Below are 143,048 nucleotides of genomic sequence, written 5' to 3'. Positions count from 1 at the left end.
ATACTCAGGCCTGGGCCTTTACCCACCCCTCCCCCTCATCCCCTCTCTCTCCTCCCCCACTCAAGCAAGGGTCACCTTATTTCTGAATCCCTCACGCTCCCTCATCCCAAGGCACCTTAATGATAGCCGGGCTCACAGAACAGCTCCCGTCCTCACCTCGCCACCATGGGAAAATGACCACTACGATAAACTCTCCTTTGACTCATGTCATAACAGTCTGAAGGTGTTGCCTGTTGAGACCCCAGAGAGAGAGTCCGAGAGAGAGACACACAGAGGGACAGTGTGGGTGTAATTCCCAGGCCTGGGGTGCATCACCGTTGCCTTGACAACGATAATTCGACCCGTTCCAACTCACACAGTGCCCCTCCTCCCTCCATGTCCCTCTCCATGTCGACTCCCACTATGCTAAATTGCCCTGCCCTGACTTCCACCTGTCACCTCTCCTTCCTCCCCTCTCCCTCTATTGAGTTACCCCTCCCCCTCTCCCTATTGTATAAACCCACAGACTGACTGACTGACAGACAGACAGACAGACAGACAGACAGACAGACAGACAGACAGAACCACACCCACCCACCATCTCACATACGGTCCAGTGTTTTGTTATGTCACTGTGCATGAGTCAGTCAGTGTTTGCTTGTCTGTGATTGGCTGTCAGCTCGCCTGGAGATGTTTGCATGGCTGTGTGATGCTTGACTCCAAAGCCAGTGGTTACAGAACTCCCCTGTCAATCACCACTACCCACTCTTTATTTAAGTATATAAAGAAAGGTTAGTGGCACGTCCCTTAAATGCCATGGCACTTCTAGTATCACACAGCTCCGCCCTCATAGCTGAGCCCACACTACAAATCCCATAATCCTAGAGGTGACGCACTAGAGACCAGACAATAGTGTGTGACAGGATGAAGCTCCAGACAGAGAATTAATGAGCCATTTGGTCCAGTATTAAATAGGGAGGGAGAAATTAGGGCTTAGTTTTGGTGCTCTATAGTCACTGATGTTTCTAATGAACCAACTGTTGGCAAGCAGTGCACAGTGTCAATTAGGAGAGAAAATTGTCTCTCTTCAAGCAAGGCGCACAAACACACACACACACACAGGGCGATGTGTTCAAAGGGGCAGTGTTGTGTAGAGACACGAAGACATGTGAACGGAGTAAGATAGAGTTGAATGCCACCCAGTTCCTTGATATCAGACCCTAATCCTCCCTGACATTCCACTCCTTTCACAGTGACCGCTTGCCTGTCGTTCACCCTGATCTGAAACAGGGGAGTTTAGAAGGGTAAAAAAAACTCCTGCTGCTGTGCATTCTCACCCGTCCCTCCCCCTTCTCTTTTCTCTACATCCCTCTCTCTCTCTCTCTCTCTCTCTCTCTCTCTGTGGTCGGCATAGCAACAGGCACCAGGCTCGTCAGAGATGGCGCTCTGGTCTATTTCTCGGTCTATCGAGAGTGAGTGTGTGAGTGAGCAGTAAATTGTCTAATGAAACCTCAGGCTTTAGTACCGAAGCTGTAGTACAGAGCAGTAAAATCAGGCTAACATCCAGGTTTCTATACTCTGGAAATATTTCTATTTGTATCGGTATATTATGAGGACATTCAAATCCCATATAGTCTGTGTGCTGGTGGCACACCTAGGGCCACAATCAGTAGTTGGCCTCTCCCATATGAATGCACTGCTGCCCCTTGTGGACATAATTTAGAACAGCAAGACTGGTTTTCAGAAGTTGATTATAGGCGACTCCTTTGTATCAATAAAGCGGGGTTTTGTTTACGTCCTCCTCTAAATTATATTGAATTAATCTGATATTCATTCTTACGTCAGAGATTAATTGTCTATAATAAACCATGGGCGGAAGCTAAACCCGGTATGTGCAGGAGTCCTGCAGTACGGGCTTCAAAAACACCCCACTACTATTCCATTTGGAAATATGTGAGAATCCATGCTCTTTACACACTTGTCTGTCTGCCTGCCTGTCTGTGAAGAGTCTCAGATGGTGACTAGTGACTTTGTAAAGAAGTTGTTGTGTTAGCATGAGTGACCTCCCTCATGTTGTGTGTCAGTCATTGTTGTGTGAAGATGTCTGTGTCCTCAGGTCGTTTGTCAGGTTAAGAAAAGACTCCCACCTCCTCAACCCCATTACAACCTCCCCTTCCTTGCACTCTTTATCTGCTTCACAGCTGTCTAGCTCTAATCCTTTGTTTCTCTCTCTTTCTCTCTCTCCTCCCCTTCTCTGACGAGGCCAATGTTAAGAGGACAGTTGGTATAGGTATTTTGCACTCTGCTCGCTGATCTTAATGCACTTCCAGGCATGGCAGTCCCACTCCAGTCCCACTGTCTCTGAATCCACTCCGCTCTTTCCCCACTCAAAGAGACCATACTGTATCTGCTGAAACTCACTGGAAGTACAGTGGAAGTGACATTTTTGCATGCACTCAAAACACAAACACTCATCTCCTCCTCTAACTTCTGCCAGCTTCTCCTGGGTGGCAGCTCAAATGAAACCATTCATTCATCCAGGGCTGTGAAAGTGACGACCCGGTGTAGCGGGGACAGCAGTGGGCCTGGGACGGAGTGTGAGTGCCATGCCGGTGTGGGGAGTGACTGTGTTCTGTCAGGCTCTGGTTAGTGTTATTTTCTGATCTGCTGGGCTCCTTCTGTGAACCCGTGGACCGGTGCTTTTGTTTTCTGAATGCCATGTGAGAAGCTAATGCTTCAGTAAAAGGATGTTTTACTTAATAGGTATCTTTTTTTTGTTGTTGTTTGACTTAATGTTTTTTTGTTTTGTTTTCCAAGGGGTTTAAAGTTCAAAGTTCATACTCTTTACGCAGGGACCTGCCTAACTACATTCCTTTTCAATGTGATTGAGCCTTTCTGTTGGGCCTGACCATTTGTGCCAAACTGTATGTACTCCTCTGTCAATGCCTTGACTACAACGGTGCATTCAATGAAAAGGAGAAGAAGAAAAAATGTTTCTGGGTACTTTTCCTATGACCTTGTAGAAAAACAAAAACAATCTGTGTATGATTTCTGTCCCAAATGCTTATGGGTGCTGATAGAGTTTTGCTACAGTTTACAAAAGGTTCTAGTTGTTTCTGATTGGTTGGGGTCTTGCTCTCATGCCTCAATCCTAACACACACACACACAGAATCTCGTTGAGAGGCACTTCCCTCCATATCCAAATTCCTCATTGTGCTAGTCTCAGATCAGCGAAATGTGTTAAGTGTATTATCAGGCCTCAGACATCTACTACAACAACCTGATCCCACATCAGTCGACAGGCCTATGCGTTTACATTCATACCATATAATCTCCATAACAGTGAATGGACAAGGTGCATGGACGATTAGGCTGCACAGCAAAGCAAACAAACTCAAATCTTCTTAGAATTGCAACCCCAAAAAATAAAAATATATTTTTTAAACTGATTCTTTCAAAAATATACATGACCAGGCGAATCATTGAATCATGGAGCATTTCTTTCATCCACTTCTCTCTAGTTTAGCTTTGTGAACACCACCATACTCCGGTTTCCTGTTTCTCTTAGCCTGATTCCAAATGGTTTGTATGGGATGAGAGAGAGTGAGTTAGCAGATGTGTAGGGGATGTCATAGCGAGGCCATATGGCACAGCTGCACAGATAGAAACCCAGCTCTAGGTCTGTCCCAGATGCAACATATCTGCCCTAAAGCCGATCCCAGTTCACATACAGCCTGTTGGTCTCAGACATTCCATTATCCTCTATTGCACCTCGAGAGCTCTTTGGTTCTAGTCAATTATCAGTTAGCCAAAGCGCCGCCCTCTCTTCCTCTCCATGCACACACTCATCATACCATACACACACATCACATTAACATCTGGAATTCAATTGCATGCATCCAATGGCATGTGGTGCAGAGATTATATGTCATTTGATTCAATGTTTTTCTTCCTGTTTGATAGAACCAAAAGGTCTCTTAGAACTCAGCTGCAGCACACGGGTGGGTGGGTGTAGTGAGTGGCTAGGGCGTGGGGTGTAACTGGGAGTCAGAGAGGAGAGGATGAATCTGATGTTGGCTGTGCCTGAGCCCTAACCCACTCCTCCCAACCCCTAGCGCCCGATTGCTTTTCCAGCTTGGTGAATCTACGTTGTATGTCAGCTTGAATTGCTTTTCCAGCCAGACACACATTCTTATGCAAGAGCTCTAAAACCAGAGATGATCCTTCGAGAAACTAAGGCATTTCATGCATTGGAAAACATCACAGCGCCCAGCTATATTGTTCTAGATAACGTGCTGATTGTTTCTTGGGAGTAAAAAAAAGGGTTTCATTTGATTGGCAGCAGTAATATCACTGTTTCACATGGTTTCTCACAGGTCATTCCAAACAGCCTCCTGTACTCTTGTTCAGAAATGACTGCCTTTGAGTACATTTGTCTGTCTTTGTTTTTCTCTCTCACACACACACACTATATCGTTCTCCTTTCCAGTCTTATGTCAATCGCAGTGCTGGGTGGAGTGTATTCCTAGTTAGGAAGATAATCCCAGTCTGGAGATTATTACCACATCCAGAGGCGTACAGCCCCCCCCCCCCCCTTCCATAAAAGAAAACAACCCAACCGCTTCTGGCCGTCTCTGGCTCTTCATTAGCAATCACTAAAAACTGTTGCCATGTGCCAACTACCAACACATTCCACGACTCTATAGAAATGCTGTGAGTGTCTGGTGCATTTGGCTAGGCTTGTTACGATGTGTATAGTACACTAGGATCTGTGTGTAGGTGACCCGGAAAAAAAGGCATGTGTGTATAGTTCACTATTCCTTCCACTGTATTGTTCAGTAGTTTCTCTGTGCAGAGGGAGTCCCTTTCCCTTTCCACCCTCATCATCATCATAGTGCCAACAGCAGCCAAATCACTGCACCTATACCCGCTCCTGCCCCCCTCGCCTCTCCTCACTGCACCCATACCCCCTCCTCTTCCCTCATCTGGCACTGTCAAATCAGCCTCATAACAAGATGCACATTGAACCCATCTACGGGAAAGTTTCATGAAAAACTGGTCCATTGTCACTTTCCCGTCCAGACAGCTCAGATTCCACACATGGTTTACTGTGAGACAGCTATTCGACCTACACGTTGATTTTGTCATTCCGTCTCTCCTTCTGTCCACAGTGTCGTTTTCCACTCGTCTACTAAGTTGTCTCCCCTTTGTTTTTTTTAAACCCTTTTGAATTGATGCTGCTTCTGTGCTTGTCTGGGTTTCACTGCGTACGTGGTGCCATGCTGTCCACAGCTTGGGCTCTAGAGCTTGTAATGCTTCAATGTGTAATGTTACCATATGCCTTACATGTTTTCCAGAACTAATAAAAAAGCATAACGGAAAGAAAAAAAAGAATTGATTGATTTTACTGCGAGGAAACAATATTGAACTGCAATTACTTGATATGTTGTGGCTCATGTGTTGAGTGTGTTTACATCACGAATGCGAATGCTGTCAGTGGCGGGAGTACAGGAAAGATATGCACGGGTAAGATAAAGACGGGAATGTTTACTGTCAAGTCTCTAGGGATTCAAAACACAGGACAGATCAAATAAACAACAGCTGCCAGGACTAGTATTGGTCCAATTAAAATAGTAGCTCAAACACTTTTCAGTATATCCTGTCACTATCATCCGTAAAATATCTGTGGAAATCAATTGGTCCTGATTTAAGCATGAGCAACAGCACAACTATAAAAAAACTCTTAAGAACCAAAATAACTTCTCTCATTGGCTTATTACTATACAGACTCACACAAGCGTTCCAAGATTTCTAGGGAGTCTAGGGACACAGTGCAAAAGACATTAGCGTACAGATTAAACACTGGATAGACACAAACACCTTCGTAAAAACACAGAAAATACTATCTTTGTCAGGTTTTGTTTGTGACTTGAGACTTGGCTGGGGCCTCCTCAATCCCATGAGCCCTCAGTACTTCAGACAGGCGACTCAGATAGGTGGAGTCTGGATAACCATTCCTGTGTGGACACAAAATTACATTATGGTGTATATCTCAAATGGCACCCTAATCCTACATAGTGCACTGCTTTTGACCAGAGCTCTATAGGGCTTTTATTACATAGGTTACATCCTTAATGGCACCATACTCCCAAAAGTAGTGCAATATAAAGGGAATATGGTGGCATTTGGGACACAATCTAGGTAATAAAACGTCCAGCACATAACATTGACCCCCGACTTTCTGCTCTTTACTGTTGCTATTTCAGTCGAGAGCCACTAATGGGTACTGTGACTCCAGTACTCACCCAGACTTGCCCCCCTGCAGGCTGGTCTTGTGGGGGATGCTGTCCCAGCTGACCCTGGCCGCTGGCTCCCTGCCCGTCACAGTGAAGGTGAGGCCTAGCCTGAAGGCTTTCTCCAGCCGGGGTAGGAGTTTTCTGGTCCTCTCACATAGGGGAAGGTAGGCCTCAAATACTCCCCCCCGAAACCCAGAGCCAGGCGAGGGGTGGCCCTCCTACAACAAGAGAGGGACAGGTGGCAGATAATGGGGTGTGTTCCAGACTGCAATAGCCAACAGACAGTGTTAGGAGTTAAACATGACAGAACTTAGAAATGCAAAGCAAGACATTACTGACAAGGGATACTTAAACTTAACATCTGAATATAAGCTGATTTAATAATGCCAAGAGAGCATTTGGACAGTTGAAAAAAATAACACATGAATGACATGACACATTTAGAATGTCAACAGTATTTGGCCCATCAGATAGCCTGGTAGAGAAGTCCTGCCCTTACCCCCTGAATGCCATCTGGGATGCAGTAGGTGATCTTAACGATGGCGTCTCTGCCATGGCCTGGCAGGCTGAAGGGCATCTCAGAGTAGCTCATGTTACCCTGGACGCCCTGTGGAACTGCAACCTCAGCCTTGGGGCAAACCCTGCATTGGATGTGGGCTTTGAGAAGGCACTGTGGGCACAGGGTCATCCCACACCCTGTCCTCGTCACTGACGCCCCACTCTCCCCACACACACAGATCTGTGTCCGTGCCCCAGACAGACTAGACCTTACTGGGTCGTGACGTGTCAGAGCTCCCCCTGACCCGAGCCTCTCCTGGTTCTCTGCTCCACTAAACTGTCTGTTGTTGTCCTTCTGGGTCACTCCGGATCTCATGTTGCTTTCTTTTGGGGGCGCAACCATGTCTTGATTGGTACCGCCACCATTCACTGCTCCGGGCCTTCCTCCGTTGCCTATCGCTGAATGGCTGAGAAATGTGTCAGGCTTGCTCCCGTCTGCCTCCATGGTCCCTCCCCTCTCCACTTTCTCCTTTATGACAGGGTCTTTCCTCGCTGGTGATTGGCTAACAACTGTGTTCTTGTGTTCTGATTCGCTGTTCCTCATCCTCTTGGAAGAATCACTCCTTTGGACGTCATTCTTCTTCCTGTTGGCACCAGGCCCCTCCTCTCCCCCTCGCTGAGTCTCAGACATCCACTGAGGGCTATTGGTCTGAAATTGTGTGGAGTTCTGGACCCCATTCACCTGAAATGGACTGGACTGATTGAAAGTGGAGGTAGACGGGACAGAGAAGTCCTCTTGTCCCCCCCTCTGGCCAGTCTCCCCAGGGAACACCTCCCTCAGTGCTGCACCCACTTGGGAGCACAGCTGCTTGGGGCCGATCAGAAACACACTATCTCTCATTGTCTGGATGGAGACCTTCTTGAACCGTTGCCTCACCTCAGCACAGCACACCTCTAAAGTCTCATCTGCTGGGTCAGACACGCCCAACTCAGCCAGACGCAACTCCTGCAAACAGAAGTCTGTCTTCACCATGGCAACCAGCCTCTGCATCTCCAACTGACAGGTGTGCAGCACAGATGACTCCGCCCCCCTAAGGATGACAGTGATGTCACTGCTTTTGTCTGATTGGCTCTCCCTCATCTGCAGGTCAGAGGTCATGTCCTGTATACGGGTGGCGTAGGCCTCCTTCATGTAATTCCATATCACCATGGAGACGGTTAGCTCTGCACTGTAGGCATTTCTCCTGTCCAAGCTATTGGACCGCCTGGCTCTGGTTGTGGCTTTCTCAGCTTCACCCTGTCCTGGGTCCTGGACCTTGGACCTGGCCCGCCCAGAGAAACTACTGGCCCGCTTTAGGGTGGACCCTGACCCGGAGGTTGAGATGGTGGTGCCCCCTGACAAGGTGTTCAGAGTTGAGGTGAATGGGGCTGTCTCACCCTGCTGCACAAGGTCTGTTGGTGATGAGCTCAGGAAGAGTCCATTCTCCATAGAGGAAGGGGTGAACAGGGGGTCACCTCTCTTGAACAGGATATCCTCTCCACTACCCTGTGTACCTTGCCTGTAGAGTCCCCCAACACCTGACCCTGCTCTGTCTGAGCCAAATAGGTCATGGCCTAACATGGGTCCAAAACCTGGTCGTACACTTGGAGATGTGTCCCCTACCATCACTGTGTCCCTAGGTCTGGTCCCTAGCCCAGCCGGCCCTAATGCCTTGAAGCGGGGGGCAAACTTATACCCTCGGGCCCCCTCCGTCCTCCTCTCTGTCTCATATTGCTTCAGCAGCTTATCTACCCTGGCGTCCAGGGGTGTTCCTGCTGTGGAGGAGAGAGTGGGTGTGAGTCTCTCCTCTTCCCCTGGCTTGGAGGAACCAGATGTGGATGAGAGAGATGGTAACAAGCTGGCTACATCCTCCACCGCCTCCTCTCTCTCCCCCAGGAGGAGGAACTGTTTGGCTTCGGACACATCGCTGCTGTTGCCAACTATGTAGATGTTCCTGTCATCCTCACTGAGCAGCAGCTTGGGCAGCCTGACCCGCAGGCCCTCCATGGCCCTGGACAGGCCTCCGCTGGGAGAGAGGACACTCTTGGGCAGCTGGGCTCGCCGGAGCCTGGACTCGTTCTCCTGGTAGAGCCGGCTCAGGTCTGCACGAGCCCCACTCAGACTCTCCTGCCCAATGTCCCCCACCCCGGGTACTCTCTGTAGGAACAGGGTGGTCAGCCCCTCAGCGGTCACGTCCACCACCTCTACCCCATGATGGGTGAGGATCTCCTGGTACTCCCCTCCACAGTGCCACTGCAGGTAATGGAACAAGTCTGCATCCATGATCAGGGAGAGGTCCTCTTCCACCATGGGGGGTTCCTCAGACAGACTCACAGCACCCCCCTCTGCCTGGGCTGTCCCCTCCCCCTCCCAGCCCTGACCTCCAGACGTAAAGTCCCTAAGTGGGCCTGAGCCTCGATCACTTTGCTCATCACCTCTCCTGTGATGGTCTGCTGCCTCCTGGGTATGAGTCCTTTTCACTTGGCCCCTAGTGCCTCTAGTGAGGACTCCCAGAACACCATTGGCCCCAGCTGGGGGTGTATCTGTGGAGGCCAGGATCCCAGGGAGCCCCAGTATTTGGGCCAGTGCAGCCTGGACCTGGGAGTAGAGGCCCTGCAAGGTGCAGAGCTGCTCTGGGTTGTTATAGCGGATCTGGAGATCATGGCTCCTGTCAAGGCTGGTCAATGCTGCCTTTCCTCCAGGTAGCTGGCTGTAGTCCAGAGTAACAGACATGCTCAAGATGACCTGAACGGGAGAGAGAGAGGGGGAGAAAGAGGGAGAGCATGTAAGTCTAATCAAAAATGTGTCACTTTCTCCCAATATTGTGTCAACAACATACCTTATTTGGGTTCAGGTCTTTGTGAGGTTCACTCAAGGTGAGTTCATACTTCTTCCCGTCCACCGTCAGAATGTGTCGGCCATGTTGAAGCACGCTCCTTGCCACTGTGTGGGGTCACCAGAGTACAAGAGCTCAATCAATCTCAGTCAGAGAAACACCGTTACTAAGCACTCCTGCCCCTGGCCTCTCCTTGAAATGTATGCCAACCCCCGAGCCCACCGCTAATCGATGGTGGCAGGACACGAAGCATAATACTTTGCATTTCATCGTTAATTTGCAAATGGATGCAAAATGACGTTTAAAAAGAGTGGCTATGGTCAACGAGCCAGATGGAAATCTACTGAGAAGGAACTTCGCAGTGGCAACGATGTACGGTAGTTACTTTATGCCTCTACGTTATGGTGAAATAGTCCATTTACCACCATGAAGTCTCCAGTCTCCTGATCTCTTCTCATTCACATTCCATCCCCTACGCACCCCACCAGCCCTCCCCTCCCGGGAGCCTCAGACACATTATATATACACACACACACACCTACTGACCTCCAATGTCCTCAAAGGTGATGAGGGCAGAGCCGGGTGTTGCCTTGACAATGGTGACATGTGCTATTTCCCCTCCTCCATTCCTGGCCCTCAGGAAGTAGATGTATAGCTTGTCTGTCAGCCGGTCCTCCTTCATATCAGTGGGCAGGCCACTCACCCTTACTGTCCTGCACTGCTCCGCCATCTGCTGGGCAAAACTAGGTTACTGACATACAGGAGGAATATATAGGTGGGTATACCAAGCCAAGTCTCCCTTCAACAATAACCACTGATCGTAAATTGTCAATAAATTTGTCATTGACACGTAATAGGCCAACATAATATTTTTTTGTGGGGGGTTATCTGGATATTTGATCAAATTACACCCTCTGCTGGACGTTGCCAGGAAACTTCACCAACATAAACGTCGTTTTATTAAACTGCTGTGTCAACGTTGGTCAATGCTATGGAAACGGCTTGAGGTACGGTTGATGTTGATAGTATACTGTAAAGAGAGATGTGCGAACTGTTCACATGACATGCGCACTGACTGCTCGAGGTTCAAATGGAGTCCACAAAGAGCAATCGACCAGTAGTAGTAGGCACAGTGTGCGTCAAATCACTTTCATCCACTGTTTCAGTAATAAACGCTAGATGAGTGCGCATAGTTATCCATTCCCTTCCCGCTCTATAAAAGAAACGATCACTTTGACCATCAGGTCACATCTGTGAAAATCAAAGGAATGGGTAAGTGTGCGGACGACGAGACTGAGAAAATGAAACTTCAAGGAAGTGCACAAATCCAAAGACACAATCTAAAATAACCTCAAAGTAGAGCTCTTCAAGGCATTGCCTTTTTTCACAATGATATCAACGCAAATATCCTTACCGTACCTTTTTAGAAGCCTCTCATATCTCTCGTCTCGCACCAAAGACGTGGACGTGCTTCCCTTGCATGTTGTTCAAAGCATGGATGGAAAGTGAAACTAAATGAAGTGGGAACTGGAGGGTTAAGATTGTTGTTGTTCTTCATTTCAAACGCCAGGGGGCGAACATAAGGCCAGGTTCACAGGTCCAAAAATGAATCAGTGCATTGGTCAGTTGAAGACCTAGATTAGAATTGGCCAATAATGAAATGCATTTGTCCATTTGTCTTTCAACAAATTGTGCGTGCGTGCGTGCGTGCGTGTGTGTTAGGAGCTAGGGTTAGTTTTAGGGTTACGGTTAAGGTTAGGTTTTCGGCTTAAGGTTAGGTTTAGGGTTAAGGTTAGGGGAAGGTTTGGCCGGGGGTAAGCCGTTATGGTAAATAAGCATTTGTTCTTAACTGACTTGCCTAGTTAAATAAAGGTACAATTAAAAATTAAAAGGGTAAGGTTACAGGGTCAGGGTTAGAATTGTGAATGGGACTGAATTGTGTGTTCCCACAAGGTTAGTTGTACAAATCAAATTGTATTTGTCACATGCGCCGAATACAACGGGTGTAGGTAGACCTTACCGTGAAATGCGTACTTACGAGCCCTTAACCAATAATGCAGTTCAAGAGATAGAGTTTACTATTTACTAAATAAACTAAAGTTTTTTTTTAAAGTAACACAAGAAAATTACATAACAATAACGAGGCTATATACAGGGTGACAATGTGTGTGTGTGTGTGGGAGGGGGGGGGGGGGGGGGGGGGGGTAACAGATTAGTCGAGGTAATTTGTAAAATGGCTATGCGTACATAATAAACAATGAGTAGCAGCAGTGTAAAAACAAGGGGGGGGTCAATGTAAATAGTCCGGGAGGCCTTTTTATTAATTGTTCAGCAGTCTTATGACTTAGGGGGTAAAAGCTGTTAAGGAGCATTTTGGTCCTAGACTTGCTGCTCCGGTACCGCTTGCCGTGCGGTAGCAGAAAGAACAGTCCATGACTAGGGTGACTAAAGTAATGACCATTTTTTGGGCCTTCCTCTGACACCACCTAGTATATAGTGTTGTACCGGGCTGTACGCACTACCCTCTGTAGCGCCCTATGGTCAGATGCCAAGCAGTTGCCATACTAGGCGGTGGTGATGCAACCGGTCAGGATGCTCTCAGTGGTGCAGCTGTAGAACTTTTTGAGGATCTGGGGACCCATGCCAAATCTTGTGTGTGTGTGTGTGTGTGTGTGTGTGTGTGTGTGTGTGTGTGTGTGTGTGTGTGAGAAGCCAGCCACTGAAGTAAGTTCAACAGTAAGTTCAACTTTATTTTCACAATATGTCTCACTAACCTCTCAAAAGTTGAAAAATTAAGAAGAAACAGTCAAACATCTGCCTAGACATTATTCTCGCCAAAGAGATGATTAATTCTACCAAAGACATGACGATAGGCTGAAACTGCTTCTCCAATAGAAATCCCCGATGACACTTGTAGGCGATGTCATGGCGACAATGGCTACCTAACTCATGCGCAGAAGCACATCATCGGGTCTAACGGGTTGTCTCCCGCTGATCTGCGCTTGTGCAGACCGTCAAATCAAAGGCATTCCTTCGATATAACATTAAAACGTGTTAGTTTGTCAGTTTCACGAGGTTGGAGTAATAACATGTTCAACTACTTAAGACATTGACTCAAATATAGGTTGTGCCTTTACATTTTGAGAAAATTAACAACTAACGAATAATTGTTCACTTCTCTCATTGACTTCTCAAACCTTGGCCCGGTCTGCATGGTCTGTTTCGCAAGTCTTCCGCAAGTCTTGCATGTGGCTCCTCGGGGGTTAGAAACTCTATGATTCAACCCTGTTCAAATGACATAAATATATAATTATCATTATAAACTGTGTGGTTCGAGCCCGGAATGCTGATTGGCTGACAGTATACCACGAGTATGACAAAACATGTATTTTTACTGCTCTAATTACGTTGGTAACCAGTTTATAATAGCAATAAGGCACCTCTGGGGTTGTGGTATATGGCCAATATAACACGGCTAAGGACTGTATTCAGGCACTACGCTTTGGGTCGTGTTTAAGAACATCCAATAGCCGTGGTATATTGGCCATATACCACACCCCCTTGTGCCTTATTGCTTAATTAAATCGTAAAATTACTATTATCATAGTTGGTGGACTTCAGCAACCAGAATGCTCAGCGATATTCTCACTAGCCAATGAATTGAATCGATAAACAAGTTCCCGGAGCACTACTTATCCAATCAGAGAGGAGTTTGTTACAAGTTGACGCGCATGCTTTGTAGAAAAAGAATTCATGCGTTCTAACGTTGGCTCTGTTGGAGGTCATAGACATAACTGACAAAACAGTAGGTGAGTGGTAATGTAGTTCTGACTATATACATGTATCAATATATAATTAACAAAGCTCCCTAATAGTCAGATATTGCTGTGAGACTAGTTATGTGTAATTATTCCGTAAACCGGGAAGGTACGCATTGAGTAACAATGACACGAGCGACCGATTTGCAAGTTCATGTCGCTGCGTGAGCATGTAGCTACAGATTGTCATGAAAGCTCTAGATCAGGGTAACAAATACTGTCGTTTGGCATGGCAGGTCCAGGTGTGACATTGCGTGTCCTGTTTCAATTCACATAGCTAGTTAAATAGTCTTAGTCGTTTTTTGTTGCGAAGTCTGCTTGCTTGGCTAGCTAATGTAGCGTTGGCATCATTGACAGACCAAGGCCATCACGTCAGAATGGAATAACTCTGAGCTCTGGATAGCTTTAGTGGTTACTTACCTACTTGCAGATATATTATACCACCACATACTCAATAATATGATTAAGAGCTATAATCTTAAATACATTTTCTTTCAGGGCCGCAGACATGGCGAAACTATTTGAATCCATCGGGAAGTTGGGGCTGGCCCTCGCCGTTGGTGGAGGTGTTGTGAACTCCGCCCTCTTCAATGGTGAGACATTGAGCTCTGTAAATGGATCAGTTTATCTTGATATCATGGAAACACCTGGGTTTTGATTTTATATGAACCTTTATTTAACTAGGCAAGTCAGTTAACCCACAAATTCTTATTCATTGAAAATAAGAATTTGTTTATAACTGGCATAAGAACAGATTCTTACCTTGTCTGCTCTGGGATTTGATCTTGTAACCTTCCGATTACTAGTCCAACGCTCTAACCACTAGGCCACCTGCCGCAATACTACAAATTAGGAATGACATAAGACTTAAAGTTGTGAATTCCATAACACTACCAACCTGAATTGGCCTAATATTTCTTAATGTTTCAGTTGACGCAGGTCATCGGGCAGTTATATTTGACAGGTTCCGGGGAGTGCAAGACGCCGTAGTTGGCGAGGGAACCCACTTCCTCATTCCCTGGGTACAGAAGCCTATCATCTTTGACTGTCGTTCTCGTCCACGCAACGTGCCTGTCATCACAGGCAGCAAAGGTAGCTAACATGAGTCACGAGGACCGGCATATTAGCCTTCACACTTAGTCTTTCTCTGACATACTAAAAGCTTTTACCCCCCCCTTCCCCCACACACACAGATCTGCAGAATGTAAACATCACACTGCGCATCCTCTTCCGGCCAGTGACTAGCCAGCTCCCACGCATCTTCACCAGCATCGGCGAGGACTACGACGAGAGGGTACTGCCGTCCATCACCACAGAGGTCCTCAAGTCCGTGGTGGTGAGTGTTGACTAATGCCGCATTTCCATTATAAGGTTTTACCCTGGTGTTTTACCCTGGTGTTTTGTGTTTCCACCTCTGAGGCCTTGTCATAAAAAAAAGTCTGAGTGGCATTGGGTTGCAGTGAAGTCTATGCTATCCTGTTTTTTATTTTATCTGCGTTTGTGTTTATGGGTGTGTTTGTGTGCACCTCACAGGCCCGGTTTGATGCCGGTGAGCTCATCACCCAGAGAGAGCTGGTGTCTCGGCAGGTCAGTGACGACCTGACAGAAAGAGCCAACACCTTCGGCCTCATCCTGGATGACGTCTCACTGGTGAGCGCAGTTTAAAGGAATAATACTCAAAACAACTAATTCCTATGATTTTATAATATCTTGTGAGAGCGCAGAAAAATATTGTTAACGTTTCATATTGTTCTAATGAGTAAGGAAGCAACAGTGTTTTACCCAGTGGTTCTGGTCGTTACTTGTACATGCTCTGTGTTTTTAATTGAAGACCTCATGTTCCTCCTTCAACAGACACACTTGACGTTCGGTAAGGAGTTCACAGAGGCTGTTGAGATGAAGCAGGTGGCTCAGCAGGAGGCCGAGAGGGCCAGGTTTGTCGTGGAGAAGGTAAGAAGGATGAAAGGGTTTGTTTGAGACATTGACAGATTTATTCTTTAAGGTGATAAGAATACATTTGAAGCTAGAAGTGACCCTGAACAACCAAGTGATTCTGACCTTGCACACCTTTTATAAAGGATGAATAGAAGTCAACAGTGTGTTTCTTCTCTACTTCCCCCAGGCCGAGCAACAGAAACAGGCAGCCATCATCTCAGCGGAGGGTGACTCTCAGGCCGCCCTGCTCATTGCTAACTCCCTGCAGGAGGCTGGAGATGGCCTGGTAGAGCTGCGTAAGCTGGAGGCTGCCGAGGACATCGCCTTCCAGCTGTCCCGCTCCCGCAACATCACCTACCTGCCTGCCGGCCAGGGCACACTCCTCCAGCTGCCCCAGTGAGACCCACACACCCTGACCTAACCGCCCCTTCCTGTGACCAGCCAATGCATGGGCCATGGAGGGGGTGAGGGAACGGGTGTCCACCTTCACACACTCTCCTCCCACTCCGACTAACTATGGACTGGTGAAATAATGGCGGATTGAGAGTGTGGAAAAGTCCATGATAAGGTTCTGAAGTCTGGGCAGTGTGTGGGGAAGAGGGAGCCTTAGGATTGATCTATGGTAAACTACATATAGTAAGTCAATTTACTGCATCACCGATTTTGTATTTACCTTGGCTTTGTCTGGCAAATTCAGCGCAGTGATATGAAGAAGTTGTAATTGTGTTAATTTAGGGGAAGAGCTGTTTGGAATGTCATGAGAAGGATGGAACATTTTAGCACTATTATAACCACCACAGCAATCACAATACTGTGGATTTATTGCTCTGAGAGGACAAGCTATTTAATCAACTGGATTTACATTCATCATAGCCAAGCACAAACTTCCATGGGTGAATAAGATGCTGCTATACACCAAAGTAGTGTAGGATCCAAAGTAGTGTAGGATCCAAAGCACCCTTGTTTTTCCACTCATAACTTTAAATTACATCATACAAATGATCTGAACTAATCTACCCAGAGCCGTATATTGTAAATATGACTCTGAATCTACCCATCCCTTTGACTTAGTCTATTGTGTCGATGGCCTGTCAAATGTCCTCTCACAGCTAGCTTTCCTAAAATCCTCCCAGTTTGATTGTCATGGAGTCCCAGTGCTGCACTCCCCTCTACTTGATTGGATCCTCTACAGAATCATCTTTGGTTTACTAGCATGCTGTCCACACCACCTCATCCATGGTCCTCAGTGACATGTCCCTTCTAGCCCAGTGGTATGAAACGTGCCTGTAAGATCAAGTGTCGCAACGTTCCCCGATTCTTTGAAGTTTGTCGCTGTGTCTTATTTTGGAGGGAGTATATGCAAGCCCCCGCATTCCACTCAATATGTCTCAACTTAACAATAAAATTGTCCTATTTCTACAGCAGCTCTTTTTGTGTGTACCAAATCTCTGTGAAATGTGACACGGTTGATGTTCAAGTTATGGTTCTCTCATTTATAGCCACAAGAGGGCCCTATATTCTGAGTTTTGCATCCAATTGTGAATACCTGCACTTGTGTGCATAAATATGAAACTTAGACCAGATGTAACTTTTGTCTGCTATTGAGTAAATTCTGTGTAGAGTTTGAAAGGACTCCCTAAGCATCTTTTTTTATGTTTACATTGAGGCAGAGAACAAACATTTACTAGGCTACCATTGCACAAATATACACTGTAGTTCATACACTAACTAAAATAGCGGTAGTTTTATAAATATAAACCTGGCTATGCTTCATATCAGATGGTTTTGTTCTTGACTGGTTCTATTGCCTTTCACCTCCTAGCCCAACAGCCTGATTATAGGTTGTAGACACTTTAGCACAGATCTTTGCAGAATGGAGTACTATAAACAGTGCCTCATTCAAGTCTTGCTTACACAGGATGTAAGTCTGATTTCCTGTTTGTTTTAGTCATAGTTGTGGGCACTACAGTAAATATTACAATCTAATGATTGTATTTGTATGACCGTAATCGACATACGACAATTACACTTCTGTACCTAGGTCAGAGGGGAAAGTTAGTAAATATACAGTTGCACATTTCATTTTAGAAGAGTGGTTACAGACGAACAACGGAGCAGTCTCAATCTGTTTGGTTAGTACATACATCCATCCATCCTTATAGGCTTCTATGTCCAGGAAATGGGCAATGAAAAAAATGTATAAAGTAAAATACTATCCAAACTAAATCTCCCTCAACATCTGGGCATTGTCATTTAGATGTACATTTCATGCAGTCGTTCGCTTTTTCCAGTAACTGATTCTGTGTCTAATCCAGCTCTGGTTTTCTCGTAATTTCCCGGCTAAACATGGGGACAGACACGAGTGCGCGCATTGTGCCCAGTCTGGTTTGGATAGAAGACGAAAAAATTGTGGCGCGCTTACCCAACCCAGACAGCGGCCTGCCTGTCAGTGCCTGGGATGAGCGAGAGTCAGTAACGTTAGTGCGAGCGAGACCTTGGCTGGGCCACGTAGCGATGGATCTACAGTAGCACCGAGTCTTCTGCTAACATATCAGTGTCATACATTCTAAAAATGCATTAGTAAACACATTTGCAATCGAGCATGCAATAGGATTATCAAACAGTGGTGAACTGCAACAGTAGCTGGCTCTTTTTGTGCGTCTGCAGCACTCCAGAATCCCTGCAACTCTGATTGCACGAAATGAGAAAGAGGGCGCTCTCACCGAAGGTAACATTTATCTACAAGTTATTGTATATTTTTTAATTTATTTACAAACATGACATTTGTCTACAATGCAAGACAAATTAATTATTTTCTTAACGATTGTATTGTCTTGGTTATTATCAAGCTAGACTGCTGACAATAAACCGTCATTGAGTATGTAACGAGCTGTGTGCTATCTTGCTAGGTTTTTCATGGAGAAGAGCGAATTTAAAAGATTCTTGTAGCTATGATTGTTAAACAATTTTATTAACAAATATTGACAGATTTAACCTTGATTTGTATAAACGATGTATAAGATTTGATGCTGCAATAGTGTATACTAGTGTAAAATCTCGGTTTAGCCGATTTATATCTGGGAGGTTTTGGGTTAAAAAAAGTGAAAGTCGTCTGTGATTAGCTAGGATTTGCTAGCTAACGTTAGCCGTGTGCCATGGTAATTCACATTTGCGCTAGCTATGTAAGCTAGTATTATTTCTGGTGAAACGGACAGTGCACGGCGAGTTTGATTAGCTAGGTAGATACATTCAAATGGTTTCTGTCTTGTTAGTATGTCGATTTCCAACCAATGTAAAATAAAAGCGTATGTTTTTAGATAGCTACTGTAAACTGAATATACCTTGTTAGTTGTTTGTTAGCTAATAAATTGGCTAGCCGAACGGCCTTCCGTCCGATGGTCTTGACCAACCAATGTTTCCTTTTTGTTTAACCCTTTGCACTTATTTTTAAAGTTGGTTGTTACCAACAAAACTGCATGTAACCGTTGTTAATCTGCGTTGCTTTGGAGGTTGTAGGATTCAACTAATATAGCCATCCGTATTTTATCAATCTGTTAGTATTATGAAAATATATCGTGGGTTGGTAACGCGTCAGCGCCAAATTGACGTAGCTAGCAAGTTAACCTAGCTAGCCAGCTGGCAAAATAGCTAGCTAGGCCAGATTGATTACAAGCGAAGCAGAGTTAGCATTCGTGCTAGATAGTCTGTTATGTTTGAGTAGGGGGCAAAGGATTGCTTTGCAGTGTGTCAGCCGTGATTTAGGCCCAGCTGCTGCCTTGCCGATCCTTGCGAAACAAAATGTCAACTTTTATTGAGCACAACATGTCGGTTGTGCAGACTCTTTTATTAGGTGTATTTTGCCATGCACACGTTCGTTGTGTTGAATATAGCCTCATTTGTAAAACAACATTCAAACATTTTGCTTCCAGTTCCTTCATATCATATTGTCAGACCCAACTTCATAGATAGATGTTTTTGTCAATAGTAGCTAAATGGCAAGCTCCCACTAATCACTGTGGCATGTATTTTAAGAGATTTCAGTATGTGTTTGTTATTAGTGTTTTAAGTTTGACAGACTTCTCATCTGTCAAAACTGAGCGTCACCGTGGACCATCTCATTAGCCTACATTGTTGCATTTCATCATCCGATCCTTTCCCCTCTTCCTTTCCTGTGTTGTCACAGAGAGGGCTGTGGTGGGGAAAGTACCTAATTCTCATACTTGAGTAAAAGTAAAGATGCCTTAATAGAAAATGTAAAAAAATAAATAAAAAGTGAAAGTCAACCAGTAAAATACTACTTCAGTAAAAGCATTTGGTTTGAAATATACTTAAGTATCAAAAGTAAATGTAATTGCTAAAATATACTTCAATTAAAGTGTATATAATTTCACATTCCATATATTAAGCGAACCAGGCAGTATTTTCTTGTTTATTTTAATTTACAGATAACCAGGGGCATACTCCAACACTCAGACATAATTTACAAACAAAGCATGTGTTTAGTGAGTCTGCCAGATCAGAGGCAGTAGGGATGACAAGGGATGTTCTCTTGATAAATGTGTGAATTTGATCATTTTCCTGTCCTGCTAAGCATTCAAAATGTAACAAGTACTTTTGGGTATCAGGGAAAATGTGTGGAGTAAAAAGTATATAGTTTTCTTTAGGAATGTAGTGAAGTAAAAGTTGACAAAAATATAAATGGTAAAGTATAGATACTGCAAAAAAAACTACTTAGGTAAAAATACCTGTAAGTACTATTAAGTACTTTACACCACTGAGGGAGGGAAAGAGCAAAAAAGAAATGTAGTCCATGCATTTGGATGGAGGATTATGACAGAGCAGAGGCCTGTGGAGGTTTAAAGCGTGATTGCCTACCACTGCTGCCCTTCTATATCTCGAGAAAGCTTAGGCACAAATACCTACAGGGGCATGGGGCTCCCCTACTGTGCGCAACACAGTGAGCTGGTTAAGGTCTTATGAGTTTGGAGTCAGGAATGTGAACCCTCACACATTTGCCTCAAAGGGAAAGCTCATTAAAGTCCACAGACAGAGGGTGGAATTCAATGCTGCAGAATAATGCGTTGAAACAGTGGTGAATGAAATTAAACCTCTGGGAAGGACTCAGCTGACACACTTTGGTGCATACCCATGTCACTAGCTACATAAAGTTGCGATTCCCGTCTGTACAGGATTTGAACCCATCTTGCAGACACTTTAGATGAGGGAGCAAAGTTAATATTTGAAAGCAGCCCAAACGGTTGTGCTGAGCGATCATGTTTTTTTTAAACAACTAATTGACCAATGTCAGTTCAAATATTTGAATTCCATTTGTTCTGTTTTTTTTCTGTGAGCTCAATGCAGGCATTGCACAATTTCTCTAGAGATAAATCAGATCATGCCGAACTGTGCGCTGTAGTATTTATTTTACTCTTGCTACATAAGATACAGAATGCGAGATCAAGAGGGAAAGAGAGCAGTTGCTTCGAGGTATCTCTACCTGAAAATACATGATCTAATTGATTGATAGTCATAACAGTATGCCATATTTACTTTGAAGAACTACTAAAATAGTGATTTGTCAGACTGCATAGGCAGCAGCTCTATAGAGATGAGAGATGAGAGAAAATTATAGTCATAAATTAAAACATGTAATATACACAACTGAAATATTTGATTAAAGTAATGTGAATAAATTATGGTTAATAAATGATAAGCAGTAATGAGTAGTCACTACCACACTGCAACTTGTATTAATTGTTTTATTCTGTGTTACAGCATTCAACTTACATAATACAGTTGAAGTTGAAAGTTTACTTACACCTTAGCCAAATACATTTAAACTCAGTTTTTCACATTTCCTGACATTTAATCCTGGTAAAAATTCGCTGTCTTAGGTCAGTTAGGATCACCACTTTTATTTTAAGAATGTGAAATGTCAGAATGATAGTATAGAGAATGATTTATTTCAGCTTTTGTTTCTTTCATCACATTCCCAGTGGGTCAGAAGTTTACATACTCAATTAGTATTTGGTAGCATTGCCTTTAAATTGTTCAACTTGGGTCAAATGTTTCGGGTAGCCTTCCACAAGCTTCCCACGATACGTTGGGTGAATTTTGGCCCATTCCTCCTGACAGAGCTGGTGTAACTGAGTCAGGTTTGTAGGCCTCCTTACTCACACATGCTTTTTCAGTTCTGCCCACAAATGTTCTATAATTTTCCTTTTTCATGATGCCATCTATTTTGTGAAGTGCACCAGTCCCACCTGCAGCAAAACACCCCAACAACATGATGCTGCCACCCCCGTGCTTCACGGTTGGGATGGTGTTCTTCGGCTTGCAAGGCTTCCCCCCCTTTTACCTCCGAACATAACAATGGTCATTATGGCCCAACAGTTCTATTTTTGTCAGACCAGAGGTCGACCGATTATCATTTTTCAACGTGGATACCGATTATTGGAGGACCAAAAAAGCAGATACCGATTAAATCTGCCTATTTTTTTTTATTTGTAATAATGACAATTACAACAATCCTGAATAAACACTTATTTTAACTTAATATAATACATCAATACAAGTATGAAACATGTTCAATTTGGTTTAAATAATGCAAAAACAAAGTGTTGGAGAAGAAAGTAAAAGTACAATATGTGCTATGTAAGAAAGCTAACGTTTCAGTTCCTTGCTCAGAACATGAGAACATATGAAAGCTGGTGGTTCCTTTTAATGAGACTTCAATATTCCCAGGTAAGAAGTTTTAGGTTGTAGTTATTATAGGAATTATGACTCCCTCTATACCATTTGTATTTAATTAACCTTTGACTATTAGATGTTCTTATAGGCACTTTAGTATTGCCAGTGTAACAGTATAGCTTCCATCCCTCTCCTCGCTCCTCCCTGGGCTCGAACCAGCAACACAATGACAACAGCCACCATCGAAGCAGCGTTACCCATGCAGATCAAGGGGAACAACTACTAGAAGGCTCAGAGCGAGTGATGTTTGAAACACTATTAGCGCGCACGCTAACAAGCTAGCCATTTCACTTCGGTTACACCAGCCTCATCTCGGGAGTTGATAGGCTTGAAGTCATAAACAGCGCAATGCTTGATGCAAAACGAAGAGCTGCTGGAAAAACGCACAAAAGTGCTGTTTGAATGAATGTTTACGCGCCTGCTTCTGCCTACCACCGCTCAGTCAGATACTTGTATGCTTGTATGCTCAGTCAGATTATATGCAACGCAGGACACGGCAGATAATATCTAGTAATATCATCAACCATGTGTAGTTAACTAGTGATTGATTGTTTTTTTTTTTATAAGATCCGTTTAATGCTAGCTAGCATTAAACTAGGTTATCAGGTTATGCTGATATACGACTCGTTTTACTGTGGATATAGATACTTTTGTACCGGTTTTTCTCCAGCATCTTCACAAGGTCCTTTTATGTTGTTCTGGGATTGATTAGCACTTTTCGCACCAAAGTACGTTCATCTCTAGGAGACAGAACACGTCTTCTTTCTGAGCGGTATGACAGCTGCGCTGTCCCATGGTGTTTATACTTGCGTACTATTGTTTGTACAGATGAACGTGGTACCTTCAGGCGTTTGGAAATTGCTCCCAAGGATGAACCTGACTTGTGGCGGACTACGATTTTTTTTTCTGCTGTTTTGGCTTAAGTCTTTTGATTTTTCCCATGATGTCAAGCAAAGAGGCATTGAGTTTGAAGGTAGACCTTGAAACACATCTACAGGTACACCTCCAATAGGCTAATTGACATCATTTGAGTCAATCAGAAGCTTTCCAAGCTGTTTAAAGGCACAGTCAACTTAGTGTTCGTAAACATCTGACCCACTTGAATTGTGATATAATCTGTCTGTAAACAATTGTTTGGAAAAATGACTTGTCATGCACAAACTGGATGTACTAACCAACTTGCCAAAACTATAGTTTAACAAGACATTTTTGGAGTGATTGAAAAACTAGTTTTAATGATTCCAACCTAAGTGTATGTAAACTTCCGACTTCCAACTGTACATAGTGCATTTAATGTAGAAATAAATCATTGAAAACTGAATTTTTTTAATATTCAAGCTGAAACAGGACCAACCTCAAAGCATGAATCGCTCAGCACTACCAAACTGGAAAAAGCAGAGTCATAAACGATCAACGTTACACTGAATTGAACCTCGAGATCTGACAAGGTAATCGTAAAATTACCACTGATATTGTGAAATCGTCTCTCTTCCTGCTCACCACATCAAAGGGCCGTGCTATCTCATTGTGAGTGAAACTCTGTGACTCATCTAAGTAAGGATTTTACTAAATACGAGTTGCATAACCTCAGCTATCCTGTGTGTGGTTGTGGAATGTTTGCACATGCTCTCTTGCCCCCCCCCCAAAAAAATCTCACTCCCTGTTTGATCATGTTAATGACCGGAACAGCACTAAGGGTGTGCAAAGTTGTCATAAGTTCTGGTCCAGTAATTTTGTTGCAAATCTTCACTGAGCAGAACGAACCTTCAGTCTTTCGATGTTAGGCACGTGTCAAACTCATTCCGCAAATGGCCAAGTGTCTGCGGGTTTTCACTCCACCCTTGTACTTTATTGAATTAAGGTCACTAATTAGTAAGGAACTCCCCACACCTGGTTCTCGGTCTTAATTGAAAGGAAAAACGAAAACCTGCAGACACTCAGCCCTCCGAATGATTTTGAAACCCTTGGTGTAAAGGTAGACCTACATCTGCCTGCACTACTCATCAGGAAAGCCGTGACTCATTTGACACTCACTCCACTCAGAGGGACCATCAAGGCACACAGGCCTCTGTCTTCCTGACCCTACTACATTCCTGTGCACAAGCAGCTGTTCAGAGAGTACAGGGCCTATTGGATTGGTTCTGGCAGATATAACATCACATCTGCACACGGGGCAGGAGAGCATCTGAGGGAGTTTAATACTCCAGTAGGTGAGACGAGGTGCTCTATGGAGCGCAGTCACTCCTCTTGTGGTTGTAATGCGCCTAGAGCGGTCCATTTCTCAGAAAGGATCAGACAGTCAGCATGCACAGGAAGAAAGGTTGTGGGTGGGTGTGCATTGTTTTGCTTTTGTCTAAATGCCTATGCATGTCTGTCCTCTATTTATTTTTTTGTCAACACAGCTGTAGGCTGTGTGCTTGTTTGTGTGTATTAGAATCGCTCTGTTCCAGAATTGTACTTCTCGCAACTGGAGTGTAGTGGATAGAGGAGGTGGACCCAGAGAGTTTGGGGCTGTGTGTGGAGCTCGGCCTCAGACACAGTCCAGCTGGAATCTGTTATTTGAGGGCCTCTTTGGCTTGATAAGTCTCAGAATCGTGGAGCTGGGTTGTGACTGTTAACCTATACTGGGCCGTTGAGCAGAGGATGTTTGTTGTTTATGAGAGAGGATTTTAAAAATCTTTTTTCTTCTAGTGGCTCTCGAAGTTGTTGCAAATCAAGAAGCCAACCCCAGTGCTGAGTCAGCGTCCCGTGCCCAAGGTCATTTTGGGGTCTAACATACATGGTGGAAATAACAAAAAGCTTAAAGTTGTAGCTATGTCTGACTTAAATGTTTCAATACCAGTGTCATCTCCTCGCGCACTGTGCCTTGAGGGTCACTGCACTGTGCCTTGAGGGTCACTGCACTGTGCCTTGAGGGTCACTGCACTGTGCCTTGAGGGTCACTGCACTGTGCCTTGAGGGTCACTGCACTGTGCCTTGAGGGTCACTGCACTGTGCCTTGAGGGTCACTGTACTGTGCCTTGAGGGTCACTGCACTGTGCCTTGAGGGTCACTGCCATGACAGTGTTATAGGGGCGGACAGTAAACAACCCCTCAAAAGCCAAGCAACAAGGATATTGCAAGATCTTTGTTTACATTTACAAACAGTATATTTTTTTGTTCTTTGATCACTTGCACACATGCGCTGTGCAGGCTTACTCAATCACTCACTCAAACAGAGAAGCTGATGTACAGTTTCCTGTGGTTGAACTCATTTACAGCTCCCATGCTGTGGTTATTTTGTGCTTCGTAACTGCCACAATAGAGGGGAAGGGTGGGTGGGGGGGGGGCCAAATGACATTTTATAGCCGTTAAGGTACGATTGCAAATCATACATAGTAGCACACCCCCTAATCAGAGTTCAAGAAGCCAATTGAAACACCTGGAAGAGCAGATTGCTTACTTTTTCAGTAAGTTTGTCGAAAGATAGGCCTACATGATTGCCAATATTCATTGCTTCGTCATTAATCGTTATTGTAGAAGAGAATGTGTTCTCAATGACTTACCTGGTTAAATAAAAGCAAAGTAAATAAAGCAATATTGTGTATTTCATACCAGCTTATGAATATTGTTATATATATGTCAGTGTATTTATTTAGTTTTATTGAACCGTTATTTAACTAGGCAAGTCAGTGTGTTAAGTGTGACCGCTATTGAATTGTGAAAGCTGAGATTGAGGTATTGATTTGTGAAACTGGTGTTTTGAAAGCCGGGTTGAGATGGAAGATGGGTTTTCTGATTAAATGTGAGCGGATGAGAGGATGGCAAATATCAAGTCTGGTTAACAAGATGTTGAGATTAATGAAAAATGACTTGACCTGAAAGCATGAATAGATTGTGAAGAGCAGGAGGACTGTGTTTGGGGTTAAGTCCTCTCTCACAGAGCTCTGATGCGTGTGGTTTGGATGTTCACACATGCCAGTGAAACGGTTGCGGTGAAGCATGGCTCAGTCTCAGTTCACAACGCCTTCCCCAGGTTGTAGTTTCACATCAGACACACTCACTCTGAGGCAGCACCACTCGCTTGTCACCGAATTGAGCCTAATCTCTCGTTCTCCATTTCTCTTGCTCTCACAGGCGGCAGATTGCAGATGGCTCCTGAAACGAGGCACAGAAGTTCTGACTGCAGCTCAACGTCCGGCGTGAAGCTCACCCTCAAGACAGAAGCTTAAAGACTGAAGCCCTAACGGACAGTATAACACTGACAGCCTCGAGTGAGAGACTAACCTGAGAGGCTTCATCTGCGGAGAGACCAAAACCTCATCGAGGTTGAAGAGCAGACACCCCAGCTTCCAGAGACACTTTGAGATTCAAGCTCAACAGAAGCCTAAGCTTGTAGCAGAATGCCACTCACGGTCTGTCCTCAGCCTTTGTCCTGTGGTGAGCATGGATCCCCTGTTTGAATCTGGGTGACGCTTTCTTCCCTTCGCCCCTTCCTCCTTCCTGTCTCCTCAGTGGCGGGAGGGGTGGGGGATTGTTTCCGTTCCCCCTGCCCCTCCTTACAACACAGCGAGGTTACTCTCACAGTTTAAGAATACCAACACTGCTAACAAACCTCTGGCTAAGCTTCAACTAGCACTACTACAGTCTTCCCCTCCCACACACATGAAATCCTGCCAGAGCCTGAAGGGAGAGGTGTCCAGTCCAGGTGGGATGTCACAGGAGGGGCGCAGAACGCAGCAGGTGGCCCAGTCCTACTACCACTCCCCCGCCCCAGACCTGGACCTAACGGGCAAGCTGTACAAGCGGGAGGGTGGGGGCAAGCCTTACTCTGTGCTAGTGGACAACAAGATGGCAGCCAAGACCCCCATGGGTGACCAGACTCCCAGTCAGCTGTCCCCGCAGCATGTTACCTCCCCCCAGCAGCAGTACTACAGAGAGGGGACAGTAGGGCAGGAGGGTGGTGCGCAGGGGGCCCAGGCAGGCAATGGGGGCACCTCCGAGGACTCAGAGGAAGAGGAGGAGTCATTCAATCGGGAGCAGATCATCGTGGAGGTCAACCTGAATAATCAGACACTTAACGTATCAAAGGGGGACAAGTCCGCCCCCCAAACCGATGCCTCAGAGAGACACTGCAGCGAGGAGGAGGAGGAGGAGGAGGAAGAAGATGAGGAAGATGTGGAAGAAGATGAAGTTGAAGAGGAGGAAGAAATAGAGAGTCGTAGAACGAGAGCCAAGAGGGCTCGGCGTGGGGTGGTCCCCGCTACCAGCCAGTCCCGGAGGAAGACCCAGTGCACCGCTCTGAGCACCACCGGCATGACTACCAGGGGCCGACGGAAGAAGACCACCCAGCCGCCCAAGAGGACACGCCGGACTGCCAGGGAGGGCAAGGGGACCCCCTCAGGTGGCTCTGCCACAGGGGATAAAGCGGATGGGGAGGAGCGGGAGACGCTGGCGTGTGAGAAGTGCCCCCGTGTCTTCAACACCCGCTGGTACCTGGAGAAGCACATGAATGTCACACACAGACGCATGCAAATCTGTGACAAGTGTGGCAAGAAGTTTGTCCTGGAGAGTGAGCTGGCCTTACACCAGCAGACTGACTGTGAAAAGAACATCCAGGTAAGGAGAGCTGGAGCGTGTCCCAAATGACCCCCTATTCCCTATACAGTTTACCACTTTTGACCAGCGCCATATGGAGCCCTGGTCAAAAGTAGTGCACTATGTAGGGAATAGCGGGCCATTTGGGACGCAGACCTGGTCGCTGGTTTTTAATTAACTGTACAAGGTGTTTTTGACCTGAGCAATCAAAACGACTCCATTGATTGGGTACATTGGCTACAGTTACGTACCAGGTACAGTGAAATCTGTCTGTCATCAAGGCCAGATTTCTGGGGCTTGAAGGATGTAAGAAACGTTTTTGTCCAGCAGAGGGAATCGGAGCGTTAGGAACCAGCCTAGGCAGATACTGTTACAGCAGTGTGGGAAATACCACCTGCAGCTCCAGACAGTGATTGTCTCAGCTGCTTCCTCCTGTTCTTAGATTGTGTCAGGGTAATCAATGGCACAAAACAACATTACTGAATGTGTCATCTGTGTGTGGTGTTCTGCTGCTCAGTGCGTCTCCTGCAACAAGTCTTTCAAGAAGCTGTGGTCGCTGCACGAGCACATCAAGATCGTGCACGGCTACGCAGAGAAGAAGTTTGCCTGTGAGATCTGTGACAAGAAGTTCTACACGATGGCTCATGTCCGCAAGCACATGGTTGGTAGGTGGACTCCAGTTAGTCTGTTCCTGCTCTTTCTGGTAACTCCCAAATGTCCCTAATAGGATGTGCATTGCCTTGGTAAAGTATTCTTCCGCCTTGGGTTTCTTCACATTTTGTTACAAAGTGGGATTAAAATTGATTTAAATTTGACAACAACCTACACAAAATACTCTGTCAAAGTAGAAGAACATTTTTAACATAAAAAAAAAAAAGATTAATATGAGTTAAATAACAAAAAAATATAGTTGTTGCATAAGTATTCAGCTCCCTGAGGGGATATATGTTAGATGACACCTTTGGCAGTGATTACAACCGTGAGTTTTCTTGGGTAAGTCTATAAGAGCTTTACACACCTTTTGTTGTGCAATATTAGCCCATTATTCTTTTCATAATTCTTCAAGCTCTGTCAAGATGTTACAGAGCATGGCCAGTCATTTCTGAAGTCTTGCCATAGATTTTCAAGCAGATTTAAGTCAAAACTGTCACTTGGCCACTCAGGAACATTCACTGTCTTCTTGGTAAGCAACCAGTGTACATTTGCCCTTGTGTTGTAGGTTATTGTCTCGCTGAAAGGTGAATTCCTCTCCCAGTGTCTGGTGTAAAGCAGACTGAAGCAGGTTTTCCTCTAGGATTTTGTCTGTGCTTAGCTCCATCCCGTTTCGTGTTGGATTTGCCCAAAACATAAGGCTTTGCACTTAGGCCAAAAGGTGTATTCATTTACAGTATTACTTCAGTGCCTTGTTGCATACAAGATGCATGTTTTGGAATATTTGTATTCTGTACATTTGTACTCTTTTCACTCTGTCATTTAAGTCATGGTTGTGGAGTCACTACAATGTTGTTGATCCGTCCTCAGTTTTCTCCCATCAGGCTTTAGAAAAGCTCCCTGGTCTTTGTAGTTCAATCTGTGCTTGAAATCCAATACTTGACTGAGGGATAATATACATATGTGGTATGTATGGGGGACAGAGGAAGGGTTGGTCACTCAATCATGTCAACCCCTATTATTTCACACAGTGAGTCCATGTAGCTTATGTGATTTGTTAAGAGACATTTTACTCCTGAACTCATTTATGCTTGCTTAAACAAAGGGGCTAGATACTTAGGCAACAAGTATATTTTAGTTATCTATATGGAATTATTCTTCCACTTTGATATTTTGAGTAGATTGTTGACAGAAAAATGACATTTTAAATCCATTTTAAGCCCACTTCGTATCATTAAAATGTGAAGAAATCCAAGGGGTATGAATACTTTTGCAAGGCTCTGTACATCTGTATCAATTGGAACTAACTCACCCTCTTTTGCCTTTCTAGCTCTTTCATGGAGCAACATTCAAAGCTCTCTTTTATCGAGAGCGAGAAAATGAATACTCTTCACTTTTGAGCACGATGAATCACTGTTTTAACGGCCCCAATATCTATCCCCTGTCCCGCTCTGGTTGGCACCCACCTTTAACCTGTTCCTTCCTCTCTGCAGCTCACACTAAAGACATGCCGTTCACCTGTGAGACCTGTGGCAAGTCGTTCAAGCGCAGCATGTCCCTGAAGGTTCACTCGCTGCAGCACTCTGGGGAGAAGCCCTTCCGCTGTGAGGTGAGCTGTTTAGACTTGCAGTCGCACTGTCCTTCCCACACTCAAACACAGACTGAAACAGAAGATTTATTTCACTTTATAGGGTATTGGAAGAGATGGACACACACACACTGTCAAAAAATATATATATCCAAAACTGAGGCTTGAAAGCAAAATAAAGATGTTTCAATAAACATCATAGTGCATAAATGAAAGGTGAAAACAAAACACAAACGTTTCGGCCTCAGGCCATCATCAGTTGGAATTGTCGGCAGGCACGTCTGGCTTTGTTTCAAGGATAATTGCATATGTCACATGATCAGGCAAGAAAACACATCAGAACAATTGTACCATAGAATGCCTGATCTAGATTATATACGAAAGGGAAAAGAGAAATATCATCAAATATTACTGTTACATATACCATGTGAACATTTGTTCAGAATATGTAACACAGGATTGTAATAGAGTAGGGGCACTAGAGAGACCACTAGATGGGGATATGGAACACCAATAAGTGGCAATATACCAGTTACAGAAACCCTTCAATACCAAATCTTCATTCATGCATGACGGGTGGAGAGTTTTTAAATAGAACATCCACCTGCTTTCGGTCTGGAGAAGACTAAGTTCAAGATTACTTTATAGAGTGTATACACTTTTTTCATGAATATTTGTTTTATAAGGACAGTGTTTCATCAGAGTATGAATAGTGTCCATTTTTAATGTATTTGTATTAGAGGTCGGCCGATTAATCGGAATGGCCGATTTAATTGGGGCCGATTTCAAGTTTTCATAACAATCGGAAAGTGGTGTTTTTGGGCGCTGATTTCCGATTTCTTTTTTCTTTTTTTATACCTTTATTTAACTAGGCAAGTCCGTTAAGAACACATTCTTATTTTCAATGACAGCCTAGGAACGGTGGGTTAACTGCCTTGTTCAGGGGCAGACGACAGATTTTCACCTTGTCAGCTCAGGGGATCCAATCTTGCAACCGTACAGTTAACTAGTCCAACGCTCTAACCATTGCACTCCACCAGGAGCCTGCCTGTTACGTGAATGCAGTAGAAGCCAAGGTAAATTGCTAGCTAGCATTAAACTTATCTTATAAAAAACAATCAATCATAATCACTAGTTATAACTACTAATCCAGTTTAGCAGGCAATATTAACCAGGTGAAATTGAGTCATATGCAACAGTTTGGGCTGCCTGGCTCATTGTGAACTAATTTGCCAGAATTTTACGTAATTATGACGGAAGTGTGCCACACTTGCCACACTTAATTATGACGGAAGTGTGGCAAGAAGCTATACTGTTACACTGGCAATACTATAGTGCCTATAAGAACATCCAATAGTCAAAGGTATATGAAATACAAATGGTATAGAGAGAAATAGTCCTATAAATACTATATTAACTACAACCTAAAACCTCTTACCTTGGAATATTGAAGTCTCATATTAAAAGGAACCACCAACTTTCATATGTTCTCATGTTCTGAGCAAGGAACTTAAACGTTAGCTTTTTTACATGGCACATTTTTAAATGGCACATTTTTACATGGCACACATTTTTACATGGCAAATATTACTTTCTTCTCCAACACTTTGTTTTTGCATTATTTAAACCAAATTGAACATGTTTCATTATTTATTTGAGGCTAAATTGATTTTATTGATGTATTATATTAAGTTAAAATAAGTGTTCATTCAGTATTGTTGTAACTGTCATTATTACAAATAAATAAAAGCAAAAAATTGGCCGATTAATCGGTATCGGCTTTTTTGGGCCTCCAATAATCGGTATCGGTGTTGAAAAATCATAATCGGTCGACCTCTAATTTGTATTAGAATCCTTAAATATTGACTTCTAGCTGGTAAGTTTTGAATGGCTAACTCAGACAAACTGAGCAGGATTCAGACAACTATGGGTTGTTTGAACAGAGAAATATGGCCTGCTCTCCTGTGACTGCTCCAAAATGGGGATTACTATTGAACCAAGGCACACTTGACTACATATAAACTATCCCTAAATGTTTACGGTCACACAGTTGGAGCAACGGCTAGCTGGTGTAACATGTCCATGTCAAACATTAGCAGACCATGAATACACATGGTGTAGAGAATAATTGGAATAAAAATACAGACTGGAATTTTGGACTGTTTACTTTTTAAAGACCCAGTGCAGTCAAAACTCTGTTTTTCCTGTGTTTTGTATAATATTGTTGTACAACAGCTGATGAAACTAACACTGTAAAAGTGTGAAAACATTTTGAAAACAAATGTTAATTCCTGATTCGTTTTTTTTCAACCAGTAACTATCTGCATAGGACCGTTTAATCAGCAGAGCTCTATACTGCAAATCAGGTTTGAGCAGTTAAAGAGGTAACTTCGGTCAACTCTGAGTTCAACTCTGGATAACCGGTACAACGAGGCTCACCTTTTAGCAAGGTACATTTCTATGGCAAAGATTCCTTCATAACTACCTGCCCTGGGGCAAGTAACTCTATTTCTACTGCTTGAAGTGTCTGAGCCGTAAGTTGAGGACCAATATATTCAGATTTATTCCCTCTCGCATAGATTGCGTCATCATCCCCTTCATTTGAGGAAGACGACTGAATATTAAATTGTCATGTTAAAATACCTATCCCATTACACATTTAGTAATGACAGAATGCATTTGAAACTTCACACTCAGTAAAACTTTTCTATTACTTAATACGATTATTTAATCGCTAGGAATGGGAGGTGCTTATGTATTGGAAAAGCACAGCAAAGCCGGCATTAACGATAAGTTATCAAATAAAAACAGCACTTCTAAAAGCCTGTTTCGGACCATAGCCTTTTATATTTGCAATACAACTTTTCTTTCAATTAGATTTTGGCACAAATGAAAATGTGGTACCGACTCACCCATGGATTGATGTCTCAGCATGGTCTCAGTGAAGAGTTTGGCGTTCTACTAGCCATGTGTGACATGTACACGCAGTTTATAAGCCTGATTTCGACTGGCAGAGAAACGCTGCCTGTCTGTCCTTTCCCGACTCGTTCATTACTACAGGACACCTGGAGATCAAATTTGAATATTGAAACAATGTTGCAAATGTCAGAGAGCTAGACAGCAAGGTTTACGCAAATCTCCATTGTTGAAAAATAAATGTTAGTCTAAAAGAAATGAGATAATGTCTAGATGCGTTTTATAGTGGAGATCAAGTTTATAAATGGCATGGCTGGGCTGATGAGACCGTGTTATACAGTAGCCCTCGTGAATTTCCATTCCAGGAATGATTGTGTACGTGCTATGTCGTCTAAATGGCTACGTCTCAAATGGCACCCTATTTCCATATATAGTGTACTACCACCCCCTATGGGCCCTGGTCAAAAGTAGTGCACTTACTAGGGAATAGGTTGCCGTTTGGGACACCCTAAATGTCTCTCTCTCTCCTCCCTGTCTCTCTATAGAACTGTGCTGAGAGGTTCCAGTATAAGTACCAGCTACGCTCCCACATGAGCATCCACATCGGACACAAGCAGTTCATGTGTCAGTGGTGTGGCAAGGACTTCAACATGAAGCAGTACTTTGACGAGCACATGAAAACACACACAGGTAAGACACAGTGAACACACACCAGTTTACACTCTCACACACTCACTGAGGAATTTGTGTGACACAAACGTGCAATTACGAAGCTCACCCTCCAAGGACTATAAAAGCCTTTGAGCTTTTTCATGTCATCAAAATGTTTGAAACCAAATATTCAGACGCTGGTCTTTCAATAACGTTAGAAGCCAGACCTCTTCATTCGTCAACATTCGGAGGTTCTCCCTGACCAAAGCCGTCCCATTTACTGGAGAGTCTGCATGGCCTTCAGTCTTGATCCCTAGTCAGTTAGTCTCCGTAGATGCTCTATAAAAGGAAAGCAACGGGGCGTCTCAAGGCGAACAGTACCGAGACCTCGCCCAGCCTCTATAATGAGAGGGTGGCAAAGCATCAGTGGTACCTCTCCGCCATGTCTACTTCTAATGACTACCCTGACGCATTCTATATTACATCTTACATTTTCTCCCCTGATACTTTTCTCCTTTTCCAAAGCAGAACATCGGGACCAGGCATGTTCTTTTTCAGTCCTTTTAATTTCTCCCTCCCTAGTGTGGGTGGATTCCCTGCACTCCCTGGTGGTTCTCTTTGTAAGGTGTAATTATTTTACCCTCTCTTGGCCGCCGCTGACCGATTTGGCCTCCTGTGGTCAGACACACCCAGTGATGCCTTGTAATACACACTCTTCTTCTTCGTCCTTCTTTTTCCTTCTTCCCCCCCCAAGGTTTATCCTTTCCTCTGGAACTTACCTACTACACAGAAGTTGCAGGACATTAACAAAAGGCTCCAGTATAATTTGTCACAATTAAATGATTCACTGTCATACTTTAAATGGTTTACCGGAGCCTCTCAGAAAACATGCAGCTCAGATTAAAGCCGAGAGATGCTTTGAGTGTGCTGTGAATGAGTGTACGGGGGTGGTAACGGGCACATTGAATGAAAGGTTAATGAGAGCAGCTCTCGAATGGACAGCCGTTGTTCATTTTCTCATCTCCTCTCATCCCAAAGTGTGAACTGGCATCGCTGCCTGCTGAGTGGGTGGTTAGACAGCAATGACCCCTCATGCTCTCCTACAGGGACATTGTCTGATTGTAAAGTTAACTTCTTCATAAAGTTCAGAGATGGTTTAATCAGCACAGGACAAAGTGTTGCCAGGTGGTATATTATTCTTCTCATGCATGAAGTTCGGTGACGTGTGAAAGTTAAACTAATTAAGGAGAGTCAGGGACTAAATCACCCATCTCCTCGCGCTCTCTCTCCTTTCTCTCTGTCCCCGTCTCCTGCAGGAGAGAAGCCATTCATCTGTGAGATCTGTGGGAAGAGCTTCACCAGCCGGCCCAACATGAAGCGCCACCGCCGCACTCACACAGGAGAGAAGCCCTACCCCTGCGAGTTGTGCAGCCAGCGCTTCCGCTTCTCCAACATGCTCAAGGCCCACAAGGAGAAGTGCTTCCGGGTCACCAGCCCTGTGACCCTGCAGGCCAGCAGCCTCCCCCTGCCTCTCCACCTCTCTGCCACCTCCTCCTCTGGCCCCGGCCCGGGCCTCGCCCCCTTAGCTGCCACCACCTCCACCCCTCTGGGCCTCAGCCCGACAGGGGGGGCTCTTCCCCCACGCGCACCCGTGGGCCACCCCACCTTCTCCCATCTGCACATGACCCCCTCTCACCATCTCCCTCACCACCAAACATCGCAACAACAGCAGCACCACCCCGGCACGCCCCTGCAAGCACTCCCTCTGCCCCACCACCTCCTGCCTGTGCCCCCCGTCTCCCCGCCCCCCGCACTCTTCAAGAGCGAGCCCCTCACCCACTGTGGACAGGAGGACAGCAGCTACCTGCGTTACATGGCACCACAGGACAAGGGGCCTGGGGCCCCCCAGCATCACTGAACCCTATGTGGGCTCCAGGCCTGCCTGCCACACCTCGATTACCCCCACCCCAACTCTCCCTGGCCCCTGGTGTAGAGCGGCCCCTCGAAGACTGATATGAACAAGACACTCAGAGCTCAGTACACACCAGTGTGTGAGGGATACAGACAGGTACACTTTCAGTCTACACTTTAGATAAGTGAGTGACCCACTTAGCTAGAGACCCAGGTCAACTGACACAGATTTTACAACCTCTTGCTCATATCTTTTCTTGTGAAAATATTCTTAGAAAATCCTGTATTCTAAGACAACCTGCCTCCCATGGTAGAAGGCTGTGTGTGTACCGGTATGTGAGTTATCCCTTGTTTGTGTCCATTTTATCCTCTCCACTGACGGTTGCTAATGTCATTATTCTGCTAGTGGTTCCTTATCCAGGTAGCGGATCAGAACAGATCCATTTCATCAACTTAGTCCTTCATGTCAACTGACTTAAACAACGGTTGCACAGTTCTGGGGGAATTGTAAGTCCTAAGGCTGACCCGTAGGACCATGGGGTCACCAAGTTCTCGTTGAATGTTTACCATCCTGGTGCCAACTGGGTCTCCCACTGTCTCCTGAGGCATTCCACACTGGCTCTACCAGCAGTAGGCCAGGAATCACTGCCACAGGTCACAGTGGGGAAGTTCGAAAATGGCTGTTAGTGCTACTACTAGTCTGTTGCGACAGAGATTCTGGTTAATTGGTGCTTTCCATTGCAGTACTACACACTTCTATACACAGGCTAGATCTCGTAACATCTGGACTGTACTGTAGCAGAGTGGGATTGGTTGTGTTGTTGTGATGCAGTTCTGGGATTTGTCTTCTTGACTGACATACAGCCTTCGAGCTGACAAGGTCAAATGTTCCCAACAGAACAAACCTGATGATCCTGAACGTGCCGCCATGTACATACACACACACTTCAAAAAGCAGTATGACATCACTGGTCTCACTTCTCACACAATGCTTGTCAAGGGATTCTGCTGTTTTTTTGTGTATTTTCTTGTTTGTCTTCTGTCATCAAAACAGTTAAATACTGCCACTGTGACGGGTCCTCACATACGACCCAACCTGGACCTCGCGTCTCTCTTCTGTCTCTCTCGCTTTCTTTCTCTATCTCTTTCTTTCTCCGTCTCTCGCTCCTCTGTCTCTCCCGCTGCTGCTGCCGAGATGATGATGATGATGATGATGATGATACGGGTCACCCTGTAAAAGGCCAATAGAACACATTCTGACTTTTTCAGCACAACTCATAACTGAAAAATATGTATTTTTCCCCAACCAGCCTAGATTCCACAGCTTGGTGTGGAGCATGACACTTGTTTGTAAATGTAACAGTTTCTTCTCTTAGTTTTAGGTTACACAAACATTGAGGCCCTATCGCCCACGTTGGCAAATAATGATGAATCAAAACACGTTGAATGTTGCCTAGATGGAGGGATATTGGCTAACGGTTTAGCAATCAAATATGTTATTTTCGAGTAATAATTTCTTGAAATATGCTACATTCGGTTTCAGACCGAAGAATTGTTCTCACCTCGCTCTGAACATACTGTTGAGTGATAGTCATAGGAAAGGTTGGAGGATTATGTCTAACATGCGTTTCAATTTCTCGTGTAGATACATTTACTCAAGTTGTACATTTACTCAAAGAAATCACATTGGTATATGTAACCTTTGTGTGTGTGTGTGTGTGTGTGTGTGTGTGTGTGTGTGTGTGTGTGTGTGTGTGTGTGTGTGTGTGTGTGTGTGTGTGTGTGTGTGTGTGTGTGTGTGTGTGTGTGTGTGTGTGTGTGTGTGTGTGTGTGTGTGTGTGTGTGTGTGTGTGTGTGTGTGTGTGTGTGTGTGTGTGTGTGTGTGTGTGTGTGTGTGAGTGAGTGAGTGAGTGAATGTTCCCGCTGTCCCATTGTATGATGTTCTGACAGTCCGGTTGTTGTTAGTGTTGATGGATAACAGAGAGAGATTCTGTCTTGTGGGATTGTTGATAGTGGGTTGCAGGATGTTGTCCGCCGCCCCTTCACCCTGTCTGGGACTGTTCTCAGATCAGAATGAGTGGTGAGGAGCAACATGTCTCAGTAATGGCAAAATGGAACCCCTCTGGTGCTGTTGTACAAAAGCTGCTTTACATAGTCTCTGGGTCTCTCCCTCTATGCACACACCCTGGTGAAGCCATGCCATCTCTTGAAGGGGGTGCTGGGGGTGATTTGCACACAAGAATATGTCTGATATATGTTTCTGTGGATTAACACAATAGGTATAGCGTAGTAGTGGATCAGGTTACTGTGTTTGCATATTGGGAGAAACTGAAGAGGAACAATAGCAGGCCATGAGCAAGGCCCATTGAATTTGGTTTAAAAGTGGACAGAGATACCCACCCTCTAGAGAGCTACAACCATTCTGCCGTTACTGTGGGTCTGTTAGTAGGGCCTCTGTATCGGCTTAACCATGAGTTACTTAGTGTTTTTCACGATGTTTCACTATGAGGTTTATTTTGTTACGTTAGTTTTGAAAAGCTTATTCATTTGTGTGTCCTCTGCACTTTACTGCTGCGTGAGTGAGGTGCAGTGAAAGGGAGGGACTGACGACGCATTGTGGGAGTGAGTGATGTGTCGGGTGCATGGAGGGAGGTGATTGGTTTGGTGAGTGGTTGTTTGGGCAAGGAAAAGGAGGAGAATCAATCTGGACGTGGAGAGTGGAAGGGACCATGGCATAAGGAAATGTTGTTTAGTTCATACATTTGTTTATTATTTCCTGTAAGGAAATAGACTGGCTCTAATATGGACTCCCAAAGAGTGATCGAGTAGTGTTGTTCCTTCTGCTTTGGCGATTCTTACACTAGCCCCTCCCTGCTTCATCTGATCTGAAATACATTTGAGGTGTTTGTCTGTCTCATATCTAGTTTCATCTTTTGTTGTGTAACATTTCCTCTTCCGATTTACTGTATGATTCTCCTCCTTTCATATTTGTAATATAGAATGCACTTTTGACTAAAATCCTGGCTAGTTACGAAAAATAGCAATGTATATTCTTTAAAGATGTTTTTTTAAATTTTTTTTTTAAAATCAATATACTTTTTCCCCTCGTGTATTTTTAACCACTTAATGTAGCATTGCATATTTTATTATTGTCAGTATCTGGTACAAAATTGTGCGGCTTTATACTGTCCTGGGTTTTTTTTGTGTGTGCGGGGGGGGGGGGTTTGTTGTTTTTGTATGTTTGTTTTTTGGAGATTGAGAAGTTGAAATGTTGGGCCTTTTTTTAATAATGTACATTTAACAGACTATCTGCTAACTTTCAGAAGTAAAAAAACGAGTAGCCATAATTATCACATATTTGTGTGCTGTCGTGTGTTCTTCTCCATCAGATCCTATGTGGTGTTGGTAGCTTTCAAATGCACATGAAGCTATCTTTGCATTAATGGTATCCTGTTCTCACAGCTTATGGAATAACATTTCACAGACTCAGCTAGGGCTGCACAATTATTCAAATTATTATCGAAATTGCAATATTGACTTGTACAATATGCATATCGCAAGAGGTGGCAATTTATTCTTAAACGCCATGAATGTAACATTCAAACGTAATAAGGGTCCCCTGGGAAACTGGCCAACACTGGTTCCTACCCTGTCACAACTTCTACTGTACCTTGCTTGTTCTTTCGTTGTCATGCCAAACTACACCAAGCATAGAATCAGCAAGGCTATTTTTATTTCTATGATTACAACAGTTCAGCAAACTGTTTTGATCTAAATTGCAAGTTAAATCATAATTGCAATATTTGGTAAATATCGTGCACTTCTAGTCTCGGCCCTACATCACATTGTCTGTTGCAACGGTGACCACATGTGTCTTGTATACAGACAGGTTGTAACTGAGGAAATGCATCATGTTCACTAAGAATGTGACAAATACTTTTTTAAACTGAATTTTCATCTAAATTCAGACCCCCCCCCCCCCATTGAATGGATAGTTTGACCCGCCATTTTGAGTCACAGGCTGATAATATAGAAAAAACAAGCTGTACAATCAGTCCTGGACTAAACAAATCCGTCACCAAGGTGGAAAGCTGTGGTTGAAGTTGTGCACCATGTTGAGAACCAAAAGCGGGTTTGTCGCCAAGCCTTCATGAAACAGGGCTGTTTTCCATAGTTAATCGAAGGTGGCTGTACTATTCATTACTACATTGATTTAATCAACAGGGGTTGTGTTCTGATTGCTTAGTCATGTTTGATACAGGCTCCAGACGCCTACAGCTCTGATTCTGGTCATTCCTGTTACACAGGGTTTTGCAACTCGCTGACCTCTTTCTTTCACTCCTTTTGCAAGCTGGCTCATTCTGTACATTTTGTTCTCTTTTTCTATTTTCTTCTGATTGTTCCATCTCTGTGGTTGCAGTCAGTTTTGTGTTTGTCGGGTGATGTTTGTCGGGTCACTTGACAAGCTCAACTCTTGTGAGTGGATGTGATTCTATCAACAGAAAGAAGCTGATACTGATCAAACGGCTGCAATCACTGCATTACCAAACAGAGGCTGTCCTTTATCTCTCACCAATTGATCTGTGTGGCAATTCCTTGTCTGTGGCAACAGTGTGTAGTTATGACCTGGGTCTGTGGTAAGTCTAGTAATCCCTGTGTCTTTGGCGACGGTGCTGGAGCACTGTATTCCCTTTGGCCTTGTGTGCCAGTCCAAATAGGTCAAGTCTTCTACACCCCTGACCTTTTTTAGATGACCCGACTCGACTCCATTGTTACCTGGCCTCACAGCTTTAGAAGTCTTAATAGCACAATGTCCAGGGGGGGGATTTTCCTCAAGGAACCGTTCTAGAGATGAATAAATGAAAGGCTTGCACAAACACAGCTTGACGGTTTCCAAAAAAATGTGCTTTAATTTTAAGCACCAAAAGACCACTGCTAATGAGCCTTGTTGTAAGCACTGCTGGAACTCTTAGAGCAGTCCTGTGCATAACTAGACAATATTATGCACCCGTTTTTAATTAATAGAACTGGGTTTGCCAGGAAGGAAGGAAGCGGGAGTGGTTTGACATGGAGGACGCCACATAAATCACATGACAACACTTTAGCTTGATTGTATCCAAGATCTTTTAAGCAGCTCTCAATGGGAACAGTAAGTATTTTAACAGCAGTGTATTGGGCTGCAGTGTGTGTGTGTGTGTGTGTGTGTGTGTTCATGAGAGTTTGACATGTCTCTGCCTTCAGGAAATGAGAAGTGAAGATCACCAAGTACATGTTCCAAATAGGTGGGTCCACGCCACATCAACCAGGTTAAAGGACACCCCACCCACTAGTCCCTTGACTGTCTGTGTGTCTGTTTTTGGCTTCATGAGTGTTTGTCTGTGTTCAAGTGCTTGCAGATGTTTACTCTTCATCCTGTGGAGACCCTGTAGCCAGAGCAGGCTATTAGAGCAAGACCTAACAAAGTTTATTTTCAGAACCTGATGTGAGAGAGAGTCGATTACTGACATTTTTGCATCACAGTTCCTTGTTGACATCACAGGGTTAGAGAGGATGTGAGTCAGTGTTTGTGTTCTATGCAGATGAGAAAGAGAGCGCGCCAAGCTAGCTCATTTGGTTCCTTGGAAGTTGTGGGAATGTGTTTTTTGAGAGGGGGGTGTATCCCAATTGGTTCTGGGAACAAAGCCGTATGTTTCCTAAACAGTCAAACTGAATAAGTAGTAGATAAGTAATAAAAGTACAAATTTTAGCCTGTTCTGGAAAAAAAGAAAACATTTTTAGGTTGCAGGGAGGTTTTATAAACACTGAGAATGGAAATTATAGGTTACTTAGAGTTTGTTGAATAACTTCCTTACACCTTGACCAAACCGTCTTCGCCCGTGTGTGCGCCATTGTGCCTGACGCGTTCATGACACGCAGGCTAAAATGCCAATTCATTCGACCGGTCAAAACACAAATGAGACATTCAAGGACAGATTGCTATTGCTAGCTAATTTGTCCTGGGAGAAGAAATACATAAGGTCTTTTTTTTTGCTGGATCATTGTAGAATTTTGGCACATTTTGAGTCATCCAAAATCATGTGTTCTCTACTCTGACAATCAATCCACTGATCAAATGGGAAACCTAGTTAGATTTTTAGTGAGATTTCTCTCTTCATTCAGTTTTCTTTTTCTTCTGTGGATTTTATATGGTGTTTGGTAACCAACTTTAAGGTGCGTTACCTCCAACTAGACTGGAGTCTGGACCTCCAATCACCCACGTGGGTTATTATGCTCTTAGAAACCCATGGGTAGATGGGAGAGGTGGCGTGTCTAAAATAGAGCCAAGATCTATTTGAGCGCCTGGCTACGCAGATCATGTGAGCAGTTGGGATGAAACTATTTAATAACACATGTACATTTTTTTTGCACGCAACACGGCTGGTTTAGTCACCATCTTAAAAGTTTCAATGAAGGTTTCAATAAGACTAAACACTGCTAGCTTGTTTTAGGTCAACTTTTTGTTTTACTCCAAGCACATAGGAAATTAATTTTCACGTGTCCTAAGGCTTTAATCATGCAAACACATAAAATAAAAAAATTATGACACGGCGTCTGAAATTTGAAGCTCTGTTCCCTATCCATGCATGGAATTAGTCCACTGGGCCACCAGGTTGGAGCTAGCGTTTAAAAAAAAAAAAATGTAAAATTTTTTTTACATATACAAAGCAACATTCCCAGAAAGTTGTGGGAAGGTATGCAAAATAACCATAGCACAAACACGCCCTCATCAAGCGCTAAGAAACATGGTTCTCAGTTATGTTATGTGCTTGCTGGGAGTGGCAGAGGAACGTGTGAGTGACTGACTGACTCACCACAGCACTGATTCTGTTTGTGAGTGGGTGGTCAGGTTCATTCTCTTGCACTGTTAGTGGGAGAGGGCCAGGGTGAATACACAGCACCAGATATGTCTGCACTCCCATCTGCGTTCAGAAATAGTCACTTCCCAACTGCTAGGCATTATTGGCTCTTTTGGCAGAGAGGCAGGAGGAAGGGAGGCTGTCTGAGAGGAGATAAAGACATGAGGGGGGAGGGTAACCTGCTGGGTCGCAGTGGCTGAGCATTCAGAGGTGCAAATGTCTTGTTTTCACCTTTTTTCTAAACCACTTGTAAACCATTCATAGTTTATTTTTCCATAAATTTGAACATTGTGCTCTGTGTTCTTGGTGTCACCCTTGGGTCAATTAGGGATGTGTGGTTTGCACACACAGCAAAAAGGCTGTAAATGATGTCACATAACAGGCCTATCTTGTGTACATACCACTAAGCAGTTTTGTTATGCATACATTGAGAGAACACAACAAACGGAATCTCTCCCACGTTCTCTGTGGAGGCTGTGCTGAATGATATTCAAACCAGAATCAACCAACCTCTCTCCAGCCTGTCTGCTGCTCTATGGGTTCACTTACACTGGATATTGGAGGCGGACGCCAAATGGCCCGTTGTTGCGTAGCCTAGGACGTCATAATCGTAGCAAGCTCAGTGGTTTTGACAGCCAATAAAACGAGCTGAAAGCACCCTATTCCTCGATAATCAAACCTATATATAACCAAGTGATGGTCAAGTTCGAGACTGGACAAAGTACAGCATGCCGGTGACCAATTCAAGAACATAGGCACCTTTAGAGATACTGCGAGGGACAACCGTGCCGTCGGGACATGTTTGTGGACATACATTCTTACTGGTACATTTTTTGGTATTGTCCTTTGATCTGCAAATAAGATGAATTATTTAGTAAACTAGCCGTCGGGACGTTTTCCAGTGCGTAAATACAGCGCGTTCACTCGTGGATTAGAAATACATTTGCATAAAGGCTAATGTATCTATTAGATGTTCATCAGTCTACTCGGTTTTTGGAACAAATTCTTATAGGTTAAGTAATTGATATTCCTGTGAAATGGCATAATATAATGCGCTACTGTACTATATTCATTGCATACATTTGTATGTAGCCTAATATTGTATGAAGATGGTTACATGACATTATTCGCCTACAGCAAGAGCTGCAGAGCGCGCTACATTTTCTGGCATTGTAGAGAATTACAACATTGAACAGTGTCCGTCTCTTGGGGTTATTTACAGGGTTTTCCTGTTCCTTAATTATCCTCCTCACTTTACAGATCCCATGCATTGGTTGATAGTGTTCTAGGAACCCTCTGTTGACAGCACGGAACATTGAAGGTCAGTACAGTATGTTCCGTTCTTCTCACTGATTCCTTGCAGATTCAAACAGAGCATCGCATGACGTGTAGGCTGGCGTAAAAAAAAAAATGTCTTGATTTAAGATATCAGTTTACTTTGCATGCTGTTGACTCATGTGTATTACTTGGTCTTATTACGTTTCTATGTTCTGCAGCTTCACAGGTGCAGGACATCACAGCTGTACCACTTACATAATAATGTGACTTTACATTTTGACGTTTCAAATGGTAAAAAAATCTGTATTGTAGTACTCTAGTCCAGGACCAGATATGACTCGACACGACCAGTAGGGCCTTTGAAAATATCTCTTTGTTGCGTAATTTAACATACTAGCTACAACATCAAATGTTAGAGATCTAAATGATCTAGATATCCTTACAATGTGCAACAATGTAACTGCATTTAGTACCTATAAAAATGGTTGCGTGGCAGCTTAGCACAGCAAGTGACTTGTGACACGACTCGTGACTATAAAGGACTCGGACTTGAAGACTTGTGACTTGCTCTGACTTAATGTGGTTTCAGGGGTAGAAATGTATACTAAAACATCAAGCACATGTTGGGTGGCTACCAAGCAGAAATGCAACCCACGCTGATATGGGCAAAATGATTATTTCTCATACCACTTATAATCTTTCTATTTCAGGTCCATTGAAAAAATAAATTCTCTAAATGTTTGTATTTTGTTTGTCTTTTCCTCTTCAATCTTTACTTTTTACTCTGCTTCCATCCTCCTCCTCCCTGTCCTATTAGACACATTCTTCCCAGAACCCCTACCTTGTGTTTTCCGACCTGCCTCGTCGTGAACGAGAGACCAAAAGGTGCAAAAGAGCGGGATTTTGGTGCCACTCATCTCAGTAAGAGGTTGTGGCAAAGCCAATCATGAACTGCTTTGGCTCTCCCCCAGGCGAGGACGTTACCCCCCCACGTTCCAGACGCTCTGCAAACAACATGGCCGCCAACTCAGCAACACCCCCCTCTGACAGGCGCTTCCTCATCATCTTTGACTTTGACGAGACCATTGTGAATGAGAGCAGTGATGATGTGGTGGTGCAGGCGGCCCCAGGGCAGAACCTCCCCGCCTGGCTGAAGGACACCTACCGGCCGGGCCACTACAACGAGTACATGCAGCGCGTGCTAGCCTACATGGCAGAGAAGGGCGTGCCCGAGAGCGCCATCCGCTCTGTCATCGAGAAGATCCCCGCCTCTCCCGGCATGCTGGCCCTGTTCCAGTTCCTCCGCCACCGCCCCCCGCAGGACTTTGAGGTGGTTCTGGTGTCTGATGCCAACACCTTCTTCATCGAGTCCTGGCTCCGCCGCGTTGGGGCCCGCCAGCTCTTCGTCAAGATCTTCACCAACCCTGCCACCTTCGACAAGGATGGCCGGCTGGTGCTGCGCCCCTTCCACTCTCACAGCTGCCTGCGCTGCCCGGAGAACATGTGCAAGCAGGTGATCTTGAGGGACTATGTGATGAGGCGGACGCAGGAGCGTGGGCGGCCGTTCCAGAGGGTATTTTACGTGGGCGATGGGGCCAACGACTTCTGCCCGTCACTGATCCTGGGCCCCCGGGACACGGCGTTCGCCCGGCGGGACTACCCCATGCACCGGCTGATCACTGAGATCCACGAGGCCAGGCCGGGGGAGTTCAAGGCTGTCACTGTGCCATGGGCCAGTGGGGATGATGTGGTGGAGCGACTCAGGAAGCACGCAGAGGAGAAATAATGACGCTAGGGGGGCACCTGCTCACACACACCCATGAACAAATACTCAGAGACACACGCACATACACACTCATACACAAATCACATTCCCAGATCAAATACCCACAAAACCACATACTGACACACATCAATGAAAAAACACTCTACACTCAAGAATAGAGCATGCCAATTGAACAGGCCTTTGATATATTGCCTGCGACAGACAGTGTCACACTTCCGCTCAGTCCATCTGTCTTACTCTGACTCAGCCATAGAGCTAGAGATACTGTAGAGATACTGTAGTCTTTCAGTCCAGCTCCTCATACTCTAGGCTTAAGGTCAATGAAAGATAGCAACCCAATAAAAGCATAAACTCTGTTAATCATTACAGAGACCTATGCCTTAGTTGATACCCTACCAATCAGGCCAGTATTGAGTCAACCAAGCTTTTACAGGGATTGATCCTTCTACGCTGGATTGAGAGGGAAGAGGAACAAACATACATCATTGACTGAATAGGGGGTTCTGCAGTGATACATTTAGGACTGATGTATTACCTATATCCCTTTGACACTGAGCTTTATTGGTTTATTAACAGTCAAACTAGGTCAGTAGGGCAGCAGATCATGTTAGTTAGTGGCCCGTTCTCTGACTCTAGCCCTCTCCAGTCCACACAATGGCATTGTCGATGCTAAATGAATGGGTGGCTATTCCAGTGTAATTATTATCTTATATTATCAATAATGAATGGTGTTTACTTGTTAACAGTGCTCTTTGTGAAATAGAGAATTTATGGCTGATCAGGGAAAATGTAATGTGACAACATCGCCATCTACTGGCAGACCTAAAGATTGCAACTGGAGACCAGTTTGGGAAAATAAGTTCAAATGTAATGTACCATATGGCATAACTAAATATTGTCATTTTAAAACATTTATTATTATTATTTGTGTATACATGTCTGTTTTTAATATGTACCATGTACTTGTTCCACCACCAGCAGGAATATAAAGCCATGAACTTAACTTCTGAGTCTGTACTTTAATGTCCTATCCTAACACACTGTATTTGCACCCCACTATGTTATTCTCTACACATACGTGCCACTGGAAACAGTGTTTCTTAAGGCAGCAGCACAATAGGCTTGAACTCCATTTAGATGCGTTTCGCACCCATGCCTATGCCACACCCCTCCCTCTCAAAACATTAGACCACGGAGGATAATTAGCTGTGAAATAGGCCAAAACCAATGTGATAAAGGAAAGGTCTATATAATGTCTCCAAAGTGGGTAAAAAATAGTTCACCATGACACCAAAGAGATTATGAATATATTCTGTGTAATCGCTGATAAATGCATACTTTTGGTTCGACATATTACAAGGCCTACTGAATTACAGAGGCAGATTTGTTCCTCATGCCAGTCATCTGACACCCCAGAACTATGCAACCATCAATGAACAATTGTCAATTTCCACAACAACAAAAAATTATAATTGTGCCAACATCGCTTGAGCCCCTGAGGATTTATCCATTGGTTGTATTATAAGCAGGCCTAGCCTATCTAGAATATATCTATGACACAAGCCTATCTAAAAGATATCTATGACGTTATACAGAATTTGAGAACAAGAACAGTCCAATGTTATTGTTTCACATAATGACTGTAACCACTTAAACTGTTTACCAAGAGCAGGCTATTAGAGAAAGCTAGTTTAACAACTTATATATCGTGATAATGGTTGCAATACATCTGCATTTGGCAAATATATGACTGTCGTTTCCACCTTAAAGGCCCAATGCAGCCATTTTTATATCAATGTCAAGTTTGAGTTTGAGTAATAAAAGCTGTCATTTGAGTAAAAATTAAAACCCTTACAGTAATGATTTTCCAGTAAAAAAAAGAAACTAAAATAGCTTTATAGCCAAAACCTATTTCTCAAGCATTAATTTTGCTAAGAATGTCCCGGAGTGGTCTTAGTGGGGCGGGCAAAACTGAAAACTAGCTGTTATTGGCAAGCAAGTTTGGAACTCTCTTTGTCATTGGTCTATTAACTTATTTACTGCCTGGGAATGTCACCAGTGAAGCTGAAACATGCAAAAAAACCTTCTGATTAGATGGTCCTGTGTAGATTGTATTTTCAACCAGCAACTATTAGGAAGAAGCATAACATTCACCATGTTTCCATCCAACCATTTCATGCGGATTAATTACTTGATGTATGAAAAACTCACGACCGGCCTAATGGAAACATGAAATGCCGGTACAATTTTATAAATGCTGACAGACAATTTTTTTATTTCGACATGGTGGGAACTTTCTGTGTCGGTAAAATGATTTATGCGGGAAATGGCGGTGGAAATGCCTTTATGTACAAATATTGATATAATAACCATCAAATCGAAGTCAACTTGGAGTCACGCGAGGATATGTTGTGTGGTCCTCCCACTACGACTCAGGAAAGCTTGCAGAGTATTAGGCTAGAGATTGAGCTCCCGAGTGGCGCAGCGGTCTAAGGCACAGCATCTCTGTGCTAAAGGCATCACTACAGGCCCTGGTTCAATTTCAGGCTGAATCACAACAGGCTGTGAGTCACATAGGGCGGCACACAATTGGCTCAGCGTCAGTCTAGGTTTGGCCGGGGTAGGCCGTCATTGTAAATAGGAATTTGTTCTTAATTGACTTGCCTAGTTAAATAAAAATAAATCAAATAAAGATGAATAAGTTATGATTAACTTCACAGGGTGGTGAACGTGCAAGGTGATGAGCTTTATGCTTCTTTACAATAAATATCAAGGGTCTTATTCTTGTGCCATGATGATCGATGATGGGCTGCCGTTTTACAAATACAAATAATATCACTCTTATAATAATAATCTCATAATGTAGGTAGCCTACCTTCACTGTATCTGCAAGATGTTGGCTAGAGTGCTTGTACCAAGACCATAGTGGACATATTTGCTATATAAAGAAACAGTTTTTGTGACAAAACCATCAGTTGAAGTTGAAAATGCGATGGAAACCAATTTAACTTGTATTTATCATTCGGTACATGTGAATTTAACAGCAAATTTTATTTTTATGTGCACTATGTCATCAGGCACAGCCTTTTATCCACAAAAAGTCAGTTTGGTAGAAACACATTTCTGGTGGGAAAATGCTCATATTGTTTTATGCAGATTTTAAAATATGTGCATGATAATCTGTCTCAAATTGTTTGGAAACTAGTAGCTGCTGATCAAATCTTTTGTACTGCTAAAATAGTTTTTACAATGTTAGTTTAATTAGCTGTTGTACAATATGATACAAAATACAGAAAACAACATTTTGAGTGCACTAGGCCTTTATAACAAACCTACAAATCCATCTAACACAAATATTGACTTTCAGTACCAAATATCTATCCTGAGTTATCGCGCTTGTCGTTCATGTAAAATATGCGCCTGTACAAAAAAATATAGCCCAGGCAAGAGACTTCGCGCGCATGAACATTTTCTTCCAAATATATTAGCAAATACAATATCTGTGGACTGTACATGTTATATACATTTCATAAAACAAATAACCATAGATATATTATTTGAATATCATTATTTTTAATGCATTGTACTTTAATAAAATATACAATCAGGCAATATGAAGATAGTCTACATTTGTGCATCACCTACGCTCGACGTCCGTTTCCATTGAGGGGTCCTACATGTGCATGGTTTGGAAACAGAAGAGAAAACATTGTGAATAGTTCAAATAATTAGGAAAATAGTGATTCAAATTTGAAACTACCGCTCTTTTTGCACATCAAGGTAACGTTATGTGTTTTTGTGCTGATATATTCTCCAGAACAAGCTTGCTACTTTATTGTAGAAAATCGAAACATCATCAACCGCAACACAGCCTGTCCGTTGGTTAGGGATGCCATTCATTCCCTATATAATTGCTATCTGCTAACTAGCTAGCGATTCCACCAAAAACATAGCTAGCTAGCTAGCTAAGAGATTACTGTAGCTACTAAATATCTGTATAACAAAGTTGCACATTTCAGGCCTTTTTAAAGTGAACCATTGTCTTTGAGGTGTGAGTTTGATGTGTTTCTTTTCATGGTTTTCTCAACTTACTCGCCAATGCATGTAGTATCTAGCGTGTGTGTGCATCTGAAACGTTATACATGAACATCTGAACCAGTAACACAGCTAACTAATTGCAGAGTTAAAGTAGACAACATTCATTGGTTTGTAGAAGGTACACTTTGCAGAAGGCTAAATAATGTGCGTGATGCAGTTTTAATGCTAATCCATTATGTTTTCCTCTTACTCAGTCCCTTTCACAATGGAGACGGATCTGTATGACGAGTTTGGGAACTACATTGGTCCAGAACTAGACTCTGACGAGGATGATGATCTGGAGACAGACGACAGAGATGCGGATGAGGTTTGTTTACTGAAATCAACAGAGAGCATAGACGTTAATTCACATTACAACGCATTCTAACAAAAATGAAGTAGGGTTGTTTATAATGTCTGGTCATTTCATGACATGCTTGTGTCCCTTTCTGCTTTGTGAAGGCTGATGAGGATGAGGATGATGAGCCGGCTGATGCTGATGAAGATGTCCCAGGAATGGAGGTAGTTCTGCACGAGGATAAGAAATACTATCCTACAGCAGAGGAAGTGTACGGGCCGGAGGTGGAAACTTTAGTCCAGGAAGAGGACGCACAGCCCCTCACAGGTCAGACACCACACACACAAACACAGTTGCACTTATACACAAGCACATATATGCATTAATTCAGATATGATAGTATTAAACTTATTCCCATTTTCTCTCCATCCCCATCAGAACCCATCATCAAGCCTGTAAGGAACAAGCAGTTCACTCTGATGGAACAGGAGCTACCTTCCACTGTTTATGACATGGAGTATGTAATTGACCGTTCACAAGTTTGACTGTTGTAAACTAGACCTGCGTCTGTCTGTCTCTGTCTATACTCACCAAAGGTCCATGTTTAACCCCTACCTCTCCTCTTCTGCAGGTTCCTGGCTGACCTAATGGACAGTCCCGAGCTGATCCGTAACGTCACCCTGTGTGGCCACCTGCACCACGGCAAGGTTAAAAACTCAGCAATTGACCTGCTTTAGAGCCAGACCTGGCTAAATCATGGATGTTAGTAACTAGACTGTTGGCATTATTGTGATTTAATGGATTTGTTTATTGTCTGTAGACGTGTTTCGTGGACTGCCTGATTGAACAGACACACCCAGAGATCAGGAAGAGAGATGACATGGATGTGAGTTTACGCCTCAGCTTGACTAAACTGCCCCAAACTTGCTGCTCACCTTTCATCCTAATTTGGAGAAATCCTATAATCAGAGAGGCTGCAGCCTACATACAGAGACTTGAAATCATTGGCCACTTTAAATAATGTCACTTTAATAATGTTTACATATCTTGCATTACTCATCTCATATGTATATACTGTATTCTATGCTATCTACTGAATCTGTCTGTCGTTCTGACATTGCCCGTCCATATATTTATATATTCTTAATTCCATTCCTTTACTTAGATTTGTGTGTATTAGGTATTTGTTGTGAAATTGTTAGATATTACTTTTTAGATATTGCTTCACTGTCGGAACTAGAAGCACAAGCATTTCGCTACACCCGCAATAACATCTGCTAAACATGTGTGTGTGACAAATAACATTTGATTTGAATCTGAAATGCTCTGTGTATACTGTAAATCGGCCATTAATTCACTGCATTTTTTCTTGGTATTTCAGCTCCGTTACACAGATATCCTGTTCACTGAGCAGGAGGTACGTTTTTATTGTATTCAGAGCTATGACAAGTTCTTGCAGAATTGTTTATCTCCCATATAAGTGCATTGTGCTGACTCATATTTGGTGCCTCCACAGCGAGGAGTTGGTATCAAGAGCACCCCTGTCACAATGGTTCTTCCAGACTCCAGAGGCAAATCCTTCCTCTTCAACATCATGGACACACCAGGTATGCAAATCAACATAAAATCCAATGTTATTGGTCACATACACATATTTAGCAGATGTTATTACGGGTGTAGCGAAATGCTTGTGTTCCTAGGAAACGTAGGGGAGATTAAAAGAGTAATCAAGGGCGGTTGATTGGTATAATTTACCGCCTCACTGTGTGTGATGTTGGGTCGGCTGCTTTAGAAAGGCAGAGCGGGACCTCATACCCTTTGTCGTCCCTGCAGGCCACGTCAACTTTTCGGATGAGGTGACATCAGGCATCCGACTCTCCGACGGCATCGTGCTTTTCATCGACGCAGCAGAAGGGGTGGGTGCTCTTACTTTTTCTTTTTTTAGCTCAAATCCCCACTCACCTCAGAGAGATTAACTATCTTGTCTCACTTCTCTTATCAGACTTTTCTTCTGTGTTTGGCCTAAAGACGCAGGCTTTTGTGTTTCCACCTCTGAGGCCTGGCCCCAGAAAGTCAACTGTACCATTTCTCCCCTAACCCAGGCCTCTCTGCCCCTCTTGTGTGTCTTTAGGTGATGTTAAACACAGAGCGTCTGATCAAGCACGCAGTCCAGGAGCGTCTGGCCATCACCATCTGCATCAATAAGGTGGACCGCCTCATCGTGGAGCTCAAGCTGCCCCCTACAGACGCCTACTACAAACTACGCCACATAGTGGACGAGGTCAACGCCATGCTCAGGTACTGACGTGGGGAGGGCTTGGTAACCATGGCTACGGGGCTGACACAGGGGTGTGGAGGAAAGGAAATATCAACTTTTTTCAGATGAGATTACTACGAGAAGGAAACAGAGCATTTGTAAAGACGATTCCATTGCAGAGTGAAACCATGAATGTGAAAACTACTAGCATTGAGATTATTGTTGTATTATAGTGTCCAGTGTGTGTCATTGACTGTGGCTCCACTCTCCCCTTTCCCTCAGCACCTACTCTACAGACGAGAACCTGGTGGTGTCTCCTCTCCTGGGGAACGTGTGTTTCGCCAGCTCTCAGTACTGTGTTTGCTTCACCCTGGGCTCCTTCGCCAAGATCTACTCCGACACCTACGGTGAGACGACCCTCATTGTAAATAAGAATTTGTTTTTAACCGACTTTCCTAGTTAAATCAAGGTTACACACACACCACACTGACCAAACAATTATTTTGTTGACGTTTACATATGTCCCCATTATCAGTAAAACATAATCAAAAACCTATTTCTTTCACTTACTTGCATCTTTCGTTGTTCATTTCTTCAGTCATTTCATTCTCAACCAGGATTTCTATGGTATGCCGTTTGGGTCTTTGCGTGTCTAAAAATATGTCTTGCTCACCTACAGAGCTGGTCCTAAAATGTAAAAAAGCTAGCTCATGGATGCAAACAATGTTCTTTCCCAGAAACATAGGAAAATGACATCTGTTTCAGTAGCTATAGTTAGCTAGGTGTCATCGAAAACAACCCTAATTTATAAGACAGTCTTATTTGATTAATGGTGGTCGGACCCATCTACAGCGGGGCAAAAAAGTATTTAGTCAGCCACCAATTGTGCAAGTTCTCCCACTTAAAAAGATTAGAGAGGCCTGTAATTTTGTGTCATATGGTCTGTGATACTTTTATTTTGAAGGCAAACCGCAAATTCCACTATTGTGCCTAATCCTTATTGTGGCTAGCTTCACAACACAACCCGGTCTGGTCGAGCCTCACTAGCCAGATAAAGCTAGCTGGCTACTAATAACGTTAGCTTTGGGCAATAGGGTTAAGTAGCTGGCTAGCTAACTGAAGTTCAATTTCAGTAGGTGAACAACAAGTAGCAACCTAGCTAATACTTCCTCACAAGGATTCCTAAATCATTGCTAAGAATAATGAAAATGACTGCACTTTCTGCTGGTCATTGTTTTCAGGCTGGTTGTATTGGTGCTAGCTAGGTACCAAGCTAAAGCTAGCTACCCCAGAAATTGCGGTCAAACAAATTATGCTCTATTACCAAAGCTCTATTGTAAACAACGTGCGTGGCTGGTGTTTGCTTGTTTGCATACTTTTTTTATACAGCTTTGACAGTGCTTACTTTATCTGTTTTGACACGCAAAGACCCAAACGGCATTCCATAGTATGTATGTCGTGAAGCTAATAGCAGTACTACTGTGTAACTCCGGTAGGGAAACATCTGAAAAATAGCGCACTTGGTAGTGTGTACCGGTGCTCGACCAGTCAGCGCAAGCCAGCTTCACCTACGACAGAGAACGGTTGATTGTCAAGGGCTATGAATTCCATTATGGGCAGACATTGTGGGCTAGGTTAGGAATTCTGTGTTGCAAGTGTAGCGCAACATTTTACGTGGCGTCATTACGTTACATACAGTTGAAGTCGGAAGTTTACATACACTTAGGTTGGAGTCATTAAAACTCGTTTTTCAACCACTCCACAAATTTCTTGTTAACAAAATATAGTTTTGGCAAGTCAGTTAGGACATCTACTTTGTGCATGACACAAGTCATTTTTCCAACAATTGTTTACAGACAGATTATTTCACTTATAATTCACTTTATCACAATTCCAGTGGGTCAGAAGTTTACATACACTAAGTTGACTGTGCCTTTTAAACAGCTAGGAAAATTACAGAACATTATGTCATGGCTTTAGAAGCTTCTGATAGGTTAATTGACATCATTTGAGTCAATTGGAGGTGTACCTGTGGATGTATTTCAAGGCCTACCTTCAAACTAAGTTCCTAATTGCTTGACATCATGGGAAAATCAAAAGAAATCAGCCACGACCTCAGAAAAAAAATTGTGGACCTCCACATGTCTGGTTCATCCTTGGGACAAATTCCAAACGCCTGAATGTACCACGTTCATCTTTACAAACAATAGTACGCAAGTATAAACACCATGGGACCATGCAGCCGTCATACCACTCAGGAAGGAGACGCGTTCTGTCTTATGTCGTTATGTTTGGAGGTAAAAGGGGGAGATTTGCAAGCCGAAGAACACCATCCCAACCGTGAAGCCCGGGGGTGGCTGCATCATGTTGTGGGGGTGCTTTGCTGCAGGGGGGACTGGTGCACTTCACAAACTAAATGGCATCATGAGGGAGGAAAATTATGTGGATATATTGAAGCAACATCTCAAGACATCAGTTGAAGCTTGGTCGCAAATGGGTCTTCCAAATGGACAATGACCCAAGCATACTTCCAAAGTTGTGGCAAAATGGCTTAAGGATAACAAAGTCAAGGTATTGGAGTGGCTATCACAACGCCCTGACCTCAATCCCATAGAATATTTGTCGGCAGAACTGAAAAAGCGTGTGCGAGCAAGGAGGCCTACAAATCTGACTCAGTTACACCAGCTCTGTCAGGAGAAATGGGCCACAATTCACCCAACTTATTGTGGGAAGCTTGTGGAAGGCTACCCAAAACGTTTGACCCAAGTTAAACAATTTAAAGGCAATGCTACAAAATTCTAATTGAGTGTATGTTAACTTCTGTCCCACTGGAAATATGGTGATAGAAATGAAAGCTGAAATAAATAATTATCTCTACTATTATTCTGACATTTCACATTCTTAAAACAAAGTGTTGATCCTAACTGACCTAAAACAGGGAATTTTTACCAGGATTAAATGTCAGAAATTGTGAAAAACTGAGTTTAAATGTATTTGGCTAAGTTGTATGTAAACTTCCGACTTCAACTGTAGGTATGTACGGCAGCTTTGACACTGGTTTTTAACATCGGCGTTAAACTAGACATCAGGCCGATACCGTGTTGGCATTTTTAGCTAATATTGTCCGATTCTGATATGTTCACCGATATATCGTGCATCCCTAGTTTTAACCCTACGAATAACTGTTAAAAATGAACTGTTAACCCTTCTCTCTGGTGTTGCAGGGGACATCAACTACACAGAGTTTGCCAAGAGGCTGTGGGGAGACATTTATTTCAACCCCAAAACGTAAGTGGTTTTCATTTAGTGTCATTTAGACTTTTTGTGTGTAATGCACAACGATAACCCTGTTTTGTCTTCTCTCCTCAGGCGCAGGTTCACTAAGAAAGCCCCCACCAGTAACTCCCAGCGTAGCTTTGTGGAGTTTGTGTTGGAGCCTCTGTACAAGATCCTATCTCAAGTAAGACCCCTCTAATGCAATCATCTCCTAGAAAACAAATCTTATACGCTACATGCTAGGGTTGCAAAGGGTCGGACACTTTCTGGGAAATTTTCGGAAATTTTCCATGGTTAAATTCAGCAAAATATTTACTTATAACAGTGAATCTTTTTTTTTGTGGGATACACATCAGGCAATTCTAGGTCTTGTAGCATATTTTGATGAAACTATCCCCAATTCAATGGAATTGCAACCCTCTGCATGCACGGTGCACTCTTCCATCACATGTACAGCTGATTCTCAAGATCTTGCACACTAATGAGATGCTATTGAGCCCACACTACTACACTGTGTGAGCCAAGGACTACACGCTTTCTGGTAAGTTTTGATTACAATACTGGGTGGGGTGAATATATTTTATATCACATACATGATTTTTTGTTAACAAGTAAATAGTAGCCTACAGCAAAGTGTGTTTAAATCATTTCTAACTTGATAACAATTTCTGCTAGTTAGTTTATGCTACCGTGTGGGTGCTAACTGAGTGTTAATTCACCTTACATGTTTCCATACATGTTTCATTTTAAAACATTTATCTTACAAAGGAGTTGGTTAATCGAACTGCTTAACTATTTATCTGTACATGGAATTGTGTATATAAATATTTTTTTACTCCTTTTTTCTAATCTTTACAGGAAAATGCCACAGGCATTATCTAATGTGTGGAGACATTTCCTTGCAGCTAATGTAGAAGGAAAAGCTGTGCACATTTGCAAGCTGTGCCAAATCATATGTGAAGAATGTAACAAAGATGCAGAATCATCTGGCCAAGTGCATAAAGTTCCCTCAGGAGCTCACAAGTAACCTCTGACAAAAGTCCCTCTACTTCTATTTGATGTGAACATGATGAATCAGACACCTTATTGATAGCAACAGCTCATGGTCCTCCTGGAATCAAAAGTTTTTTTTGACTCAATGGAGGAACGTAGTCAGAGAAATGCTGATGAATGTCTTGCTCGAGCTGTGTATGCAACTGGTTCACCTCTGATGCTCACAGGCAATGTGTATTGGAAGAGATTTCTGAATGTTCTTTGCCCAGCATACACCCCTCCAACCAGACATGTTTTATCTACTCATTTGCTGGATACAGAGTTCAACAGAGTTGTTCTAAAGTGGAGGAGTCCTACCGTCACATCACACCCATTGGCTGTGCTGCTCATGCATTGAATCTGCTCAAGGACATCATGGCACTGAAAACCACTCTACAAGAAAGCCAAGGAAATTGTTAGGTATGTGAAGGGTCATCAAGTTATAGCAGCAATCTACCTCACCAAGCAAAGTGAGAAGAATAAGAGCACCACATTGAAGCTGCCCAGCAACACCCGTTGGGGTGGTGTTGTCATCATGTTTGACAGTCTCCAGGAGGGCAAGGAGTCTCTCCAAGAAATGGCTATATCACAGTCGGCCGATATGGACACCCCCATCAAGAGGATCCTCCTGGATGATGTATTTTGGGAGAGCAGCCTGAAACTCCTGAAACCTATAGCAGTAGCCATTGCACAGATTGAGGGAGACAATGCCATCCTGACTGGTGTTCAGACTCTGCTTACAGATGTAAGATAATTAATACGTACTGCCCTGCCCACTTCACTGTTGCTCCAAGCAGAGGAAACTGCAGTTCTGAAATACATCAAAAAGCATGAAGACTTCTGCCTGAAGCCCATACACGCCGCAGTGTACATATTGGACCCCAAGTATGTTGGCAATAGCATCCTGTCTGGTGCAGAGATCAACAAGGCCTATGGTGTCATCAGTACCATGTCTCACCACATTGGCCTGGATGAGGGCAAGGTTCTTGGCAGTCTGGCGAAGTACACTTCCAAGCAAGGGCTTTGGGATGGAGATGCAATATGGCAGGCGTGCCAACATGTCTCATCAGCCACCTGGTGGAAGGGAATTTGTGAATCTGAGGCTCTTTCCCCTGTTGCCTCATCAACCCACCAACATCAACCGCCTCAGAGCGCAGCTGGTCCTTGTTTGGGGTCATTTTACAGATGTATGTTGAAAACGTTTTTGGGAGATGCGATGGATCATTCAATATTCCCTTTTGTTGTTCAGTGAAATCATCCCATGTAAAGAGTCAACTCATTAATTAAAGTTCAATTCATAACTAAATTGTTTGTTTTATTTCTATTGGAAGGATTTAATCATTTGAAATGATGTCTACTTATGATAAGGTAAAATGTTTATGTATCTGTCTCCATATGATATGGTAAATATATCCAATGCAAAAAACATCTACATTTAAATGGTATTAATATTAATTTGTATATATTTCCATTAATTCCCGCAGAAAGTTTCCACCTCCTGAATTTTCCCCAAAATGTGCAACCCTACTACATGCACAGACGATTTCTTTAGTGTAGACATGTCTGTTCCCTCAAACACTATCCCTGTGAGTACAAAAAAAGAAAAGGGGATTGCGTCTCCCATAAAAGATTGCAACAGTTTTTTCAGTTCACGGTGCTCTTAAAAGCTGACTCATTGCGACCTCGATCTGTCTTTGTCACAGAAAGCACCCTTTGAGAAAGGCCGGGCGAAACGCGTTATGAACTCAATAGGAGCGCCATGAATTGAAAAGTGTTGTTGTGGCCATTCATGGGAGATGCCGTCACATTTTCTTGTTTTGGACTCCATGACTTGACCCACATGATCACCCCATTCCATAGAAGTCTTTAAGTAGCGCTAGCATGTCTGAAAAGTAAACTTCCCCCTTCTCTCTCTTTCCCTCCCAGGTGGTGGGTGACTGTGACACGTCTCTGCCTCGGGTGCTGGATGAGTTGGGGATCCACCTGGTCAAAGAGGAGCTGAAGCTCAACATCAGACCTCTACTCAGGCTGGTCTGTAAGCGCTTCTTCGGAGAGTTCACTGGTACGTACGCCATCCGCCACCCCCGTTTCCTCTCTGACCTCTACTGCCTCATCTACCGCCAATAACTGTATCGTGTTTAATCTTATTCACAGAGGTCGGTTACAGTTGAGCCATGTTTATCTCCTGTCTTTAGCAAGGCCTAATTCTATTGTACGCATTCTCATTATAGGCTCTTAGTTTGCGTACACAATGACTCACTGTACGTGGTTATCGCTCACCCTCCCTGTGCTCTGGCCAGTGTATCCACCTACACTCTTGGATAATCAGTGGTATAATTGCACTCAATGTTATGTTTCTGGTGAGTGTGACAAGCATATTATTGTGATGCCGAGCATGACCTCCCTCCTGCAGGCTTTGTGGACATGTGTGTGCAGCACATCCCCTCACCACAGGGGGGTGCCAAGAACAAGATAGAGCACAGCTACACTGGAGGACTGGACTCAGACCTGGGGGAGGCCATGGCAGAATGCGACCCTGATGTGAGTGTGACGGAGTGGGGGGGAAACAGGCCCTGGGGCTGGGGGTGAGAAGAGGCAAGAGAGAGATGGATGTTAGTTGGTTTATAGTAGGGGGAATCTGTTTTCAGTGTTAATCAATAGCCTCATTGCAATTTGAATCGCAATTAAGCAAGCGGGTGATTTGGAATTGACTGGGAGTGAAGTGAGTTGTTTAAAAAAAAATCGATCACAAACATTCCAAATGCCCTTCAGAGATCCTCTAGCCAATAATGAAGGGAGAGGCTTGAGATGTAACAAATAGTTGCTTTTGAATTCTGTTAAACTTAGTTATTAACCTTTTCTATTTATTTCCTCTCTCCCTGTATCCCTTCTCTATTGCCCGTTCTGTTTCCCCTCCTCCCACCAGGGTCCTCTGATGTGCCACACCACTAAGATGTACAGTACTGAGGACGGGGTGCAGTTCCACGCGTTCGGCCGGGTGCTGAGCGGTACCATCCAGGCGGGCCAGCCAGTCAAGGTGCTGGGCGAGAACTACACTCTGGAGGACGAGGAGGACTCGCAGGTCTGCACGGTGGGACGCCTCTGGATCAACGTCGCCAGGTAAGGACAGGCATTGTTAATATGCCACCTCGCGGACATATCACTTGACCTGCGTCCCAAATGGCACACTCTTCCGTACATGGTGCTCAAATTAGGACGAGAGCTTTATGGGCCCTGGTCAAAGTAATGAGCTATATAGGGAATAGGGGGCCATTTTGGGTGAAGAATGAGTGTGTTCATTATAACAAGTTGACGGTTATGTATTCATTAGTCTAACCCCTCTGTGTTTCCTCTCTAGTCTCTGGTCCTCAATATAATAATGACCATCATGATTTGGTGGGTGCTTCTGTAACCGATGTGAAATGGCTAGCTAGTTAGCGTAGTTAGCGCACTAGCGTTTCAATCTGTGACGTCACTCGCTCTGAGACCTTGAAGCAGTTGTTCCCCTTGCTCTGCAAGGCTTTTGTAGAGCGATGGGTAACGATGCTTCGTGGGTGTCAAGTTGTTGTGTGCAGAGGGTCCCTGGTTCGAGCCCGGGTAGGGGCGAGGAGAGGGACGGAAGCTATACTGTTACACTTATATTTGTCCTATTTCACATGTACATGTGTGTATTATACACCATGTTTTTTTGCGTATCCTAACCCCCTAAGTGTTCAGTATGAGAAGTTGTCTTGTCATTTACCCCAGCAGTTCACACCCCTTCACGTTCTCAACCACAGGTACCAGATAGAGGTGAACCGTGTGCCTGCTGGCAACTGGGTTCTCATTGAGGGCTGTGACCAGCCCATCGTCAAGACAGCCACCATCACCGAGCCCAGAGGGAACGAGGAAGCCCAGATCTTCCGTCCGCTCAAGTTCAACACGGCGTCTGTCATCAAGATCGCTGTGGAGCCCGTCAACCCGTCAGAGCTGCCCAAGATGTTGGACGGACTGCGGAAGGTCAATAAGAGCTACCCCTCCCTCACCACCAAGGTGGAGGAGTCAGGGGAACATGTTATCCTGGGGACTGGGGAACTCTACCTGGACTGTGTCATGCACGACCTGCGGAAGATGTACTCTGAGATCGACATCAAGGTCAGTTCTCGCTCTCTCACATGTCCCTTCACCCAAATGGAACAACAAACTAATCTTCCTGTATCGGAATTGTAACATCTTAAACAAAATACCCTTCATGTCTGGTGTTATTCCTTGATTAGTTTTCCAGTACTGAATGTTTCCCTCTTTCTCCAGGTGGCTGACCCCGTGGTGACCTTCTGTGAGACGGTAGTGGAGACGTCGTCTCTCAAGTGCTTTGCCGAGACGCCGAACAAGAAGTAAGCATCCACCATCATCTCCCATGGGTCACCAGTGACCTAGCCTACAGTACACTAAACGACTAGTTTAGACTGGTTGCGTCCCAAATGGCACTCCATAGGGCTCTGGTCGAAAGTAGTGCACTATATAGGATGCATTCGGTCCCATGTTGAGGTGTGAGGTTTCGTGTGCTGTGTGGATAGGTGGGAGATTGAGAGCTGTGGCTGTTTTGTCTGAATTTTATTTAACCTTTATTTAACTAGGCAAGTCAGTTAAGAACAAATTCTTATTTACAATGACGGCCTAGGAACAGTGGGTCAACTGCCTTGTTCAGCGGCAGAACGACAGATTTGTACCTTGTCAGCTCGGGAATTCGATCTCGCAACCTTTCGGTTACTGGCCCAATGCTCTAACCACTAGGCTACCTGCCGCCCCTGTGTGATTGGTGGTTGTGTGTTTTGATTGACAGGAATAAGATCACCATGATTGCCGAGCCTCTGGAGAAGGGCCTGGCTGAGGACATAGAGAACGAGGTGGTGCAGATCACATGGAACAGGTACGGGACACACCTGCACACCACCTATTTCTACAGAGACCTGCTGTATCCTTCTGCCTGTCCACATGTCAGTGTCTCAACCCAAACAGACACCTGTCTTTACTGTACCTTGAAGCCTATCCTATCCGCAGGGGTGTGTGTGTGTGTGTGTGTGTGTGTGTGTGTGTGTGTGTGTGTGTGATTGGAAGTGTACAGTGTCTGGCCCGCTGTGTGCTGCTCATCTGTGAACCCATCTGGGCCTGGCATTGCCAACGTGAGCCACGGTGCCAAGGCAGTGACACACTTTTTAACTTGACATCCCATGAAACCAACTCTGTCCCCTCTGTTCCTCTTCCTGTCACCCCCACGGACACCACTCACTAATCCATCCTGTTGTTTAATCCCTGGTTCCAGGAAGAAGCTGGGAGAGTTTTTCCAGACCAAGTATGACTGGGATCTGCTGGCTGCCAGGTCTATCTGGGCCTTTGGGCCCGACACCACCGGGCCTAACATCCTGGTAGATGACACCCTGCCTTCTGAGGTGTGACCAGGGCTCTGGGGATGGGCTAGGGGTGGTGTGGAGGGCTGGTGGTCTTTGGGTCAGGTTGGGCTGAGGTGAGTTGGGCAGGCTAGGGCTCTGGGGTCATGCTGGGCTACTTTGGGGTCAGCCTGTCTGTCTCTAGGCCTAACTGTAAACAGACTGTGTGTGAATTGTGAGTGCGTGTTGGAGTGATTTAGGATGACTGCTGTCTAGCAGATGTGTGAAAATGCATCGATGGATGTGTCAGTGAGTTGGCCCTCTGTTGACACCGGTGTGATCATGGGGGCATTGACCCATTGAGTGGCCGGTCATCGGGCACAACAACATCGGTCGTGGGTTAGTGTTATGCCACCTGGAAGACGAGGAAATATTATGATCAATGAGAACAATCAATCTCTCCATATTGATCTTTGATTATGACACTTGGGTGTAATGAAGGCAATTTTGTGTCCACTTGTATTCAGACGTGCGTAGCTTGGCACAGGGCATATGTCTCCAGGTAGTTGACGGCGTGTCGTTGTGTGCAGGTGGACAAGGCTCTGCTGGGCTCGGTTAAGGACAGCATCATCCAGGGCTTCCAGTGGGGCACCAGGGAGGGGCCTCTGTGTGACGAACGTAAGTGTCTTGCCACTCTTTATCACTCACTCACTCACGCAATCACCTAACCGCTGTATGTCCCCTCCCTAGCTATCAGAAACGTGAAGTTTAAGATCCTGGATGCGGTCATAGCGCAGGAGCCTCTACACAGAGGAGGAGGACAGGTCATCCCCACAGCCAGGAGAGTGGTGTACTCTGCCTTCCTCATGGTGAGATCGTCCCTCGCTCTCTCGCTCTACCTCTACCTCCCTCCCTCACCCTCTCTTTTCTTCCATCTTTCATTAACTCTCGCTCCCTCTTGCTTCCTATCCCTTTTCTCCAGTTTTTCTACTGAGTTACATTACCTTGATTTAAAGTGCTGGTTTCTTCCGACTTGCTCTTGTTTGTACTGAGGTGTGATAGCCTCCCTCTTTCAAGGGTGTCTCCTTTTTTCCCTTTTTTTCTTTTGGTTCCTTGCATCCCTCCATCATTGCCTGCCTCTCGGGCTTCTCTCCTCTGACTTTCTCCACTGTTCTTTCCTCCCCTGTCCTCTATCTTCTCTGGCTCTCCCTCCTGCCCTCCTCTCCTCTGACTTTCTCCACTGTTCTTTCCTCCCCTGTCCTCTATCTTCTCTGGCTCTCCCTCCTGCCCTCCTCTCCTCTGGTTCTCCTAATGGCTGTCCCAATTACTGTCCCTCTCCTGTCCCTCGCAGGCCACCCCCAGGTTGATGGAGCCCTATTACTTTGTCGAGGTCCAGGCCCCAGCTGACTGTGTGTCTGCTGTGTACACAGTACTGGCCAGACGGAGGTGAGGTCCGCAAACCACTAAATAACGATGTCTCCTCTGTACCATCCCAATTACCCCACCCATAACTTCTTGACTGACCTTTTTAAACCTTCATCTGGAAAGTTGAACGTGGAAATATTGTGCTGATTGCTCAAATGTGGTGGTTTTGTTGTCGTTGTTACAATTCTATCTGCTGTGTTTTTGTGTTGTGCTACAGAGGTCATGTGACCCAGGACGCCCCCATCCCCGGGTCTCCCCTCTACACCATCAAGGCCTTCATCCCAGCCATCGACTCGTTTGGCTTCGAGACGGACCTGAGAACACACACACAGGGCCAGGCCTTCTCCCTGTCCGTCTTCCACCACTGGCAGGTAGGATCAAATGGCCGGACACTCACTCACACACACACACACAGACGTGTGCCCTCTTTCTTAATGCCCACCAGCTGTGTTAACATACACATGCACACACACTCGGACAGAATGATGCCAGAGTCACGAACCTCGTGCTCATGCCTGCCACTCTGAGTAAATTGGTTTGGATGCTGACTAGAAGGGTGTTGAGTCAGCAGCTATTGTGTACGCTACAGTTGTCTCTGTCTTTCCCCCCCTGTGTCGTGTGTCTCTCTCTCTTCTCCTCTTTGGCTGTGTCAGGAAAAATGTATTTGCTCCCGTCGCCCTCGTTTGCCCCAGCCTACTTCTAGTCTCTCCTCTAGTCTCTCCTCTTCTGTAAAACTGAAACGGAGGTGATTCCTCTCCGTAGCGTGATCATCACGCCCTCCCAGTGTGTGGAGAGACAGTGTGGTGTGATGGCGTTTAGCGGCCCTGCTCCATCGGTTCATTGGGCTGCAGACGCTCCATTGATTTTTTTTTTCTCTCCCCCCGTTCAATCTTCCCCCGCAGGCCTGGGGTTTTGTTACAGCACAGTCCTAGGATTTGTCCCAAATGGGCACCCTATTCCCTATTTAGGCTAGTGCACTAATATTGACCAGGACCCATAGGGCTAAATAGGGAATATGGTGCCATTTTGGGATTGGAACGCAGCCCCCACACAGAGGAGGGAGTGAGAGATTGCAGAGTTGGCTAAACAGCCCCTTGCCTGATTTGGGGCCAAGAGATTTGCCCCCCCCCTTCCAACAGGCATGAAAACAGGATTGAGGTGCCGGTGAAGATGATAGGTTTAAGTAATCATTTTAAAACGCCATTCTACTCCGAACTAGATGTGCTAACGTTGCGGCGATGAAGAGTGTGACGGACATCCCCCTGACTCAGTGACATGGAGAACGCCAGCTGACTAGCAGAGAACAGATCCCGTGTTTGAGTGGTGAAAGGTTTAGTGGTGGAGACTCTATTATAGGAGGCCTCTGCTCAGGTTTCAGCTTCTGTACATCTAGTCAGTGTGTGGATCATGTGAAGCTGAAGACTAGATGGGGAATTTCTCAAACTGACCATATTGTCCTTTGCACTCATTCCCCTTTTTGTTATTTTCAACCCTCTCATGATCCCTGTTTCTACTCTCTCCTCTCCCCCCAGATTGTCCCTGGTGACCCCCTGGACAAGAGCATTGTGATCAGGCCACTGGAGCCCCAGCCTGCCCCTCACCTGGCAAGAGAGTTCATGATCAAGACCCGTCGGCGCAAGGTACGTATGTATACTACCCCCCTCCATGTCTGTGAGGGGAGGTGTGCCTTAAGTATGTACTATTGACCCTGCACATCACGACCATGTGACTGACCGACTCCCTGGTTTCCATGCAGGGTCTGAGTGAGGATGTGAGCATCAGCAAGTTCTTTGACGACCCTATGTTGTTGGAGCTGGCCAAGCAGGACGTGGTGCTCAACTACCCCATGTGAGGTGTCAGGAGACGGGGAGGCAACGACCGGAGTGCTACCCTCCACCACCAGCACCACAACCAACATCACCACACCACACTGTATGGGGGCTATAAACCCCACTGAGGTGGGTGGACATTGTCACAGAGGGAAGCGGAGTCTGCCAGTTTTGTTTCCTGCTTTCATATTGGTGATTTATGTGGACTTTGTTAACCACTTACCCCCATCAATGACTTAAGTTAATCAATGAAGCACTGATATGGAAACCAACAGACCCTGCAATCTCCTGTTCAGACTTTGGCCACCCGTGCTCTCCTTGTAGGAGAGGACTGTTGTAGGACTGTTATTATGATAGAATTGCGTCTACAGTTGTAGGGGCTGGCGGGATAGCAACATCTCTGACACCTCTCGTCATCAGCGCAATGAATAATACTGCCGAGGTGTTTCCCCTCATCAATGTCTTTGTTTATTTTTTGACATGTATAAATTCCCAAATGTTTTGTAGATGGAAGATGACTTGAAAGCAGGCTTGATTGTTTTTATTTTTTTTTATTGTGAAATTGGATATTTTGCGTCTGTTTTGAGTAAAAAATAAATATGCTTGTAAAATCAGTTTTGTTTGAATCCATAACCAACTGAGGTAACTTTATTTTCTTCACTTCCTTCCAGGTGTTTAGTTTGGTTCACATCGAGGGCCCTTTTCGGAAGTTACTGTATATACGTCATGACCTTGATGTGTTATTGCACTGTATGTATATGGCGGTGATGTACAGCAGAAGTGGGTGTGTGCAGTGCGGAGCGCCATGTTGGAGCACAGGCGTCCGTGTGAGTGATTTGGCATGTCTGTTTTGGGGGGCTGTGTGGGCTGTGACCGATGGACAGGCCTCTGGATGGGGATAGGCAGCCACGGAAGATAGATGGCGAGACCAGGGTCACATGCACCACAAGTGTGCTGCCCTGTGCTGGAGCACAAAGCCTCTATCTTAGAATGTGAGGAATCTTTCACAGAAAGACTATCTCCTTGCCTCCTTTATTGGAGGAGAAGGTCCAGGGTCCCTCCCCTAGGACCACATCCAATGGGTTTTGAGAAGGAGACGAGGAAAGATGATTTGAGAAAGAGCCACCGGGAAAGGTAGCAAGGTGGGAGGAAGGAGGTTAAAGAAATGGACGCACTGGTGGTTTTATTTCTATCTGAGCCTCTCTCTTGGTGCTCTGATGATAAATGTAAAAGTAAGTCAAAGTTTCCCAAAGCTTTTTCCACTGACCCAACTAAAGTCTGAGTGCACAAGGAATTGGCTCCAAGATACAACATTTGGCAAAGACTTGTGACATATTTGTGTAATAGCTTAAATATAACCACATGTATGTATGTATGTATGTATGTATGTATGTATGTGTGTGTGTGTGTGTGTGTTAGAAAGCAGGGCTTGATTCAGTACACTTGACTAATAATGGATTATTCCCTTGTCTTGATGACTTGGTGTATGGTTATGTCTGGCTGTCACACCTAGAGAGCTCTGACATCTCAGCTGTATGCCCATCATGATTACTAGAATGGATACGGGGATGCAGGGTGGGGGACGGGACTGGACCTGGAGGGACATAAAAACGGTCTGGAGCAGCTTCGTGAGGACTCTGTGGGTGTGGTTTTCATTCGCGGAGACATCGGTACATTAAGATATGGAATGTTCCAGCAGGTTATTAGAAGTCCAATGCAGCTATTTTTTTTATTATCTAGATATCAAATCATTTCTGGTGATGATTAAGTGATTGTCTTCAATTAAAATGGTAAAAAATAAGCAAATAGCTTCTTACCGAAGAGTAATTTGTCAAACAACAGTTTTGTTAGGACTGTCTGGGAGGGGAACATTTTAAACCTGCTGTTATTGGCAGAGAGGTTTGGAACCCTCTTACTTATTGGCCTGTTTAACTAATTTACTAATGTCACCAGGCAGGTCAAAATTCCATCCCACCAAAAAAGGCTGGCATTTCAGCTGTTCTTTTCAAACCGCTCTTGCACTGAAATTTTCACAATTTCACAGTGTTATTCCAAAGTCGAAGTGTGAAATAGATAAACACAGGGAAATAATGTTTTTGGCTGCACTGAGCCTTTAAATGCAATGTTTTATGACTTTACTTTTTGTATCTTGTACATGTTTATTATGGTCTGATGTAATCAGTATTGTCAGTGTTAAACACAGCAGTTACAAGAGTCTCAGTTTGTTGGTAATTAACCAAGTCCCCTACCCTCCAACGATGGTGTCTGTTGTGACATTGTATATGATCATTTTCACTCTCCCACACTGCTGGTATGTACTGTACAGTGTGTGAATGTGTCTTTTAACCCTCTGCAGTGGTCCTATCTCTCTCCCTACCCCGTGCTGGCTGGCGTGAGTTGTGATCGTGCGTGGCCCTGGGCAGTGGGACGGATGGCAGCGGTTCCTGCCGGTCTGAATGCACGTCCCCTGAGCGCTCGCTGCAATCTGTGGACTGCTGCTAAATATAGACGAGAGACACTAGAGACCGCTCTCTGCTATGGCCTGGCTGAGGGCACCCTCCCCAGCAAGGCCTTCCCTTCCCTCTCTTCTCTCATCCACTCTCGTCTGTCTCTTTTCATCCTCCTTTTCATTTGCTCGATTCCCCCCTCTTTTCATCTCCTCGCTCTCTGTCTTCTCCTACACCTCTGGTTCTGTCATCTGCCTCCCTCTCTCTCTTTCAGTCTCACCTCTCCTCTACATCACAAGCAGTCACATACATTCCTCTCACATCCACCCCCCCCCCCCCAGCATAAAACATATTGTCTACTGTGATAAGAAATGTAATAATATATCATTATTTACATTAGTTTGTTAGTGTGACCCAACCACAATACCCATAGACTGAGCAGAGACTGGTGGCTAAATGCTAAATATATGTCTCCCTTTATCAGCAGATGACTAGAGACTGGTAGAGAGTAGGTGGCTTGATGACAGAGCTGTATGTATACGTAGAGGTTATTTCCTAATCCTTTAATGGGGAGGAGGGTTTGTGGCTGCCCTGACCTCCCCTCCATCCTTTCCTCGCTGAATAGTCACACATGTCCTAGAGACACAGGGGGGCGCCATTGCTGCCTGGCTGGCCGGTCCGTGACAAGTGTTGGTCCAGCAAGGTCGGAATACTGAACGAACAAAGGGGAAAAGAAAAAAACACATGACTGTGTGACTCTCTCACCCCTAGGGCACCTGAAGGACCCAAAACACTGAATCATCATCCTCCGATGATGAGAGATCACAGGATCTGTGGAGGTCAGGCCACACTGCAGAACACAAGCAGCTAGGCAGGGAGAGTCGGGCTGGGGATGGCTGCACAGACACATGCCTGACAGGAAAAGCGAGACAGACGGGGTGGAATACATTGGACCCACATTGAAGAATTAGGCCTCAAACTTAACTAGCCTGGTTTCAGTTAGCCATGTGTTCCCTGGCTTGAGGCTTCACACAAAGGCAGATCAAGACCAGGCCCCATGTCATTTTTTTAAATTGTACCTTTATTTAACTAGGCAAGTCAGTTGACGGCCTAGGAACAGTGGGTCAACTGCCTTGTTCAGAGGCAGAAGGACAGATTTCTCAGTACTGAGCAGTTAGTTAGAGAATGGGATGGATGGATGGAGTGGCTATGTTCCTTTCCAGTATAGAGCAGGAGTGAGAATGTTAACGTTATTTCCAGTGAATCAAGAATGGAAGATTTGACTCTATGGGATCATGATATGGAAGGGAATCTTTTGGAACTTAATCTTCCCCTTGGGACACTGTTGTCTTTGGCCTGGTGGTGGAGACTGTCAATTACACTCTGCATTATGGGTCATCCAACCGAGTGAAGTCATCAAAGTTGTATTGGGATCCCAACTTTCCTCTCTCCTCGGGCTCTTGGTGTTGAGCAGCAGCAACTGGACAGAAAAAACGAGTGTAAACCTGGCATCAGCCTCTTCTCTGGGCGCCCTCACAGGCAGAGCCCAGACCCAACCAATCCTGTCAAGCCTGTCCTGATTTGACAGGACTATCACTGTGGAGAGAGGATGAGGGACTGCCACTGGTCACAGCGGGAACCCGGTTCCGTTGTCACTCTCCATTTCATTGCCACAAGGTTATCTCTAAAAGGACTTACATTGTTCTACCGTTGGAACTTTCCGTGTCTCTTCGCGCGCTTCTCGGTGATGGAAGAAGTAGAAAACCCGGAGTCAGCGCAACAGCTCCTTTCATAAGAAACGTAAATCTTACATCAGGCATTTTTAGGGTAAGTACAGTCAATTCGATTTTGAATTGGCCATTGAGGCAAAGTCAACATTTTATGGGCTTGTGCGTTAATAGGGAATTAGATGGGGATTAGGTTAGTCTAACATTTTAACAGTTCATTTGGAGAAGAAATGGCCTACAAAATTAGGTTATCACAATATTTGCACATCTAATTCTGCAGACAGTTCAAGGTAAGGTAACTAACTTTTACACAATTTAATTTGTTCCATTGAAATGTTCCCTCCCCCTAGATATAGCTCATATTTTTAAATAGTTGTTTGCTAATGCAAAGGAATTGGCTCCTCAACGTGCGGTGATGTTTATGATGAGTTGTGTCACCAAAATCCAAATGTGTAACCTGACGAGCACGCGCACTGTCAAAGATGCGCAACATCCCACTGTCCTTTCGCATCACATCGACATCACTGCGCTTCTGACAGAAAATCGAGCTGTCACTCTCCGGTCTCCATCGTATCTTCAACCAAAACGTGTCAGCTCGAAGTCTAGCCAGCGACTATGTCATGCCAAATGGTAAACAAACGCTCGCCTGCCATAATAGATACGAGAGGAGAAGTCACTGTCGGATTGAGTTGGATTAGACCAGCTGAAGTCACTTGCACAAGACATCAACTCTCTGGTTTTCCGACGATGAAGCGACCCAAGAAGGAACAATAGATGTGAGCGATTCATGGCTTTGTTAGAAATGTTGAATTGTGGCAACCCAATTCAGCGACTGACATGAACAAAATAATTTGTCTGAGAAGCTGATGCTACTGTTCCATATGCAAAGAAGCCTTTAGACCCGACAAGTCGCGCATGTAGCCTACTAGAGCGTTGGACTAGTAACCGAAAGGTTGTGGAATCGAATCCCCGAGCTGACAAGGTAAAAATCTGTCGTTCTGCCCCTGAGCAAGGGCGCCGAAGACGTGGATGTCGATTAAGAAAGACCCCGCACCTCTCTGATTCAGAGGGGTTGGGTTAAATGCGGAAGACACATTTCAGTTGAATAGGTTCAGTTGGACAACTGACTATGTATCCCACTTTCACTAGTAGGCTACCGAAATAACAAGACCGTAGACTGTTCAGGAATGCGCTCATTTGGGATTTGGAATGCGTTTTACGCAGCAGAGAACTTTGCTTTAATCGACGTACTTGTATCATGAGAGAATAATAGTTATCCTAGGAACATGGACAAATAATGCACAAGCTTTGCCTGATGCGATGAGATACTCTTCAAGTTCTCTTGAGAATTGGACCCAACCATACCAACACCGACAAAAATTTAAGTTTGGACTGTGTGTAAAGCCAGAACCGACAAACCAATTTCACGGGAACACCGCATCTATATTAAAGCATCTTCACAGACTCGCATAGCGGTAAGAATTTCTGCCCTATACAATAACGATGCTGCTCTTTATTTGCCTATTCATTGTCTGCACGAGGCTGTGTTCCGTAGTGCGTTTTGGTTAGCCTTGGGTAACCAATGCGCCTTTGCAACAATGGCAAATCGAACGCACATTTTTGCATGGTCTGTTTTTTTTTCGTAAATTGTGATATACATTTTGCGTTACCTGTTTCACTGTTATGTTGCCTACAGGCCTACTGTACCTTAGTATCACCAGGAGGGCAACTCTCAACCGACCACACCTGCATGCACATGTGGTTGGAGAGGCGGATTAGATTGTGGCGGCTAAATTGCGCGACGTAAATCTATTTTGTGAGTGCAATCCGTTTGCCAATCTCAAATGAATAGTCTATCACCGGTTAATTGTAGGGTTATTTCAAATAAGTGTATTCGGTTTGCATGTCAATAAACGCTTCATTAGCCTATCCTTTGTTACAGAATATTGACAGTTGTCATGTTGGATGATGATTCTTTTTTTAGTATGCATTCATTTAAATGTATGTAGCTTTTCGGAACTAGTGCTTGGTTTCTCATAGATTAATTAACGATCATGTGCAGTGCGCTCGATTAATGGGATTAACAAACGTTCGGTAACCACAGTCAATGAGTTGGGGACAATAGGCTCTGGAGCGTTAGCTACAGTTCCTAGTGTTTAGTATTTACTACTATGCACAATAAGACCATACACAAGGGAAATATAGTTGTCAAGATATACAGATCCTTTTGGTTTGTTTTTAGGCTATTCAGAAAATCTTGTGTTTTTGTCTCATGCGAATATGGTAACATTAAACATGATGTATCTTTTACTTTTATGACATTACTATTATATAACAATTAAATTATTATTATTTTTTATTAAAGGAGCAAAAGAGTGAGTCGTGGACAGTGGAAGAAAGGTATACCGTGATTTTCAGAAATGGCCCTCCTCCCCATAGCCACCTTTTCCGTTTCTCTCCATTCCGTGGGTGTTGCTTTATTAGCCACCTGATTCTCTAATCCATTCAAGTATTCATTTTGACCAACTTCCCTCTCCCTGGATGTATTTAATGTATCTGTAACTGGTTCAGTCAGAGGCACTCCCATCACTTGGTATGGTTAACCCCAGACATAGCCTGGATATTCCATTCTTATGTTACTGCAATGAGTTCCTGTTCCATTATCCCTTATGCACATGAAATATACACTGAACAAAAATATAAACTCAGCATGTAAAGTGTTGGTCCCATGTTTCATGAGCTGAAATAAAAGATCCCAGAAATGTTACATACAGATAAAAAGCTTATTTCTCCTAAATGTTGTTCTTGTTAATGTCGTCCAACTATTGATGAGCATTTCTCCTTTGCCAAGATAATCCATCCACCTGACAGGTGTGGCATATCAAGAAGCTGGAAAAAAACAGCATGATCATTACACAGGTGCACCTTGTGCTGGGAACAATAAAAGGCAACTCTAAAATGTGCAGTTTTGTCACACAACACAATTCCACAGATGTATCAAGTTTTGAGGGAGCGGCAGGAAGTTTTGGCTTCCTGACTTCAGGAATGTCCACCAAAGCTGTTTCAATGTTGTTTTATAGAATTTGGCAGTACGTCCAACCGGCCTCACAACCACGTTTATGGCGTTGTGTGGGGGTGAGAGGTTTGCTGATGACAACCTTCTGAACAGAGTGCCACAAGCTACGGACAATGAACACAGTTGCATTTTATCGATGGCAATTTGAATGCACAATCAAGATCCTGAGGCCCATTGTCGTGCCATTCATCCACCGCCATCACTTCATGTTTCAGCATGATAATGCACAGCCTTTTGTCGCAAGGATTTGTACACAATACCTGGAAGCTGAACATTTTCCAGTTCCTCCATGGCCTGCATACTCACCAGACATGTCACCCATTAAGCATGTTTGGAATGCTCTGGATCGATGTGTACGACATAGCTTTCCAGTTCCCGGCAATATCCAGCTCCTTCACACAGTCATTAAAGAGTGAGACAACATTCCACCGACCATAATCAACTGCCTGATCAATTCTATGCGAAGGAGATGTGTTGCACTGCATGAGACAAATGCTAGTCACATCAGATACTGACTGGTTTAATGATCCACTCCCCTACTTTTTTTTGAAGGTACTGTATCTGTGACCAACAGATGCATATCTGTATTCCCAGTCATGTGAAATCCATAGATTAGGGCCTAAATCATTTATTTCAATTGACTGATTTCCTTATATGAACTATAACTCAGTAAAATCTTTGAAATATTTGCATGTTACGTTTTATATTTTGATTCAGTATACATCCGGTTTCTGTGTAGTATCTAACACTGACAGACTGGGATTGACTTCAATGTGTTATACAGTGACTGCACCAAGCTGCAGACACACAATACAATGACTGTCTACAAAATGTAGATACATTTTACATAGCCCAGCACCAACAGAAAAGCTCTAGCCATGAATCCTACGTATTGGTTTGTGTTAAATACAGATGACATGTATTCATTCTGTCTCCCCTTTGGTGAAATGACCATCGTCATCCCCTCAGTTGCCCTGTTTTCCCAATACCTTCTTGTCCTCCTCTCTGCTTTTAGATTTACAAGGTGTGTTTTGGCATTTCTCTTCATTTCCACCATGGGACTGTGGTACACACTTTTTTTAGGCAGTTTATCTCTGTCCCCCCCCCCCCCCAACAACCCCCAGACCAGCCCCCTTAATCCTGAGCTCTCATTTTAGTCCCTGGAGAGTGGGTGGGAGACCCGACCACTGCAGGGAGGAGGAGGGGTCAGCAGGGAGACCAGCCTCCCTGGCCCCAGTGCTGAGAGAGGGATGAGTAGCAGATTCTGTGTGGCAGCAAAAAAAAGAACACCACCCCCCCCATCAGTTCTTTATCATCATGACTGATGTGCTCTTCTAATATTTCCATTCAAAACACACAAATTGCTCTCTGTTGAATCATCTGTTGGGGGAAACCACTGGGCCAGCCTTTTACTGTAGAGAATACAAATAATGGATAAACGAATGGAATAAATCATGGATATTAGAGTCTGCTAGGTGCTAGAAGAGAGATATTCATCTCCCCTTGAGTAATAGTGTAGAATGTAAAATAAATCACAGCTGTTGTAAAATAGTAGGCTAATCATGGACCTAAAAATGGTCGACGTCTGAATAATGGTGGAGGCCGACGGACTGTATCTTGCAAAAGATGTCCTGAAAATGCAGGGTGCTCTTTCAGAAAAGGATTTGACATTCTCCTTCTTTAAATAGTGAATGTTATTGTAGAGGGTTCCTCACTCTCCGTCCAATTTTCTAGCTGCATGGGACAAGAGCTGAAATGCCTAGGCATTATGTGTACATCGAGTTTAGCAGACGTAAACACACCTCAGATTTAACCCTGGTCGCACAGCGCACAGACAGAGAAGACTGAGGCTTTGTGTCTGAAATGCAAATGCTTTAGATTCCCTCCATTTTCCTCTTGGCTAGTGCTTTAGACTTGTCAAAAACAAAACAAAAACGGAGAATAATCTTGAAGTAGAATGAAGGGACCTGTTTTATCGAATAGTGTAAATGGTTGTTGTAAATTGGGTTTGTTATGTGTTACTGACAGTTTTGGTCTGGTATGAAGTTATGGCAAAATTAGAAGAGCATATGTTATTTTGGGGGGGGGGGTGCTGTATGTCTCTGGGTTTTAATGTGGTTTATGTTGTGGAACAGTACTGGTATGATGATTGGGCTGGTCTTGTAGAACATCTTGGATCTTGGCTATGGGTTGTGGATTGAGCTGGTCTTGTAGAACATCTTGGATCTTGGCTATGGGTTGTGGATTGAGCTGGTCTTGTAGAACATCTTGGATCTTGGCTATGGGTTGTGGATTGAGCTGGTCTTGTAGAACATCTTGGATCTTGGCTATGGGTTGTGGATTGAGCTGGTTTTGTGAAACTGTTTGCTCTGGATTATGAATTTGGCTAGTCTCTTAGAACGGTTTCAATTTCACTAAGATATTGGGACAATTCATTGAACACTTGACAACCGTTTTGTGACACAAAGCATTCCTCTATCCACTGACGGAAGGCCATGCTGAACGTGAGTTAAGAAAGCGAGTAGAGGATTTTTAAACGTGTGTGGGAAGATGGGTGTGTTAAATGAAAGTTGCTTTCTTGAGAAAGGTCGACTACGTCGAAGACTTTGACCTTGCTGTTTTGTTTAATTGCTCTTAACTAAAAATGCATTTCCCCCCCCCCCCCCCCTTCTAATTAATGTGTAAGATTAATGAGTGCGCACTGCAACTACACACGTTCTTTGTCCTTGCTTCTTCTTAACACTGACACAGAAACGTGTTGGGGCGTCTGTAGTCCAAAACACGCGATTAGCATCACTTTGTTTGGCAATCGAACACAAAAAAGGTCCAACTGAAATTTGACTTCTGCTTCATCCCAACCCTTCCAAACATTCCAACAAAACTACACAGTGAGCAGTGGGGAGGGACCGTGTCCTTGTCCTCGTGACTCATCATGACTTGACGTCAGTCTGAGGAGAATGTCCCCTGCGGTCACCCTCCCTTAAAACACAAATGTCTGTAGTTGACATTCCACGTGTAACGATGAGTCTTTAATTTTTGTTAAGCAAGAGAAATTTGTCATTTTCCTAACGAAGAGAATCCATATCGTCATGATTCACGATACACCCATACTTATCAGGGTCATTTTTCTGGGGAAAAAGTAAACTGTGTCATTTTTGTTCATTTTCTTACACCCCTCAGATATTGAAGACTTGTAGACAGGCTTATAGAAAGCCATGAATGTTCATCAGACCAGACATCAGAAACGTTATGTCAGTGTTATAAAGGTCTGTAATGCAAAGGAAAATGTCTGTGTGTGCATGCGGGCGTATGTGTGTGTGTGTGTGTGTGTGTGTGTGTGTGTGTGTGTGTGTGTGTGTGTGTGTGTGTGTGTGTGTGTGTGTGTGTGTGTGTGTGTGTGTGTGTGTGTGTGTGTGTGTGTGTGTGTGTGTGTGTGTGTGTGTACAGACTGTGATGTCTGGTTTACCTCAGTGTGTGCTCCTAAGGAGAGGTGAGCAGCACAGCAAAATGCATACAGCCATGAGACTCCTTCCCACTGGGAAAGTCACTGCTGAGCACGGGGATCCGCTCAGACACATGTGCCTCGTGTAACACACACACACCGTCTCTCTCTCTCTCTCTCTCTCTCTCTCACACAGACACACACACGCACACAGTCTCAGACACACACAGATTCACACACTGCTCTTACACACAGAGACGTTTACGCTCTGACATACATATTCACACAGATTTCTCAGACTCATGAGTCAGGGCTCCATGATGCATTTACGTACAAGCGTGGAGGAGACGGCACGGCCCGCAATGCGTGGCAAAGGGTCTCATGCCTACTGCCCGCAAGTCACTAAAGGGGTGGAGCCGCATAGCTGAAAGCTGGCTGCACTACACACAGTAGGAAGGAATGTACCACAGACGCTGGTCGTTCACTCAATGAAACTGAGATCTATGTGTGTCGTGTGTGGGTGTATGCATATGGACGTTTGCGTGTGAGGTGCAGCTGTTGCTAGGGTGAAATATAGTCAGGACGGAGGATGCACAGTTGCACTGTTTAAACATAATCGCATAGCCAGTGCCGCTTGAATCATATTATATTGAGATACTGTATCTTGGCTCCTTAAACCAAAGCCTTTCTTCGCCTGCCTGAGTTCTAAGCTCTGTGGCTAATAAGCAGCTCTAGACTAACACACACACACACACACACACACACAGTATGATACTAAGGTGAAACACGCTGTGAAACACTGTGACAAATTATCAGCAGGTTGTCTCCGCTGCGGTGGAACACACAGAGAAAGCCCTTTCACTCACACAAGAAATATCAGCACACTCGCAAGGGTCATCTGCAGGGTGCAGAGACTGAGGTGGTCGTCTATAAGAATCCAGTAGGGGATCTGTGTCACAGTGCTGTGCACGGCGAAAGACGCACGATTTGTCCAGCGTTCACTGCTCATGCTTAGCTGGGCCAGACGTGGCTGCATGGGCTCTGTCTCTCTCTGTCCTCGTCAGCAGGAGAGAAGAGCTGAGCACAACAGCCAATCTCAGGGGCCACCGCAGCAGAGACAACCTGTTACTCCCCGGCAGCCAGACACAGCTACACAGAGAGGGAAGGAAAGGCACAGAGAGAGGGAGACATTTGATTTGCTTCTTTGCTGACACAAGTGTTTTAGCTTATAATATTCATTCATGTCAAATCTATGTCAAATCTGACATAATGATCTTTTAACGAATAGATGTGAATGAGCAGCTGAAAACATACAGTACACTGTATATGTCTAGTCTGAAACCAAGGGCCTTGCAACTCTGAGTTGTCCAAGAGAAGACCTTTCGGTCAATTGAGCATCTTTAAGGGTCTGCAGTACACATGACCAAAATGGTAGAGAGAGAGAGACAAGCTGGTACAGGGTTATTTTTAGCCACTGCTACATGTGCAGTAAGGGTTATTTTTCCGAGACATCCCACTGTCTTTGGTCACGTAGCTGTCCATCCCAACTCCATGTGGTGGATAGGCAGACAGGTGGATAGATCTCCTAGATGATATAGACATTGTCTCCAATGGGCTGAAATATTCAAGAGGGATTTCTCCATTTATACTGCGATCAGATCCCAGACGAATCACCAAACTGACGTTCTCCACAACTCTTCTCCCTGAAATAGGCTACTATTACTATGCTGATATGCCATAAGCTTTGTAAGCATGCATATTTTCCTGGTCTGACTCTCTGTGGTGTGGTGTGTCAGTTAGAAAATGACTCTGTTATACTCAAAAGATATGGGTATGGTTGTAGAGAATCGAAGGACCGTGAATGTAAGAAGAAACCTTAGGTGCTAGCTTAAGGCCGGAAGCAACCGCTACCAGCCTAAAGAACAAGGATGAGGCGGATGTCCAGGTTAAGGGGAGTTTAATGGAAGGAGATGTCCACATTCATACACACATCACACACATCTGACCACTCTTGGTTCAGATCATTGGGAATCCCATCCAGTGAGAACGGACATTAATTGTGTCTGAGAATGATTGTGGTTCTGAAAAGAAAGGATAAATAAATGTAGGCTGTAGCACTGATATGACATGCATGACATGAAAGTACAAGCTAGTGTACAACACTGTAAAAAGGCCTAGCATAAATGAACTAGTAAACGGGCTCCATAAGCTAGAGGTCCTGTATATAAACAAATATATACGAAATACAGCAATGTAGAAATGTCTACAGAATATAGCCCAGATTATAAACCGGGTGGTTCAAGCCCTGAGTGCTGATTGGCTGAAATCTGTGGTATATCAGACTGTGTACCACAGGTATGACACAGAATTACTATTTACCGGTCTAATTATGTTGGTAACCTGTTTATAATAACAAAAAGGCACCTCGGGGGGTTGTGGTATTTGGCCAATACACCATGGCTAACGGCTGTATCCAGGTACTCTGTGTTGCGCCGTGCAAAAGAATAGCCATTAGCCATGGTATATTGAACATATATCACACCCTCTTTGGCCTTATTGCTTAATTATAGCGTGAGAAATATACAAAAATAATATAGCCTGGCACCATGCATGAGAAATGCTAACAAAGGGCTAATCGCTAATAAGCATGCTAAATCCTAATGCATTCTGAATACAAATGCTAATGCTAGCACACGCTAACGGGAGCGCGAGCTAACTAACAAGCTCAACAAAATACTATTATTTACAACAGACGCTACTTGGCTCCAAACCCACAAGACATAAAGATCTCTATGTTAAGCTGCAAGCACAATAAAACATCCAAACTGCAAAGGTATGTGACCTCATGCAGGAGGACGAGTAGCGTAAGAACTAAAATAAGTTTAGGACTTTCTGAATGACTGAAGAACACCAGTAGAGTGTGCTAGAACAGCTGACTGAAGCTGGCTGTTTTGACACAACTCTTCTGTCCACTTCTGTTCTTTCGTTCAACTTGTCTCGTTTAGTCACTCTTCTGCATAAATCCCTTTCTCTCCTCTTCAAACTCTAGGGAGTCAGCACCAACTACTTATGGAAGGCTACTCCATGATCTGAGTTGAGGCAGAGAGAGAAGGGGAGGTCAATTTGAAGGGTCTTAGCTATGGGTTACATTTAAGGCTGTCACAGTAACATTGCCCTAATCTAGGCATCTCTTTATCACTCATTGACCTATTTTCTTCAAATCAGCTGTCAATCAGTTGTCAGGCCCCTGTCAGATCTAAACAGATGATGGAACAAACAAACAAACAGACACAGCCATCAGCTACGCACAGAGGCAGGTCGAAAAAGTATGTGAACCCTTAGGAATTACCTGGATTTCTGCATGAATTGGTCATCAAATTTGATATGATCTTCATCTAAGTCACAACAATAGACAAACAAAGTGCGCTTAAACTAATAACACACAAATTATTGTCTTTGTCTTGTCTATATTGAATATATCATTTAAACATTCACAGTGTAGGTTGGAAAAAGTATGTAAACCCCTAGTCTAATGACTTCTCCAAAAGCTAATTGAAGTCAGCTAACCTGGAGTCCAATCAATGAGATGAGATTGGAGATATTGGTTAGAGCTGCCCTGCCCTATAAAAAACACTCACAAAATGTGAGTTTGCTATTCACAAGAAGCATTGCCTGATGTGAACCATGCCTTGAACAAAAGGGATCTCAGAAAACCTATAGATGAAGAATTGTTGACTTGCATGAAGCTGGAAAGGGTTACAAAAGTATCTCTAAAAGCCTTGATGTTCATCAGTCCACGGTAAGACAAACTGTCTATAAATGGAGGAAGTTCAGCACTGTCGCTATTCTCCCTAGGAGTGGCCGTCCTGCAAAAATGACTGCAAGAGCACAGTGTAGAATGCTCAACGAGGTTAAAAAGAATCTGAGAGTGTCAGCTAAAGACCTACATAAATCTCTGGAACATGCTAACATCTCTGTTGATGAGTCATCGATACGTAAAACACTAAACAAGAACAGTGTTCATGGGAGGACACCACGGAAGAAGCCACTGCTGTCCAAAAAAAGATATTGCTGCACTTCTGAAGTTCACAAAAGAGCACCTGGCTGTTCCACAGCTCTACTGACAAGATATTCTGTCAACAGATGAAACTACAGTTGAGTTGTTTGGAAGGAACACACAACACTATGTGTGGAGAAAAAAAAGGCACAGCACACCAACATCAAAACCTCATCCCAACTGTAAAGTATGGTGGAGGAAGCATCATGGTTTGGAGCTGCCTCAGGGCCTGGACAGCTTGCTATCATGGGCAGGAAAATGAATTCCCAAGTTTATCAAGACATTTTGCAAGAGAATGTTATGCTATATGTCCGCCAATTGAAGCTCAACAGAAGTTGGATAATGCAACAGGACAACGACCCAAAACACAGAAGTAAATCAACAACAGAATGGCTTTAACAGAAAATACGCCTTCTGGAATAGCCCAGTCAGAGTCCTGACCTCAACCTGATTGAGATGCTGTGGCATGACCTCAGGAGAACAGTTCACACCAGACATCCCAAGAATATTGCTGAACTGAAACAGTTTTGTAAATAGGAATGGTCCAAAATTCCTGACTGTTGTGCAGGTCTGATCCGCAACTACAGAAAACGTTTGGTTGAGGTTATTGCTGCCAAATAAGGGTCAACCAGTTATTAAATCCAAGGGTTGACATACTTTTTCAACACTGTACTGTGAATGTTTACACAGTGTGTTCAATAAAGACATGAAAACGTATGATTGTTTGTGTGTTATTAGTTTAAGCAGACTGTGCTTGTCTATTGTGACTTAGATGAAGATCAGATCAAATATTTTGACCAATTTATGCAGAAGTCCAGGTCATTCCAAAGGGTTCACATATTTTTTCTTGCCACTGTACATGTGCAGTAAGGGTTATTTCTCTGAGACATCCCACTGTCTTTGGTCACGTAGCTGTCCATCCCAACTCCATATGGTGGATAGGCAGACAGGTGGATAGATCTCCTAGATGATATAGACATTGTCTCCAATGGGCTGAAATATTCAAGAGGGATTGATCCGTTTATACTGCGATCAGATCCCAGACGAATCACCAAACTGACGTCCTCCACAACTCTTCTCCCTGAAATAGGCTACATCTATATGCTGATATGCCATAAGCTTTGTAAGCATGCATATTTTCCTGGCCTGACTCGCTGTGGTGGGGAGGGTCAGTTGGAAAATGACTCAAACACCGTCAGTCTACTCTTCTGTTCTCTCAACTTTTGGGCTTTAGTCACCCTTCTGCATTAATCCCTATCTTTCCTCTTCAAACTCTAGGGAGTCAGCACCAACTACATATGGAAGGCTACTCTGAAGGCCCTTCCTGATTGATACTGTCTCCATGATCTGAGTTGAGGCAGAGAGAGAAGGGGAGGTCAGTCTTAGCTATGGGTTGCGTTTAAGGCGGTCACAGTAGAAACAATAGTTTCACATTGCCCTAGTCTAGGCCTCTCTTTATCACTCATTGACCTATTCTCTTCAAGCTGCCAGTCAGGCCTCTTCAACATAATAACTTTCAATAACAGATCATGGAACAAATCAAATCAATGTTTGTTGGTCGCGTACGCAGATTTGCAGATGTTATCGCAGTTGCAGCGAAATGCTTGTGTTTCTAGCAACGACAGTACAGCAATACCTAGCAATACAAAACAATACACACATAATCCAAAGTAAAAAAGAAAGATATTAAGAAATGCCAGAATGAATCCAATGAACAACCCAAATAGCACTGCAACAGTAATCCAAATGAAATCTGTATGTATCTACACCAGAGGAATTTACACAAGATCTTCTAAGAATGATATGTACAATACATTAGTAGATATATTAGAGTGAGCTATGTCAAGAATCCAGTATATAAATGAATATGCGGTGTGTATAAGCAGTGTAACTAAAATGCAATGTACAGTAGTATAAATATTAGAATGGGCTATGTGAAGAAAACAGTATATAAATAGACAGTTGAAAACCCCATAGCAAAATAGATAGAATTGCAGGAACTTAGCTTCCGGACCTGAGTATAAATAATGTACATGTATGTGATTGGTGTGTATAGACAGGATGAATAGAAAAGGTGTGTACAGCAGTAGTTATATAGGATGAGCCTTGACTAGAATACAGTATATACATATGAAGTGGGTAAAGCAATATGTAAACATTATTAAAGTGACAAGAGTTCAATCAATTTATGTACGTACATATGGCATCAGTCACTAAGATGCAGGGTAGAGTACCGGGTGGTAGTCGGCTAGTGACGATGTCTGAGGTTCAGGACAGGGTACTGGGAGGAGGCTGGCTAGTGGTGACTATTTAACAGTCTGATAGCCTAGAGATAGAAGTTGTTTATCAGTCTCTCAGTCCCAGCTTTGATGCATCTGTACTGTCGCCGCCTTCTAGATGGTAGTGGGATGAACTGGCACAGCCTGTCGGCCTGCCATCAGCTACGCACAGAGGCAGGTTGACAACAACATGAAACGACTGGGCAAGAATTTTAAACAACAACAACAAACTAATGTGGCACGCTCGTCATTTTCCAACGGCCTTGTTACATCACCGCCATGAGCTAGCTCTCTCAGGACGGTCCGGTCCAGTCCTCTCCCCCCACCCCCACAGTCTCTTCTCCTGCCCCAGTCCCTTTCCCTCTTTCCCCCCCCGAGTCATGTTTAAACAAGTGTGTTTCCATGGCCACGAGGTCTGGCGATTATCTGGTGGTGTGCTAGATAGGGAAAAAGGCCTAAAGGGCTACGCAGATGCTAGCATGCTAGCTAATAATGGGCGTTAGCATGAAAGCAAACTTTGAGATTTAATGTATTTTTTTAAGAAAAGATGAGCTTGACAGAAGAGCTCAAGGGCTAACTTGAAATTGGCTGGTTTCCACCGTCACATGGGAAGGGCATGGATTCGGGGAAGGGAGAGAGATGTTAGGGAAAAGAGCCTCTCACATAAACAGCCTTAACTCAAGAGTGTTTACAGTACGACCAAGGAAGGGCTGATGGGGAATGTGTTCTATCTGAAGGTGATAAAGTATATGTTTTGGTGTGGGGCATGGGGGAGAGACTGAGTAGGGGTCCTTGGCTGGGGCAGTGGAGTTATGTCTGGATCTCATCTCGTCTTCTGTCTACTGAACTTGGCAGCAGAGGACTCCTGGAGCAGCCGGTCCTCTCCCCTACACTCTCCACCCCAAGCCATCCAGTTATTGACCCAGTGAGGGACCTATACTAGAAAACTGGTCCGTTTATGTGTGCGGAGTCACTGGTAGCCCTGGCAAGACTTAGGCTACACACATGAATACTGTCTGGAGTCAGAGAGACACATAGTGAGCCAGGACTGTGCTTCTTCAGTCCAAGTCTGTAATCCTTCAGCGCGTCTCTGTTATCATTACTGGAAAGGAGCACGCTTCTCCTTCAAACACTGGTTTCTGTGGAGAACGACAACAATGAGATTACATGAAAACTGAGACTGACATAGCCAATGAACAAGCCTTTATTCGTCTGCTTGCCTGAACAATAAGCATCAGCGTGTGGTCTTGGATGTGAGACAGCACAATGTACAACAGTAGGTCCTACAATGGTGTAGTCATGGTATACTCTTATGCTTTAGCCTACAACGTTTTTAGGTGAATAAGGGATTTTTGGGGGGTGAATTCACTTTTGTTAACATTTTTGGGAGAGATCTGATGTGCCCCCATATTCATTCCATAGTGACTCTACCCTTCCTCCCTTACTCTTCCACTCTGTACTCCATTCCTCTCTCCTCCCTGGTGCACACACAGTCTTTTGTGGAAGGTAAAGTGATTGCTTAGTTCAACATAATGCTTTCCATCTGTTGAATTTGGCTTCTATTAGTTTCAATTGAATAAGTTGGTGTTGGAATCTTGCTCTAGGGCCTTAGGGGTCTCACTTAAATAAATCCAGGGAAAGTCCTATACTTTTCAATTTTTTAATCCCTTACTTAGCTATGGGATGTCACTATCAATTACCTTTAACTATGAGCTGCGTTTTCCTCTTTTCTGAAACAGGGAACTCTTCCACATCAGAAACAGATACACTATAGCTTATAGGGCATCTCTACTGAATGTCTCTCAAATGCAATGATGTTGTTTGATAAACCTTGACCATGTTGATCATTTTTCTCTTAGAGATTTGGGTCCTTGATCAAAATTCCTAGCCACTTAAAGGCCTAGGCTATTGATGATTGAGTTAGAGACATGCGTGGCCACACAGTCATGGGTGAACAGGGAGTACAGGAGGGGCCTGAGCACGCACCCCTGTGGGGCTCCCTTGTTGAGGATCAGCGTGGTTGAGGTGTTGTTGCCTACCTTCACCACCTGGGGTCCGCCTGTCAGGAAGTCCAGGACCCAGTTGCACAGTGAGGGGTTCAGACCCCGAGCCCTGAGCTTAGTGATGAGCTTGGAGGGCACTATGTTGTTGAAAGCTGAGCTGTTGTCAATGAAGTCAACAGAGATACAGACCACTGGATCTTAAAGTTAACTCACCCTTCTGTATGTAAGATGTCTATTTTGACTCTGCCAGAGGGGGTAGCCAACATTTATTCATTCATTATTCAATGCTAATTAATTTCTGTAATAACTCATGCGTGTTTTGAAAGGATTTAGTCATTTTCACACCCCAAATGAAATGTTCACAGCTCATGACAATAGCTTAAGTGCCAATTTGGCGCTAGTGAAAATATAATAAGTTCAGCTAATGACATGTTATAAAGTGAAATGTCAGGTGCTCCTCCATCCTATTGTTAATAATATTACACTCATTTCACTCACTAATCAATTTCTAATTTGTGTTGTTACGTTTTTACCATGCCGATGATTGGCTTTAATTTCAAAGGACATGAAACAGCCCATACAGATTAGCCCTCCGCTGGTATCTGGAGCAGAGATGGTGAATATGTTCAGATCCCAGGTCAGTTGGGAGTGTTCAGCTCTGTGACAGAGCAACAGGGGGTGAGCACATTTGACAGGTCTCAGGTCTGCTTTGGCCTCAGGCGATGTACCAACTACTAACACAATAGAACTGGGCTTCTGGCAGCTTGAAATCATATCCGAATGCTCTTTATGGCCTCTCTCCTGACTCTCATGACCAATTTATCCTATTCTCTTCCTTCCCATCCCATTGTCCCATCCCATTGTCTCTCAGGTTAATCTGGGTTTGCTCTGCTCTGACAGCGGTTTGCGGTTTGTCCAGTCTTAAATCACCATTCTAATCATCTTTAGTCTATACCAAACACTGCTGTAATGGACTCACTGGAAATCAATCTCATCAATAAGGGAATCTTCCCCCTGTGTGTGTGTGTGTGTGTGTGTGTGTGTGTGTGTGTGTGTGTGTGTGTGTGTGTGTGTGTGTGTGTGTGTGTGTGTGTGTGTGTGTGTGTGTGTGTGTGTGTGTGTGTGTGTGTGTATCGACCCTGGTTCAGTCTCTGATTCCTGCCCTGTTTAATCTCCAGGGGCCTTTCCTGCACAGCTTGTTAGCAGCACATCTCACATCAGAGGCGTGTCTGCCTTAAAAATAAATTACCCCCCCTCCCCGCCCTGAATTGAAAAGTCAGCTACAGAATAATGAATATGTGTTGGTCTGTATTTGGCAACATTTGATTCACCTAATTACTGAACACAGAGGGTAAGAGTAGAATGACATACTGCACATGCACAAGGAATAGACATACACACTGATGCTGTGTGTTTGATGTGGAAGGAGGGAGTCTATATCCTCAGGGTCTTTGGTGGATGATGAGGAGTTCTGGTGAGGAAAGAGGGGGATGGGAGAGAAGAAGAGAGGAGGCCTCGGTAGAGGGGGATTAGGAAGGGGGGGCTACACTACAGACATGGTGTGGTGGACGGGGGCTGGGTAGCGAGGGGTGTTGGGGGATGGGGAGTTGGGGGAGGGGGAGAACCTTGTTAGAGAGCTGATGATTTCCCCTCTCAGAGTCCACACACACAGCTCCATTTTGTGCCCTGGATGAAAGGCTGTGAATGAGTTGGTAGGGCAGAATTGTGTCTACTGGGTCCATGGTGCCATGGGCTCACAGACAGACACAGCTTTCTATTCATACACACTCTACTGGCGTAAGACTGTGGGCTCCATGCGTGCTAGGCTGTCTTTGTGTGGGGGAGTTGGTGTGTGTGTGTTTCGTGTTGCCATGTGTGAGAATCGCTTAGCTTTCAGGTTTTTCTTTGCTAATGTATGTAGGTATGCATAGGGCATCATTTCACTATCTGTGGTTAGCATGGCTTAAAAGATAGTCGGCATGGAGAAGGAGGGATGGGGGGGATAAGATAATACCAGTGGGGAGGAAGGAGAGAAGGGGTGGATGGTTCTCTCTATCTTTTTCTCTCTCTCTCTCTCCAAACCCAATCATCAAGACTCTGTCTTTCACCCCTCAGGCCCTTGTGGAGATTTCTGCACGATTTGATGAGTGCGATAAGCTCACAGTGCCTCTTCCCAAAACGATGCAGCGACTCTCGTAGTGTGACCCTTATTTTACAACAGTGCCACATCACCCCCCCCCCCAACATAGTCTGTTTTCTGTCACAGTGTATACATAGAGTTGTAATAGGAATACATTCCCATTCACATACTGCTGTGTAAGTCAAATGCAACACCCAGTACAGTTCAATGGTGTCCACAGAGACACCATCATATTTCTGCTTTTTAAATCTGTCAGTGTTTCTTTCAGATGACAGAATGTCTCTCACAGTACTAGAGACCCAGTGTGCAAGCTGCTGCAGCTGCTACACCCCCCACTCCATACACACACACACACACACACACACACACACACACACACACATACACACATACACACCCTCATGCACATACATACAGGCACACACCCACACACCACCGCTGCACTCGCTGCCCCTCCCCATTTGTCTGATGTTTCGCTTTGCTTTAATAACAGGACTGATGCCATTTAAATCTCTCGCTTCAGTGGAACTCAGTGGAAATCCAGAGGCATAAGTGGGTTACTGAGTTTCTCCTTTTTAACCAAAATATGATAAGGCAATGAATTCAAGTCACTGTGTGAGCGCAGCTATGACAAGCTGTAAATAAACCTTATATTATTAATACTAATAACACTACTGCTAATAATAGTAATGACATATCTTATGAGCTGTGTCCTGACTTGGTTTGAAGGAAACCTTGCCACCCTCACTGCCCTCTCTTCCCCTGCCTTCCTCCTAGGGGGTATCAGCCACAGTACCCAGTGCCTAGGCTGTGCCCCCAATTCACCCCAATTCCCCCCTCCCTAACCAGCAGCCAGGCTGTGCACCTCATCCACCCCCCCTTACCCAGCGCCCAGGATGTGTCCCCAATTCACTCCAATTCCCCCCTCCCTAACCTGCAGCCAGGCTGTGCACCTCATCCACCCCCCCTTACCCAGCGCCCAGGATGTGTCCCCAATTCACCCCAATTCCCCCCTCCATAACCAGCAGCCAGGCTGTGCACCTCATCCACCCCCCCCTTACCCAGCGCCCAGGATGTGTCCCCAATTCACCCCAATTCCCCCCTCCCTAACCAGCAGCCAGGCTGTGCACCTCATCCACCCCCCCTTACCCAGCGCCCAGGCTGTGCCCCCAACTCCCTGGACATTATGCATCCCAACACAGCCAGATAGTAGTCCATCTCTATAACTAAAACACATCCTCATTTAGGAAACAGATTTGACGTTAATGAGTCTACAGGATGTTATTTAATAAAAAACAGCCTCTCCTCCTACATCTATGTTTTTCTCTACCAAACAACCCTCATTCAATGGAAGGTATTTTAAGTAGTGCTTATTAATCAAGTCACCACAAATACTTTGCAAGGTATATTTCAATTTAGACTAAACAAAACCAGGAAACTGCTGAGTGATGTATTAAATCTTATTTGAATGGTAATGGTGGTTTGGACCTGAGAAGTGAGTGAGTGTGTGTGTATTGCACACTGTCTCTTACCTCTCTACCCTAGAGAGTAACCACTGCACCAGTGGAGGCTGGTGACTTGAGACCCACAGTATAAGCGCGGATTGCACAGACCACAAAAGCGTCTTTCAAAAATTGCCAAATCAATTATTTTAACCTAAAACATTTAATAAAGACATTGATAGTAAAATGGAAAATGGAAATGAGAGGGCTACTTACATGCTGTTGGGAAGGGACCGCAGCAGTAATAAAACTAGTTGACGTGTTCAGAGGCTTTCAGTGCAGGACAAGGGTTGAGGTGTTCAGAGGGTTCAGTGCAGGACAGGCTCATCATGGATGGATGGTGTTGGAGGAGAACTCTTCCACTGAGGGCAGGACAAGATTTGACTGGGAAGACAACAAACAAGAACACTACACAGTTAGACAAAAGAGTTTAGAATGAGTTAGTCCAAGCACGGATTAAAATCACATTGATGTGAAATAATGGGATTTAGTGATTGACTCTACATACAGTAATGAGAGAAAATTGAAAGGGAACATTCAATTTGCCAGATGAGACATTGTTTCAGTTCATATCAGGAGTGAGTTGTAACTGGTGGTGGAGTGTTCATCCCCTCTTAGTCAGGGAACAGGAGGGGACTTGGCTGTAAATACAAATAGCAGTGCCATCCTAGGTTTGGGAAACAAGTTTGGGCAACCATGGAGTTAAACTCAGAATTGATATTCAAACACAGACTGCACATCTCGCCCACTTGACACATCAAAGTAGCCCAATAAACGTTCCTGAATAAAGCCCCGATCATCCACATACCTGATGATAACTAACAACTGCGCGCGACACCTGATGTCTGGGGTTTCATCCATTTGCCATGCGTCAACCTCTCTTTTAATCTCATCTTTAATGGATGATGCGATAAAAGTGATCAAATCATTCTGAATTGATTTCTACATCCCAGAGAAGACAGTAGAAACTCCCATATGCTCAGCAAGTAAAGCATCGTAACATGCAATTACCTTTTCAAGTTGTACTAGTTGCCCTTGTTAGCGGAACTTTCCTTCTCATCATGCCCCTTTGCTTCACAACGTGTCCAAAAAGCCCAAAAATGGAGTATCCCTTTTTCTTCTTGTTGTGTTGCGCAGTTTGAATACGCAGACCTTCGTCCATTACATGATCAATGCGTCTTTTTCTCAGAAGCTTGAATCTGATGTGAGATTCTTCAACAACAATTCCACTATGTTGTTCCACTACAATGTTAGTGTTAACTAGCCATTCTGGCGAGAAAAAAACTCCACTCGTCTAGTATCTAGCTACTTACTTGCTACTAAAGTTAGCAGGGCACTAATGGCACTAACTTGACACCAAAATAAAGTTATAAAACCAAGAAAACAACATATAATCTACCCCCTCTGTCTCCTGTAGTTTGAAGAAACTAATTTGAATGGAATGATATTTTTTTAAACGCTCCTTTCACTACTCACTATTTCAATCTATCCAACAATGTCACCAACTCACCAAGCTTCTAAATCAATCATGCGTAGTACTAGGTTCATTCTCTGATCCTTTGATTGGATAGACAACATGTCAGTTCATACTGCAAAAGCTTTGATTGGTTGGAGGATGTCCTCCGGAAGTGGTCATACTTACCATGTCGGTCTATGGAAAGAGGTGAGCAGCACGAGCCTCCTAGGTTTTGTAATGAAGTCAATGTAGTCAGAGAAGGATGGAAAATAGCTGTCCTCCAGCTACACCCTAGTGCTTTTGAGACTACTGTAAACCTTCATTGCAAAACAGTGGGTTTTATTCAGGTATTTGGTGATGTGAATATAGTATATCTACCAGGATGTTAGGCCCGGTGGTGTCGGGCCCAAAGGCCCAGATAGACCTGGCAGCCAGCAGATCCCAGTCATACTTGGTCTGGAAAAACTCTCCCAGCTTCTTCCTGGAACCAGGGATTAAACAACAGGATGGATTAGTGAGTGGTGTCCGTGGGGATGTGGGGGTGACAGGAAGAGGAACAGAGGGGACAGAGTTGGTTTCATGGGATGTCAAGTTAAAAAGTGTGTCACTGCCTTGGCACCGTGGCTCACGTTGGCAATGCCAGGCCCAGATGGGTTCACAGATGAGCAGCACACAGCGGGCCGGACACTGTACACTTCCAATCACACACACACACACACACACACACACACACACACACACACACACACACACACACACACACACACATGCACTATTCATGCCTCAAGACACAACAAGAAACACTCCCTCCCCTCCTGGCTTACAAACACATTAAAGCATTTTTCAGCCTGAAGTGGACTCCCTCCATCCACACCATTTTCCCTGTAGTTAGTTACAGCTGGGAGGACCTTTATCTCTGTATTATAACCCATACATACTGTACGCAGCCAACTCACAGATACTAAACATGCACTACAGTACCTGGCTTTCTGGTATACCTTTCATGATCCCACCTCTCCACCCCCACACACACACACAAGCAATCTTTTACACACTTCCAGCGGAACATCTATGAACCCCGTTGCCTTTACGATCCTGTCTGTCACAGACCATATAAAAAATATTTAAGAAATAAAAAGAAACAATAAAACAACAACCTGTATTTAACTAGGCAAGTCAGTTAAGAACAAATTCTTATTTACAATGACAGCCTACCCTGGCCAAACCCTGACGATACTGGGCCAATTGTGCACTGCCCTATGGGACTCCCAATCCCAGCCAGATGTGATTCAGCCTGGATTCAAACCAGGGACTGTAGTGACGCCTCTTGCACTGAGAAGCAGAGCCTTAGACCGCTGCGCATTAATAGGGTTTCAGACAGGGGACAAATATACGTATAGAATAACTCTCTAAACTGTACGCAATCACATGTGCATTCGCTTGTACACTCAAATGAACTCTAAGATCCCCTTCCCCCATCCTCCCCTCCTCCTTCCCCCATCCTCTCCTCCATCTCTTCCTCCCTTCCACCTTCCCCCATCCTCTCCTCCATCTCTTCCTCCCTTCCACCTTCCCCCATCCTTTCCTCCATCTCTCCCTCCCCTCCTCCTGTCCTGCCTGCTAATGAGATATCTTTCTAGGAGCTCACAAGTGAGTCGGAGCTCGGGGGTGCGGAGGTGTGTGCCTGTGCACTTTCCTGTGTGTGTGTGTGTGTGTGTGCTTACAGTGCAGGCTGATAGTGCTCCTAGCCTCACTTCACTCCCAGGTCAACTCATTTCCTTCACACTAATTACAGACAAGAATCTCAGGAAAGCTTTTGGTGTTTAAAGGCTTCCATGAAATTACAGTTTTATGGTATGGCTAAAGTCTGCATCTAATAAAGTAATTAGATGTATAAGATATAAACTTAGAACTGCATACTTGAGTATAGGTATTTAAAGGTAATGGTTTTCTGCACCATTATATTGGTGTGCCTTTATTTAATAGATAATATTTTTATCAATTATAAAAATTGATAAATAAACCTGTCAAACAAACCAAGACCAGTCACAAGTGACAGATCACCACTAAGATAACAAGGCTGCCAGACAGAGTCCACATTTTAAATAGGCTGTGGATTTGTGAGATGTGATTTGAATGTTAATACCCAGCGATTTTTCTTTCCGTGTGAGATGCTGTGAAATGTGGTGATGGGAATCGGTCCACTCTCAATAGAGAGATAAGAACAGAGTAGAGAGATAGCTCTTGACTCTCATTTACGCTACACCGGAACCACTGGTGAGTGGATTCCTACAATACCAGCAAAATACTTCTCATTATTCTCAGCAGTGAAGGATTATAACTCTATGAAGGTTTGAAGATGGGAAGGAAGGGATGGAGAGAAGAGACATTGGAAGGATGAAAATGCTTATTTTATTCATATTAATTGCTAATATGAATTGCTGTCTGGACACTTACTGTACCCTACCATTCTAATCATTAAGTATTTCTTCCCCATACACACTGTCTATTCTAATAGATTCTACAAGGTCACTCCTTCTGCCGTGGACGGTTAGCAATTATACCGCTTACATGTATTACCTTCCTCCAATACCCCCTCTGTTTTACACCTTCTCCCCCACCCATATCACTGTCTACCCCCCTCTTCTTCAGGGGGATTTACCATAGAACCCCACCCCACCCCCATCCATGACCCAGTTCCGAGGAGATGAAGGGTAAGTGGGGAACATTGTGTTTGCCTCAGAGAGACGGGATGCTCTCTCTCCTCTCTCTTTCACCAGCGCCTCACACTTGGTTAGACATACACACTGCTTCCTTGTTTAAGCACATGGCTCTGGGGTCATCTGTGTTTTGTGTTGTTTAGTGCGCTTGGGATTAGGCCAGGGCACTGGGACGCCAGCTCAGGTTAGTTTAAGGAGTTGCTAAAGGAGACTGAATAATAACATTAAGGAGATAAAGAGATGCAGGGAAAACACAGAAACAGGCTCAATGACAAAGGAGAGGCTGACTGGGCTAGGAATGTGGGTATGTCGCCTCCCTATTCCACCTTGTTGTACCTTTTGTTTGTATGTGTGTGTGTACGCGCGCGTGTTTGTTGTGAAAGAAAGAACCAGACTATATGTGTGAGCCCTTTGGTTTGTTTACTTGTTCATTTAATACTGGAGCCTTTGGCAAAATACAGTATTTTATTGTTCATTTAATACTGGAGCTCTTGAGGAGATACAGTCTTTTATTGTTCATTTAATACTGGAGCTCTTGAGGAGATACAGTCTTTTATTGTTCATTTAATACTGGAGCTCTTGAGGAGATACAGTCTTTTATTGTTCATTTAATACTGGAGCTCTTGAGGAGATACAGTCTTTTATTGTTCATTTAATACTGGAGCTCTTGAGGAGATACAGTCTTTTATTGTTCATTTAATACTGGAGCTCTTGAGGAGATAGTCTTTTATTCTACATTTAATACTGGAGCTCTTGGCAAAATATAGTCGGACAGTTTGTTTACATGTGTAGTGTTTTTTTCTCAAGATGCCTACAGTGCCACTCAGCCCCAGAGAGGGGAAGGAGAGCCTGCGAGATTGTTCAACTAACAAACATATGGAACAGCTTCATAGTTGCCTTCACTCCCTTTTAAATGCTGTAAAATACAGAATTCCTCACAATCTGTAGGCCTACTTAACCACGAACACAGAGAAGCTGACACTTCTCCCTCCTTCCATCCGCCCCCAAATGTCTCCATCCATCTCTCCAAAGATGTCCGCATTCTCCACCCTGATTCCCTACTTGAACCACAGTCCAATATATCTGACCGGATGGGAGACTGTGCTTTTCTTAGAAAAGGTCAGAGGTTGTCCAACACTGTATCCATGTTTACCCTCTAAGGAGAAAGATCTGTGTTATTCTTGGTGTCTCATAGTAAAAACAAGATCTTTTTATAGAACAGTTGAGGCCCAAATGAGGGTCCCCCCATCCATCTTCTCTCCACTGGGGAATAAACTGTTGTGTTTGCTTTTGATTTATGTCTGTACATGCTTGCTAGTGCGAGTGTGTGTGTGTGAGTGAGAGAGAGAGAGAGAGAGAGAGTGACTGTGTTAACTATAAGTATGTACAGGTAATTGACAAAATAATGGAAACCCTTCAGTAAATGAGATATACAAAGTATGTTGAAAGCAGGTCCTTCCACACAGGTGTGGTGCCTGAGTTAATTAAGCAATTAACATCCCATCATGCTTAGGGTCATGTATAAAAATGCTGGTCAGGCCATTATTTTGGCTATCGGGGCTTTGCCCCCATAGGATGACAAGGCCTCCATCCACAGGGCACAAGTGGCCACTGAATGGTTTGATGCTCATAAAAATGAGGTAAACCATATGCCATGGCTGTCTCGGTCCCCGGATCTCAACCCAATTGAACACTGAAGTATATAGGCCTCTAGCAGTATGTTTGCATTAGACATGCGGAGAGAACTGTCTGAGAACATGAAGTCAGCTCTTTGTAATGTGTGATCATAAACACTGATAACCGGCTCAGTTTAAACCCAGCTGTGTACAGTCATTTTTGGCAGACATTCTTACATATCCGTCTAATCCACTCCCAGGGTTATTGGTTGGTGCTTAGACAAAATAACAGGCAAGGAGACATGATAAGAATTCCTCTACTAGATATGCAGGGATTTTGAATATTCCTGAACATTTGACAAAGGGGCTAATCCAAACCCCCTAGCTCAGATGTGATAGAGTAACCAAGCAGGAGAGAAATCCTGTGGGCATTGCCTTAAGGATTTACCATTGCATTCCCCGCTGGCTGGAAGAAAACAACTTCCTCCCTCAGCCAGCGGCCTCCAACAGTCCTGGTTGGGTCTGTGCTCACTAACATTAAATCACACAGATGTGAATGACCTTTTGAGCTCTATCCTCTCTCCCTCTCTGTCCCCTTCTATCTTCCCCCCTCTCTTTCTTTCTCTCTCCCTCTCTGTCCCCTTCTATCTTCCCCCCTCTCTTTCTTTCTCTCTCCCTCTCTGTCCCCTTCTATCTCCCCCCCTCTCTTTCTTTCTCTCTCCCTCTCTGTCCCCTTCTATCTTCCCCCCTCTCTTTCTTTCTCTCTCCCCCTCTGTCCCCTTCTATCTTCCCCCCTCTCTTTCTTTCTCTCTCCCTCTCTGTCCCCTTCTATCTTCCGCCCTCTCTTTCTTTCTCTCTCCCTCTCTGTCCCCTTCTATCTTCCCCCCTCTCTTTCTTTCTCTCTCCCTCTCTGTCCCCTTCTATCTTCCCCCCTCTCTTTCTTTCTCTCTCCCTCTCTGTCCCCTTCTATCTTCCCCCCTCTCTTTCTTTCTCTCTCCCTCTCTGTCCCCTTCTATCTTCCCCCCTCTCTTTCTTTCTCTCTCCCTCTCTGTCCCCTTCTATCTTCCCCCCTCTCTTTCTTTCTCTCTCCCTCTCTGTCCCCTTCTATCTTCCCCCCTCTCTTTCTTTCTCTCTCCATCTCTCTCCCCTTCTATCTTCCCCCCTCTCTTTCTTTCTCTCTCCCCCTCTGTCCCCTTCTATCTTCCCCCCTCTCTTTCTTTCTCTCTCCCTCTCTGTCCCCTTCTATCTTCCCCCCTCTCTTTCTTTCTCTCTCTCTCTCCGTCCTCATAAGCATTTACTCTGGTGTTCATTGTTGTCACACCGTATTGGACATTCTACTGTGCATAGTGTTATGTGTGTTAGGACTCTGTATTAGAAGATGGCTCTCTCACATGAACCTAAATATACCAATTTAACGGGGTTATCTCTTACAGATGCCATCCTTGCTGTCAGTCTAGCAAATGGTGTGTGTGTACTCGCGCGCGCGCGTGTGTGTGTGGGTGTGTGTACGTGCGTGCATGTGTGTATGTACAGTGCCTTGCGAAAGTATTCGGCCCCCTTGAACTTTGCGACCTTTTGCCACATTTCAGGCTTCAAACAAAAAGATATAAAACTGTATTTTTTTGTGAAGAATCAACAACAAGTGGGACACAATCATGAAGTGGAACGACATTTATTGGATATTTCAAACTTTTTTAACAAATCAAAAACTGAAAAATTGGGCGTGCAAAATTATTCAGCCCCTTTACTTTCAGTGCAGCAAACTCTCTCCAGAAGTTCAGTGAGGATCTCTGAATGATCCAATGTTGACCTAAATGACTAATGATGATAAATACAATCCACCTGTGTGTAATCAAGTCTCCGTATAAATGCACCTGCACTGTGATAGTCTCAGAGGTCCGTTAAAAGCGCAGAGAGCATCATGAAGAACAAGGAACACACCAGGCAGGTCCGAGATACTGTTGTGAAGAAGTTTAAAGCCGGATTTGGATACAAAAGATTTCCCAAGCTTTAAACATCCCAAGGAGCACTGTGCAAGCGATAATATTGATATGGAAGGAGTATCAGACCACTGCAAATCTACCAAGACCTGGCCGTCCCTCTAAACTTTCAGCTCATACAAGGAGAAGACTGATCAGAGATGCAGCCAAGAGGCCCATGATCACTCTGGATGAACTGCAGAGATCTACAGCTGAGGTGGGAGACTCTGTCCATAGGACAACAATCAGTCGTATATTGCACAAATCTGGCCTTTATGGAAGAGTGGCAAGAGGAAAGCCATTTCTTAAAGATATCCATAAAAAGTGTCGTTTAAAGTTTGCCACAAGCCACCTGGGAGACACACCAAACATGTGGAAGAAGGTGCTCTGGTCAGATGAAACCAAAATTGAACTTTTTGGCAACAATGCAAAACGTTATGTTTAGCGTAAAAGCAACACAGCTGAACACACCATCCCCACTGTCAAACATGGTGGTGGCAGCATCATGGTTTGGGCCTGCTTTTCTTCAGCAGGGACAGGGAAGATGGTTAAAATTGATGGGAAGATGGATGGAGCCAAATACAGGACCATTCTGGAAGAAAACCTGATGGAGTCTGCAAAAGACCTGAGACTGGGACGGAGATTTGTCTTCCAACAAGACAATGATCCAAAACATAAAGCAAAATCTACAATGGAATGGTTCAAAAATAAACATATCCAGGTGTTAGAATGGCCAAGTCAAAGTCCAGACCTGAATCCAATCGAGAATCTGTGGAAAGAACTGAAAACTGCTGTTCACAAATGCTCTCCATCCAACCTCACTGAGCTCGAGCTGTTTTGCAAGGAGGAATGGGAAAAAATTTCAGTCTCTCGATGTGCAAAACTGATAGAGACATACCCCAAGCGACTTACAGCTGTAATCGCAGCAAAAGGTGGCGCTACAAAGTATTAACTTAAGGGGGCTGAATAATTTTGCACACCCAATTTTTCAGTTTTTGATTTGTTAAAAAAGTTTGAAATATCCAATAAATGTCGTTCCACTTCATGATTGTGTCCCACTTGTTGTGGATTCTTCACAAAAAAATACAGTTTTATATCTTTATGTTTGAAGCCTGAAATGTGGCAAAAGGTCGCAAAGTTCAAGGGGGCCGAATACTTTCGCAAGGCACTGTATACTGGCTGGTGCCATGTGTGCGTTTGTGCATATTGCATGTGTGTGTGTGTGCGTGTGAGGCGGACAAAGTCTTCACCACACTGAACTCTGGAGGTGAATCTTGAAGGACGTAGAGAGGCCAGGTTGGCACTAACCCTTAGAACAAGAACAGTCCCCTCAGCATGGTCCCCAACCACCATTCTCAGATGCAGAGAGGGAGGTCCGTATGGATAAAACAGAGCTGTGTGCGACGGTGTGTCGGTTTGTGTCCGTGTGTGTGGAATGTGTGTGTTTTACATGTGCTGAAGCCTGTTTCTGATTTGGGGCGTACAATCAGACATCGACTGCCAACTCCCCATATGGTAGTGACAATTAGGACATGGAAGTTTGGAGTGGATACAGGAATGAACCTGAGGGAGATTTGGCATGGGTTAAGGAGTGAGATGTTGGGACAAGTGGGAGAAGGGAAGGGAGAGAAGAAGAATGAGATGTGATGACAAGTGGGAGAAGGGAAGGGGGAGAAGAAAAATGAGATGTGACGAGTTGGAGAAGGGAAGGGAGAGAAGAGGGAAAGGCAAAGACAAAAGGAAGTCTCCATTGATTTCCTGTTAGTGTCACATGTCGCCTGAGAGAGAGGTTGGCTCTCCCATGGCGAGCTCCAACAGTGTGCTTTTAATTAGGAGGAGGAGCAAGGGAAGGAGGGATGGAAGGAGGAATGGATGTGTTCACCAGGCTGGGACCGTGCCGTTTTGTGTATATAGGCTTCATGCTACAGCACTTTCACTTCTGTGAAGTGTTCCCTCCCCAACTGGAGAGACAATCACTATTTCCCCCTCATAACTCACTGTGAATTTATGTTCATTATCCAACTGCCCGCCCACATTTTCCTTCTAACGCACACAGTAGCAGTGTGTGTGTGTGTGTGTGTGTGGGGGGGGGGGTGCGTGTGTGTATTTATGTGTGTGCTTGTGTGTGAATATGCAGTCCCCAGCGGCAGTTAATGTAGACAAACAAATGTAAAGTCTCTTGTTCCCTTTGGGGGTGAGTGTCAATTCAACCTTGAGAGAGAAATAACACAAGAGAGAGAGAGTGAGAGAGACACAATATACTGCCATGGGGAACGAAAGAAGAGAGAGAGAGAGAAAGGACTGCTATGGGGACACAGGAAAGGAGGATATGAGAAAGACGGAGAGCGGGACAGAGAGAGAGAGAGAGAGAGAGAGAGGACTGCAATGGGGACACAGGAAAGGAGGATGTGAGAAAGAGAGAGAGAGAGACAGAGAGAGAGAGAGAGAGAGAGAGAGAGGACTGCAATGGGGACACATGAAAGGAGGATGAGAGAGTGAGACAGAGAGAGAGAGAGAAAGCGCAAGAGACGTGTACTGCCATGGGGAAAGAAGAGGGAGAGAGAGAGAGAGAGAGCGAAAGACTGCCATGGGGACACAGGAAAGGAGGATATGAAAGAGAGAGAGCGAGACAGAGACAGAGAGAGACAGAGACAGAGAGATCCGATTGCCATAGGGCCACAGGAAAAGAAACAGGAGAGACGAGAGAGAAAGAGAGATGGAAAATAAACATGCATAAGATAAATGGTTGTTCATCATGTCAGTTTAGTTGACAGTTTATGGTGACTCCATGTAGTTATTTGTCTAATACAGCCTATCCACTGCTCAACAACCCCCATGTAGGATATATCTGGATACAGTATATCCAGTGACACCAACACATTACCTCTCACTGGGCTCTCCTTCCATCCCATCCACACATGGAGACAAGACCCTCCGTGCTCAGCTGGCCTGCCTTAGGACAGGGTTGGGGACAAATCCATTTCAATCTCATTCAATTCAGGAAGTACACTGACATTCTTATTCCAATCCTCTTCTATGCTTTTCAATGAGGAAAATGTTGAATTGGAATTTAGGGCTCGATTCAATCCGTAGTGCAGAAGATCAGCGTTAAAGGCAATGCTTCCGTGTACATGGATACTGCATTCACGGTGAATGCTGCATATGTTGGCTCAATTGGAAATTACATTTAAATTTCAACCACGCTACAACACAGACCTTCCATCCTACGGACTGAATCTAGCCTTTGGTTAACTTTCTGAATTAACTGGAATTAATATGGAATTGACCCCAACCCTAGTCCCAATGCTCCCTTGTCCTGCCTCAAATCCAACCCCATGCTCCCTTTTTCTGCCCCTACTTCCAGCCCCATGCTCCCCTGTCCTGCCCCTACCTTCAGTCCCATGCTCCCCTGTCCTGCCCCTACTTCCAGCCCCATGCTCCCCTGTCCTGCCCTTACCTTCAGCCCCATGCTCCCCTGTCCTGCCCCTACTTCCAGCCCCATGCTCCCCTGTCCTGCCCCTACCTTCCGCCCCATGCTCCCCTGTCCTGCCCCTACATCCAGCTCCATGCTCCCGAGGAGGACCAGTGTTTCTCTGGCTGCTGAGGTTACATTGAGACACGGCTGTCCCCTCAGTCCTCACCAGGACACACACTCCACTGCTCTGCTCCGTCTGTTGGGAGACTACATACACAGATGGTCCAGAATCTGTTGTGTATGAGGATGGAGTCTGGGGTTTCAAATGTCTGTCGGTCGACCTGTTCAATGCAGGGTATGATATGATGGCGGTGGTGCGTGTCCATAACAGGGAATCTAGTGGCATGGTTGCATTATGATGCATCGTAGAAAGTGCATCATCACCAGCGGGGTGATTTGCACAGAGTCTGCGCAGTGTGTAGTAGAGATTAAACTAGGTTATGTAACCAGCTATCCCCTAGGACTCAGCCCTAACCCATCTGACCTTGCTCCTAACCCCTCTCATTTGGGCCTTAGTTTGTCTGTTTGGCTCTGAGCTATGCTACGAGTGTTGTGGAGTTGATATAAGAGGAGTGCGTACAGAATGATGATACACTATTGCATGGTCTGTGACATCTCTGCCTGTGGCTTTAAAATCATTGATCCGGACTAAAAAATTTCAAAAACACGTTCAAAGGTTAGGGGTATTTTCTGCTAGAATGATTGAGAAAGGGAAGGCCAGGATGTGGGGGGTGGTAGGATGGTAGGGGGAGGCAGCTGGAGACTGGTGCCCATGTTGGAGGCTCTCGCATGGGCAGCTGGTGGTATGACGGCCCCAGGCTGCTAGTTCTTTCCATGGCGCTCCAGGCCTGTGAGTGCAGGAAGAGGCTAATCCTGACTGCAAGGCAGAGGACACTCTGGCCATCTAACATGGTGCCATCTAACATGGTGCCATCTAACATGGTGCCATCTAACATGGTGCCATCTCTCTGTTCGCATTCACTTTGTGTAACTTTTTCACAGTCACACATAACGTATTCCACCTCTAGCTCATACACACACACACACACTTTGTTCACTTTCACTTTCCTCCTCCACATGCACAAACACACACCTACACACAGATATAACACACACACACACACATTCTAATCCTCACACCTTCCCATTCCAGAGAGACCGTATGTTAACATCCAGGGGTCTGTTACCCAGATCTTCCTTTCACACGGCGATGACTCAATGACAGGTGTCACTCGAGATCCCCCTCTGCCACAGCTTGCGCTGACAGATAAGAGACACAAAATGCACATTCAAGAAACAGAAAACTGGACTGGGCTTACACAGCAGAAACTTCTAAAAATAACAAATGTATGGTTAACAGGTGTTGGAGCACTCGGAAAAAAACAGGCAGACATATTTATCTTCTTACACTCTGGCTTTATTCAAACACGTATACTGACATCTGACGGATCCTCAGTGACCTCTTCCTCAGATGAAAAGATCCCTGTCTGTGTCACACTGTTCTGTAAATTACAAGTCACTTAGTGTCGTTTATTAGCCTCGGTACTGGGTGAATGTACAGTATGTTTCTAAGTGTGTCCTGGCAATGTGAAATCATGTGTTGAGCATAGCAGAGGGATAACAGTGATGGTTCTATAAAGACGGTGTGTTTAATGATGTCATGCAGGAGAGGAAAGGCCAGAGCCAGACAAGAGTCCAGACAGTTGTGGTTAAGGGCGCTGTACTGCAGGGCCAGCTGTGCCATCAGAGTTCCTGGGTTCGCGCCCAGGCTCTCTCGTAACCGGCCGCGACCGGGAGGTCCGTGGGGCGACGCACAATTGGCCTAGCGTCGTCCGGGTTAGTGAGGGCTTGGTTGGTAGGGATGTCCTTGTCTCATCGCGCACCAGCGACTCCTGTGGCGGGCCGGGCGCAGTGCGCGCTAACCAAGATTGCCAGGTGTACGGTGTTTCCTCCGACACATTGGTGCGGCTGGCTTCCGGGTTGGATGGCGCTGTGTTAAGAAGCAGTGCGGCTGGTTAGGTTGTGTATCGGAGGACGCATGACTTTCAACCTTCGTCTCTCCCGAGCCCGTACGGGAGTTGTAGCGATGAGACAAGATAGCAGCTACTACAACAATTGGACACCACGAAATTGGGGAGAAAAAAAGGGGTAAAAAAAAAGGGAAAAAAAGAGTCCAGACAGTTGAAGGACAAACTGCCTAATGGCTCAATGTGTTGATGTCAGCTCAGCTCCTCGGGTATGAAGTGCTAACACTGGTGCAGTACTCACTTTTCTGTTTTGGGGAGGAAAATAAATAAATAAATAAATAAATAAATTATTTAAAAAAAAATATATATATATATATATATATATATATATACAGTGGGGCAAAAAAGTATTTAGTCAGCCACCAATTGTGCAAGTTCTCCCACTTAAAACGATGAGAGAGGCCTGTAATTTTCATCATAGGTACACTTCAACTATGACAAACAAAATGAGAAAAAAAAATCCAGAAAATCACATTGTAGGATTTTTAATTAATTTAATTGCAAATTATGGTGGAAAATAAGTATTTGGTCACCTACAAACAAGCACGATTTCTGGCTCTCACAGACCTGTAACTTCTTCTTTAAGAGGCTCCTCTGTCCTCCACTCGTTACCTGTATTAATGGCACCTGTTTGAACTTGTTATCAGTATAAAAGACACCTGTCCACAACCTCAAACAGTCACACTCCAAACTCCACTATGGCCAAGACCAAAGAGCTGTCAAAGGACACCAGAAACAAAATTGTAGACCTGCACCAAGCTGGGAAGACTGAATCTGCAATAGGTAAGCAGCTTGGTTTGAAGAAATTAACTGTGGGATCTTTTTAAGTGGGAGAACTTGCACAATTGGTGGCTGACTAAATACTTTTTTGCCCCACTGTATATACAGGGTTACTGTGTTACTGTACTACTGATGTGAGACTGGTGTTAAAAACACTAGTACACAATTGTGGGAACATACACACTCACACACACACACACACACACACACACAAACACACTCTAAAACAGCAGTATGCACAGCATTCCTGACATCTACAGTACCTCCTCTATCCCAGGCAGGCCTTTTATGGTCATAGTGATCAATACTGCACATGTTTTATGGTGAGTCCAGGCAGGCAGCTTCAAACATTCCCATCTCTAACTCTCACTCCCTTCCTGCACCTCTCCTCTCCTCTCACTCCATAGGAGACACTAACCAGGGGTCTGAGGAGCTCCAGCTCAAGCTTCCCTATGGGCCCTGGTGAAAAGTAGTGCACTATGTAGGGAATATGGTACCATTTAGGACACACCCTACAGTATGTCTACTAACAGCCAAGCATCCACTCCCTCCAGCGTTCAGCAGATATGTATTGGCCTCCTTCTATCTGAGTTCCCAAACTGCGAGGGGGGAGGAAGGCGCTGTGGAGCTCCTTTTAAACCTCAGCCTAAGCTCTTATTTCATGGTTGGGTTTACCTTTCAGTCCGACTCACAATGAGCCATGCACCATTGGAGCCACTTAGCAATGAAATATATATATCTTTTTTGGTGGACGTGTCACTCTGTGCAGAAGGCAACCTGGCTCTGGACACCTGGCTAATGTGGGTCTGAGGTGACTCCATGCTCCACTTGTTTTGGCCAGGCCGCCTTCTGGTTTAACTGGTGCAGTTGGACTGGCTGCCTGGAGCCCACGGCTAACTTACATAGACAGGCTTCTCCTCTCCCACACACACATACATTTTAATACAGCACTACACACAACACAACACCACACCACACTACACTACACAATGCCATTTACACACCAGAACAACACCGTTAAGTCAACACAATCTGCACCTCACACAGAGGAGGGATCACTAAGAGGATTCCCAAAAAGAGAGAGAGTGTGTGTGTGTAAAATGTGTTCTGTGATAGCTCAATTCCTATTGGGATTATTTTGGCTCCTCTCTGGTACATTTGAGCATCTTTTTCTTGGGTTTGATATCCTATTGTTTGGTTTGATATCCTACAGCCCCTCAAAATAACCCCATTTATTTCACTGTGCTGAAACTGTGTTGTTGGGTTGGAACATGTATTCTTTTGGGGTATAGCAGAGACTATAATGGATCTAATACATGTGGAGATTGCAGTATGTCTCAATTTTAGAGAGAACACTTGTTTGGATTCATGCTTTTCTATCTGTCTCCTCTCCTCCGTAATTCATCTCTGACTCCTGCTGTTGAACTTGAAGAAGCGAAGCTCATTGGTCTAACTCGACTATCTCTACATTCTCTGTCAAAATCCTCTCACTCATCCGCTTTCATGATAAGATATTGCGCGCTCGTACTTCTTTGCTCTTCCTTCTAAATTTTTGAGACATGTTGGTAGACAGTACGTTATGTATAATCTCCTTTCATATTTGACTAATTCTCTTTTTCTCTCTCCCCCTCTTTCATCCCTCTGTCTTCATCTCTCTCCCCCTCTCTCTTCATCATCCCCCTCTCTCTCTCCTTCCCCCCTCTCTCTTCATCCATCCCTGTCTCTCTCTTTATCTCTCCATCTCTCCCCCCACCCTCTCTTTTCATCCACCCCTGTATCTCTCTCTCTCTCTCTCTCTCTGTTTCCTTGTCTCCATGTAGAGTCTGTGAGCAGGTGAGTGCGGGATCCTGTCTGCCCCACTGTCCAGCGACATAATGAGCTGGAGCTTCCTCACGCGGCTGCTGGAGGAGATCCACAACCACTCCACCTTCGTGGGGAAGCTGTGGCTCACCGTGCTTGTCGTCTTCCGCATCGTCCTCACCGCCGTCGGGGGAGAGTCCATCTACTATGACGAGCAGAGCAAGTTCGTCTGCAACTCGGGCCAGCCGGGCTGCGAGAATGTCTGCTACGATGCCTTCGCGCCGCTATCGCACGTCCGCTTCTGGGTCTTCCAGATCATCCTGGTGGCCATGCCATCTCTCATGTACATGGGCTACGCCGTCAACAAGATCGCCCGGCTGGACGAGGACAAGGGCGGGGGAGGGTTGGCCACTGAGACAGGGGGAGGGGATGGAGGGGGCTACACCCACCGGAGGCCCAGGAAGATCTGCTTCGGGGCGCGGCAGCACCGGGGAATAGAGGAGGACCAGGACCAGGACCAAGAGGATGACCCTATGATCTACGAGGTGCCTGAGCCCGAGCCCCCTCGCCGGGTCGACCCGCTGGCCCCGCGGCCCAAGCCCAAGGTACGCCATGACGGGCGGCGGCGTATCCAGGGTGACGGGCTGATGCGTATCTACGTGCTGCAGCTGGTGACTCGCACGGCGCTGGAGGCAGGCTTCCTGGCGGGCCAGTACCTGCTGTACGGCTTCCGTGTGATTCCTGTGTTCGTGTGCTCCTTCGAGCCCTGCCCCCACAGCGTGGACTGCTTCGTGTCACGGCCCACGGAGAAGACCATCTTCCTGCGCATTATGTACGGTGTCACGGTGCTCTGCCTCACCCTCAACGTGTGGGAAATGCTGCACCTGGGCATCGGGACCATCTGTGACATCCTCCGCCGTCGCCGCTGCCCGCCCCAGGAGGACGAGTACCAGCTGGGGCTGCTGGGACCCAGCGTGGGGGTCTCCGTGGGGGTGCCCGGGCCGGAGCCGGGAGCAGGGGGAGGGGTGGTGGGGGATGGGGGTGCTGAGTACGTGGGGTACCCGTTCTCGTGGAACGCCCCGTCAGCTCCACCAGGCTACAACATCGTGGTGAAGCCGGAACAGATTCCTTACACAGACTTGAGCAACGCCAAGATGGCGTGCAAGCAGAACCGGGCCAACATCGCCCAGGAGGAGCAGCAACAGTTTGGAAGCAACGAGGACAATTTCCCCACGGGAGGGGAGGCCCGCGTGGCCCTCAACAAGGACATGATCCTGCATGCCCATGACCAGCTAGAGGCAGCCATCCAGGCCTACAGCCAGCAGCACAGGGCAGAGGAACACCTGGGGGACAACCATGATGACAAGCCCCAAAGCAACATCACCCAGGCCCAGCCACAGCCACAGCCTCACAAGGAGCGCAAGCACCGCTTCAAACACGGCAAGGGGGGCAGCAGTGGAGAAGGGACTGGGAGCAGCAGCAACAGCAGTAGTGGCAAGTCAGGGGTGGGCAAGCCTTCTGTGTGGATTTGACCCCATACACACACAAATAGACAAACACACACACACACTCCAGCCCTGGCCTGAGCCAGCACTGACGGAGCCCCATATCCGTGTAGTGTATGTGTCAGTGAGGGAAGGGGTGGTCCCGAAAACACCTGCGCCAGCCCTGAATGGAGGGCTGAGGTAGTGGGATGTCATGCTGTCTTTCTGTGGATATTTCAACACCATGTTGTGCCTTTAAAAATCCCACAAGCTGGAGGAGACTAGCCTACAGTAGTAATATGTCAGTGTGGACAGGTGAGGAGAGGTGTGTCAAGAGCACTAGGGATTTTTCAGCAGGCAGTTGTGTGTCTGGGTTGTCGCTGTCTAACCTCCAAGACCCCGACACAACTCTCTGAAACAGTCTCTAGTGTTTGTGAACTCTTCCAGTTCTGAAGCAGACACTTGTTCTCTGTTGTTTTCCTACTGTCCCGTCTTCCAGTAGCCTGACGACTCACACTAAATTATTCTGTAGTTCGCTGCATACTTTAGTCTGAGCCTGCCATTATTGAAGTCGTTTGTGGTGACGAAGGGCACATGGGGCATTGTACAAACAAAGTCATTAGCGATTGGATCGTCTCTAACCAATCAGAGTCCATGAGGAATTTTCAAACTGAATGTGTTGGCATTCGGTGAAGGGTTGGGGAGGTACTCAGATCCAGACTCATTGAGGAGAAGAAACTAACGTCTGTGGGTGTGGTGTAGCGTTTGGCCGGAGCAAGGATTCTGGGCAGCCAGGCAAGTCTTCTAGAGGATATTGGGCTGAGAAAATTACTAAATCGTTATCGCCATCTCTTTTTGGGGATTTCTGATCCATTTATTTATATCCCGTCCATTCTCTTGGTGATCCTGATTTCCATGCCACATTTTGATCAAGATAATCTGCTGGCTGACTTTCTGCAAAGTCACAGACTTCATAATACATTGGCATCAGAATGAATGGACATCATAATGCAATGACATCGCAATACAAATACCGTATAAAACAATGACTTTATAATGCAATGACATCATAATGCAATGAATGACATCGTAATACAAAGACAGTATAAAACAATGACTTTATAATGCAATGGCATCATAATGCAATGAATGACATCATAATACAAAGACAGTATAAAACAATGACTTTATAATGCAATGGCATCATAATGCAATGAATGACATCATAATACAAAGACAGTATAAAACAATGACTTTATAATGCAATGACATCATAATGCAATGAATGACATCATAATGCAATGAATGACATAATGCAGGGATAATAATGAAAAGGTCAATCACAATGTAGATGTTCAAATTCCCTGAAGGCTATTGTCTGTCTATTTTCTCTCCAAGGTCACTGATGTTTAATGTGTGTGTGACTTTATATTTGACCCAGGCCAAGTCTTTGAGTGCATGCATCTTCCAGGTGGAGGGACTGATCATGGCTTGATCAGATGAAAGTGGTCAGGGAGATGGTTGATGGAGACAGTCTGGTGAGTCTGGTGAAGAGGGCTACTCTTGTAGCCACTGGAGTTCCCCTCCTTCACAATGTGTATGAGAAGCAATTATTCTCACCATTAATTAATACCATTTATTGACAACTCCCTGTGTAAACCTGCACTCTTTTCACTTTATTTTCTCTGTGTTTCTCTGTCACTAGTTCTCTCCATTTTGGACCTGTGTAAGGTTTTCTCAGTACTGGGTTGACATTTTATCTGTCTGATTATTGAGTGCCCCCTGGTGGTACAGCTTTTAAACTAAGGATTTATCATCCCGTTAGTACAATATTACTTACTTTAATTTGGTATTTTACTAGTACTTACTGATTTCGAGTTACCAATGATCACCCAACATTCCAAACACCTGAAGTTAGTCTCTCCAGTTACACAGCAGCCCACTGTTTCCTTTTCAACCTCTTCCTTCCAAGAACCTTCCTCACAGTGTTCAATATGAGACCAACAAGGCTGGAATAAAAACAGCTCTCCAAGCTAGCCGTGTTGATGAAGATCTGCCTCTCTGTTCTCCTCTGTCCAAGTATTTCTCTGAACTGCCATATAGGCTCTGTCCCAAATAGCGCTCTACTCCCTATGGGCCCTGGTCAAAAGTACTGCAATATATAGGGAATAGGGTGCCATTTGGGATGAAGCTATAGAGACCAAACACTGTTAGTGTGATGACGGCAGCGTCACTGCCATTGCCAAGACAACGTTAGGCTACTATGCAGCCAGGTTGTCATGTAGCTTTGCTAAGGAATACTGTGGCCATGCTACCTGAATCACAAAGGAGAAGAACCTGTGTGCTGTATGTAAGACCAATCCTTTGTATTTTTTGTAAAAGTCGCTCTGTTTTCTATTATGTGTAAGTGTGTTTCGGTGTGTTTTGGGAGGTCTAATGTAGCAGAAGTTAAATTGGTTTCTGTTTTTTTTTTGACCAGTGGTGTTTTTCAAACAAAACTTTTTTTCTTCAATAAAGAGTTTTAAAATAAACAATAAAGATTGTTTTTACAGATAATTTCTTCTATAATTGTTTTTCTTTCATTGCCTTCAAATTGTACAAATAATATATTTTTATAGGTAGAATAGTTGTGTATCATGTTGTTGATGTGTAAAATAAAAAATGTAATTGCCAAATGTATCCTTGTTTGAAAATAGACTCGTATTTGCCATGTAGCAAACTTCTGGGCCCATATTCAGAAATCATCTCAGGGTAGGAGTGCTGATCTAAGATCAGTTTGGCCTTTTAGATTGTAATTACACTCCTCAGTGTACAAAACATTAAGAACACCTGCTCTATCCATGACATAGACTGACCAGCTGAATCCAGGTGAAAGTTATGATCCATTATTAATCCCACTTGTTAAATCCACTTCAATCAGTGTAGGTGAAGGGGAGGAGTTTTAAGCCATGAGACAATTGAGACATGGATTGTGTATGTGTGCCATTCAGAGAGTGAATGGGCAAGACCAAATATTTAAGTGCCTTTGAATAGGGTATGGTAGTAGATGCCAGGCGCACGCACTGGTTTGTGTCGAGAACTGCAACGCTTTTGGGTTTTTGATGCTCAACAGTCAATCAATCAATTCAATCAAGAATGGTCCACCACCCAAACCGCATACAGTCAACTAAAGTTCTGAGTAGTGCTGACCAGCTGTGTGTATAGGAGCGTGCCAGGTTTTGGGCATGGGGGAGAAACTGCCAAATCTTTCTTAGCTCTGCTCGACAGTAACTTTTCCCAATTTTAGGACTAATAATCCTGCTCTTTCTGTCCTAGTTGTACTGTTGGTTTACTATGGGTAGACCTTTCTCCTGATAGGCCTCTCTTAAATCTCACTAACCTATGTAAATCAATCAATTAATCAAATGTATTTATAAAGCCCTTTTTACATCAGCCGATGTCACAAAGTGCATTGCAGAAACCCAGCCTAAAACCCTAAACAGCAAGCAATGCAGATATAGAAGCCAACTAACAGTACTTCATAACCTATAGTAACCAATTAAAACGGGGGAAAAAGCATTCCTTGTAAGTAATAATCCTAAAGCCTATTGTACATGTTCAGTGCCACGTGTCCATGGTTATAAGGCAGCCAACAGGCAGGCATAAATCACAGGAAGTACTCCGTCCAGTCAGCTTCTCTTCTGGCAGTGATTGGCTGATTGGTATGGACGCCAGGCAACCACTCACTCTGCTCTGATCCCAGCAAGCCGCAGGTGTTATATCAACCGCCCAATGAAATGAAATCACATTTTATTGGTCGCATACACATATTTTGCAGATATTAACACAAGTGCAGCAAAATGCTTATGTTTCTAGCTCCAACAGTGCAGTAATACCTGACAATACAAAACAATAGACACAAATCCTTCAAAAAATGAAGAAAGGAATTAAGAAATATCAGAACGAGCAATGTCAGATTCAGGAATATAAATATTTTTGTGTATTGACATTATGGACTGTATATAAATATAAAAGGTGTGTACAGCCGTAGTTATATAGGATAAGCTTTGACTAGAACACAGTATATACATATGAAGTGGGTAAAACAGCATGTAAACATGATTCAAATGACCAGTGTTCCATGACCATCTACAGTGCATTCGGAAAGTATTCAGACCACTTCCCTTTCTCCCCATTTCAAATCAAATCAAATCCAATTTTATTTGTCACATACACATGGTTAGCAGATGTTAATGCGAGTGTAGCGAAATGCTTGTGCTTCTAGTTCCGACAATGCAGTAATAACCAACAAGTAATCTAACTAACAATTCCAAAACTACTGCCTTATACACAGTGTAAGGGGATAAAGAATATGTACATAAAGATATATGGATGAGTGATGGTACAGAGCAGCATAGGCAAGATACAGTAGATGGTATCGAGTACAGTATATACATATGAGATGAGTATGTAAACAAAGTGGCATAGTTAAAGTGGCTAGTGATACATGTATTACATAAGGATGCAGTAGATGATATAGAGTACAGTATATACGTATACATATGAGATGAATATTGTAGGGTATGTAAACATTATATTAGGTAGCATTGTTTAAACTGGCTAGTGATATATTTTACATCATTTCCCATCAATTCCCATTATTAAAGTGGCTGGAGTTGAGTCAGTGTGTTGGCAGCAGCCACTCAATGTTAGTGGTGGCTGTTTAACAGTCTGATGGCCTTGAGATAGAAGCTGTTTTTCAGTCTCTCGGTCCCAGCTTTGATGCACCTGAACTGACCTCACCTTCTGGATGATAGCGGGGTGAACAGGCAGTGGCTCGGGTGGTTGTTGTCCTTGATGATCTTTATGGCCTTCCTGTAACATCGGGTGGTGTAGGTGTCCTGGAGGGCAGGTAGTTTGCCCCCGGTGATGCGTTGTGCAGACCTCACTACCCTCTGGAGAGCCTTACGGTTGTGGGCGGAGCAGTTGCCGTACCAGGCGGTGATACAGCCCGCCAGGATGCTCTCGATTGTGCATCTGTAGAAGTTTGTGAGTGCTTTTGGTGACAAGCCAAATTTCTTCAGCCTCCTGAGGTTGAAGAGGCGCTGCTGCGCCTTCTTCACAATGCTGTCTGTGTGAGTGGACCAATTCAGTTTGTCTGTGATGTGTTATTATGTGATGTGTGATTTTGTTACATTACAGGCTTATGAGACTTAAAATGGAGCTCAGGTGCATCCTGTTTCCATTGATCATATTTGAGATGTTTCTACAACTTGATTGGAGTCCACCTGTGGTAAATTCAATTGATTGGACATGATTTGGAAAGGCCTACACCTTTCTATATACAATGCATTCATTAAATATTTAGACCCCTTCCCCTTTTCCAAATTTTGTTACATTACAGCATTATTCTAAAACGAGTTAAATAAAAAATCCTCATTCCTAGAGCTGGCCGCCTAGCCAAACTGAGCAATCGGGGGAGAAGGGCCTTGGTCAGGAAGGTGACCAAGAATCCGATGGTCACTCTGACAGAGCTCCAGAGTTTCTCAACCATCTCTGCAGCACTCCATCAATCAGACATTTATGGTATTGTGGCCAGATGGAAGCCACTCCTCAGTAAAAGGCACATGACAGCATGTTTGGAGTTGACCAAAAGGCACCTAATGGACTCTCAGACCATGAGAAACAAGATTCTCTGGTCTGATGAAACCAAGATTGAACTCTTTGGCCTGAATGCCAAGTGTCACATCTGGCGGAAACCTGGCAAGATCCCTACGGTGAAGCATGGTGGTGGCAGCATCATGCTGTGAGGATGTTTTTCAGCGGCAGGGACTGGGAGACTAGTCAGGATCGAGGGAAAGATGAACGGAGCAAAGTACAGAGAGATCCTTGATGAAAACCTGCTCCAGAGTGCTCAGGACCTCAGACTGGGGCGAAGGTTCACTTTCCAACAGACAACAACCCTAAGCACACAACCAAGACAAAGCAGAAATGGCTTCGGGACAAGTCTCTGAATGTCCTTGAGTGGTCCAGCCAGAACCCGGACTTGAACCGGATCGAACATCTCTGGAGAGACCTGAAAATAGCTGTGCAGCAACACTCCCGACACAACCTGACATAGCTTGAGAGGATCAGCAGGGAAGAATGGGAGAAACTCCCCAAATACAGGTGTGCCAAGCTTTTAGCGTCATACGCAAGAACACTCAAGGCTATAATCGCTGCCAAAGGTGCTTCAACAAAGTACTGAGTAAAGGGTCTGAATACTTATGTAAATATGATATTTCAGGTTTGTATTATTTATTTATATGTAAGCTATGTTTTAGCTTTGTCGTTATGGGGCATTGTGTTTAGATTGATGAGTGGAAAAAACTATTTAATACATTTTAGAATAAGGCTGTAAAGTTACAAAATGTGGAAAAAGTCAAGAGTTCTGAATATTTTCAGAATGCACTGTACATAGGGCAGCAGCATCTAAGGTGTAGGATAGAGTACTGGGTGGTAGCCGGCTAGTAACAGTCTGATGGCCTGGAGATAGAAGCTGTTTTTCAGTCTCTCTATCCCAGCTTTGATACAACTGTCTGCCTTCTTGATGGTAGCAGGGTGAAAAGGCCGTGGCTCAGGTGGCTGAGGTCCTTGATGATCTTCAATGTCAATCTCTCGCTTCCCTTTTTTTTTTTACAAGGCAATCAGCTCGCATTAAATTCAGCACAGGAGAAAAAACGTTTTTTTCATTTAGATCCATTTAGTTTCAGTTACTTTAAGGGTCATTCTTGAATTACGGTGGCATTTGGGCATGGCATTTCAAAAATAAAAAACACATTTTTCTCTATATATTTGTTTTTACATTTGGGTACATTTTCCCACTCTGAATCAACTAGTATGGTATATTAATAACTTTAAATCATTTTTACCATTATGATAACATTGTGCCACCAGTAGGAGTAATAGCAATGATGGTGACACCGATGAGACATTTTAGGTAAATGAGGATTTTCTAAAATGGAGACCACAAGGGCTCAAATCTAAGTTAATCAATCCTTTAAAAACAATTTACTAAAGTGATATGAATAATCATTTTACTCACAATGTTATTTCCCTTCATTTAAATTGACTTACGCCACATTCGCGTGCTAGTCGGAACAAGGAAACTCTGAAATGTCTAACTGGTTGTAGTTATACACGTGCCCGTGTTCCACCAGTTAGCAAGTCGGAAATGTCAGTTTCCTACTTCCGACTAGCAAGTGAATGCAGCACAACACCAAGTGACACTTTGTATTTAGACACACCAAGTTATCAATGGAATCCTCAAATTTATGACATACTAAAAGGGTATGATTAGCTAATAATTTTCTTTAATACATAGACCCCTCTCCCGATAACAGTTTGCCAATGGAGAGTATGCTCAAGGTCCTTGATATCCTTGCAATCAGTGATTTTAAAGGCGGTAACACAAATGGCATAAAACTGAGGGCCAACCCACCCGAGTGGCGCAGCGTTCTAAGGCACTGCATCGCAGTGCTAGAGGCATCACTACAGTCCCGGGTTCGATCCCAGGCTGTATCACAACCGGCCGTGATCGGGAGTCCCATAGGTCGCGCACAATTGTCCTGTTAGGGTAGGGTTTGGCCGGGTGGGCTTTACTTGGCTAATTGTGCTTTAGCGGGCCGGGCGCCAGCAGGCTGACCCCCGGTTGTCAGTTGAATGTTGAGTGTTTCCTCTGACAATTTGGTGCTTCTGGATAAGGGAAGGGGTTAAGAAGCGCGGTTTGGCGGGTTATGTTTTGGAGGACGCATGACTTGACCTTCGCCTCCCGAACCCGTTGGGGAGTTGCAGCGATGAGACAAGATTGAAATTGGGGGGTAAAATAATAACAAATAATAATAAGCTGAGGGACACACATTATACTAGTACAATTGTTTTTATTTTAATTGCCTTCTTTGTTTTTATTCATTTTATTCATATATTAATACTTTTGTTCACTGTCTAGCATTCAAAATGATAGATATCTCTAAATACCTAAAACATCACCTCTATACATCACTAGTGGGACAAACCAATTTGCAAGCCATCAGTAGTTTCTATAATACATACAAATAAATATGTTGCAGTATAAAGGACTTACATGTTTTGCTACTAAATAACAGTTAAATAAAACGGAACATTTATTATTTGTCATGTTTTGTCATGTTTTTGTTTTTACATGGTGCCAAAATCAAGAGGCAGCATCTACCACCGCAATTCAAGAATTACCCCTAAAGAGGCAGGGGGAGAGCTGGGCCCCTCTTAGAAATCAAAATGTGTACAGTATATTAACTAAATGCCACAGAGAAAAGGCCCAGACTGGGTTCAAAGTACCTGGGTGTGTTAGGGGTCCGTACAGGGTCTGAAGAGGCTCGACGATGGCTCTATAGGGGCCTAGAGTCTATGTATGCATCCCAAATGGCACCCTATTCCCTATATAGTGCACTACTTTTAGGGTGCCATTTTGGGATGTATCCTGTATAAGCTGTGTGCAGTAGGGGGCAGCTGTCTCTATGTGGCCCCAGCCAGCAGACCCTCAGTGGGACCCGGTCCCAGGCAGTATAGGGGCCATCTCAGAGAGAAGGAAGGCTGAGGCCCCATCTGCTCCACATCTGAGCATCAGTCAGTGTGGACTGGGGTGACTTATGGCTCCAAGATGGGGCCTGTGTGGTTTGGATTTGTGTGCATGTGTACGTTCATGTAGGGGCGGACTGGCCACCTAGCATTTCAGGCAAATGCCAGATGGGCTGGTCCATTTTTAGCTCAGTGGGCTTATCTAACTTTTGTGCAAAATTATAATTATCTGGAAATTATCTGGATAATAATGGGGGCCTCAAGGAACAAAATGGGCCGATGTGGGGGCCTCAAGAAAGAAACCGGTTTGGTGTCCTCAAGGAAAATAATTGTCCGGTGTGTTATACAGTGCCTTCAGAAAGTATTCATACCCCTTTACTTATTACACATTTTGTTTTGTTACAGCCTGAATTCAAAATAGGTTAAATATTTTTCACCTAATATCACCCATTTACACACAATACCCCATGATGACAAAGTGAAAACATGTTTTTGACATTTTTGCAAATATATTGAAAATTAAATACAGAAATATAAAATGTACATAAGTTTTCACACCCCTGAGTAAATACATGTTAGAATCACATTTGGCAGTGATTGCAGTTGTGGGTCTTTCTGGGTTAGTCTCTAAGATCTTTGCACACCTGGATTGTACAATATTTGCACATTATTATTTTTAATTCTTCAAATTCTTCAAGCTATGTCACCCATTTTCAAGTCTTGCTGTAGATATTCAAGACGATTTAAGTAAAAACTGTAACTAGAGGCCATTCAATATTCAATATTGTCCTGGTAAGCAACTCCAGTGTACATTTGGTCTTATGTTTTAGATTATTGTCCTTCTGAAAGGTGAATTTGTCTTCCAGTGTCTGTTGGAAAGCAGACTGAACAACAAAGGGGTTCATAACAAAGGGGTTGCATACTTATTGACTCAAGAGATTTCAGCTTTTCATTTGTAAATTGTAATTTATAACAATGTCTAAAAATATAATTGCACTTTGACATTATGGTGTATTGTGTGTAGACCAGTGACACAAACTATCAATTTAATCAATTTTAAATTCAGGCTGTAACACAATAACATTTAGAAAAAGTCAAGGAGTGTGAATACTTTCTGAAGACACTGTAAATGCCAGGGCCAATTTCGGGTCCTCATCCGCCCCTGCATGCTTGAATGTGTGTGTGTGTGTGCAAGTGGATTTGGGCACTCTTCCTGACTCTGTGTCAACATGGTCTCAACATGGTCCCATGGTGCTTGGTGAGTGGGGTTGGAACTAGAAGGCGACGGTATTCAGCAGAAGTGCAGATGTGACACATCGCTTTCCCAGCACTTTTCATTCCAGCAGGAGACATAATGGCTTGTGATTGGCCTTGTAGGCTGTTTGTCTAACTGTGTGGGCTCTACATTAGACAGATACTTTTCTCAGACGTCACATTGTGTTGATGTCAGGCCCAGAATATAAACTGAAAAAAATAAAAGATCTCCAGTCAGACTGAATCAAAATGAAGTTTTGTCAACTGTGTCTACTCATCAGGAGGCTACATTATCTTCCTTCAGCATGTGTCTGTTGATGTCTATGTAGTTGAACCCTTTATGTACCCTTTACGCAGGGATCTATTTGTCTGATGATGGGTAGTCTGTTAGAGGTCCTCTATGTTTGTCAAAGTCACCTTTTGGGGATTTCATCACAAACCAACAGTAGAAAAGCACCGTTTCATAAATAACATAATAACATTTTTTGTTTTCTAGCCTTTTGTAAAGGATGTTTCTGAGAGTTCCAGTTTGGTATCCCCATCAATGTACTGTATGTCTCCCTGATGCCTGTCTTTTCAGTATAGAAACACCACATCACCAGAACAAGACAAGACTGACATGGACTTTTGGGATGTTGTTGTATTGTCCTCTTACTGTCAGTCGGGTTCCCGTTTGATTTTGATTGGTGGAGAGCAACGGGCTGTACGGTCCTATCAGAAGGATTACAGTCTTACAGGCTGATGCTGTGTCACTATTCCAGCGACCCATGCAGCAGACGGGCCTAATATGTCACTTCTTCTCATGTCAGCTATGTCATATTTATTTGGCAGTTGTTAATTTGGTGACAGTTGAGTTTCAGGTTGGTATGAGAACATTTCAATCCTTGAGGGAGGCCTTGATTGACTGTCACAGAGGCCCCACTGGTATAAAGCCATTCTTAAAATAGAAGGGATTTTCTATTTGCAATCAGCTTGCTTATAATATCATTAATCATACAACAATGCACCAGTCGGAGACGGAGCGGAGCTGAGAGCAGCAGTTGGCTCTACACTGAGGTCACAGTCCACATGAATGGAATCTCATGAACCCATGTTCTTGAACCGCAACATGTGGGGACCACTGCTTTCAAACAGTAACAAAAGTATTTTCCCTATTATATGTCCTCGCTGACTGAATTGGCAGTAAATAAGCTATGTTACAGGGATGCAAACTGGTGAGGGCCCAAAAAGGTGGCACTGAAACATGCAAAAATTCTATGGGGAAATGCAGGTTTTAACTAATTAAACAAAGAATATGATCCACATGGTCAGGTGCTGTGTGTAAAATAAAAAGTGGTTTATGTGAACCTAACTGACAGCTAAAGAATTGAAAGAATTTGTATTTATTATGGATCCCCATTAGCTGCACTCTTCCTGGGGTCCAGCAAAATTAAGGCAGTTTATACCATTTTTAAAACATTACAATACATTCAGACTGTGTGCCCTCAGGCCCCTACTCCACCACTAACACAGTACAAAAGCCATGCGTAAGTGTGTGTATAGTGCGTATGCTATTGCGTGTGTGTGTGTGTGTGTGTGTGTGTCTGTCCCTATGTTTGTGTTGCTTCACAGTCCCCGCTGTTCCATAAGGTGTTTTTTTAATCAAATTATACTGCTTGCATGAGTTACTTGATGTGGAATAGAATTCCATGTAGTCATGGTTCTATTTAATACTGTGCACCTTCCATAGTCTGTTCTGGACTTGGGGACTGTGAAGAGACCTCTTGTGGCATGTCTTGTGGGGTATGCATAGGTGTCTGAGCTGTGCTCCAGTGGTTCAAACAGACAGCTCGGTGCATTCAACATGTCAATACCTCTCATAAATACATGCAGTGATGAAGTCAATCTCTCCTCCTCTTTCAGCCAGATTGACATGCATATTATGAATATTAGCTCTCTGTGTGCATCAAAGGGCCAGCCATGCTGCCCTGTTCTGAACCAATTGCAATTTTCCTAAGTCCTTTTTTGTGGCACCTGACCACACGACTGAACAGTAATCCAGGTGCAACAACATTAGGGCCTGTAGGACCTGCCTACAGGCAGAGCAGCGCCTTATCATAGACATACTTCTCCCCATCTTAGCTACTGTTGTATCAATATGTTTTGACCATGGCAGTTTACAATCCAGGGCTAAAGAAAGCAATCCAATGTTATTTGTTGCCTAGACTTTACTGCAAATGACACTCAAGTCTTGAGAAAAAAAATCGATGCACTAATATTACAGTTAGTCATGACAGCCTTTATAATATAACGCTTGTGACCACACACATCTAAATATTGCCCTTGGGAACCAATCTTAAAGTAGAAACAGAATTAAACAAACAGGCATTCTATTTTTGCTCTATTATAGCGGCCACTATAGACATCGATCAAGTGCACAAGGCTACATGTGTGCAAAAATAACATTCACTGAGTAAAACATGTAATAAGTGGTACTGTCAAGTTCAACACAACAAAAGCAATATCTTTGGGGTACACTGCATTAATACATTATACACTTTCTGCCTGTGGACATCTGTTCTACAATGTGTCAGCAGAGCATGATGCCCTTTCTTGGCATAATTGAACTTTCAGGCAGAGAGTACACCTGCCATACCCCTTTCATCCACTGTATTGAAAAAGTGAGAAAGAGGGAAAGTGTGTGGTGTTCCTTTCACCCCTATAGTGACATTCAGCTTAAACCAGGCCCAGCTCCAGCTCCACTTCTTTAACAAGCAATGCCTCATTTTCACTATATTCTCTAATTCTGAAAATTAACCACATACTGTAGAGGGAAAACATTAGTTCACAGGATAGTAGTTAGTTCGTTAACTAGTTAACATTTCACGCAGATTGCCAGTGTCCAGTAAGGAACGAACGGCAAGGAGTCGTACAACGTCACCAGTTAATACTATAGCGAATTGGTTAGGTTACTAACGTTAGCTCATCTGTTGTTGTAACGTTAGCTAACACCATAAATTCAATTATTTGATCAGTTAAGTTGGCTAATGTTGCTCAATATATCTGACTTGCTAACGGATAATTCGATCCAGCAAGCAAGATACTTAACAATACTTGTTCCACCACAATTTCTCCCTCAACTAAAAACTTTCCAAATGCCAGTTGTTTTTCGGTTACAGTTCATGAAGTACGCAACGTCACCTTCTCACCCCGGTCTCCTTACCTAATCGTTATCGTTCGGAGAACGCGCTGCTTGCTGTACGTTAACCCACAAACTGCCTTTCCACTCTCCCGCTGTCTTTCCAGAGCGTGCGCGTCTCTTCAGTCGCGTGCGGCTTTCTGCCATGTGAACGATTGGCTGAGCCTTGGATACAGCATGTATTACTCCAAACGCGCATCACTCGTTCTCATACAGCTTGTAATCATCCAACCCCCCCCCCCCCCCTAAACTTTTCTCATTGGACCTGAACAAATCACTTAGGTCACCTATTTTGCATTCAAAATGGCGAATTTCGCCAAAAGGTGACTAGCTTCGCATCCCCAATGTTAACATGATGTATTTGGGGAAGCAAGGGAAGAGGAGAGGAGCAACACCAGTGCTTTCCAGGGGATAATTCCGGTTGGTTCTCTGCCCCAGGAAGATAAGAAGACATGAGTATCCAGCTGGTAATTTGAGGGATCTTCCGTGGCTGGAGACACAGTGATAAATAGCTGCTTGGGACTGGCAAGGTACAGTAATGATAGCACAATACAAAAACTGAAAAATCACATTTACATAAGTATTCAGACCCTTTACTCAGGACTTTGTTGAAGCGCCTTTGGCAGCGATTACAGCCTCAAATCTTCTTTGGTATGACGCTACTAGCTTGGCACACCTGTATTTGGGGAGTTTCTCCCATTATTCTCTGCTGATCCTCTCAAACTTCAGGTTGGATGGGGAGCGTCGCTGCACAGCTATTTTCAGGTCTCTCCAGAGATGTTCGATCCTGCATTGTCTTGGCTGTGTGCTTAGGTTCATTGTCCTATTGGAAGGTAAACCTTCACCCCAGTCTGAGGTCCTGAGTGCGCTGGAGCAGGTTTTCATCATATTCATTTTATTTTGCACGATCCAGATTAGTCTCCCTGTCCTTGCAGCTGAAAAACATCCCCACAGCATGATGCTGCCACCACCATGCTTTACCGTAGGGATGGTGCCAAGTTTCCCACAGATGTGACACGTGGCTTTCAGGCCAATCTTGGTTTCATCAGACCAGTGAATCTTGTTTTTCATGGTCTCAGAGTACTTTAGGTGCCTTTTGGCAAACTCCAAGCAGGCTGTCATGTGCCTTTTACTGAGGAGCAGCTTCCTTCTGGCCACTCTACCATAAAGGCCTGATTGGTGGAGTGCTACAGAGATGGGTGTCCTTCTGGATGGTTCTCCCATTTCCACAGAGGAGCTCTGGAACTCGGTTAGAGTGACCATTGGGTTCTTGGTCACCTCCCTGACCAAGGCCCTTCTCCCCTGATTGCTCAGGTCCAGCACTAGAAAGAGTCTTGGTGGTTCCAAACTTCTTCCATTTAAGAATGATGGAGGTCACTGTGTTCTTGGGGAGTTCAATCTTGGCTCAATCAGACCTTTTTTGGTACCCTTCCCCATATCTGTGCCTCGACAAAATTCCTTCGACCTCATAGCTTGATTTTTGCTCTGACATGCACTGTCAACTGTGGGACATCATATAGACAGGTGTGTGCCTTTCCAAATCATGTCCAATCAATTGAATTTACTGCAGGTGGACTCCAATGAAGTTGTAGAAACATCTCAAGGATGATCAATGGAAACAGGATGCACCTGAGCTCAATTTTGAGTCTCATAGGGTCTGGATCATGCAAAAACCAGCCTCAATGGTAAGACATTCTCACACAGCATTCCATACATAGGTAATGCTATTGGTGGTGGCATAAGAGTCTGTTAATTTCCATCTTTGAAGTCTAGCGAAATACATTGAAATCGATAAGAAACAATACTGTGCAGCCGTATTCATTGACCTGGCCAAGGCTTTCGACTCTGTCAATCACCACATCCTCATCGGCAGACTCGATAGCCTTGGTTTCTCAAATGATTGCCTCGCCTGGTTCACCAACTACTTCTCTGATAGAGTTCAGTGTGTCAAATCGGAGGGCCTGTTTTTCGGGCCTCTGGCAGTCTCTATGGGGGTGCCACAGGGTTCAATTCTCTGGCCGACTCTCTTCTCTGTATACATCAATGATGTTGCTCTTGCTGCTGGTGAGTCTCTGATCCACCTCTACGCAGACGACACCATTCTGTATACTTCTGGCCCTTCTTTGGACACTGTGTTAACAACCCTCCAGACAAGCTTCAATGCCATACAACTCTCCTTCCGTGGCCTCCAACTGCTCTTAAATACAAGTAAAACTAAATGCATGCTCTTCAACCGATCGCTGCCTGCACCTGCCCGCCCGTCTAGCATCACTACTCTGGACGGTTCTGACTTAGAATATGTGAACATCTACAAATACCTAGGTGTCTGGTTAGACTGTAAACTCTCCTTCCAGACTCACATCAAACATCTACAATCCTAAATCAAATCTAGAATTGGCTTCCTATTTCGCAACAAAGCATCCTTCACTCATGCTGCCAAACATACCCTCGTAAAACTGACCATCCTACCAATCCTCGACTTCGGCGATGTCATTTACGAAATAGCCTCCAATACCTTACTCAATAAATTGGATGCAGTCTATCACAGTGCCATCTGTTTTGTCACCAAAGCCCCATATACTACCCACTACTGCGACCTGTACGCTCTCGTTGGCTGGCCCTCGCTTCATACTCATCGCCAAACCCACTAGCTCCAGGTCATCTACAAGACCCTGCTAGGTAAAGTCCCCCTTATCTCAGCTCACTGGTCACCATAGCAGCACCCACTTGTAGCACGCGCTCCAGAAGGTATGTCCCTCTGGTCACCCCCAAAACCAATTTTTCCTTTGGCCGCCTCGCCTTCCAGTTCTCTGCTGGCAATGACTGGAACGAACTCCAAAAATCTCTGAAACTGGAAACACTTATCTCCCTCACTAGCTTTAAGCACCAGCTGTCAGAGCAGCTCACAGACTACTGCACCTGTATATAGTCCATCTATAATTTAGCCCAAACAACTACCTCTTCCCCTACTGTATTTATTTATTTATTTACTTTGCTCCTTTGCACCCCATTATTTTTATTTCTACTTTGCACATTCTTCCATTGCAAATCTACCATTCCAGTGTTTTACTTACTATATTGTGTTTACTTCGCCACCATGGCCTTTTTTTTGCCATTACCTCCCTTATCTCACCTCATTTGCTCACATTGTATATAGACTTATTTTTCTACTGTATTATTGACTGTATGTTTGTTTTACTCCATGTGTAACTCTGTGTTGTTGTATGTGTCGAACTGCTTTGCTTTATCTTGGCCAGGTCGCAATTGTACATGAGAACTTGTTCTCAACTTGCCTACCTGGTTAAATAAAGGTGGAATAAAGGTGAAAAAAAACAAACATCAACATTGAAATGGTGTGGAAAGCATATTGGTGTGGGGTTGAAGAAAAGTATTTAAGGGATAATCAACTAGGGTTTATGTGTTCCATGGAAAATATTGAACGAGGTGGAAGGTGTGTTCCATGACCCGCTAGGTGAGTGGAACAGACCTTCCTCTGAATTGCATTATTTTCCAGAGAACGCATAGAGCCCCGAGTTGATTATCCCTTTTATACCATGGCTATAATTTAACACATTTGCTTTAGAAATGTGTTCAACATCCACTGAAGTAGCTAGCAAGTTTACTAGATAGCTACAGTAGTTGCCGTGGTAACCAAACCAACAGACTTGCTAGTTTAGTCAATCAAACCATCAGTCTGAGTTTACCACTATGAAAATCTAATAAAAAAATGTCAATAGTGTTTTCATTTCGACTTTTGCTTTCAAAAGCAGTCCAAACATAGAACATGTAAGAATGAACTATAGCCATTGAATTCTACCTTCCAAATATATCTTGCATTATAGGGAAATAATACAAGCTCTAGAATGCCCTTCTTACCCATGCATCTAGTTTTAACCTATTACTTACAGCAGCTACGGTGCTAATAAGTGAACTGGTCAATCCTGCATCCCCCCACCACTCCCTTGCTAATGTTGTTATTTAGTAACAGCACAGTTTCTTTACTGTCACCATGGTCACAGGGGGAGAGTATTTGTTGTTATAAGGCTTTGACCTGTGAGAGCTGGTAACCATGGAAACCCTTTTTGAAAAAGGACTCACCAGAAATGTTTATGGGTGTCATCACTTCCCTGGTCTCCTTCTGTTCCCCCTTCTGTGTTTTTGCCCAAGGCTTCTGTGTCTGGGAGGTTGTGTTGCATTGTGCCAGTGTGGGCATGGCACGACCCAGAGAGCCAACCGGGAGACTGAGGCTGGGGCCCAGCCATCTCTGTGCTACATCTAGGACTGTCAAATGGTACAAAGAACCAGAATGGAAGAGATCTCTGTTTGAAGGGTTATGTAACATCAGTGTGTTTATGTTATTTATAAAACACACTGTGCCAGGTCACTTTCAAACACTGGACTAACATTGGACTAATGACACTCCCTAGATCCTTTTCACATTTGTTTTTAAATTATGTGCAAAGACAATTTCGTGCTCCAGCATCATTATTCTTAGTTAGTTTGGCCTGGGTAAAGTAAGAACCCCCCTTTGTTGTTATTTTATGTTTACAGAATCATTGAAACACTGTTTTTCTTTCCCAAAATGTATTTTGAAATGATGAAACAAATAGTGTTGGTATAGTGGTAGGGTCATTCCAGGAAATGAGTCCCTTCTGGTGACCTAATGAAACTCTTAAGGAAATGTTCTCTAAAGTTGTGGGAACATTTGTTGTTAGCTGAGTTTTGGATAGTCTAACTTGGAGAGAAAATAAACTGTTTTATTTCACCTAATTTGAACGTTCTGTCATGAAGAGCACATGTTCAACTTAATAAAAATCGTGTTTTCCCATCATAAGAGGTTGAATAAAAAAATGACTATAGTCAGTGCATATTAAGTGCCAAATATCGGGGTAACCGCAACATTTAATATGGAAGCTTGTTGTGTGAAACAGAGAAGGGCACTTGAAAGAAAGCATTTTACAAAATGTATTTTTTTTAAATAATTTTAGCCTGTTCCTATATGGGTAACAGGGTTGACATGTTATGTTCAACCCACTCAGTTTTCCACCACAAAACACCAGAAAATGGCCAAAAAGCGTAGAAGCAGCTCTGCTTTTACACTATGATTTGACTATTAGATATTCAATGTTTCTTTTCAAAAACATCTTTAAAAGAAATAGTTTCACCATATTAAAACGAGAGTTCAGTTCACGTAACAGGGTTGACCTTAAAATGACGGCCAGGTTTTTTTTTTTTTTTACCTTAAAATTAATAACTAAATCATGTGAAATAAATAATAATCTTCAGAAATGAATTTGTTAAAGCAATAAAATAACTAAGGGCTTTACAATGATGGTGAAAGTGGGGTTAAGTGGGTTAGAATCTTTCTTGAAGTCACAGAGGGTGCACAAATGGAGATCTAAAATTCAGAAGTCTTTATTCATTTAAAAAAATATGATTTATTGAATTTTCCATGTGGTCTATATTAAAGGGCACTTCATTTAATTTAACAGTCTTTTAACATTCAATATTGGTGCACAATTTCTACTTAAAATATCAAAGAGACAAAAAAGGGACTCATTTCATGGAAGGACCCAGTACCACATTGAATGTATTATACACTATGTCATAATGAGAAATAACACATTTAATCATCATTGATATTAAATAGAAATCTGAATGTAACAGTCCAGCTAAAGATTTCCCAATCCAGGAGGTATTAGATTGACATGACCATACATTCAGTTAACTCTTAAAGGCTCGCATGTGTTTTTTTTTTGGCTAGGGTCAGGAATGTGAGTCATATTAGGCACTGCACTGACCCCCTCTGTAGTTGGGAAGGCCTCATCTAAACCATACATGTTCCAAAACACTTTGTATTTAAGTCCAACAAAACAAAAACATTCTCTAGATTCCAGCTAGAACACTTGATGATAAATACATAATTGTACACCTATACAGTATATGATATGCATATTTCATGTATTTACACCCATTTTGGGTACAGTACAAATTATTTGATTGCAGATCAACCTGTTCTGCAGACTCTCACACTGAGAATCTACAAACGGCTGCTGGGGAGACTAACTGTCCCAGTCTCTCCCTTGCTCCTCCACTGTGACCAGACATACGTCACATAAAACATGCCCCTGTGCTGAATACCAGAGTGTTCTGGGCCAGTCGGGGCCATCCCATCTGGCAGGTAGCAAAGACATGACTGGGTAAGTGCATGACTGGGTAAGACTCCTGAGAGAGCCTATTGGAGGGCCCTATGTCCCTGTTGTGTCTGTCCTAGCTGTCGGTAAAGTTCCGGTAAAGGGGTGGGGCCTACCTGGCCATGGGCGCACACTCTCCCAGGTGTATCCTGAGCACGCCCTGGCTGTGGAGTCTAAGCAGGTGGTCAAACTCAGCGGGCATAGCGTGCACCGTCTTCTTACTCTGCCTGTCGTCGTAGTAATGGTTGGTGAGGGGCTGGTGTCGGAGGGGGTGTTCATTAAAGGGCCAGAACCCATAGAGATGCACGTTGGCGCACAGCTCCAGCGCCAGGCTAGCCACGATGAGTCCTGTGCTGAGGCGTACCGTCCGCAGGCCCTGGCCCTGCCAGAAGTGCGCCAGACTCTGTAGGTACTCTGGGTTGAGGAAGACAGGCCGCAAGGGGCTGTCAAAGTCCTGGATGGTGTAGAGGGCCCGCAGAGACACAGGCGTGTTGGGGCCATACGAGAAGGCTGGCAAGAGCATCAGGGAGTCGCCATAGCTACGCAGGCTCTCCACGAAGGGCCGACGACGCTCCTGCAGTCCCCCATATCTGAGAGAGGATGGTAATGGAGAGAAAAAGAGAGCGGTGAAGAACAGCTGGAGGAGATGAATTTGACCAGCACCAGAATATATGATCAAGTAATTTCTTAATCCACCATAAAACACCAGGTGATAAGCAGTATGAGAAGCCCAATGAACTCCGAAACTCACTTCTCCATGAGGATGCTGGGATTAGCTGTCACCAGGTCTGTCTTGTTGCCCACGTCTCTCTCATAGCCGTTCTCCAGAGGAGGGAGATTACACCTGAGAAAGGGAGACATAGAGGGAAGTGGTCAGTGAATTTGTTTCTAACAATGTTTGAGAGGAAAGGGTAATTATTGTGGAGTAATTTTTCTGTCTCACACCTGATAACAAACTGGGCGGAGTCGATTTTCTCTCCACAGCTGCTATTAGCTAGGATTCCCCCATTCCCAACAACAGAACACGTATCCCATGTTGTATTCACAAAAGGATTCTCCTGTAGGCAACACAACATGTGTCATGTCACTCTCTTTCTTAAACACACACTCACACACACTAATTATTGAGGTGACACTCTGGACCAGCTCAACAAACCTTAGCAAAGGTGCTGAACAGTTCAGGGGTCACCTGAAGAGGCTTCCTCTTCTCTCCATCGTACACAACCTTTGACCCCAGAGGAGTGTTGGCCTGTGTCACCATAGCCTTGGTAAGTCCATGACATCTGTTACTCAGAAGAGACCTGAGAACACAACAATAACCTTTTGATTATAAGATAAAGACACAGTATTAAAAGCGAACTGTAAATGAGTCATGTACTTCAAACACACATTTCTCTTATTTTGAAACAGTCTGTTTGATAAGTTAGGTATAAAAACCTACTGGTGATAAATGTAAGAAAATATCAGATATAGGAATACATAAACAAGGCCTCATCTTCATCTTGATATAAATATACAAATTGGAAAGGAATGTTTATTGAAAAGTATTGTCTTTTAGAATGTCCTTCCTTTCAAGTGTTTTATTCATTTACAAAGCTCCTTACAGTTCTCTTTGGTGTTGTTTGGTGTGGTTGAAGTCTCTGTATACTCAGCTTCCTGTCTCCGCCAGAATTAGCCTGCAGAGACAGGAAGCTGAGGAAGATAGCCTTGAGAAGGGAAATACCCACTGACGCAATGTGTCGCAACAATCTTACATAACGCTGACCTCTACTTCTACTGCTACTAACAGCATGAAGAAGTAAACACTAACATTTCACAGGTCACTTCTCATGCTTTGAAGCACACTTCCACGTGCTTTGCATCTCATTCTTCTAGGAGTAGAAAGGAAACATCCCCTTTGTTATGGTTAGTGACCCTCACAAAGTGGTCTTTGGCTCATCTTGGCTGGCTTTTAGTGGGGTTCAGAGTCTGGGTTTATAGTGTGGTGATGTTTCACCTGAAATTTCTGAACTTGTCCTCCTGCTTCTTCCAGCTGTGAGAGTAGCGCTCCACCACTTTTTCAGTAACTGTATCCCTTTGACACACACACAGACACACACACACACACCACAGAACATGCAGTTATGAACCATGTAATGAAGTTAAGAACAGTAGAGAGACCGAGTGAGGTGGTTGTTGAGCAGAGAGGATGTGGGTAGTGGTTGTCAGGGCGTGTATCTAGTCTCACCTGCAGCCCTTGCATGTTCCGGAGGGGACTGGCCCAGAGTTCATAATAGGATCTTTGTGGGGGGGTCTGCCAGGTTGAACATTGCTATGTACACCAACAGGGACAGAGAAAGACAGAGAGAATAGAAGGATGAGTAGACCTCTGTTTGAACCCAGTACACCACTTATCTTGTCAACGCTTGTATAGCTGCATTGTTTGCTGTTGTATTTGCAGTGTATTGCTTGAGTTTACCATGTTACCTTCGTTGAATTAATTGTGTTGATGTGGTAATTTACAGTGTGTTCACATTAAACCAATAGCTGAATGTTGTGCATACTATAAACAACAACCTGGTGAGCTAAAGGGTTACTGAAGGGTAAACACAGCTGTTTAAGCGTGTTTTAATTGTTCAAACAGGAAACCCAAACGCTTTTACAGCAGCATTACAAACGGCAGTGCCAACCCCAAATTAACTGAAAGACAAGGGACTTTATCAAAAACAGTCTGAGAAGAAATCCAAGGGCAAGGTCAAGCCTGAACTTACTACATACAGATAATCCCCCTTGAAGTGAGCTAGAAAGAGATATTTTAAGAACACACCACAGAGGGTACATGGGTTTCCCTGCTCCACAATGTGACACTCTTGTAGACAGTTATTTATGGCGGGATAATTGTCATATCCTGCAGATGGTGAATGTCAAACAACACTTAGTTCTATGATTAATCTGAGTCTAACGTCACATTCAGACAGTTAGTTTCATCGAGACGTGACTGGGGGGGGGGGGGGGGGGGCGTCTCTCAAGTGTCACTGTCACAGAAGGGCAGACACTAAGCTACAACAAGCCAACAGTGTGTTCATCAAGCGTGTTTTGGTAACAGCACGAGAAGACCTTTTACAGTGACTTCTCGATCTCAATCTCTTGTTCTGTTCCCCCTTTCACTTACTTATCTTCGCCTGCCTACAGGCGACATCATCCTTTCCCACAGAAAACAGATCACTATTTAAAATCAACGTCTAACAGAGCACACCTACAAGCACATGCTAGGTTCGTATGTTTTTATAAAACAATGGGGTCGAGGGGAGATAAGATCTGCTATAATATTTTTTGGGTGTGAGTATGATATTTCAAAATGCACCAACGTTGAGCCTTCCATGTGCCTTTGCAACACCTTCCTCTTATTCTACCTACACTGTCAAATAAACAGTTGAGTTCGCTTCAGCACAAGTTGTAAAATTAGAACAGGTTGTCCAGAGTCCATTAATAGTGGTCTGGTTTAAATCCACAGTCAGTTAAAGACTTTGGGATTTATGATCTGAAATACATCAGCTCTGCTGGGGCACAAACAGAAGTTTCTCTCTCTCTCTCTCTCTCTCTCTCTCTCTCTCTCTCTCTTTTCCACCACATAATCAGGGTGTGTCAGTGGTTTAGTTAAGATACCCACAGTAACAAGCATTGAGAAAAACCAACCATTGCTCTGAGGAGAGAGAGAGAAGAGAGAAAAGGGGAGTTGGTGGAGGGGGTACCAGTGAACAGGCATAACCACCAACACTAAACATATCATATTTCACCCCCTGCACAACTCTTACCTTGTTCCAGTAGAGCAGCTACTCACACCAACCGATGTGAAACAATCACACATTAAAAGCAAAAGTGTGGAGACTCACTCCCTTCTGTCCTCTCTGTGCCTGTCTGGAGTATATGATGCTAGCTACCACCAGCCAGGCCTAATCCCCCAACCTAGCCCGTGGCTAAAGGCTCCAACACCTGCCCAGTCGAGGGGGAGGAAGTTGGGGAGAAGGGATGTGAAAGGGAGTGGGACTTACCGGTCTCTGAAGACATACCAGACGAGTGCAGTCAGGACAGTCCCCAGGATGGACAGGGTGAGCATAAAGCAGAACAGTCCCCTCATGCCTCTCTCCCCCTACTACGTCCTCTGGCTGGCCCTCTTCTCTCTCTCTCCCTCTCTTCTAGTGTCCCTCACTCAGCACTGACACATTAGTTTGTTTTGGCACCTTTCCCCTGTTTCATTTTCTTTTTTTTTACCTCTCATGCACCCTCCTCCCTCCCTTGCCTTTTCTCCCCGATTGTACTTCACTGCTCACTCTCGCTCTTTCTGACTGGTTAATATTTCTGTCTCACTCACTCCCCCCTCCTTTTTCACCCTCGCTCTCTCTCCCACTTGCTCTCTTTCTGAGCGTTTCCAGGCACACCGCTTCTGTAAGCAGGCTATCATATCTCTGTCTGTGCCCTATAAAAATACCTCATGCGCCTCTCTCCTTTCTTTCTCTCCTTTCCCCCCTCTTTTCTCCCTCTCCACTCGGCTCCTGTAGAACTACAATGTCCGTCTTGTCCTCACGCCCTCCTTTACGTAGATTGATGTGTCTTGTTTTCTTTCATCTCTCTTTCTGGCTTCCTCTTTCTCACTCCTTCATTGAGAGCACACCATGCTCTTACTTTCTGTCCACTGTAGTCCCAGAGCTCAAGCTGTTGCTCCTTCTGCATTTTCCAACCCCACCCCTGAGCCCCAGCCTTCTCTGCACTTTCCCCCTCCCTCCCTCCCTCTCTTCCTGTAATATCCGTCCCACCCCCATCCGAACCCCCTCTTCTCTCCCCTCCTCTGCATGTAGAGCAGCCAGTAATTTAATTCCCTGGTACTGAATTAGCCCAGGGTCTGCCTCTTGACTTGTGTGTATGAGTGTGTGTAGTGTATGTACGTGTGTATGTGTTGTGTGAGCGTCTGTTTGGCAGGGATTTATTTTTCCCCTAGCCAATGATGGTCAGAGTAGGCTAGGGGAAGGGGCTATCGGCCAATCAGATCGACGGTTTCCCTGTTCTCTATCTCGTGCCCTTCTTTGACTGCCCCGTTACATATCTGGCTGGCTCTGCAAGTTTACTTTCTAGGTGGTTTGCAGGCTCAATCTCAACTTTGTTTACAGCATCAGGCATGAGTTCTAAGAAGCTATTAATGAATACAACTTTTCTCACCCTGAGAGATGATGAGAGAGAAAGAGGGAGAAAAATATATACAGTGCCTTGCGAAAGTATTCGGCCCCTTTGAACTTTGCGATCTTTTGCCACATTTCAGGCTTCAAACATAAAGATATAAAACTGTATTTTTTTGTGAAGAATCAACAACAAGTGGGACACAATCATGAAGTGGAACGACATTTATTGGATATTTCAAACTTTTTTAACAAATCAAAAACTGAAAAATTGGGCGTGCAAAATTATTCAGCCCCCTTAAGTTAATACTTTGTAGCGCCACCTTTTGCTGCGATTACAGCTGTAAGTCGCTTGGGGTATGTCTCTATCAGTGGGGATTGACAGTGGGGATGGTGTGTTCAGGGTGATGAGCTGTGTTGCTTTTACGCCAAACATAACGTTTTGCATTGTTGCCAAAAAGTTCCATTTTGGTTTCATCTGACCAGAGCACCTTCTTCCACATGTTTGGTGTGTCTCCCAGGTGGCTTGTGGCAAACTTTAAACAACACTTTTTATGGATATCTTTAAGAAATGGCTTTCTTCTTGCCACTCTTCCATAAAGGCCAGATTTGTGCAATATACGACTGATTGTTGTCCTATGGACAGAGTCTCCCACCTCAGCTGTAGATCTCTGCAGTTCATCCAGAGTGATCATGGGCCTCTTGGCTGCATCTCTGATCAGTCTTCTCCTTGTATGAGCTGAAAGTTTAGAGGGACGGCCAGGTCTTGGTAGATTTGCAGTGGTCTGATACTCCTTCCATTTCAATATTATCGCTTGCACAGTGCTCCTTGGGATGTTTAAAGCTTGGGAAATCTTTTTGTATCCAAATCCGGCTTTAAACTTCTTCACAACAGTATCTCGGACCTGCCTGGTGTGTTCCTTGTTCTTCATGATGCTCTCTGCGCTTTTAACGGACCTCTGAGACTATCACAGTGCAGGTGTATTTATACGGAGACTTGATTACACACAGGTGGATTGTATTTATCATCATTAGTCATTTAGGTCAACATTGGATCATTCAGAGATCCTCACTGAACTTCTGGAGAGAGTTTGCTGCACTGAAAGTAAAGGGGCTGAATAATTTTGCACGCCCAATTTTTTAGTTTTTGATTTGTTAAAAAAGTTTGAAATATCCAATAAATGTCGTTCCACTTCATGATTGTGTCCCACTTGTTGTTGATTCTTCACAAAAAAATACAGTTTTATATCTTTATGTTTGAAGCCTGAAATGTGGCAAAAGGTCGCAAAGTTCAAGGGGGCCGAATACTTTCGCAAGGCACTGTACTTTGTGTACAACGCAAAACCCCAAACAATGCATGCAGAGCAGAATTAAGACTATACCTGCTAGTTATCAAAATGTAATTCTACAACCACCTAAATGGAAGCAATGCCCACACATTCCACCACAAAGACCTCACCTACAGAGAGATTAACCTAGAGAAGCGTCCCCTCAGCCAGCTGGTTCTGGGGCTCGGTTCACAAACACAAACAGACCCTACAGAGCCCCAGGCCAGCAAAACAATTAGTCCCAACCAAATTATGAGAAAGCAAAAAGATAACTATTTGACACACTGGAAAGAATCAACCAAAACAACAGAGCAAATTGGAATGCTATCTTTTCCTAAACAGATAGTACACAGTGGCGGAATAACTGACCACCGTGACTGACGCAAAATTAAGAAAATCCTTGACTATGTACAGACTCAGTCAGCATAGCCTTGCTATTGAGAAAGGTCGGCATAGACAGACCTGGCTCTCAAGAGATGACAGAATATTTGCACACTGCCCACAAAAGGAAGTGGAAACTGAGCTGCATTTCCGAACTTGCCAAATGTATGACCATATTAGACACATATTTCCAATAGATCACACAGACCCACAAAGAATTTGAAAACAAATCAAACATAGATCAATTCCCATTTCTGTTAGGTGAAATACCACAATGCGCAATCACACAGCAAGATTTGTGGCCCGTTGCCATGAGGAAAGCGCAACCAGAGGAGCACATTGTAAATACCACCAACATTTCTCTTTTTTTAATCTTCCACCACTATTCGTATTACAACTATTTACACATTGCTAAAACACTGATAATATAACACTTAAAATGCCTTTATCTTTTTGAAACCTCTTTGAGTGCAATGTTTCCTGTTCATTTCTAATAATTTTGTTAAATATGTTTCTTCTCACTTTTGTTTATTGTTTATTTCACTTGCTTTGGCAATGTGCACGTATGTTTCCCATGCTAGAGTGGTAGAGGGCTCAGGGATGAGTAGTCTGTGCTGATGAGCTGTGTGTGATGAGAACCTGTTTGTGACATAGCACTGGAGCTGGTTCAATCACCCTGGAAACTAAAGCAACACCCCCAAAATGACTGAGAGGAAGAAAGAGCGAGGAAGAAAGAAAAAAGAAAGTGAGAAACAGATGTCCTGAGGAATAATACGGGTTTGTATGGGATCCTGTTGCTTTGTATGAAACCTGTCTCCATCTCTCTCCTGTTCTGGTGGAGAGAGGGGGGAGTGTGGAATACAGAGGCAAAGAGGTGGAGGATAATGTTCAGGGTTTGGCTTTAGGAAAACCGTAGGCACGTAGGCCACACCGAAATCATGTGTATTATACACCATATATTCAAAAGTATGTGGACACCCCTTCAAATTAGGGGATTCGGCTATTTTAGCCACACCCGTTGCTGACAGGTGTATAAAATCTAACACACAGCCATGTAATCTCCATAGACAAACATTTGCAGTAGAATTGCCTTACCGAACAGCTCAGTGACTTCAACGTGACAATGTCATAGGATGCCACCTTTCCAACAAGTCAGTTCGTCAATATTTTTGGCCTGCTAGAGCTTCCCTTGTCAACTGTAAGTGCTGTTATTATGAAACGTCTAGGAGAAACAATGACTCAGCCAGGAAGTGGTAGGCTACACAAGCTCACAGAACGAGACCACCGAGTGCTGAAAATCATCTGTCCTCGGTTGCAACACTCACTTCCAAGTTCCAAACTGGCTCTGGAAGCAACGTCAACACAATAACTGTTCGTTGGGAGCTTCATGAAATGGGTTTCCATGGCCGAGCTGCCGCACACAATCACCATGCGCAATGCCAAGTGTCGGCTGGAGTGGTGTAAAGCGCACCGCCATTGGACTCTGGAGCAGTGGAAATGCGTTTTCTGGAGTGATGAACCACGCTTCACCATCTGGCAGTCAGACGGACAAATCTGGGTTTGGTGGATGGCAGGAGAACACTACCTGCCCGAATGTATAGATGCCAACTGTAAAGTTGGGTGGAGAAGGATTAATGGTCTGGGGCTGTTTTTCATGGTTTGGCTAGGCCCCTTCGTTCCAGTGAAGGGAAATCTTAACGCTACAGCATACAATGACTTTCTAGACAATTCTGTGCTTCCAAGTTGGTTGCAATCAGTTTGGGGAAGGCCCTTTCCTGTTTCAGCATGACAATGTCCCTGTGCACAAAGCGAGGTCCATACATAAATGGTTTGCTGAGATTTGTGTGGAAGAACTTGACTGCCCTGTACAAAGCCCTGACCTCAACCCCAATCGAACATATTTGGGATGAATTGGAATGCCGACTCCGAGCCAGGCCTAATCGCCCAACATCAGTGCCCGACCTCACAAATGCTCTTGTGGCTGAATGGAAGCAAGTCCCTGCAGCAATGTTCCAACATCTAATGGAAAGACTTCCCAGAAGACTGGACTTCCCAGAAGGCTGTTATAGCAGCAAAGGGGGGACCAACTCCATATTAATGCCCATGATTTTGGAGTGAGATGTTCAACGAGTAGGTGTCCACATACGTTTGGTCATGTAGTGTATGTGATCAGATTTGATCAACAAGAGATAAGTCCTGTCTTTAACTTCCAGGGAAAAGCCCCATTGATTATGAGTAGGGCTCTGTCTTAAAAGCTACCGTTAATCTGGGAAGTTGCCCAGTAGGCTGGACTGTGCAGTCTTAAGCCTCCCAAAACAATAGAGCTCTAAGAGAGGTTCTCCTGGCACATCTCACAGTATGCCCCTGCCCATGCAAAGATCCTGCTCAGTTATATAAGGGCACTAAATGTGCTACATTATGATTATGTGCAGTAAGGCTAATAAAAGATCATGAAGATCGGTCTGTTAATAACACACACTAGGATTAATAGTGTTGCTAATGTTGGATCTCACTGAGGCAATGAGGGAGCATAAGGGCAATCTGACAGTGCTATTAGCTAGCTCTGTGTAGGCAGGGAGGAAGGTGAATGGGTGAGTTGTGTAATGTTTTTGTGTACGATGACTGGTGTCTCTATGCTATGCTAGGCTCATGGATTCAGTGATTTATGTAAGCAGCTGGGCCTCCCATGGGGAATGTTTGCTATGTGTGTGCTGTGTGTTCCAATGGCCTATACCGCTGTACCATCTGGGCTTGACGATGGTCAGGGGGAGGGGTGGATGTTATGTCCTTCTAGTTCCGTTGTGTCATTTCCTATTGCAGACAGAAGAACGGACAGACAGACAGACGGACGGACATACACGGACACACGCCGACTCTTCTATCTCCTATACACAGATAACAGTATTTCCTCTCAGATAATAATATGTATCCTTTCATGATAGAAGAGGGAGTTCTGGGAAAGCTCTTTCTTCTTCAGACTGTATGAACTATGAACCTTGTGTAGATGCCAGATAAATGCCTCAGCCCTAGAGCATAAGGCCTGTGTGGAGAAGTACACGGCAGCATGCATGCCTACAAAAATTATATGATCGGGGAAGGACTGTGAAGCACTGATAAGAAAAGACAGCGCTAGCTTGGAACCCTAAAAACAACGAAAGCAGCAGGCAGCAACACTGAGTATATGATATGCTGATAGTAGAAGGAGGCAGTGTTCTCTCTCTCTCTGTCTCTCTCTCTGTCGCTCTCTCTGTTGATAAAAGTCTCATCTCATTTTCCCCGTGTTACATGCTGTCCCACACACAGCACTCCAAGCCACATTAATTCCTTCTTGTTCCAAGCAAAAATGCCTTTTTTCGTAGGGCACATTTCTAATCTTATTAAAGCCTCGCTCTCTGGGAACAACCTGCTCTCCTCTCCCCCTCCTCCCTCACTTCCCCCGCCTGACTGAATAATTCATAAATTACAAATCTAATTCAATTGAGTATACTTTAAAGTGATTAATCTATTATTCAACAGAGAGAGGAGGAATCAGTCCAGTACACTCTCGATAAATTATCAAGATTTTCTGAGTGTGTATGTGTGTGTTTACTGTTGACTTATTACAGTAGATTTGTGTATGGATAAAGGTCTGTTTGAGAGTTCTAGGTTTATCATGAATGGTTTTCTGTGTATTTAGGTGAGTGTATTTTGTACCTGTATATTTGTGTAAGTGTACATAAGTGCTGCTGGTCTTGATTGTCAAGGTGTTGGTTAAGTGTTGCTGTGTATGTTTCCAGGCTGATATAGCCCAGCTGTTCCACACAGGGAGCCTGAGAAGGAGCTTAGCTGTGGGGGTGGGATGGAGGGGAGGGGCAATTACTTCCTGCCTGTGCCCATGTGACATCACACGGCATGGCTGGGCATCTTCTGGATACAGGAGAGACGGTAACAAAAGGACCCATTGTCCCCCGGCAAATCAAATCAAATCAAATTTTATTGGCAGCATTCACAGATTTAGTAGATGTTATTGTGGGTACAACAAATTGCTTAGGTTCCGAGCTCCAACAGTGCTGTAATATCTAACAATACACACAAATCTAAAAACTAAAAGAATGGAATTAAGAAATATATAAATATTAGGATGAGCAATGTCGGAGTCCAGAGTATAAATATATATGTATATGATGGGATGTATAGACATTATGGACAGTACAGTGGCTTGCGAAAGTATTCACCCCCTTGGCATTTTTCCTATTTTGTTGCCTTACAACCTGGAATTAAAATTGATTTTTTTGGGGGGGGGGGTTTCTAAAGTTAATTTTTAATTTCACCTCAGCAAGTTGGACTATTTGTATATGACCATTACACGACATCCAAATATAAAATCAATTTAAATTACAGGTTGTAATGCAACAAAATAGGAAAAACACCAAGGGGGATGAATACTTTTGCAAGGCACTGTATATGGATATAACATGTAGTATATCTGTAGAACACGTAGGACAGAATAGTATATGTACAGCAACAGTTAAAAAGGATAGGCCTTGACTACAATACAGTATATCCAGTGTATTTGGAAGTATTCAGGCCCTTTGACTTTTTCCACATGTTGTTACTTTGTTATTCTAAAATTGATAAAATGAAATGTTTTCCTCATCAATCTACACACAATACCCCATAATGACAAAGTGAAAACAAGTTTTTGAAAACAGAAATACCTTATTTACATAACAATTCAGACCCTTTGCTATGAGACTCGAAATTGAGCTCAGGTGCAACCTGTTTCCATTGATCATCCTTGAGATGTTTCTACAACTTGATTGGAGTCCACCTGTGGTAAATTCAATTGATTGGACATGATTTGGAAAGGCACACACCTGTCTATATGAGGTCCCACAGTTGACAGTGCATGTCAGAGCAAAAACCAAGCTATGAGGTCGAAGGAATTGTCTGTAAAGATCTGAGACAGGGGGGCCCACAATGCAAATAGTCCGGGTAGACATCTGATTACCTGTTCAGGAGTCTTGTGGAGTGGGGGTAAAAACTGTTGAGAAGCCTTTGTGTCCTAGACTTGGCACTCCGGTACCACTTGCCATGCGGTAGTAGAGAGAACAGTCTATGACTGTGTTAGAGGAATTTTATTCCTATATGTTCATTAAACAAAACACCTGGTCCGTTTCTAAGAATTTGTACGATTCTTATTTGCATAAAATAGACAAAGATCAGTCTCAAGATTAATCAATAGCGTTTATTCCCGAGAGCTCTGAACATAATCCCATGTACATTAGTTTATATAACACACATTGCGTCATGTCTTACGAAAATGTCCCGCCTCCTCCTGGATCATGTCAAAACTGCTTTTCAATTCAGTTCCAACACATACACATTGCTTATCTTCTGCTACCATATGTTACAAATCTACTGCACGCCCAACGGTTTCTCCTCTCCCTGGTTGGGGACCAGACATATTTCCTGTTGTTAGTTTCACTATGATCACGAGTTGTCTGTAGACCCTTCCTCTTGGCCTATGTACCAACATATTCTTCAACAGACAACAGATAACTCTGAGTTATAACTCTACGCCAAATGTATACATTATTTAGTCATTATTGATAAAAATCCTTCAACAGACTGGGGTGGCTGGGGTCGTTGACAATTTTTAGGACCTTCCTCTGACACCGCCTGGTGTAGAGGTCTTGGATGGAAGGCAGCTTATCCCCAGTGATGTACTGGGCCGTACGCACTACCCTCTGTAGCGCACTGCGGTCATATGCCGAGCAAATGCCGTACCAGGCAGTGATGCAACCAGTCAGGATGCTCTCGATGTTGCAGCTGTAGAATAGTGGTTTCCTGTTTGATTATTTCCTTATACAGCTGACTGAGTGTGGTCTTAGTGCCAGCATCTGTCTGTGGTGGTAAATAAACAGCCACGAAAAGTATAGCTGAAAACTCTCTAGGCAAGTAGTGTGGCCTGCAGTTTATCCCAATATACTCTACTTCAGGCGAGCAAAATCTAGAGACTTCCTTAGATTTCGTGCACCAGCTGTTGTTTCCAAATATGCACAACATATTTATATGTTATATATATATATATATATATATATATATATATATATATATACGCACAACCCCCTCCATGTCGACATTCAACCACGATTCCGTGAAACATAGGATATTACAGTTTTTGATGTCCCGTTGGTAGGATATTCGTGATCGTACCTCGTCTAATTTATTGTCCAATGATTGCACATTGGCGAGTAGTATTGACGTTAACGGCAGCTTTCCCAGTCGCCTTCTCTGGGTCCTGACCAGGCACCCGGCTCTTTGTCCTGTACCTGCGTCGCTTCCTCTTGCAAATAACGAGGATGTCGGGCCTGTGGAGTGTTTGGAGAATGTCTTGTGCGTGGTCTTTGTTGTAGAAAAAGTATTTGTCTAATCCGAGATGAGTGATCGCTGTCCTGATTTCCAGAAGCTCTTTTTTTGCCATAAGATACGGTTGCAGAAACATTATGTACAAAATAAGTTACAAATAACGCGAAAAAAACCCACATAAAAGCACAACTGCTGCCATTTCTTCCGGCGGCCCGCGTCGGGGGCACCATGTTTTCTTCAAAGCATACAAACAAGGTGTTTAGCTTGTCTGGGAGCCAGACGTCAGTGTCTGCGATGTGTCTGGTTTTCCCTTTATAATCTGTGAATGTTTGGAGTCCCTGCCGCATGTCCCTGCCGCGTGTCTGAGCTGTTGATTTGCAACTGCACTTTGCCTCTGTTCTGACATTTCCCCTGTTTTATTGCCTTATTGAGAGCATAACTGGACTGTGTGTACTCTACCACATTCCCAGTCACCTTGCCGAGGTTAAATGTAGTGGTTTGCACTTTCAGTATTGCACGAATGCTGCCATCTATCCACGGTTTTTGGTTTGGATCAGTTTAAATCGTCACAGTGGGAACAACATCCCCTATGCACTTCCTGATTAACTCAGTCACCGTGTCAGTGTTATTCTTAGAGGCAACCCAGAACATATCCCAGTCCACGTGATCAAACAAATCTTGAACCATAGACTCCGATTGGACGGAACAACGTTGGACAGTCCTTACCATGGATACTTGAGTTTCTGGAGCAGGCGTGATCTGATTTGCCGAAGGGAGGGCGGGGGCCTTGTAGCCGTCCCAGAAAGGAGAGTAGCAATGATTGAGCGTTTTTCATGTGCGAGTAGAGCAGGCAATGTGTTGATAAAACTTTGGTAGCGTTTTCCTCATAAAAGTAATTAAAGTCCCCAGCTACAATAAATGCGGCCTCGGGATATGCTGTTTCTAGTTTGTACAAAGTCCAGTGTAGTTCCTTGAGAACCATTGTGGTTAAGCCTGAGGGGGAACATAAACGGCTGTGATGATGACTAAAGAAAATTATCCCGGCAGGTAATGCGTTCGGCATTTGATTATGAGATATTCTAGGTCGGGTGAACGAAAGGACTTGAGTTCCTGTATGTTACCAAAATCACACCATTTGTAGTTAATCATGAAACACACACCTCCACCTTTATTTTTCCTGGAGAGTTCTTTATTCCTGTCTGAGCGATGTACTGAAAACCCAGCTGGCTGTATGGACGGGGACAGTATATCTGGAGAGAGCCATGATTCTGTGAAACAGAGTATGTTGCAGTCCCTGATGTTTCTCTGGAAGGAGATCCTCACCCTGAGCTCATCTACTTCATTTTCCAGGGACTGAACATCTTGGAAAAGCCTGGAATAATTGGAATCGCATTGAGGGGATCAACAAAGGATCTAATTCAGGAAAGTTGTATTTCTGGTCGAAATTCTGGTGATGGCGCCGGAGGAGATGGCAGATGTTTTAAGTGCTCCTAATCAGTTGTGCTATTGTGTGTGTTTTTTTGCGTTATTTGTAAATTATTTTGTACATAATGTTTCTGACACATTTCTTATGACCGAAAAGAGCTTCTGGATATAAGGACACTGATTACTCACCTCGTACGGGACAAAGATGTTTTTCTATTTGTTTTAGTTTTTTTGTTGAATTTTACCCTCTTTTTCTCCCCAATTTCGTGGTATCCAAATGTTAGTAGCTACTATCTTGTCTCATCGCTACAACTCCCATGCGGGAGTAAGCAGCTTGGTTTGAAGAAATCAACTGTGGGAGCAATTATTAGGAAATGGAAGACATACAAGACCACTGATAATCTCCCTCGATCTGGGGCTCCATGCAAGATCTCACCCCGTGGGGTCAAAATGATCACAAGAACGGTGAGCAAAAATCCCAGAACCACACGGGGGGACCTAGTGAATGACCTGCAGAGAGCTCCAAAGTAACAAAGCCTACCATCAGCAAGGGCATTGAAGATGAAACGTGGCTGGGTCTTTCAGCATGACAATGATCCCAAACACACCGCCCGGGCAACGAAGGAGTGGCTTCGTAAGAAGCATTTCAAGGTCCTGGAGTGGCCTAGCCAGTCTCCAGATCTCAACCCCATAGAAAATCTTTGGAGGGAGTTGAAAGTCCGTGTTGCCCAGCAACAGCCCCAAAACATCACTGCTCTAGAGGAGATCTGCATGGAGGAATGGGCCACAATATCAGCAACAGTGTGTGAAAACCTTGTGAAGAAGTTTGACCTCTGTCATTGCCAACAAAGGGTATATAACAAAGTATTGAGATAAACTTTTGTTATTGACCAAATACTTATTTTCCATCATAATTTGCAAATAAATTCATTAAAAATCCTACAATGTGATTTTCTGTATTTTTTTCCCTCATTTTGTCTGTCATAGTTGAAGTGTACCTATGATGAAAATTACAGGCCTCTCTCATTTTTTTAAGTGGGAGAACTTGCACAATTGGTGGCTGACTAAATACTTTTTTGCCCCACTATATGTTAAGGGAGACGTAGGAGATCACGTCTCAAACAACTTTTTATTAAATGCCTGGGATCATATATCACCGATTCCTTATGCTGAGAATTTGACTACATTTGCGACAGAAAGTATTGTATTTGGATTTATTATGGATCCCCAGCAAGCACATCCCCACTACTCTACAAGCACATCCCCACTACTCTACTCCACTACTTCCTGGGTTCCAGCAAAATTAAGGCAGTTCATACAATTTTAAAAACATTACAATACATTCACAGATTTCATACGGTACCAGGGTGAGATGGCTCCAGTATGGAGTTGGGGGGCCAGACACTGGTCTCTACACAATTAGAACTGTTTTAACACCAGATACTGTCTACTGTGATTTTCGAGTATCTTTCATACAATTTTTAACCTTGTGACCCATTCCATACATCTGTTGTGTGTCATGGACTTTGCTATAAAATTCTGTGGCTCAAACCAGCTCATTGAGTTCTCAATGGTCACCTCCAGGGGGTGATTACTGACCAGCTCCATTACTGCAGTAATTAAGTAATAAAGTTTGTTTTGAAGAAATCTAAAAGTCTCTCCTTTTGATTACAATAATTCCACCACATTCACCTTCCAACCCTAAGCAAACAGCCAAGACAACGCAGGAATGGCTCCGGGACAAGTCTCTGAATGTCCGTGAGTGCCCAGCCAGAGCCCGGACTTGAACCCAATCGGCATCATCTCTGGAGAGACCTGAAAATTGCTGTGCAGCAACACTCTCCATCCAACCTAACAGAGCTTGAGAGGATCTGCAGAGAATAATGGGAGAAACACCCCAAATACAGGTGTGCAAAGTTTGTAGCGTCATACGCAAGAAGACTCGAGGCTGTAATCACTACCAAAGGTGCTTTAATAAAGTACTGAGTAAAGGGTTTGAATATTTATGCAAATGTACATTTTCAGTTTTTTATTTTTAATAAATTTGCAAATATTACTACAAACCCTGTTTTTGCTTTGTCATTATGGGTTATTGTGTGTAAATTGATGAGGAAAAAAAGATTTGATCAATTTTAGAATAAGTCTGTAACGTAACAAAATTTGGAAAAAGTAATCCGAATACTGTCCGAATGCCCTGTATATCCTCTAAATCCCCTGGTGGGCCATACATCACAACATGCGAAATGTTACGGAAATCCAAACCCATTCCCAGGGATGTTGTTGCCACAACAACTCTATAGTTCCCATCCCCATTAAGAGAAGACACCACTCTTGTCTTGTTCTTTGGTAGAGTTTTACTATGATACATCTCAATAAGTAGGTGTTCAGCTTCATGTTCAGGATCTTTGTCAACCCAAGGGATTTGCCCAAGCTCAGCTTTTAGATAAGCAAACACCTTTCCTAGTACCTCGAGTGAATGACAGTAAATAAATCAAGGCAGTTCAGGTCATTGGCAGGAACCTGCCGCAGTCCAAGCCTAATGTTTGGACTGACAGCTACTTGAGTTGCCCTCGCCATATTCAGGATCTTTTGTTAACAGGCGTCTGGAGTCAAGATCACTACCAACACCAGTGTACCTGGAAAACACAGCAAAAGCAGGATTATTATATTTTTTGGGGAACATTGTGTACACATAATGGATCTCCCTAAAAGAACAGTCGTTTTATTTTATTGAGTATCAAAACAGAGTTGTGTGGTTTCAGATAGTTTAGCAGGAAGCAGTCACAGCAAAGATATTTAGTAATAGTTCAATAGATATTAAGCTATTCAAATAAACTATAATGACCAACGAGGGAGAGGACAGGAAGTTAACAATAACTTTTTATGCAATTTGAGTAGTGACAAATTCACTCAACCTTCTTGGTTGAGACCGTAGCTCTCCAAGCCTTTTGAAGCTCTCTAAATGCTGGCTTTCCTTTTCAACCCTCTCCCCTGATTAGGCATAAAACAAACCAGATAAAGAATCTTGATGTCTAATGACTGACGTTAGTAATGCTAACTATTTTAGTTCCATAGCAAATGAGACGTGTATATGCAAAGTTTCTAACCCTATCTTCCTTGATATAACAATAGCCTAGACATTTAATTAGCCATCCTTCACAGCCATACTTATTAGAGGTCGACCGATTATGATTTTTCAACATCGATACCGATTATTGGAGGGCCAAAAAATCCGATACTGATTAATCGGCAGATTTTTACTTTTTTTTTAAAAACATTTATTTATTTGTAATAATGACAATTACAACAATACTGAATGAACACTTACACTTAAATAATGAAAAAACAAAGTGTTGGAGAAGAAAGTAATATGTGCCAATATGCAATATTTGCCATGTAAAAATGTGTGCCATGTAAAATGTGTGCCATGTAAAATATGTGCCATGTAAAATATGTGCCATGTAAAAAAGCTAACGTTTAAGTTCCTTGCTCAGAACATGAGAACATATGAAAGTTGGTGGTTCCTTTTAACATGAGACTTCAATATTCCAAGGTAAGAGGTTTTAGGTTGTAGTTAATATAGTATTTATAGGAATATTTCTCTCTATACCATTTGTATTTCATATACCTTTGACTATTGGATGTTCTTATAGGCACTATAGTATTGCCAGTGTAACAGTATAGCTTCCGTCCCCCTCCTTGCCCCTACCTGGGCTTGAACCAGGAACACATCGACAACAGCCACACTCGAAGCAGCGTTACCCATCGCTCCACAAAAGCCGCGGCCCTTGCAGCGCAAGGGGAATAACTACTCCAAATCTAAAAGCAAGTGACATTTGAAACGGTATAAGCGCACACCCAGCTAACTAGCTAGCCATTTCACATTGGTTACACCAGCCATTAGACTGATAGGCTTGAAGTCATAAACAGCGCTGTGCTTGCGAAGATCTGCTGGCAAAACGCACGAAAGTGCTGTTTGAATGAATGATTACGGTCCTGCTGCTGCTCAGTCAGACTGCTCTATCAAATCTGAATTAATTATAACATAATAGCACACAGAAATACGGGCCTTTGGTCATTAATATGGTCGAATCCGGTAACTATCATTTCGAAAACAAAACTTTTATTATTTCAGTGAAATATGGAACCGTTTCGGTATTTTATCTAACAGGTGGCATCCCTAAGTCTTAATATTCTTATTACATTGCACAACCTTCAATGTTATGTCATAATTAC

At 44.1% G+C, this 143,048-nt stretch overlaps 8 protein-coding genes across 14 annotated transcripts in view; 6 read left to right on the top strand and 2 right to left on the bottom strand.

Annotated features, from left to right (window-relative positions):
* Positions 1-5,371, top strand: part of LOC139421147 (synaptic vesicle membrane protein VAT-1 homolog) — a 45,577-nt gene extending 40,206 nt beyond the window's left edge. Inside the window, exon 6 of the mRNA XM_071171751.1 lies at positions 1-5,371. This exon is cut by the window's left edge and continues 568 nt beyond it. The gene's annotated coding sequence lies outside the window, so the exon portion shown is untranslated.
* A 136-nt stretch (positions 5,372-5,507) lies between these two features.
* On the bottom strand, positions 5,508-11,163 carry LOC139421145 (uncharacterized). The gene is made up of 6 exons (XM_071171750.1): positions 11,070-11,163; positions 10,197-10,380; positions 9,654-9,757; positions 6,776-9,559; positions 6,286-6,494; positions 5,508-5,997 (listed from the first exon to the last, which is right to left on the bottom strand). Exons 2-6 carry the CDS (start codon positions 10,378-10,380, stop codon positions 5,892-5,894), a joined length of 3,387 nt encoding a protein of 1,128 aa, XP_071027851.1. The 5' UTR covers positions 11,070-11,163; the 3' UTR covers positions 5,508-5,891.
* Positions 11,164-13,352: 2,189 nt separating this feature from the next.
* Positions 13,353-16,827, top strand: LOC139421144 (prohibitin 1). The gene is made up of 7 exons (XM_071171749.1): positions 13,353-13,459; positions 13,967-14,061; positions 14,399-14,560; positions 14,662-14,804; positions 15,002-15,118; positions 15,323-15,418; positions 15,591-16,827. The coding sequence occupies exons 2-7, from the start codon at positions 13,977-13,979 to the stop codon at positions 15,801-15,803; spliced, it is 816 nt and encodes a 271-aa protein (XP_071027850.1). The 5' UTR covers positions 13,353-13,459; positions 13,967-13,976; the 3' UTR covers positions 15,804-16,827.
* A 1,021-nt stretch (positions 16,828-17,848) lies between these two features.
* Positions 17,849-37,197, top strand: LOC139421143 (zinc finger protein 652). Its single transcript, XM_071171748.1, has 6 exons — positions 17,849-18,131; positions 26,270-27,751; positions 28,248-28,395; positions 29,875-29,990; positions 33,431-33,575; positions 34,853-37,197. The coding sequence occupies exons 2-6, from the start codon at positions 26,798-26,800 to the stop codon at positions 35,452-35,454; spliced, it is 1,965 nt and encodes a 654-aa protein (XP_071027849.1). The 5' UTR covers positions 17,849-18,131; positions 26,270-26,797; the 3' UTR covers positions 35,455-37,197.
* A 5,814-nt stretch (positions 37,198-43,011) lies between these two features.
* On the top strand, positions 43,012-46,410 carry LOC139421142 (probable phosphatase phospho1). Of its 3 annotated transcripts, XM_071171746.1 has the most exons (4): positions 43,022-43,167; positions 43,604-43,664; positions 44,439-44,506; positions 44,593-46,410. In XM_071171746.1, the coding sequence occupies exon 4, from the start codon at positions 44,637-44,639 to the stop codon at positions 45,405-45,407; it is 771 nt and encodes a 256-aa protein (XP_071027847.1). In that variant the 5' UTR covers positions 43,022-43,167; positions 43,604-43,664; positions 44,439-44,506; positions 44,593-44,636; the 3' UTR covers positions 45,408-46,410. The 3 variants fall into 3 exon arrangements, with proteins under 3 accessions (XP_071027848.1, XP_071027846.1, XP_071027847.1); XM_071171747.1 differs by lacking the exon at positions 44,439-44,506 and having other exon boundaries at positions 43,012-43,167; XM_071171745.1 differs by having other exon boundaries at positions 43,012-43,167; positions 44,439-46,410.
* A 2,647-nt stretch (positions 46,411-49,057) lies between these two features.
* LOC139421141 (116 kDa U5 small nuclear ribonucleoprotein component-like) lies at positions 49,058-65,581 on the top strand. The gene is made up of 26 exons (XM_071171744.1): positions 49,058-49,187; positions 49,700-49,812; positions 49,947-50,109; positions 50,221-50,299; positions 50,414-50,489; positions 50,603-50,668; positions 51,164-51,199; positions 51,299-51,389; positions 51,616-51,698; positions 51,914-52,080; positions 52,322-52,446; positions 55,264-55,327; positions 55,409-55,499; positions 58,274-58,409; positions 58,761-58,888; positions 59,274-59,467; positions 60,127-60,481; positions 60,638-60,720; positions 61,170-61,256; positions 61,650-61,776; positions 62,304-62,391; positions 62,464-62,582; positions 63,065-63,159; positions 63,356-63,509; positions 64,671-64,778; positions 64,895-65,581. Exons 2-26 carry the CDS (start codon positions 49,711-49,713, stop codon positions 64,988-64,990), a joined length of 2,913 nt encoding a protein of 970 aa, XP_071027845.1. The 5' UTR covers positions 49,058-49,187; positions 49,700-49,710; the 3' UTR covers positions 64,991-65,581.
* Positions 65,582-77,599: 12,018 nt separating this feature from the next.
* On the bottom strand, positions 77,600-136,280 carry LOC139421140 (alpha-N-acetylneuraminide alpha-2,8-sialyltransferase-like). 5 transcript variants are annotated; one of them, XM_071171739.1, is made up of 12 exons: positions 128,851-128,921; positions 128,209-128,811; positions 126,405-126,488; positions 126,174-126,251; positions 125,334-125,478; positions 125,123-125,235; positions 124,929-125,021; positions 124,294-124,767; positions 122,082-122,264; positions 89,475-89,577; positions 87,857-88,024; positions 77,600-77,740 (listed from the first exon to the last, which is right to left on the bottom strand). In XM_071171739.1, exons 2-11 carry the CDS (start codon positions 128,292-128,294, stop codon positions 87,968-87,970), a joined length of 1,416 nt encoding a protein of 471 aa, XP_071027840.1. In that variant the 5' UTR covers positions 128,295-128,811; positions 128,851-128,921; the 3' UTR covers positions 77,600-77,740; positions 87,857-87,967. The 5 variants fall into 5 exon arrangements, with proteins under 5 accessions (XP_071027840.1, XP_071027839.1, XP_071027842.1 ...); XM_071171738.1 differs by having other exon boundaries at positions 128,209-128,853; XM_071171741.1 differs by lacking the exons at positions 77,600-77,740; positions 87,857-88,024; positions 89,475-89,577 and adding an exon at positions 106,011-108,709 and having other exon boundaries at positions 128,209-128,853.
* Positions 103,568-105,097, top strand: LOC139422196 (gap junction gamma-1 protein-like). The gene has a single exon (XM_071173363.1). It carries the CDS (start codon positions 103,568-103,570, stop codon positions 105,023-105,025), a length of 1,458 nt encoding a protein of 485 aa, XP_071029464.1. The 3' UTR covers positions 105,026-105,097.
* Positions 136,281-143,048: the final 6,768 nt, after the last annotated feature.

This window comes from Oncorhynchus clarkii, chromosome 12 (genome assembly GCF_045791955.1).
Source record: "Oncorhynchus clarkii lewisi isolate Uvic-CL-2024 chromosome 12, UVic_Ocla_1.0, whole genome shotgun sequence".
In the NCBI taxonomy this organism is placed as follows: Eukaryota; Metazoa; Chordata; class Actinopteri; order Salmoniformes; family Salmonidae; genus Oncorhynchus; species Oncorhynchus clarkii.
This window is presented reverse-complemented; position numbering and strand designations above follow the sequence as displayed.

Excerpts from the sequence above, each read along its gene's own strand:
- LOC139421140 (XM_071171739.1), bottom strand. The coding sequence starts at position 128,294 with ATGAGGGGACTGTTCTGCTTTATGCTCACCCTGTCCATCCTGGGGACT. Across the intron at positions 126,252-126,404 it reads GGAACATGCAAGGGCTGCAG|GGATACAGTTACTGAAAAAG; the intron begins GTGAGACTAGAT and ends TGTGTGTCAAAG. Across the intron at positions 89,578-122,081 it reads GACACCCATAAACATTTCTG|GAAGAAGCTGGGAGAGTTTT; the intron begins GTGAGTCCTTTT and ends CCCTGGTTCCAG.
- LOC139421142 (XM_071171745.1), top strand. The coding sequence starts at position 44,568 with ATGAACTGCTTTGGCTCTCCCCCAGGCGAGGACGTTACCCCCCCACGT.
- LOC139421141 (XM_071171744.1), top strand. The coding sequence starts at position 49,711 with ATGGAGACGGATCTGTATGACGAGTTTGGGAACTACATTGGTCCAGAA. Across the intron at positions 62,583-63,064 it reads TGTACTCTGCCTTCCTCATG|GCCACCCCCAGGTTGATGGA; the intron begins GTGAGATCGTCC and ends TGTCCCTCGCAG. Across the intron at positions 63,160-63,355 it reads ACAGTACTGGCCAGACGGAG|AGGTCATGTGACCCAGGACG; the intron begins GTGAGGTCCGCA and ends GTTGTGCTACAG.
- LOC139422196 (XM_071173363.1), top strand. The coding sequence starts at position 103,568 with ATGAGCTGGAGCTTCCTCACGCGGCTGCTGGAGGAGATCCACAACCAC.
- LOC139421144 (XM_071171749.1), top strand. The coding sequence starts at position 13,977 with ATGGCGAAACTATTTGAATCCATCGGGAAGTTGGGGCTGGCCCTCGCC. Across the intron at positions 14,062-14,398 it reads GAACTCCGCCCTCTTCAATG|TTGACGCAGGTCATCGGGCA; the intron begins GTGAGACATTGA and ends TTAATGTTTCAG. Across the intron at positions 14,561-14,661 it reads TGTCATCACAGGCAGCAAAG|ATCTGCAGAATGTAAACATC; the intron begins GTAGCTAACATG and ends CCACACACACAG.
- LOC139421143 (XM_071171748.1), top strand. The coding sequence starts at position 26,798 with ATGAAATCCTGCCAGAGCCTGAAGGGAGAGGTGTCCAGTCCAGGTGGG. Across the intron at positions 28,396-29,874 it reads TGTCCGCAAGCACATGGTTG|CTCACACTAAAGACATGCCG; the intron begins GTAGGTGGACTC and ends TCCTCTCTGCAG. Across the intron at positions 33,576-34,852 it reads GCACATGAAAACACACACAG|GAGAGAAGCCATTCATCTGT; the intron begins GTAAGACACAGT and ends CGTCTCCTGCAG.
- LOC139421145 (XM_071171750.1), bottom strand. The coding sequence starts at position 10,380 with ATGGCGGAGCAGTGCAGGACAGTAAGGGTGAGTGGCCTGCCCACTGAT. Across the intron at positions 9,560-9,653 it reads AAGACCTGAACCCAAATAAG|GTCATCTTGAGCATGTCTGT; the intron begins GTATGTTGTTGA and ends TCTCCCGTTCAG. Across the intron at positions 5,998-6,285 it reads CTGCAGGGGGGCAAGTCTGG|GAATGGTTATCCAGACTCCA; the intron begins GTGAGTACTGGA and ends GTGTCCACACAG.